General features: G+C 35.4%; 1 protein-coding gene and 1 pseudogene across 3 annotated transcripts; both read right to left on the reverse strand.

The window, feature by feature from the left end:
• Positions 1–20,219: 20,219 nt before the first annotated feature.
• On the reverse strand, positions 20,220–71,090 carry Alkbh8 (alkB homolog 8, tRNA methyltransferase). 3 transcript variants are annotated; one of them, XM_071616667.1, is made up of 12 exons: positions 71,069–71,090; positions 66,456–66,591; positions 63,512–63,749; positions 60,170–60,301; positions 59,406–59,501; positions 56,975–57,079; positions 55,858–55,928; positions 43,869–43,975; positions 33,258–33,409; positions 30,966–31,222; positions 26,978–27,127; positions 20,220–21,084 (listed from the first exon to the last, which is right to left on the reverse strand). In XM_071616667.1, exons 1-12 carry the CDS (start codon positions 71,080–71,082, stop codon positions 20,542–20,544), a joined length of 2,001 nt encoding a protein of 666 aa, XP_071472768.1. In that variant the 5' UTR covers positions 71,083–71,090; the 3' UTR covers positions 20,220–20,541. The 3 variants fall into 3 exon arrangements, with proteins under 3 accessions (XP_071472768.1, XP_071472769.1, XP_027786391.2); XM_071616668.1 differs by lacking the exon at positions 71,069–71,090 and adding an exon at positions 70,427–70,491; XM_027930590.2 differs by lacking the exon at positions 71,069–71,090 and adding an exon at positions 69,120–69,256.
• Positions 71,091–102,863: 31,773 nt separating this feature from the next.
• Positions 102,864–109,600, reverse strand: LOC114089011 (rRNA N(6)-adenosine-methyltransferase METTL5 pseudogene; annotated as a pseudogene).
• Between the last annotated feature and the right edge of the window lie 17,363 nt (positions 109,601–126,963).

Below are 126,963 nucleotides of genomic sequence, written 5' to 3' on the forward strand. Positions count from 1 at the left end.
TAAATAGGGCCACAGCAAATTAAAAATCTGTTGCACAGTAAAGGAAATATGAAGAGAGAACCCATAGAATTGGAGAAGATCTTTGCCACATGATCCTCAGACAGGGGATTAATATCCATAATATATAAAGAACTCAAAAAGCTTAACTCCAAAAAGGCAAATAACCAAATTAATATATGGCAACAGAACTGAAGAGACATTTCACAAAAAAAGTAACACAATTGGCCAAAAAATATGAAAATATTCAACATCTCTAGCAATCAGAGAAATGCAAATCAAAACTACACTTAGATTTTTATCTCACCACAGTCAGAATAGTAATTATCAAGAATACAAAAATAATAAACATTGGCGAGAATGTGGGGAAGAGGTACACTATCAGTTTTTGGTGGGCTGCAAATTAATAAAACTTCTCTGGAAAGCCGTATTCCTGGAAAAAATTAGAAATGGAATCACCATATGACCCAGATATTCCTCTCTTTGGTATTTATCCAAAAGTTCTAAAATCAGCTATAGATATACAGCCACATTAATGTTTATAGCAGCACAATTCACAATAGTCAAGCTATGAAACAAGCCCAGATTCTCATCAATGATGAATGGATTAAGGAAACATGGGATGTATATACAATGGAGTTTTACTTGGCCATAAAGAAGAATGAAATTATGGCACTTTCTGGTAGAAGAATGGAACTGGAGAACATTGTGCTATGTGAAATAAGCCAGAACCAAAAAGGCAAGAGCCAACCTATTCTTTCATATTTAGGAGCTAGATCAAAATAAGGGAGAGAAACAAGGGAGAAATCCCATGAAAATAGAAGAGATCAGTGGAGTAGAGGAAGGGGATTGAAGGAGAAAGAATGGAAAAGGGTAGGAAAGGTGGAATAAATCTGATCAAACATTTCTATGTACACATAGGAATATACCATAGTGAATTTCACCTTTAAGTATATCCCTAATGCATTAATTAAAAAAAACTACAAGGAAATAGAAGAAAGATCAGTGGAGTGCAGGAAAGGGCACAGGGGAAGGAAGGAGGAAAAGGAAAAGGGAAGTACTAGGGACTGAATTATAGCAAATTTTAGTCCATGCTTGTGTAACTATGTGAAAATGAATCCCATTGTTTGTATAACTATAATGCACAAATAAAAATAAATCAACTTGAAAAACTACAAGACAAAGAGAAAATTCTAAAACCAGTACCAGAAATGATCCAGTCCAGATTTTTTAAAAATCCCCATTAAAATGACAGCAGTCTTTTTAGCCAAAACTTTAAAGGTCAGGAGAGAATGGGATAATATAGTCAAAACTAGAAGAAAAACAAAAATACTATACCCAGAAAATCTATCCATCATAAATGAAGAAGAAATGAAGTCTAAGACAAAACAAAAACTGAGGGGATTTAGCACCACCAAAATGACCTACAAGAAACCCTTAAGAGAGACCCAAGAAGTGAAATGTTGATAACTACCACCATGAAAATACAGGAAAGTATAAAACTCATCAGTGGAGCAGATACATAAAAGAGAAAAAGAATAGAATAAAAATGTATCAATACAGAAACCTACCAAACCATAATGACAAGAAATAAGAGAGGATGAAAAGAACAAAGATCGCACAAAACAACCAGAAAAAAATTAACAAATGACCAGAGATATGTCTCTATTTATGAATAATAGCCTTGAATGTAAGCAAGTTCCCCAATTAACTGATTCAGATTGGATGAGTGGATTGAAAGAAAAAGAGGTCTAACCAAATGCTGTCTACCAATAAAGACACATATGCTGAAAGTGACAGAATGGGAAAAGATATACAATGTAAACAGAAACCAAAAGCAAGTAGGAGTAGCTATATTATAGCAAATAAAAGAGACTTTAAAAAACTGTGATGAGATGAAGAAGGATAAGTATATAATGATAAAGGGATCTATTTAACAAGAGGAAATAACAATTATAAATATATATGCACCCAATATTGGAGCATCCAATTAGGTAAATCAAACAATTAGGTAGATCAAAAAGGTTGGGTAAACTCTAATACAATAGTAGTTGAGGATTTCAACAACACATTTTCATCAATGCACAGAACATCCAAACAAAAATATCAACAACAGAAAAATAGAAGTTAAACTATAATATTGACCAAACAGGCCTAAAAAGAATTTCAAATATTTCATTAAAAAGCTGCAGAATACACAAAACTCATATTTGGGGCTCATAGTTCCCGAAGTCTTAGTCCATAGACAGCCATCTCCATTCCTCTGGACTGAAGGTGAGACTGAACATCAAGGAAGAAGGATATGGTGGAAGAAAGTGTCCCAGGACATGATCAAGAAGGACAGAAAGATTCCACTTGCCAGATACAAAATATACAACTCCAAAATGTGCCCCCATTGACCCACCTTCTCCAGTCATGCCCAACCTGCCTTCAGTTTCCACTCCATTAATCCCCATCAGGGGATTAATTCACTGATTGAGTTAAGGCTCTTATAACCCAACCACTTCAATCTTTAAACTCTTATGCATTTTCTCACACATGAGCTTCTGGGGGGACACCTAATATCATAGATTAAAAAGGAGACATTCAAACTGTAACCACAGAAATAAAAAAGGTCATTAGAAATTGTTGTGAACAACTATAAACCCCCCAAAAATGGGAAAATAGGGGAAATGTATAAATTTCTGAATGCATGTAACCTAACAAAATTGAACCATGAAGACACAGAAAACCTGAACAGAATGAACAAGTAATGAAATCAAAACAATAATAAAAATTCTCCAAAGAAAATCCAGGACTGGATGGCCTCACTACTTAATTTTACCAATCATGTAAAACATGACAAACTTCAGTTTTTCTCAAATGATCCCAAAGTACTGAAAGAAAGAAAACCTTCCAAACTCACCTGATGATACCAACATTACCCTAAATCCAGACCAGTGGAGACAGAACACACACATAAAACTACAGATCTCTATTCCTAATGAACATAGATGCAGAAATTCTCAACAAAATACTAGCAAATTCAATCTAATAGCACATAAAAATAATTATATACCGTGATCAAGTGAGATTTATCCCAAGGATGGTTCAACATACAAATCAATAAATGTAAAGTATTACATCAACATAATGAATAATAAAAACTATAAAATCATCTCAATACATGGAGAAAAAGCATTGAATAAAATTCAACATTTCTTCATGATAAAAATCCTCAAAAATTATTTATAGAAAGAATATATCTCAGGACAATAAACACTATGTATGACAAGCCCACAGCTTATATCATACTGAATAGGGAAAAGCTGAAATCATTTCCTCTAAGATCAGGAATAAGAAAAGGATATCTACCTTATAGTCTGCGATACAGTACTGGAATTCTTAGCCAGAGCAATCAAGCAAAAGAAAGAAATTAAGAGCATCCAAACAGGAAAATAATGGTCAAATTATCCTTATTTACGGATGAACAGTGCTATATATGGAAAAACCTAAAGACTCCACTAAACGACTGTTACAGCTGATAAATGCATTCAGTAAGTTTGTAAGATACATCAGCATACAAAAATCAGTAGATTTTTCATGTACCAATAACAAAATTCCTGAGAAAAATCAAGAAATTTGGGGTATTTATAATTACTACAAAATGTATTGGAATAAATTTAACTAAGGAAGTGAATGGTCTCTAAAATAAAAACTATAAAACACTGATGAAAATAATTGTAGAGGACGCAAAAAAAAATGGAAAAAGATAATCCATGTTCATTAATTGGGAGAATTAGTATTGTTAAAATGATTATAATTCTCAAAGAAATCTATGAATTTAATTGCAATTCCCATCAAAATACCTATCAAAGACATTCTTAACAGAAATTTAAAAAATTCTAAATTAATACAAAAAAGACCCAACTAATCAAAGCAATCCCAAGCAAAAACAACAAAACTGGAGACATGATAATACCCAACTTCAAAAACATGCTTGTTTCAGTCAGATTTTTATTGCTGTGACCAAAACACTCAACAAGAACCCAGAGGAGGAAAAGTTATTTGAGGCTCATGGTTTCAGAGGTCTCAGTCCACAGATGGGCCCCAAGGCAAGGCAGCACATCACAGGGTAAGAGCCCAGCAAAGAAAAGCTGCGGAAGAAAGAAACCAGATTCCTATGACTCAACATATACAATATCAACCCAAAATAGATCATGATGGTATCAGGAAGCATGGAGTGGGAAAGAGGCCTCTTCCACAGAGAAAATGCAACCTTCCAGGGCATGCCCCCAGTAACTCACCTCCTCCAGCTATGCCTCACCTGCCTACAATTATCACCCAGTAAGTCCATTTAAACTAGGATGGGCCAGTGAGGTTACAGCTCTCATACTCAATCACTGTATGTAATTTTAAAGTTTCTGCATTAATAGAAGTTTGGGGGCATACCTCATATCTAGATTATAACAGTACTACAAAGTTCTCATATCCTAAACAGCATGGTGCTCATATAAAAACAGACACATAAACCAATGGAACAGAATGGAGAACAAGCAAATAAATCCAAATATTTAAAACTAACTGTTAACAAAGGCAGCAACAATATACACCATTGAAAAGAAAGTCTCTTCACTAAGTGGTGCTGGGAAATTTTATATCCATATGAAGAAGAAAGAAACCAGATTCCTATGATTCAACATATACAATATCAACCCAAAATAGATCAAAGACCTAATGTAAGACATGAAAATATGAAACAACAGGAGAAGACATAAGGGAAACCCTTTAGGGCAATGACCTAGGAAAACTGTTTTAGATATGAACCCAAAAGCACAGGCCACAAAGTGAAAATTTACCGGTTTGTCTATTTTTTCTGCAGTTACAACAGTTTTGCTTCATGTATTTTGTTTTGGTTGTTGTTGCTTTATTTTGTTTCTAATTGACACATAATAATTGTACATATTTTACATATTTGTAGGGTACAACATGATGTTTCTTTACATGAAAATATATATAATGATCACAATCAGTGTATTAAGCATAATATCACCTCCAACATTTATCATTTCATTGTGGTGAGGACATTGCTTCTTCTTCTTCTTTTTTTTTTTTTTTTTTGGTATCATGGGGCACACAACCACTGAGCCACATCCCCAGCCCTATTTTGTACTTTATTTAGAGACAGGGTCTCACCAAGTAGCTTAGTGCCTCACTAAGTTGCTGAGGCTGGCTTTGAACTCATGATCCCCCTGTCTGAGCCTCCCAAGCCACACCAGATTGCTTCAACTATTTTGAAACTCTATTATTAAGTGCAATAAAGAACATAGCTGGAAGCCACATACTACCTGATTATAATTTTTAAGGTACATAACCAAAGCAATGTGATATTGGCAAATACACACACACACACACACACACACACACACACATATATATATATATATGTATATATATATAAATTATAAAAATATACAGTATATATTACATATAAACTGTAAAATTTCTCTCTCTCTCTCTCTCTCTCTCTCTCTCTATATATATATATATATATATATATATACACACACACACACACACAGTCCAGAAATATACTCACATGTATATGGTCAAAGGTTTTTTCCACAAAGGTGTATACATATATATGTATATATTTCTTTCTAAACGATACTGGAACAACTGAATAGCCAAATTTAAATAAAATAAAATAAGCCATCCTCAGCACAGACCATGTACAAAACCTAGTTTCAAATGTAAGGATGAAAACTACAAGACTCCTAGATGAAAATATAGGAGAAATTTTTAGCAATTTGAGTTAGGCAAAGATTTTCTAAATTGGACACAGAAAAATGACCTATAAAATCTGAAAATTGATAAGTTAGACTTCATAAAAATTTAAAACACTAGCCCTTCATAAGACATTGCTATGGTTGAAAGAAAGAGCACTTGCTTAGCCAGCACAAGGCCCTGGGTTTGATCTCCAGCACCACAGAAAGGAAAAAAGAAAAAAGAGACATTGTAAAGGTAATTTAAAAAGCAAGCCACAGACTATGGAATATACTTCTATGTAGAAAATTTATAAGTGGTACAGCTCACTAAAAAGAAGACAACTCATTTTTTAAATGATTAAAGATTTGAGAAAATGCTTCACCATATATATACAATGGTAAATAAACATTTGGAAAAGGTCCCAAAGCACTGGTCTTTAGGGAAATGAAAATTAAAATGTATATACCACCCAGGCAAAAATAGAAAACACTGTGAATACTAATGAAAGCCCACTCACTCTCTCCAAGTACATGTTTACTATTTCTTAGACTTATAAAAAAATAGTTGGATTTTGCCTATGTTTTTGATCTTTTACTAAAAGATATCATTACACACCCACTTGAATGACTGATACAAAAAAAGACTGATGATCTCAAGTGTTAACAATGATGTAGAGTAAATATGGCCAAAGCTCATCTGCCATGCTTTCCAGGTCATCTATACTCAACAGAGCATAAAAGTCCAACTCATTCAGATCCATTTTCTCCAACATCCAATATGTCCCAGAGAAGACAACCTCTACAGAAGAGTTCAGAGTTCAGAGTGACAAGAGCCAGTTAAGTCACATACACATAGCAGAAAGCCCTTAACCTCAGACCCATTATGAATGGCTGCACATGGGCAGTAACTGGAATTCTCAAACTTTGCTTATAGTTATAAAAGCTGGTTCAGCCATATTGGAACATAGTTCAGGTGTGTCTTATAAAGTTAATGTATATATACATTTACCACATTATCTAAAACTTCAACTCTGAGGAATTTACCTAAGAGAAATGAAAACATGTTCATAGAAAAATGTGTTCTTAAATGTTCATAGCAACTTTAAAAAAATATTAGTTCTAAAATAGAAATTATACAAACTGGTAAATGGATAAACATTATGATATGTCTATAAAATATAATAATATTCACCAATTGTGTTTGCTTTCTGTTACTGTAACAAAATACCTGATATAAACTGCTTCTAAGGAAGAAAGGTTTATTTTGGCTCGTAGTTTCACAGGTTTCAGTCCATGGTTGGTTGTATCCATTGCTTTGAGACCTATAGCAAAGCAGAATATCATGACAGGGAGCATGTGGTAGGGCAAATCTGTTCACCTCATGGTTGCCAGGAAGCCAAAAAAAGGGGGGGGATTAGGCTTGGGGTGCCAATATGCTCTTTAAGGGCATGTATCCAATAACCAAACTTACTTCTAGGCCCCTACTCAACCGTTCCACCACCTCCCAATAATCTCATGGGCTTGGGACTTAGACTTCATAACACATGGGTCTTTGGGGGACATTTCTTATTCAAACTATAGCATTCTTTTCCTGGTCCCCAAAGGCTCATGTCCATTGTATAATATAAAATTCATTTAGTCCAATCATCCCCAGAATCTTAACTGTTCCAGTATTGCTAAAAAGTCTAAGTCCAAAGTCTTCTCTGCCCTTCAAGGTAAACTCAGCTGTGAGCCCCTGTAAATAATTAAAATAACAAGTTACATACCTTCAAGACACAATGACACAGGATAAACATTCTTATTCAAAAAAGGACAACAGGAAAAAATGAAAAAAAGGATCAGACCAAAGCAAGACTGAAATTCATTAAGGCCAACATTAAAGCCTAAGTCTCCATATTTGGCATCTGGGTCACATGGTAGCATGATGTGCACTCCATGTGATTTAGGCAGCACTACTCCTGTGTCCTTACTAGTTGTAGTCCACAAGACCACTCTCTTGGGCTGGTTCTGCTCACTGCCTGAAGCTTTCTTCAGCAGGTGTTCACCTTTTGGGCATCTCTAATTTCCTGGGAACTCCACGACAGCTTCATATCACAGCTCCATACATCACCCTTTTAGGGGCTGCTTGCAGGGTCTTCAAATGGACTCCAAGGCATTCCTTTGAAATCCTGGTGGAAGTCTCCATGAATCCATAGCCCTGCATTTCTGCCTGCCTGCAAAACCAGCATCACGGGGCTGCTGCCAAAGCTACACTGATAAGCACAAGCTATACTGGGGTCTTCTTGAACCATGACTGCTGTAGCCTCTGAGTCGCTTGATAGATGAACATGGGAAACAAATCCTGGGGTAGCAATGCACAGGTAGCCCTATGTGAGCAGAGTGCCCTATGGTCTCTTTTCAAACTAAGTCTTTGAAATGAGTTTATACTTCTACACATTTAAGCCTACCAGGGTTGGGATCTTGCTGATTCCTGAGATATTCTCAAGATATCTTCCCTATTGTCCCAGTATAAAGTACTTGGCTTCTTTTTTTTTTTTCTTTTGGCAGGGGAGAGCATACCAAGGATTGAATTCAGGGGCACTCAATCACTGAGCCACATCCCCACCCTATTTTGTATTTTATTTACAGACAGGGTCTCACTGAGTTGCTTAGCACCTTGCTTTTGCTGAGGCTGGCTTTGAACTCACTAACCTCCTGCCTCAGCCTCCAGAGCCACTGGGATTATAGGCATGTGCCATTGTACCCAGCTTGACTTCTTTTTAATGGGACTAATTTCTGTAGCAACTTCACCATACTTGGCAGCACCCCCTCTACTTTTTTTTTTTTTTTTTGGTATGGTACTAGGGATCAAACCCAGGGCCTTGATGCTCTAACATTGAGCTATATTCCCATCCCTGCAGAACCTTTAAATGTCCTTTTCTGGTCTATTATGGTTTAGATGTGAGGTGTCTCCCAAAAGCTCACATGTAAGACAATGCAAGAATGTTCAGAGGAGAAATGATTGCGTTATAAGAGTCTTAATCCAATCAGTGATTTAATTCCCCTGATAGGGATTAACTGAGTGATAACTGAAGTGGTAGGGTGTGGCTGGAAGAGGAAGGAATTAGGGCATGGTTTTGGTGTGTATTTTTGTATCTGGAGACTGGAATCTCTCTCTGCTTCCTGATCACCGTGATGTGAGCTGCTTCCCTCTGCCACACATTCCACCATGATATTCACCTTCATTTTGAGCCCTGAGAAATAGAACCAACCTTCTAAGGACTGGGACCTCTGAAACTGTGAACCCTCAGATAAATTTTCCTCCTCTATAATTGTGCTGGTCGGGTCCTTTAGTTACAGCAGCAAAAACAAAAACTGGCTAAAACATGGCGTAAAGGCAAGTTTTCAAAATTTTTCCATTCTGTTCCTCTTTGCTTCTAATTCTCCAGTTTGGTTAAAAGCAGCTAGTATATCCATCCATGCAGCTGCCTGAGGCTGGGGTGTCTTCAAATCTCCTCCACCAGATAAAAAGACTTTAAACTCAGCCTTATTCAAAATCTCAGGGCTTGGATGACTGGAATCAAAACCCTTCACCACAATGTGACAGGAATGACTTCTATCCCAATTCTCAACAGTCCTTATTTTCATCTGAATTTCATGAGTATAACCTTTCCTATTTTCATTTCTATCAGCATTATGTTCTTCTGAGTCTATCTTCCGTGTCCAGCGCAGACTACTAACTGTTCGGTTACTCAGGGGAAATTCTCAGGGAGTTAGAAATAAAACACAGACACACAATTTACCTTTAAACCAAGCTCCAGGACGGCTCCTCTTCCCTCTACCTCAAGCTCTCTAAGCGGGGGAGCGAGGATCTACACAAGAAGAGAGAGAGAGAGAGAGAGAGAGAGAGAGAGAGAGAGAGAGAGAAACGCTTTGGAGTGAGCTTTTATTGAGGAACTCTAAATTCTTGGGAAAATCCAGTCCAGTGAAGGTCAAGGGGGGCACGGTTGCAAGGACAGGTGAGGTGATTGGGTCCCTGGGGCTGTGGAGAGACACCCCTCTACAGGAAGACACAGTCAACTCGAACCCTAGAAGAGCTGGGCAGTCTAGCAGCATGGTTGCCGCCTGGCGCCACATTGCCCAGCAGGGGAGTTAACTCAGTCACATGCGAGGTTGTTCTCCCACATGAGTCCTCTCCAGAATTGCCTGTTAAGTTCCACCTAACAGCATTCTATGCTTTCTCTAGTCTTTTTCTCCAAACTTCCCCAAATTTTTCTTGCAAACCAGTTCCAAAGTTTCTTTCACATCATTTCCAGTATTGTCACTGCAACAACCTCATTCTCAGTACCGTGACAAAATACATCAAGTAATCCACCTGTAAAGAAGAAAGATTTATTTTGGCTCACAGTTTCAAAGGTTCCTATCATGAATGACTGGCTTCATTGTTATTGGGTCTGTGGCAACATGGTACATTATGGTAGGAGAACATGGTAGAAACATCTGCTCACTTTCTGGAAGCCAGGAAGCAAAATAGGGAGACAGAAAATGACAAAGGTCCCAATGTCTCCTTCAAGGACACACCCCTATTGACCTAACTTCCTTTCACTAAGCCTTATCTACTGAAGCTTCTTCCATTTCCCAATAGTGCCATGGGCTGAGGTCCGAGTCTTCAAAACATCTGTCTTCAGAAGACAATTCAAAATCCAAAATATAACATCAGCAAAAAGGAAAATACTATTGATATATGCAAGAACATGGATAAATCTCAAAAGCATTGTCAAGATTTAGAAAAAATCTTATTTGTAGGGAAAAAAGTCAGACATAAAACCTTATACTTAAGTGCATGATTCTATTTAAATGAAATTCTAGAAGAAGCAAAAGTAAGCAATAGATCAGTGTTGCCAAAAGTAGAGGGGATTAATTGAAAGAGGTAGAAAGGAGCTTTATGGGTGAAGGAAAAGTTCTCTTATCATGATTGCCATGGTGATGATTACATGACTGCATGAAATTTCTAAAAATTCATCAAATTGTTCACTTAAAATTGGTAAATGTTATATGTAAAGTATACATTATAAAATATTACACAAAAAGATATTTGAAATATTGACCTGTTATTTTAGAACTTCCTGTTCTAAACTGCTATAAAATTTGAAGCCTAAAATATATACACAAAACAATATACAAATTGGAAGTGTCCATTTCAATGAATTATCAAGAGAAACACTCATATAAATACCACCCATGGAAAGAAAGAGAACATTGTGAACACCAAAACAGGCCCAATAATTTTCTCCAAGTAGAAATTCACAATTAACTTAGTCTTGTGAGAATGCAGTTTCACGTGTTTTTGATCTTTTACTTAGAGGAAATTGAGACTTAGCCTTATCCAAAAAGAGGGCTGGCCTTTGCTCTAGGCTTCTAGAAGGTAATTCCTACTCATGGAAAGTCCTGCCTGAGAAACATGTTTATCTGGAGATAAACAAACCTTACGACCTTAGACCAAGCAGTATCGGCTCAACCTTCAGAGAGACTGGAGAATAAAAGTCAGCCACACACATGGTCAACCATGTCTACATGACCAAGTCTCAATAAAAAAATCTGAACACCAAGGCTCAAGTGAGTTTCCCTGGTGGCAACACTTCATGTGTATTGTCATACAATGCTGCCAAGAGAAGTCTGTTCTGTCCATAACTCTACTTAGAGTGGACAACTGAAAACTCCATGCTCAGAACACTCTTCAACTCTGGTTCAGTGAACATCTTCTCCTGATTTTAACTTGTATCCTTTTGCTGTAATAAACCATAACTATAACAGTTTCAGTGCCTTCTGTGAAACTTTCTCGTAAATCATCAAACCAGAGGATGGCCTTAGGAACACATGAGTTTGCAGCTGACTTCAGAAGTCTGGGTGTCTTGAGGAATGCCTGAACTTTATAGGGGATGTCAGAAGTGATGGTGGTCTTAGGGATTCCTAAACTCTGCAGAAATCATACGACATTATCTTCTATATGGCTTCTTTTACTTAGTATTATGTTTCTGAGATTCATTCATATAATAGTTTGTAAGTACAGTTTCTCTAATTGTGTAGTAAAATATTATATGAAGGGACTACAATTCTCACTCTACTACTAATGGTCACTTGAATATTTTTGAGATTTGCACTACTGACACATCTACAAGAAAAGCACAGAAAAATCCATAAGCATAGAAGGAGATTTTAACACATCTGTCTCAAATGACAAGAACAAGAAGACAAAAATTTAGAAAACAATATATTTATTATACAATTTAAAAATAAGGCTTGACATTACTCAATACTTAAAACTCTTCTGGGTCTTCTTTGGGAGAAATAATAAAGAAGTATTGCCCAAATGAATACTATATTCTTATATTAATTCAAGATCTATACAATTATTATTTCAGTGAATTTTCATATAGCTAGTCCAATTTTACAAGTAAGAAAACTAAAGCATAGAAACATTAAGAAATTTGCTCAAAATCACAGCTAATAAATGACAGATCTAAATTTCAGCTTTTAGGAAATTTAATTCTAGAGCCAACTTCTGAATTCCTATGCTATTTTTCAACATGTTTCATTTTTCTTTCTTCTTGTATCTTTCTAGAAAATCATCAGTTTTATCTAAATTTTTAAAATTTATTAACAAGACTCAAACTTCAAATTTTGATGTGAAGTCCTAGAATAAATTATAGTCAGAATTAGTAGCTATTTCTGCCATATAAAAAATAATAAACATAAACTATATTTAGCCCCATATTCTTTCTTCTCTTATCATGAACCTCATAAATTTATATGGAAGAAACAATACATCTTGATCTTGTACTGAAATTCCATGACAAAAAAATCCATTGTCTTAACTAAGACCAATTATCAGTCACTACAGATTTCAGAAAGTTCAATGCTTGGAAATTAAACATCACTGAAATTAATAATAAGATATATTATAGACCAGTACCCACAATTTACATAAAGTAATTTTCCTATAGAATAGTCTTAAGCCTGGCTACTACAAAAGCGATATCTGCTGGAGTAAAGTGTTGAAATTTTTGTTTTTAAGCCTTTCTCTTCTGTGTAATAATTCAATTGGTGATAAGCTTCCTAATTTTGTTCCTCCTGGAACCATGACATAAGCAATTAAGTTAACTGAGTTACTATACAACATTATATAGATAAGCAAATAACTCCTGATTGTTCCTGGGCTGGGACAAACTATGAATAAACTACAAAAACCAAATAATGAAACCATAGGTTTGACTATAAGGGCATAGTTAGATCTGATTGGCAGCATAAAAGGACGTTTAGGTTGTCTTTAGCACCTAGACCAATGAATTAGTAATACCACTTAACTCTTGGTAATAAATTACAGTCTATTTCTGCCACTTAAAAAATAATCCTTTGCTCCTGGGTGAATGTCCCCTTGACTTCCATTTTATTTTTCATGGTATTTATCACTATGTGGCATGTAGTATTTATTTATTTATTTGCTTATTGTCTTGAGAAGGTAACCTCCATAAAGGCAAGGGCTTTTTTCTTTCTTATTTGTCCATTATGATGCTGTAATTGATCCCAGGAATTTAATACTGGATACTCAAAACAGATCAGGACTCAGGAGATCTTATATAATAAGGGGAAAAGATCTCAAGCACCACAGTCACAGCAGCAACTGGAATCATAAGCCAGAATGGTCCTTCCATAAATTCAGTAAAGCAATAAAAGAATTAAAGGAATCCCCATTCTTGGGAAGACTGGGGATATCAGGGTGCAGAGAGTTTAGAGATCAGAGTCACTGACTGAAAAAAACAATAAGTACGCTACACAATATCCATGTATGGGAAAGAAGTCACTATCTCTCTCCCAGTGGCCTGGGTGGAGAACAGCAGAAGGAACCTGCAGCTCAGGGGTCGATAGCTAGGGGAGCAATTACTAGCAGACCTAAGTCTGGCTTGAAAAACAAGTCAGGCAAACCCAAGCTGTGTGACAGAGGGTGTGCCTAAGTGACCAGGAAAAAATCAAGCATGGAGGTTTACATAGAATACTAGTCATGGAAATTCACCTGACTTTCCCCTCACCTTTCAATCTAGCAGCTTGCAGAACAGGATGGGAGAGAAGTAATAGACCAGGAATTCAAAAGGGCAGAGTCGGGGAGAGACTGAGTTCGGGGTGACTGAATCAGAGACCAGGAAGCATGGGGTCCACAAGTGAAGTAATAGGCTAAGAACAGGCTCCTATACCACATGAGTGAAACCCAAAGGAGATTCCTGGGGTGCAGTCTTCCAGCATGGACTGGCAATTGCTGGGCCCTGGAGGTGTATTGCTTTAAAATCTCCAGACCAGCTGACACCCAGCAAGAGACTGGAGCATACCTAAACTTACATCCTGACCCCAGGAACCCTGCCTCCAGGACTAACGCTCTCACCCTAGCAAGCCCACCCATCCTTTGGGTGGAGTTAGCATTATATACCAGACAACCCCACCTACCTGCTGAGAAGGAAACCCGAGAAACTTTTGAACTCCAATGGAAAAATTGTTGAATTTTTTATCAAGATTTATTTTTTTAATCTCCTTTTTAAAATTTTTTTAAATCATTTTTTTTAGAGAGAATTCTTTAATATTTATTTTTTTAGTATTCAGCGGACACAACATCTTTGTTTGTATGTGGTGCTGAGGATCGAACCCGGGCCGCACGCATGCCAGGCAAGCGCACTACCGCTTGAGCCACATCCCCAGCCCCTCCTTTTTTTAAAATCTCTCACATTTCTACCATTTCTGAAACCAAGTATTTTTCATGCATCAGTTTATTGATGACTGGGATGTCTGAGTAGTATATTATAATTTTGTTGTGTATTATTTTACTTTTTTCTTTCTATTTTTAATTTTTTACATTATATATATATTTCCTCTCACTTATCTGTTTCCCTGGATTCTCTTTCTCTCTTTTCTCCTACTAACAGCCAATCTCTATAAATCCATCTTTCACACTTCCTATAATTTTTAAATTCTCTCCTCCTTTCTCATAAACATCACACCCTATACCACTTCTATTCTCACTTTGTCCACCATTTGAAATTTTAAATTCTTTTGCAAACTTACTGTTTATATTGTATACAATAATTGAACACATCCTTTCTGTTTATTACGACAAAACTGTAACATCTTAGTAGGAGCTGTATTATTATTTGCATTGGGTGCTGTTATTATTTGTCTCCCTATTAAAGGCGAGGTTCTGGAAACCTTCAGGGACACTATAAATCTACAGGGTAGAAACTGTACTGCCTGAGAATCACACTGCAAGATGAGTTAGACACACAAACAACATTAAAAACAAGGTAGGGGCTGGGATTGTGGCTCAGAGGTGGAGTGCTCACCTAGTATTCATGAGGTAGTGAATTCAATACTTAGCATCACATAAAAATAAAATAGATGTATTGTGTCAACGTACAACTAAAAAATAAATGCAAAAAAAAAACAAGGGAACAAATCACCCAAACAAACCAAGATGCTCCAATAATAGAATCCATTGACAACACAGTAGAAGAAATGACAGAGAAGGAGTTTAGAATGTACACAGTTAAACTGATCCACAACATAAAGGACAATGTAAGAAATAAAATCGGAGATACAATTCAGGAAGTGAAAGATCATTTCAATAAAGATATAGAGATTCTGAAAAGAAATCATGCAGAAATCCTCAAAGTGAAGGAATCAATAATCCAAATTAAAAATTCAATGAAAGGCATCACCAACAGACCACAGGGAAGACAGAATCTCAAGCAATGAAGACAAAATATGTAATCTTGAAAATAAAGTTGACCATGGAGAGAAGTAGTTAAGAAACCATGAACAGAACTCCCAACAATTATGGGATAACATCAAAAGACCAAATTTAAGACTTATTGGGATAGATGAAGGTGTGGAGGTACAAACCAATAAAATAATATCAGAAAATTTCCCAAAGAATAAAATGGAAAATCAAATATTAGAGTCTTATAGGATCCCAAATATACAAAATTACTACAGACTCACACCAAGGCACATTATAATGAAAATGTCTAAAAATAGAGAAGAAGGGTAGAATTTTAAAGGCTGCAAGAGAAAATATCAGAGTACATTTAGGGGGAAACCAATTTGGATCTCATCTGATTTCTCAGCCCAGACCCTCAAAGCTGGGCAGTCTTGTATTCCAAGCTCTGAAAGAAAATGGATGCCAACCAATAATTTTATCCAGCAAAAATAAGCTTCAGATTAGAAGATGAAATAAAAAAACTTCTATGATAAACAAAAATTAAAAGAATTCACAACTAGAAAGCCTGCACTATACAACTTCTCAACAAAAAAGATGAAATGGATTAAAAAAAAAAAGTGAAAACTAGCAAAGGGAGAAACAACACTGAAGAAATAGTTAATCAAAGGAGAAACTAATTCAAATTACAACCCAGAAATAAACCAAAATGACTCATACCTCAATAATAACCTTGAACTTTAATGGCCTAAACCCATCAATCCATAGACATAGACTGGCAGATTGGATTAAAAAACAAGACCCAACTATATGCTGTCTCCAAAAGACTCACCTGATGGGCAAAGACATCCACAGACTGAAGTGAAAGGATGGGAAAAATCATATCATTTACATGAACTCTGTAAATAAGCAGGAGTTTCTATCCCCATATCAGATAAGTGGACTTCAAACCAAAGTTAATCAGAAGGGTCAAAGAAGGACATTTCATAATGTTTAAAAGAATTGTACATCAATAAGACATAACGATTATAAATATCTATGCCCCAAACATGGAGAATCTAAATACAACAAGCTAACCCTTCTCAATTTTAAAAATCAAACAGACCACAACACAATAATACTGAGTGACTTTCACACACCTCTCTCAACACTGGATAGATCCTCCAGACAAAAACTAAATAAACTATAGAACTAAATAATACAATCAATAATTGATGTAACAGACATATAGAATATTTCTCATCCATCAATGAATGAATAAGACTTCTCAGCAGTACATGGATCCTTTTCTAAAACAGATCCTATCTTAGGCCACAAAGCAACTCCTAGAAAATACAAAAGAAAAAAAAAAAAACCCAGAGATAATACCTTACATTCTATCAGATCATAATGGAGTGAAATTAGAAATCAACGATAAAATAAAAAATAGAAGATACTCCTAACACCTGGAGGACTAAATGATATTCTAATGAATGAGGAATGGATAGCAGAACAAATCGGGGATGAAATAAAACTATACTTAGAAGTAAGTGAGAATTGCAACATAACATCAAAATCTCTGGGATACTATGAAGGCAGTGAGGAAAGATTATTGCATTGAGCTTATTCATTAAAAGAAAAAAGTCAATAAAAATATAACTTAACATTACATCTCAAATTCCAAGAAAAAGAACAAATCAACACCCAAAGCAGAAGACAGGAAATAATTAAAATCAGAGCTGAAATCAACAAAATTGAAACAAAAGAAACAATTCAAAAAACTGACAAAACAAAAAGTTGGTTCTTTGAAAAAAATAAATAAAATTGATAAACCCCTAGCTATGCTAACGAAGAGAAAATTCAAATTACTAAAATTTGTGATGAAAAAGGAAATATCACAATGGACGCTACTGAAATACAGAAGATAATCAAAAACTATTTTGAAAATTTATACTCCAATAAAACAGAAAATCTTGAAGACATTGACAAATTTATAGAGACATGTGACCTACCCAAACTGAATTAGGAGGACTTAACACACTTTAAACAGATCAATTTCAAGCAATAAAATAAAAGACACCATCAAAAGCCTACTAAGAAAAGCTCCGGACCAGATGGATTCTCAGTCAAGTTCTAAAAGACCTTCAAAGAAGAATTAACACCAATACTTCTCAAATTATTCCATGAAATACAAAGCTTCAGACCAATATCCCTGATGAACATAGATGCAAAAATTCTCAATAAAATTCTGGCAAACTGCGTACGTAAACGTATTAAAAAGATAGTGCACCATGATCAAGTGGGGTTGATTCCAGGGATGCAAAGCTAGTTCAACATATGGAAATCAATAAACATAATTCAGCACATCAATAGACTTAAAGACAAGAATCATATAATTATCTCAGTAGATGCAGAAAATGCATTTGACAAAATACAACACCCACCCCTACATGTTCAAAACACTAGAAAAACTAGGATAGTAGGAATATACCTCAAACATTGTAAAAGCTATCTATGCTAAACCCAAGGGCAACATCATTCTAAATGGAGAAAAAATTGAAAGCATTCCCTTTAAGAACTGGAACAAGACAAGAATTTTCACCACTTTTATTCAACATCGTCCTTGAAACTCTGGCTAGAGCAATTAGAAGGAAGAAATTAAAGGGATACAAATAGGAAAAGAAGAACTCAAACTAGTATCACTATTTGCCAACAACATGATTCTGTATTTAGAAGATCCAAAAACTTCCACCAGAAAACTTCTAGAATAAATGAATTCAGCAAAGTAGCAGGATACAAAATCAACACCCACAAATAAAATGTACCTCTATACATCAGTGATGAATCCATTGAAAGAGAAATTAGGAAAACTATCCAATTCAAAATAGCCTCAAAAAATTTTCTGGGAATCAATCTAACAAAAAACATGGAAGATTTCTACAGTGAAAACTTAGAATTCTAAAGAAAGAAATTAAAGAAGAACTTAGAAGATGGAAAGATCTCCCATGTTCTTGGATAGGCAGAATTAACATTGTCAAAATGGTCATACTACCAAAAGCATTACAAAGATTTAATGCAATTCCTATTAAAATCCCAATAACATTCTTCATAGAAATACAAAAAGCAATCATGAAATTCATTTGGAAAAATAAGAGATCCAGAATAGCCAAAGCAATACTTAGCAAGAAAAGTAAAATAGGAGGCATCACAATAAAAGACCTTAAATTATGTTACAGAGCTATTGTAACAATAACAAAAAAAGAAAAAGAAAAAAAAAAAACATGGCATTGGCACCAAAACCGACACACAGACCAAAGGTATAGAATAGAAGACACAGAGACAAACCCATATAAATATAGTTATCTCGTACTAGACAAAGGCATACATTGAAGGAAAGACAGCATCTTCAACAAATGGTGCTGGGAAAACTGGAAATCCGTATGCAACAAAATAAAATTAAACCGCTATCTCTCACTCAACTGAAAGTAGATCAAGGACCCAGGAATTAAGACAAGAGACCCTGAACCTAACAGAAGAAAAAGTAGGCCTAAATCTTCACCAAGTTAGATTAGGACCTGACTTCCTTAACAAGATTTCTAAAGTGCAAGAAATAAAATAAAAATAATAATAAATGGGATGTATTCAAACTAAAAAGCTTCTTCTCAGCAAAACAATCACTAAGGTAAAAAGAGAGCCTACAGTGTGGGAGCAAATTTTTACCACATGCATATCAGATACAGCACTAATCTCCAGGATATATAAAAAACTCAAAAAACTTAATACCAAAAAAACCCAAACAACCCAATTAATAAATGGGCTAAGGAACTGAACAGAGACACTTCACAAAAGAAGAAATACAATAAATTGACAAACATATGAAAAAAATGTTCATATCTCTAGCAATTAGAGAAATGCAAATCAAAACTACTAAGATTTCATCTCACTCCATTCAGAATGGCAATTATCAAGAATGCAAGCAAAAATAAATGTTGGCGAGGATGTGGAAAAAAAGGTACACTGATACATTGCTGATAGGACTGCAAATTGGCACAACTATGGAAATTCCTCAGAAAACTTGGAATGGAACCACCATTTGACCCAGTTATCCCACTTCTTGGCTTAAACTCAAAGGACTTCAAATCTATGCATACTACAGAGATGCTGCCACATCAATGTTTATAGCAGCTCAACTCACAATAGCTAGACTATGGAACCAGCCTAGGTGCCCTTCAACAGATAAATGAATAAAGAAAATTTAGTGTATACACACAATGGAATATTACTCAGCTTTAAAGAAAAGTGAAATTTGGCATTTGCTGCTAAATGGATGGAACTGGAGAGTATCATACTAAGTGAAGTAGGCCAATCCCAAAGAACCAAAGGCCAAATGTTTTCTCTGATATGCAGAAGCTAATTCATAATAAGGGGAAATGTTAGGGAAGAATAGAGGTACTTTGGATTAGACAGAGGCAAATGAAGGGAAGGGGAATGGATAAAGAAAAATAATAGAATGAATTGGACATTATCCTATGTGCATTTATGATTACACTACCTGTGTAATTCCACATCATGTACAAGCAGACAAATGAGAAGTTATACTCCATTTTATGTATGATGTGTCCAAATGAGTGCTACCATCATGTATAATTAGAACAAATTTAAAAAAAAAGAACTGTAGATAAAACTTAAGATAATTTTCTATTGACCAAGAATAGTTTCTTTATTAAAATATTATATAATTACTTCAATAAGATTCAACATAATTCAGGTTCTTTAATAACATTTATAATAAAATATCATCTTCAAATTGCTGTACTCTTACATGAGAATCTCAAATACTTCGCAAATTACTTGAATCACTTTTAAACACCATCCTGAGTAGGGATGTAGGAAGAGCCTACATTTATGAAGTCAAAGTAGCAGATCAAATGTTTCCTAAGCAATCTCTATTTCCAAATTTCTCTCAGGATTTCTCCTTTGGTACTTCACCACAAGTTTTCGCTTTAATTAAAAGGACAATTAATTTAGTCTCCTTTTTTTTTTAAAGTTTATTCTCTACATAAAATATGTTCACATAAATATTCAGATCTTCTGAAGAATCACACACCAGTTTCCTTGATCATAGTAGCTTTGCAGAATGCTGACATTACTCAAAGTCTGGCAGGCAGCTTCCAATTCTCCATCACAGAACACATGATAGTAACGATGGAACACAGAACCTGGGTCATGAGATCTTATTGGACCAAATGGCTCAACAGGTTTGTCTTTACCAAGGTTTCCTTTAAGGTGCCAGGGAACCAGTACATCTTGAGAATGAAAAGTAGTCCTGTTGGTGTGTATAGGCAGCTCAGAATTAGTGACTTTCCTTGAATTGCATCCTCCCTCCTGAATGGAGGGGACAGAAGCTGCTGAGTCTTGACTGTTCGCATTAGGCATTTGCTCCACAAGCTGCCTTTGCACAGATGGATCACTGATCTCTTTCTTTCCTTGGCTAATTTTGTTTTCTTTAAGATATTTGGACTTCTGGTTATTATATTCTTGTTCCATTGCCCAGACATAAATGAGTGCCTTCCCTCCAGGTCTCAAGAGTCGAACAAGTTCTTGGAGAGCTGCCACTCTACGCTCCTAAAAAACAAACAAACCACACATGCACACATTGTCATTTAAGAACCTGGAGGAGACATAGAGTGGAAATGTAAAAATAAAACTAACTGTAGGCCTGTTTTCAACTACAATGATCAGTAAGAAAATCTAACAAAATGTTTTATATAAACACAAAAAAGATAAAAAGGAAGGGGCATTTTGTTCTGTGCCTTTTGTTAATTTCCCCCATGACTTTCCTTAATTGGCTGGACACATGGAAACAACAGATTTAGAGTTACAAGTGGTAATATGAGGCACTTTTAGGGGAATCATTACATTTATATTTACAAAATATCACCCAAGATAGATTATAGAGACTTCTACTTACAGTCTTGATGAAATAGTTTGTATTAATTCTCCCACTGAAAATAATCACAAAGGCTGGATGAAATACAGGTTGATTAGCTCCTATCTGAAATGCTTGGGACCAGATTTTTGGATTCTGAAATATTTTCATATATATAATGAAGTGTCTTGAGGATGAAGCCCAAGCCTAAATACGAAATTCATTTAGGTTTCATATAGTCTTTATACACATAGCCTGAAGGCAATTTTATATGATACTTTTAGTGTGCCTTGTATCATGTCAGCAACCCATCATGTGAAGTCTGGTGTGGAGTGGCATCATGTTAGTGTTCAAACATTTCAAGTTTTGGAGCATTTCTGATTTTTAGATTAGGGATGCTCATCTACACATAAAACAGCTACTTAAAGGTACTGAAGATCAACTCTGGAAGGTGGACCTGATGGGCTATAATCCCTCAGAGAATTTGATAATTCACAGGGTGGGAGAATAAAATATAATCAGAAAGCAGAAATCTCACTGGCCTGAGGAAATAAGGCTTGGAATACAGGGAAGTTAAAGCAGATGAGAATTGGGAGACAGAATCATAGGTAAAGGAACTGCTAGGAAGTGATTCTGAAAATCTATATGCAAACTCCTCTAGAAGGACTTACAAATTCCTAAGTTGCATGAGCACTGGGTGAAATTCCAAGAACTCAGCAGAAAGGCAGCTAGGAAATTAAAAAGCTAAACAGAATTTAAGTAGCCAAACAAGGCTAGAGAGAAAGTCAATGGATTTCACAGTCCACCATGGGGTAATGATCTTGGAATATAACCCAGGCTTTTGCTTGAGACCAAGAAGGGCCATATTCTAGAAAGGGAGAAGGGGGGAAAAAAAGGTATAAATCAGCTCCAGTGAAGCATAAAACCAATCCTTTACAGAATTAAAGTGATCTGCTTATATTTATCAGCTTGCCATAATTTAATCCTTTTTGGAGAAAGATAAAATATCCAAATCTTTTAATACAAAATGTCCAGCATCCAATAAAAAATTATAAGGTATGTTAAAATCAATCATGACCAAATGACTGAAAATCAGAGCAAAAGAAGACCATAGAAGTAAACCCCCAAAGACTTCAAAATTACTGTGGTTAATACATTCATAAAAATAGAAAGAAGGAACTTCAGTAAAGACATAAAATACATTAAAATATATTAAGAAGTCAGACAAAAATTCTATAACAGAAAAAAGCAATAGATTATTTAACAGCAAATTAGATACACTGCAACAAAGAATTATTGAATTAGAATTCAGACTAGAACAAATTTCCCAGATTAAAACACAGGGATAGAAAACATAGAAATATTATCATTCTAGAATTCAAGCCTAGTTATAATCTTTTTTAAAATAAAGACAAAATATAAAGATTTCATATTTGCAAAACGTGAGAAAGTTTGTCATCAATATACCTATACTTAAAAAAAATAAGGATTCTTCAAGCAATAGAAATCTAAACCCTCTAAAACTTTGGTTAATCAGAGTCTCACAATGTTAGGAAGGGTAAACATACCAACTGAAGGTAGACAATAAGGTCATGGAAACATACTACAATGCCTATGTCAACCACTGAAAAAATAGCATCTAACCAGCAAACTTACAGAGGAGGAAAAATATAATAATAAACTGCATTAAGGTTATAAGGCTAGCAAACAAAAGAACTGAGACTGGAAATGTTTACAAATATGCGTGTGCTCTTTGATAAAAAGAAATTGATCTTACTGATTCCTTAGCCTCAGATAATGTCAAATTGTCAAAGTAACACACAATTCTAACATGCAATGGGTTATTCATAATGGTCCAAAAGCCCAAGAAATAACCTCAGATTATATGTTAAAAGAGGAGGAAGCACCTTTAGCATGAATAATTTATAGAGTTAATAGAAGAAAACTGTGAGAATTTTTCCAGGGTGGGTCTAGGAGTTGGGAAATATTGTGAAATCAAGCTGAAAATACAAGATGAGATCATTTTATTGAATATAAAATAAAACAATAACATTTACTGAGCTCTTACAACATACAAGACACTAAGATAGGAATTTATGCATTGTTTCATTTATTCTGACAACAACCTTATGAGATAGGCTATTGTCATCTTATTTTACAGATGAGCAACCTAAGTATTCAATCTGCCAAAGACCCATAATGGATTAAAAATGACATATACTGGGATCAGGCAGGAAAGAAAACTAAAGTGGTGAAGGAATGAAGTAGAGGGCAATAGAATTCTTCTACTAAAACTTCAATGCTCTTATTGTCTCCAGATACTTGGACTGTCAAAATAGACTTTCTATATTCAGTCTTGCCTCCTATCTTAAACCACCTTCCACAGTGCTCTAAGAATGATCCCTATATGGCATATATCTGATCAAGGCACTACCATTTGTAAAATCTTTCAATGTCTCTAAAAATCAAAATCACTACTAAGGCACTCAATCAGCAACATAAAATCCAAACCAACCAACACATAAATCAGTGTTACCTCCTCCACTTGACTATGAACTCTATGAATGCAGAGACTTGGACTTCACCATTTGTATTCCCAGGCACTTGTTTAATACCAGCATATAACTAATTTTCAATGAATTAGTTTTTATCGTGGTAAAAAAACACATGATGTATAATTTGCCATTTTAATCATTTTAAGTGTACACAAATTAGTGATGTTAATTACACTTACACTGTTGTATAACCATCATCACTGTCCATCACCAAACTGAAACTCAAACCAAACTGAAACTCTATACAAGGTAAACAATAACTCCCCATTCTAACTTCCCCAGCATCTGAGAATCACTGTAGTACTTTCTGTCTCTATGAATTTAACTTTTCTAGGTACTGCATGTAAGTACTTCAAAATATTTTTCCATTTCTGTCTGGCTTATTTCACTTAGTATAATGTCCTTAAGGTTCAGTTACATTGTAGCATGTATCAGAATTTCCTTCCCTTTTCAATCTGAATAATATTCAATATTCCACTATATGTATATAGATTACATTTTGTTCACACAGTCATCCATCAATGGATATCTGAGCTGTTTCCACATTTTGGATATAGTGAATAATGGCTCTATGGACATGGGTGTACAAATATTGCAAGTCTATATGCTTTCAGTTTTGGGGGGAATGGCTATTTATCTAGAAGTAGAATTGCTGGATCATATGGTATTTCTGTGTTTAACTTTCTGAGGAACTGCCACAATGTTTTCCCCAGTGGCTACACTATTTTGTTTTTACCAGCAATGCAGAAGGGCTCTAATTTCTCTACATCCTTGCTAACACTAGTTATTTTCTATATTTCTGGTAATAGCTATCCTAATGTGTGTGAATTGCTACTGCGCTGTAGTTTTGATTTGCACTTTCCTAATGTTTCATGATGTTGAGCACTTTTCCATGTGCTTATTGGCCATGGAAAATACCTATTTAAATCCTTCATCTTTTTTCCATTGGGTTGTTTGTCGCTTTGTCATCACATTTTAGGAGTTCTGCATATATTTTAGATATTAATTCCCTATCAGACACAATTTGTAAATATTATTTTCCATTCCATGGGATGCATCTTCTCTCTCTTGATAAGTGTTGTTGATGCACATAAGTTTTAATTTTGACAAAGTCCAGTTTCTCTATTTTTTTCATTTGTTGCCCATGTTCTTAGAACCATAACCAAGAAATCATTACTAAACTCAATGTCACAGAACTTTTCTTTTATATTTTCTCCTATGTTTTCTTCTTAGAGTTTTATAGTTTGGGCTCTTATAGGACTTGGATCCAACTTGATTCTTTTGTACGTGGTCAATGAATGAATTTTAAATAGATAACAAGAGATATGGAGAGAAAGGTGAATGTGACAAATTTCTAAGGAGATAGGGGAAGGGTCCAACATATACATGCAATTACAAAAAAATGGATACAGATATTACCTGTGTATTTTACTTTCTTTCATACTTTGAAGATAGTCCTCTTTCACAGAGTAAGCTGTGGCTGAAGGAACTAAAGTGTGCCAAACATTTCTTCCAAATGAAGGGGATTTTTTAAAATTCACAGGTATAACTGTTGCTCACAAGCCTTTATCTGTTTGCAGTAATTCTTCTAATTCTTTTAAGATAGTCCTCTTACCCTGTTTGCTGCAGTCCAGCAGAATCTCCCGGTTACTATTAAAAAATAAAGAGCTAACAATTGAAGAGACAAATGTCATAGAGGTTTTTCTGATTTGTTTTGAAATCAGGTAAGGATGTAAAGTCTACTGAATCTGCCAGAGACCCATAATGTAAGCTATATGGTTCTTGTTTCTATCAGGGGAGGAACTACTGATGCTTACAAAATATACAAAAAATAAGCTTTTTTTTCCCTTTAAGTAAAACATAAAATATTAAATTCATTTATTTAAAACTTAAGAAGATTTTGTTTGTTTTTAATATTTTTACTTTTTAAAACATTTTTAGCCATATTTTTATTGGTACATGATAGTGGGATTCAGTGTTAACATATTTGTATAGGCACACACATGATATAACAATAGGATTTGGCCAATACAATTTCTCAGGATTTTCCCTTTCTTACTCCTCCTCTCTCCTCCTGATCACTTACCTCTATGTTACTATCTCCCTTTGACTTTCCTGATATCCCCCTTCCCAACTTTCTTTTCCTTTTTTCTCTCTAGGTTCCACATATGAGAAAACATAAGACCCTGGACTTTCGGAACCTTTGCTTATTTTGCTTAACATAATGTTCTCAAGTTCCATCCATTTTCCTGCAAATGACATAGTTTCAATCTTCTTTATGGCTGAACAAAACGCTAATATACCACATTTTCTTTATCTATTCATCCACTGATGGAAACCGGGGCTGGCTCCATAATTTGCCTATTGTGAATTGTGCTGCTATAAACATGGGTACCCATATGTCACTATAATATAATGACCTTAATTCTTTAAGATAAATACCAAGTAGTAGTATAATTGGGTCATATGGTGGTTCTATTCCTAATGTGTGTGAACTGCTACTTCTTTTGAGGAACCTCCATACTGATTTCCATAAAGGTTGTACAAATCTCAATCTCACATACAATGTAAAAGTGAAAAATTAAAAACATTTTAAGAGTTAACATACTAGTACAGATTTCTGAAGAACGGTGTAGGCTGAGAAAGACAAATGGAAAAGAGAGAGAAGAGACTCAAGAACCTGAGGAGTGATATAAACTCATGAAGCCTAGTCTCAACGTCTCTTCCAACTAAAATTCTGGGACTCTGTGGGTCTGAAGGAAGGCATTTAGAAATGAATGGCGACCTGGGTAGAAAAAGGCTATAATATACAGCAATAGTAGCATAGAGTCCCATTAAGCCTCTGTTTAAGTAACCAGAACTCCGATGTAGCCTTATCTTTGTCACACATGCTCTCTTCAATGAGGATGGATTATGTAGTGGAAAAAGATGAGAAGCTAAAATAGGGTCCAACATCAATAAGTTAATGAAGTTTTGTTGCCACTTACTGACAAAAATCTTGGAGAAAGAAAAACATATTTTTTAAAATACTTACTGCTGTTGAAAAATGGTGAATAACAGCAACGGAGATGCAGGCATCACAAGACCCACTGCGAACTGGAATAGCCAACGCATCACATACAAAGGCCTGAAGATGCTTCTCTCTACAAATGTCCACAAGGCTTTGGCTACGATCACAACCAATCTTTAAGAGAAAAAAGTTCATAATGTTTTGTTTGAATTTTAAAAGAAATTAAGAGCTATGGGTTTATTCCATACCTTAAAGTCATTAAATAGATTTCATATTTATCGTGAAATGGTCTCAGACCATGATATTTCCAATTCAGATAGTCAGCACAAAGTCAGAATATATAATGCTCATGATAACATTTATTATCTTAACAAATATCAAACAGAACTCAAATTAGTGAATAAAAACAAAATGACTAAAAAAAATGACGGCAATGAAAATGGGAGGTCCAAATTTGCACCTAATTGATCACCATTCAGAATGTTCATCTTTCTGTAACATTACATATAAAAATCAAAACTGTCTCCAAAACATAGACATTTTAGACTTTTAGGGGAGCTACAAAGAACATGATCTAAGGTATCTTTCATTACTATATATATGGTGATAATCTAGATAGCAGGAGGATGGGTGATTGTTTTTCTCTGCTTCTTTATACTTTTCAACATGTATTACTCTTTTTTTAAGAGAGAGAGAGAATTTTTTAATATTTATTTTTTAGTTTTCATCTTTATTTTATTTTTATGTGGTGCTGAGGTTCGAACCCAGCACCCGGTGCATGCCAGGTGAGCACGCTACCGCTTGAGCCACATCCCCAGCCCATGTATTACTTTTATAAGAAAATAAAATCCAAAAAAATCCATAAAGGTAAAATCACTTATTCTATATTTCAATTTTTTAATTTATTTTACTCTTCATTTTTTTCTGTTAAATATTTAGCCTTATCAAGAATAAAGTGCTGAATTCAAAACTTATAAAATGCTACTTAGTTAAATAAATCTTTTAGCATAACCAAGCCTTCTACCGGAATGTTGTTACTGAAGGCAGTTAGCAACATGCTTTCATGTTTCAAGTAAGGGAGGCTAAATGTGCCTTACACATGTCTGGTTCTGCAGAAAGTGTTCAGGGACTGGGACTTCCCATCTTCTCCCTAGTTTTGCTGTTGTTTTTGTATACAGTTTTGCTGTTTAATTCTATGAATATTATATATATGAATACTATATTCATATGAAATTTTAATACCAAAGATATACACACATATATATGGCAGTCTTAGAAAATGTTTACACTCACACACACACACACACACACACACACACATATATGCAGTCGCAATGTGCACATGTAAATTGAGAAAGGAAAATGGGAGGGGCATAAGAAATGTTAAATCACTAATAAATAATCATTCTCAGAAATCTCTTCTTAATCCAATCTCTATGAATGAGGAAAAGAATTGTAAAAGAAGATTTAATAAAAACAGAAGTGGCCAGCTCAAAATATTTACTCATGATCCTTGAGGTTCTCTCAGTCCTGAGAATAAAGAATATGAATTCTCATATCAAAATAATTCTTTAGCAATTAAATCACATTGCCTGCCATGCAGATCATATTTAATGAATTTGCTGAATTTCTAATAGGCATTTTAACAGCTTTTGTATTCTATCTCAGAGCTGCTTTAATTTGTGAAGTGGAATAAAAGGCACCAAGCTAGAGGTAAAGTACTGCAATTTTCTGTGAAATACTTAAAGATGGAAAAGTACTAAGGGGCTATTAATAACAGTGGCATAATTCCCAATTGTTTCCTTATCTGTTTAAGATCCATGCCTGACTTACTGCTTTTATTTATTTTTGCCAATATTCTCTGTCACCCAGCCAACAGTTACAATATCAATGTGTACACACACACACACACAAACACACACAGAAAGAGAGAGAGAGAGAGAATATTTTTGTGCTTGCTACCTTTTGTTACATTTAAATTCAGTTCACAGACTCAGAAGTTTCAATTATGCCCAATTCTGACAGCTAAACCTTACTTAGAGCCAACAGGAAAAAATCCAGCCTGCCTATAAAACAAATCCTCAGAGACAGGGCTCAATAGTCACTCAGAAGAGGAGAATTATTATTTGAGGACCACAGATAAAAACAGAACAAGAACAGCAGCCAAACAAAACAAGAGGAAATTTTCTCCTTCTTGTCAGGCTCTTAGGTCTGTTTGCTCATACCACTCCTTTTCACCAAGAAGAAACTGTGCAGCAAATTTTAGTAATAAAGCACCAGACCTATTATAGATTCCTCACTGACATGGCACTGACTCATACCTGGCTCACGACTTTCACATTTCCATTATTTTGCTGGGTTTCCCATATACGGTAGTCAAAACATCACAATTGTTTAACTTTTCTATTTTAAATTGATATAAGTTTTAATACCAAGGATAATGTCAAGTATTTGAAATTCTCCCTAATAATGTTACTTAATGACAACAACCAAAGAGAAAATGGCTTATTTTGCAAACACTCAACATACATTCAAGGTCTCTTTAACATATTTCTGTTAGACAAAGATCATGACACAAAAGTATGTATTGAAATTAAAGTATGTGATTTTTTACTCCTATATATATTTAATCTTCAACAAAACATTAAGTATACAACTCTGGAAGCATAGGTAAACACACACAAAAATTCAAGCTATTAATCAAGGGTGCAAATTAATATAAAAATTCCATTTTTCTCCTATTAAACTGATTGGGTTAAGATTTTCATAACCCGATAATTTCTTCTCTGAATATTCTAGCATTGTCTCACTTGTAAGCTTTTGAGGGCCACCTTTATATCCAAACCAAAACATTCCATCCCTGGCCCCCAAAAGCTCACAAATATCTCACAATGCGAAATACATGTAGTCTATTCCCAAGAGTGCCCACAGTCTCAACATTTCTGAGATTGCTCAAAGTTCAAGTCCAAAGCGGTCTCTGAGGCTTTAGGCAATCTCACATTGTAAGCTCCTGTAAAATTAAAAGCAATTTACAAATATCCAATATATAAAGTACTGAGTAAATATCTCCATTTACAAAAATAGGGACATAGAAAGCAGGAATGGGACCAAAGCAAGACTGAAATCCAGGTGGGCAAACAAGTTCTGTGTCAGGCATCTGGAGTACATGGCATGATGTCCTCTCCAAAGGGCTTTGGTAGTTCTACCCCGGTGACCTTATTTGTTGCAACACAACTGGCCTTTCTGTTGGATTCTTTCTGCTCCATTCTTGTAGCTTTCCTCAGCAGATGTTCCATGTTACTGGCATTTATTAATCTTGGGGGTTTCCATTGCAGCTTTGGTTTCTTCCTCCTATCTCCATGCTTTGCCCTCTCCGGGGGCTGCCCACTGGAATTTCAACCCTGTAGCACTTTGTTTGTCCTTCTAGACCTTCCTTTGCAATCTTGGTGGAAGCCTCCATGACCCCCTAACTCCAGCATCCTGCATTCTGCAGAACCAGCACCACATGGTTGTCACCAAGGTCTGTCACCATTTCAAGGAGCAGTAAAGCCTCCAGAGACCCTGGCTGCAGCAGCTTTCAAGTGTCTAGGTGGCTTATCATGTTGTAAGAGGCCCCCTGGTACAAGAAGGATTCCCCACTGGCCTCAGGAGAATTTTTACTTTTATTCTCTCAAGCTTTAGATGGGTGTGGTCTTGCCAGCTCCTGAGATGCCCTCAAGTCATCTTTCTTACTGTCCCTGTAGCATTTTTCAGTAGCGGTAATGTCTTTAACAACTACAACTTCCTTAGACCTAGTTTTACTTCTGCCTTTCAAGTCCACATTTTCCAAATCTTTTCCAAATACCATGCCCATAAATTTCTAGGGGAATTAAAAATGAAAGCAATAATTAATTTTCATTGTTTATCATCAGTTTTTTACAATGGCCTAAAAACAATGTATATCATGAGGAAGAAAGATAATGATAACCATTGCAAATACAGCAAAAAGAAAGTCAGAAGCAACATTACTTACCATGTATAACTCCTTATTGATGCCAAGATACTTCCCATTTCCACACCCAACATCGGCCACTATGGAACCACTTGGCAAAGCCTTCAAAAACTCCACTATCCGTGGCCATGGGGTATGTCTTGTACTGCTAAAGTGCCCAGCAATCTCTTCATAAACTCGATGTACATACGCTTGCTCTAGTTGTGAGGCTTCTTTATCACTCTCTGGAAATGAGGGAGGAGTCTCTTTCCTCTGACTGTCACAGACAGAAGAATAACCTAAAAGTAAAAATAAGGCAATACAAACCTTTCATCTTTATAAATGACTCAAAGTTATCAAGTTTTCTTAAAAGAAAATCAAAACAAATTTCAGAACTGGGTATACATAGGCTCTGACTTACCTGTTAAAAAACAAAAAAACAAAATTCTTCCCTGCAAGTCTAATTATATATTTGAGGAGTTCAATATAAAAAGAAGTGGGCAAATCTATTTACAAAAAAATATAAATATAATTCTGCATCTGCTTAAAGGGAACATTCTGTGGTTTTTCCCAGGAACTATTAAGATAACTAATACAAGCTTGGCCAGTGCACATATCCAATCATAAGCAAGAACATCTTACACTATAACTTAATGTACGCTGCTTAATGATATAAAGAAAAATAATGTACCAATGGTGCCAGTGACCTGATGTAACCTAATGATAACCTAAGATGGCAACTTAGACCAGCAGTCATTTTTGCCTCTGCATCTTACTTCTGTCTCCATTTGTTTCATTGCAGTTGAGCAAATGTTGGTCAAAGGATACCAAATTTCAGTTACATAGAGGAATAAGTCAAAGAAATCTATTTTACAACATGGTGACTATAGGTAATAACAATGTGTTGTATTTTTGAAAATTGCTAAAAGATTAGATTTAAAGTGCTCTCATCACACACACACACACACACACACAAAATTGTGTGTGATATAATTCATTTGCTAATTAGCCCAATTCAGCAACTCCATGATGTATACATATTCCAAAACATTATGTGGTACACAATACATACAATTTTTGTTATTGTAAAAACATCTGTAAACTGATTACCCAATTGAAGCTTCTTAGCACTTCCCTTACATTTGCATAAGAAAACTAGCATCTCTACAACTAGACTTTACTTGAGAAAAGAAACCTTGTCTTTCTTTCTTTCTTTCTTTCTCTCTCTCTCTCTCTTTCTTTTCTCTCTTTCTTTCTTTCTTTCTCCCTCTCTCTTTCTTTCTTTCTTTGATGAGTGCTAGATCCTTACCAAATAAAAATAAATATTTTTAATTTAAAAATTCACATTTTAAGACCCTTAGGACACTTTCAGCAAAATAGGCAAAAACTTGTTTTAAAGCTTCACTACCATCAAGATTATCAAACATAGAAGACTTCAAGTTTCTGTTAGGCTAACATCTTGTAGACATAATGAGGAGTCTTAATTCAAAATGTTTAAGATTATGATTAAATTCAAAAGCTACTGGTAGATACTACCCATAATTGAAACCCCCCAGATATAAAATGGATTCTATCACTGTTATTAAAAATTCTTATTTATAAAATGAAAAAAATCTCTGTAAAGTAAGTCCAAGAAAGCATGATGTACTTATGTAGACAATTCAAAACAGTATCCTCTTGACAAATTTTGTGCAGTTCCCTTTAGTCCCTTCTAGGTTTCCAAATAGACTAAGCCATAAACCAATGCTTATTCCCTATAGTAACCTACCATAAAGCAATTTGTCATCTCTAGCTTCCCTGTTGGATTAATAAAAAAAAAAAAGAAGAAGAAGAAATCTGACAAGCTATTTTCAACAAAAACCTATTTTTGTACAAGTGATATTTTACTGTCCCATAATTCTAATACTCTAAACTGTTACTTCAATAAATAAAGTATTTCTTGGCACTCAACTGCTTAAAAAACTAAGTATGGGGAAAATAAAGATCATAAGAAGAGGGGCTAGGACTAGTAGCTCAGTGGTAAAGCACTTGCCTGGCATGTGTGAGGCACTGGGTTCGATCCTCAGCACCACATAAAAATAAAGATATTGTATGTCCATCTACAACTAAAAAAATTTTTTTTAAAAAAAAGATCATAAGAAGAGTTCTTAACTTCAAAGAATACTCTAATGGAGGTGGTACAGAAAAGTATTCCAAAAGTAAAATACAAGGCAGAATACAGGAAATGCCATTATAAAAGCTATGGAAAAGCTATCCTAGGTACTGAGGGGACCTTAAAGGATTTCCATACTAGATTTACTCCATTTTACAGTAGAAATGAAATCATATACTTACTACAGTTACAAGGTGTGTGCCTCACTTTCCTAAATGTAAATGATGTTCGTATTCCCCTCTTGCTTAAAGTTAAGTCTCCAATATCACTGGTGATAATTCCACTTTTGTAATGCTCAGATGCTTGAACAGTATCAAATTTCCTGGGTGTGATTCTAAAAACAATAGGTAAAATAACTTACTTTATACTGCATTAAGAAAACCATTTTGGGTCTTTTAAAACTATTAAGGGAACAGAGCAAATCTATAAGAATATATTACATATATCTATTAGATTCCCAGATTTGTTAGACCCTATAGGAAAAGTAAAGAAACATAAATATTTAAGGAAGTTATTTTCAGAATAATAATACTGGAAGAATGTACAACTAAAACAAACATTCCAGGCAAAAATGAAATAACAAATATTCAATTAATAACAATTTTTTAAAAAACATATTGAAGGTTTGGGGATGGAGCTCAGTGATAGAATGCTGGCCTAGCATGCACTGGGTTCAATCCCCAGTATACCTCTCCCTCTCTTTCTCTCTTTCTCTCTCTCTCTCTCTCTCTCTCACACACACACACACATACACACACACACACACACAAAAGCAAATTAGGCAAAAAGGTAACAAATAGATGGTCAATTTAAATCTAATTTCAGTAATTACGTTAAATGTAAAATGACTAAAAACTCTAATTAAAGAACAAAGATTGCTTGCCTAGACTTGCAAAATTAAATCCAACTACATGCTAATTACAAAAAAATCTTAATTATCAGCATAAAGACTGGCTGAAAATAAAAAATACATATATAACATATAAAAATAAATATTTTGCATATACCAAACAAAACCAAAAGAAGAGTTATTTAGCTATACTAATCAGATAAAGCAGATTTTAAAGCAATATTACTAAAGATAAAAGGGGCATTTCATAATGGTCAATTCAACACAAAAATTCTAAAATCCTATATTTTCATAACAATTTTAAAACATGAAGCAAAAATTAAAAAAACAGGAAAAATATACAAATACATGACTATATCGGAGTTTTTGATACATTCTTCTCAGTAGCTGAAATCTAGTTTAGAGACATATTTTAACATCAAGAAACAACAGATAATAGAATCAAAAAAGTAGTGATTAACTCTTAAATTGCATAATATAAATAAGTAGAATAAAAATTGAAAAATGAAGAAAGAGAGAGGTACTACTTATTTTAGATTATTAGAAGTTTTAAAGAGGATCCTTGAAGTAAAGTCACACTTTTGAATGGGAAAAAAGGGATCAATTAGTAGGAAATAAAACTCTTTACAGCTCAATTATAGTAAAATGCACAGATAAGTGTACTGTTGAATAGGCTTTAACAAATGTATAATGCATGACAAATGTAACCAATATAGAATCAAGTATATTTCCATCACTCAAGGAAATTCCCTTTTGTTCTCTTACCCCACCTTAAAACCATCACTCTTCTGATTTCTATCAATACAGTTTTGCCTGTTCATGAATTTCATAAACAGTTAGTATCCATTCATTTAACATAATGATTTTGAGATTCATCCATGTTATGCTATGTATCAGTACCTTATTGCCTTTCTATTGCTAAACAATATTCTACTATATGAAAATAAAACAATCTATTTGTTCAAAATCCCCTGTTGCACATTTTGGTGTTCCCAGTTTGGGATCATTAAAAATAAAGCTTCTATAAACATTTTTATCCACATCACTTTTAGGTACATATTTTCATTACTCTTGGCTAAATACCTAGGAATGAAATTGGTAGGATCATAGACTAAGAGACTGCCAGTTTTCCTATGTGATCCCAACATTTTACACTTTAACAAGCAACGAATGATTTTCAGTTGCTTGACATTCTCACAAACACTTGATATTTCCTGAGTTTTCAATTTGAGCCATTTTTTTGAATGGCAAGTGGTATGAAATTGTTTTAACTTGCATTTTTCTGATGATTAATATTGTACATTATTTCATGTGTTCATTAGCCGCTCACAGATCTTTTTTCTTATGAAGGATCTGTTTAAGTCTTTTTCTCAATTTTTTTTCTTGTGTGTGTGTGTGTGTGTGTGTGTGTACAGCAGATATTTTCTCCCCATATGTGGCTGCCTTTACATTTTCTTAATGATAACTTTTGATGAGCAGAAGTGTTTAACTTTGATGAGGCCCAGTTTATTATGCTTTATCATGGTGTTCTGAAATCTTTCTTAAAAGGAAAAAAACATTGACTACTCCAAGGTTGCAAAAATATTCTCTCATATTGTCTTTTAGACATTTTATATTTTTTACTTTTATATTGAAATAGATGATCTACCTCAAATTAGTTTTTATTACTGGTATGAAATACTGAGGTTCATTTTATTTCCAATGGATACATAGCACCCATCTGGCAAATAAAAGAGACACTACTGAAATGGAAGCTCAGATAGACCTCAGTAAAATAATACTGGGTGATTTCAACACACCTCTCCCCCCAAAATAAGCCATCTACACAATAAACTCAGTAAAGAACTTATAGACCTGAAAAACATTATAAATCAAATATAAGTCAAATGAACTTAACAGACATCTATAGATGTCTAACCACAGCTGAATATACTTTCTCAGCAGCTCATGGAACCTTCTCCAAAACAGACCATATTTTAGGACACAAAGTAACTTTCAGCAAATACAAAAAAAAAAATTAATATGATTTCTTGCATCTTATGAGATCACGATGGAATGAAATTAGAATTCAATCCAACAAAATCCTATAGAAATTATATAAATACATGGAGATGAAGCAATACATTTTTGAATGATGAATGGGTAGTAGAAGAAAACAAGGGAGACATTAAAAATTCTTAAACTTAAATGAGAATAGTGATACAGCATATCAGAACCTCTGGACACTGTGAAGGCAGTCTAAAACAAAAGTTTATAGCTATGAATGTCTACATAAGAAAATCAGAAAGATCCCAAATAAACAATCTAATGATGCATCTCAAGGCCCTTCAAAAATAAGAACAAATGAGTTGCAAAACCAGTAGAAAGAAGGAAATTATTAAGATTAGAGATGAAGTTGAAAACGTAAAAAACAACACAAAGGCTGGGGTCATAAGGCTGGGGTCATGGCTCAGAGTAGAGCGTTAGCCTACCATGAAGGAGGCCCTGGGTTTGATCCTCAGCACCATATAAAAATAAAATAAAGATATTGTGTCTACCTATAACTAAAAAATAAATATTTTAAAACACAAAGGATCAATAAAAAAGAGTTATTTCTTTGAAAAGAAAAAACAAAGTTAATAAGTCCTTAGCCAAACTAACCAAAAGAAAAAAGACCCAAATTAATAAAAATTAGAGATGAAAAAGGAGAAATCACCACAGACATCACAGAAATCCAGTGGATCATTAGGGACTATTTTGAAAATGTATACTCTGATAAATTGGAAAAACCTAGAAAAAAATGGATATATTTCTAGACAAATATGATTTGACAAAATTGAATCAAAAGGACATAGAAAACCTAAACAGACCAATAACTTGTAATGAGATTGAAGCAATGAAAAAAAACTTTCCAAGACCAGGACCAGGTGGATTTTCAGTTGAATTCTACCAGACCTTTAAAACAGAACTAATGCCAGTATTCCTCAAATTATTCCATAAAATAGAAAGAGATATCACACTTTCAAATTCATTCTATAAAGCCAGTATCATACTCATACCAAAACCAGATAAGGACACATCAAGGAAAGAAAACTACAGATCAATAGCCCTGATGAACTTAGATACATAAATACTTAACAAAATATTAGCAAATCCTGTTAAATAACCTATTAAAAAGATTGTACATAATGACCAAGTTGGTTTTATTCCAGTCATGCAAGGATGGATTAACATATGCAAATCAATAAATGTAATTCATCACATAAATAGAATTAAAGACACTTAGTCTTCTCAATAAATGCAGAGACGGCCTTACACAAAATTCAGCACCCATTCATGATAAAAAAAAAAAAAACACTGAAGAAAAACGGAAGAGATGGAACCTGTCTCAACATCATAAAGGTTCTATATGAAAAACCCAAATTCAACCTCTTAGTAAAAGGGGAAAAACTAAAAGCATTTCCTTTAAAATCTGGAACAAGACAAGAATGTCTATTCTCACCACTCCTAGGTGAATAGTGCTAGAAATTCTAGCAAGAGCAATTAGGCAAGAGAAGGAAATACAAGGGATAAAAATAGGAAAGGAAGTCAAATTTGCAGATGTTATGGTCCTTTACTTAGACAATCCAAAAAACTGTACTAAAAGACTGTAAGAGCTAATAAATTTGGCAAAGTATCAGGTTATAAAATCAACATACAAAAATCAGTAGCTTTATCACAAGAATGGGATCCTAATTAGAATAAGTTATACTTCATGTATGTATAATATGTCAAAATATACTCTACTGTCATGTACAAAGAAAAATAAAAGAATAAATAAAATATACCTGAAAAAAAATCAATAGTTTTCCTATATACCAACAATGAATGCACTGAGAAAGAAATCAGGAAAATTCTATTCACAATAGCCTCAAAAAAATAAACAAATATAACCAAGGAGGTAAAAGACTTCTACAATGAAAATTACAGAACACTGAAGAAAAAAAATTGAAGACCTCAGGAGATGGAAAGACCTCCAATGTTTATGGGTAGGCAGAATTAATATTGTTAAAATGGTCATACTACCAAAATCATTACACAGACTCAATACAGTTCCCAATAAAAGACCAATGACAGTCTTCACAGAACTAGGAAAAACTGTCCTAAAATAATTTGGAAGAATTAAAAACCCAGACTAACCAAAGCAATTCACAGCCATAAAAGCAATGCTAGAGGCATCATAATACCTGACTTCAAATTATATTACAGAAATGTATAGTAACAAATATAGCATGGTATTGGCATAAAAACAAGACACACAGACCAATGGTACAAAATACAGGAGAGACAAACCCACACATCTACAATCATCTGATTCTTGACGAAAGTGCCAAAAACATACATTGGAGAAAAGACAGCTTTTTAAATAAATGCTGCCAGAAAAACTAGTTATCTATATGTAGAAGAATGAAACTAGACCCTTATCTTTCACTCTGCACAAAAATCAACTCGAAATGGATCAAAGACCTAGAAATTCGACCAGAAACTATGCAACTCCTAGAAGAAACCATAGTTAACACTCCAGCAGATAGGTACAGGTAACCACTTTCTCAGTAGGACCCCTAAAGCTCAGGAAATAATGCCAAGAGTTAATAAATGGGATGGCATCAAATTAAAATGCTTCTGTCCAGCAAAGGAACAATTAGGAATGTGAAGAAAGAATCTGCAGAATGGGAGAAAATCTTTGCTAGCTACTCTTTTGACAAAGGATTCATATCTAGAAAATCTAAAGAAATCAAAAAACTTAATATCAAAAATCAAATAAATCAATTAATAAGTGGGCAAATGAATTGAACAGATACTTCTCAAAAGAATAAATACAAATGGCCAACAAATAGATGAAAAAAACGTCCAGCATCATTATCAGTTACGGAAAGGCAAATCAAAACTACACTGAGATTTCATCTCACACTAGTCAGAATGGCAGTCATCAAGAATCCTGATTAGATTAATTAACAGATTAATTAATTAATAGATTCTGTCATGTAAAATTAAAAGAACAAATTAAAATTTAAAAATAAATTTTAAAAAAGAACACAAACAATAATAAATGCTGAAGAGGATATGGAGAAAAGAAATATTTTTACACTGTTGGTGTGACGGTAAATTAGTACAACCACTGTAGAAATCAGTATGGAGGCTCCTCAAAAGACTAGGCATGGAACGACCAAATGACCCAGCTAGACCACTTCTCAGTATACACTCTGAAGAATTAAGGCATCTTTCTACGGTGATACATGCATATCCATGTTTTAGCAGCACAATTCACAACAGTCAACTATGAACCAGCCTAGGTGTCCATCCATCAACAGATGAATGGATAAAGAAAATGTGGTATATACACAGTATGGTGTTTTAATCAGCCATAAAGAAGAATGAAATTATGTCATTTTGCAGGAAAATGGATGGAGCTAGAGACCATCAGTTAAGCAAAACAAGCCAAACTCAGAAGGTCAAAGATTGTATGTTTTCTCTAGTAATGTGAAAGCTAGAGAGGAAATAAGAAAGGTGTGGCGGAGGGCAGGGGTGTCTCGTGAAAATCAAAGGGAGATCAGTAAAGAAAGGGACCAAGAGAGGGAGAGGGGGAAGTGCTGGAAAGTGATATTGGCCAAATTATATTGTTAATATTGTGTATATTAAATATATTTTTAAGGGAAAAGGAGGGAAAGAGGAAGTACTGGGGACTGAAATGGAGACAAATAAATTCCATGCATGTAAAAATGAACCCACTATTATGCATAACCATAAGGCATTAATAAAAATATCTTTTAAAAAAGAGAATTAAAAAATGAAAACTAAAAGAGCTTGTGCTAAGGGCAATTTTTAAGAAGGAAAAGCAAGCAATCATTGCCTAAATATATGTTACTCTAATAGCTAAAAATATTAAAACTATGAGGTTGAACATGAGAATTTTTTATAAGATGAGTGTCTTGAAACTCTTTTTTTTGTTAACAAACTAAATCCCTCTCTTGGGGGTTAAGAAGTTCTCTATTACAGCACTTTTAAGTCAATTACTGAAGGCCAAATAGCTTTTAACTGCTTTTGATACCAATCTCAGATTTTTAGAGATAGGTAACCTCCATGTTAAAATAATGATTTCTTTACACATCACTAAAAATTTTTATTTTTCCCCATGCTCAAATTATAATCTAATTGGGAAAATATTCAATAAAAAGATAAAAACATTTTAAATAATAATCCAATATAATAGAAGAGGTAGTAGGAGACAACACAGTCCTCAGGAAAGTAAGGAATCAATTATTTCAAGCTAATATAGGAAAAGTTTTATAAATTAAAAAGGAAGCAAAAGTTGAGTGTAAACAGAGTAAATGGAAAGGAAAATGAAACATACTGTTCTGAGGGTTGACAGTGTGAGTGTGAAGGCACAGTATAAGTTCAGAGGAAGGGAACAAACTAGAACCGTGATTAAGAGCACCGATTCTAAAGCCAAATTGGCTGCTGATCTTGGCTTGCCACTTCCTGGCTTTGTGACTGTGCAAGTTATTTAACTTCTTTATGTGTCAATTTCCTTTAAAAATGAAGACAAAACTATGGAACAACTTCCCACTACGATTGTAAAAATTAAATGAGTTAATAGATGTAAAGCTTTCAGAACAATAATTGATACAAAGAAAATATTCCAAAAATAATTTAAATACACATTTTTTTTTCCTTCCTGTACTAGGGATTGAACACAGGGTCTCTTATACATGCTAGATAAGCACTCATCCACTGAGCTACAATCCAAGCTCTCAACAAATAATTTAAAAGAAGAGTTCATGAAATCTCATGAATTAATGCCTCCCAAGGACAGTCGTGTAACAAATAAAATGAAGCAGGTAGATTTATTTAGAAACACATTGTCTGCTCTTATACATATAGGAATAATTTTCATTTTAATAAAGCAGAGTATTATCTTCCATTTTCTGGGAATACATATTCTCATTCAGTCTAGTTTTCCATTTCCTACTTTTCTTAAAACAAACATGATGGCTAGGGTTGTGGTTCAGAGGTAGAGCGCTTGTCTAGCATGTGTGAGGGACTAGGTTCAATCCTCAGTACCACATAAAAATAAAATAAAGGTATTGTGCCTACCTACAATTAAAAAATAAATATTAAAAAAACATATATTAGTTCAGGAAATATTTAATTTTTATTTAATTCTATTATAACATAAAAACAATATTAACAAGCACAGTGATAAATAAAAATTGTTACTCAGTTTTTGATCCAGGAGTAATAGAAAAGGGTAGAACTGTAGAAAACTGGAAAAGTAGCCACCACCTAAAAAATGACATTGATATTCAGTCTCCATTATTGCTACCAATCAATATGTGGCCCAGTATTGACAGAACTTTTCAGTTTTCAGAAGAAGCTAAAAACTCAAATTTTATATGAAAGCTCATGATTCTTGTATGTACATAATTAAAACAGAACAAATCATGTGAACCATCCCGTACCAGTCAAACAGAACATTTCAGACTGTTAAGTTTATTCACATGCTACTGGTTTGCCAACTTTGATTTAGGACATGTAAATTAATAAATTTGAGTTTCATCAAATTGAAATAAGATTAAGGTATTTGAAATTAATATTATAGGGCAGCATTAAGCTTTTTCAAATCTATGACTCTCCACAGTGCTTTTTTATTTCAGAATAGAAATAAAGTTTTTAATCAATATGTTTATATAGTTTTAAGGTATATTAAATATGCTTTTTCAGTCTATTTCCCTTTCACCAAAGATTCTGATAAACATCTAAATAGCTGGGATATTGTTTCTTCTCTCTCTTTTCTCTCTCCTGATCTCTTTGCTTCCCTCCTTCTCTTATTTCTCTCTCTCTCTCTCTCTCTCTCTGTCTCTCTCTCTCTCTTTTGAACACCCCCCCTCCACACACACACACACAAACACACAAAATTATACAGTCACATTACAGGCAATGAGGTCAATGACAGCCTTCAAAAATAATACTGGGGATGGTGGTGCACAACTGTAATCCCAGCAACTTGGGAGGCTGAGGCAAGAAGATCGCCAAGTTAGAGGTCAGCCTCAGCAACTTAGCAAGGTCCTAAAGAACTCAATGAGACCCTGTCTCAAAAAATAAAAAGGGCTGGGAATGTAGCTCAGAGATAAAGTACCCCTGAGTTCAATCCACAGTTAATAATAATAATAATAATAATAATGCTGAGGGGTTTTCCCCTAAAAAAATATTAAGAAGGATTTTTGAGTCTACAGCCAAGATTAAAAATAAATATCACTTATAATCCAACCTTCCAGAAATAAATATTAACATTTAAAGGCATGATATACTTTCAACAACAGGATAAATATGATCAAAATGATGTTTTAGAAGAATCTGTATCGTTACCAAAAGTAGATGGAAATATTTTCTTACTATATGGACAGTAATTTCTTATTTTGCATTTTTTATAAAAGCATTACTCTTAAGCTTAAACATTAGTGACAGCAAAAATGCTTGTACCCAAAAAATAAAATGTCATTACATTCAAAATTCCAAGAATACGTAAAACCAATGGATTAGATCACCATTTTCATTTATTTTAAGTTATGAACATTTTAGTAGCCATGAAAAGAATCAAATAAATTTAAGCACCAGTGCACAAAATCAGGCCATCTTTTTTATGGCTCACATTTAAGAGAGGTTACAAATTCATTTACATGATCACTTCCATGAATTTTTATAAAAATGTGTCAGCTAAAACCTCCAAGCAGAACAAAATAAGTACATAACTCAGCAACATTTTAAGTGATAATAGATATAAATCGTAGCAGTACTCTCTTCTCAAAAGGCTAAAAGTGCATTCCTACCAAAAGCATATAATGTATTTCTTTAGATTCAGATTAAATCAAACTCAAGGAGCATTCTACAACACAATTGGCCTCTTCAAAAGAACCAAACATCATGAAGGACAAAGAAAAGTTGAGGAAGTGTTTCAAAATAAAGATTAAATAAAATTAGCAAATAAATGTGATGTAGAATCATGAACTGAATCCCGAACTGAGAGAAAGCTTGGTATAAAGCACTTTGTCTTACAACTAGCAAAACCTGAATATGGATTATATATAAGTATTTTATCAATATTAGATTTTCTGAATTTGAGTGTTACACTATGGTTTTATTAAACATGGATAAGCAAACTCATTCCATAAAGAGCCAGACAATAAACATTTCAGGCATTGAAGGCCACATATAGATTCTGTTGAAAATTCCCCATTGTTTTCCATTTTAAAACCCTTTGGAAATATAAAATTCATTCTTAGCTCAATGCTGCATAGAAACAGAATTAAATTTGGCCCATAAGCCATAGTTGGCTAACCCCTGATATAGATATGGACCTTGTTTTCAGGAAACACATAATGAAGCATGTAAAGATAAAGGGTCATGATATAATTTTCAAATGATTCAGCAAAAAATAATAATAAATGTGAGAAAGAAATAACAGATGTGGCAGAATGTTCCCAACTGATAAATCTAGGTAAAAGGTGAAGGGAGTTCACTTCACTATGCTTCCAACTCTACTTTAAATTTTAATTTTTCCCAAAATAAAAAGATTTTAAAATGTTTAAAATAACATCATAGAGCTGGGGTTGTAGCTCAGTGGTAGATTGTTTGCCTAGCATGTGCGAGGCACTGGGTTCGATCCTTAGCACCACATAAGAATAAATAAAATAAAGGTATTGTGTCCATTTACAACTAAAAAAAAATCATAAATGTTAAAAACAATGAGTAAAAAATTAAAATTCTAAGTGTAAAAAGAAAGGCCATAGATGGCCCTAGGTTCCTAGTAGAATTGAACCCAGAAGCCCCAAAGTGCAGGCATGATCCAGTGGCTCAGACAGAGAAGAACAAGAACTCTCACAAAGCAAAAGACATCCTGACATCAGGGTCATTTCAATATACATACCCATGAGTCCAAAGGTATCTAGATTCTCCTGTCATCACTAGCAAACTCCGACGAGGCAACATAACTTGTACTGTGACACCATCTGGATGCTTAAAATCCATAACAATCTTGAAGCAAAAACAAAAACATAAAGTCAATACAAAATTTCATATACTCCAAGGATAAGGGTGATTTATTCATTCTGGCCTATTTTCTAGGCTAACATATTAAAAAAAAATTATGCTTATAGAAAAGTACAGCACAGTGGTTCTCAAACTTTCATGCAGAATAGTCAAATGAATGAAAAAAAAAAAAAATTCATCCGTAGAAATTCAGAGTTAATCTGTCTAAAGTAAGGTTCAGGAATCTGCATTTCTAACAATCACCCCAAGAAATTATAAAGCAGGTAATCTGAGGATCATACCATGGAAAACCTAGGGTAATGGTCAAACACAAAGGCTTTGGAGCTGAAACGCTCACATCCTGGCTCTTCCATTTACTAGCCACATGAACCGGGACAAGCCATTTAACCTCTTTGTGCCCTGGCTTTCTCAGCTCTTATAGAATTGCTATATGATTAAATATGTAATAGACATAAATAGGATCATGTCTACACATTGGGACTTCTGGGTTCAATTCTCCTAGAAACCTGGGGGCATCTATGGCCTTTCTTTTTACACTTAGAATTTTAATCTTTTATTTACTGTTTTTTAACATTTATAATTTTATTTTTTTATTTGTAAATGGACACAATACTTTTATTTAATCTTATGTGGTGCTAAGAGACATGACACATAGTAAATACACAAATTGTAGCTGTTATTTTTATTATCTCTAGAATGCTAACAATTAATAATCTAAGGAAAAGTAACGATTAAATACAGATTCTAATGTAACCCATTTTGCACCTTGAAAGTCATGCAACATACTGGAATTGGATGCTGATTAATAAGAGATGATTAGAGAAAACAGGAAATTTTTCACCCACTTTTCCTAAGTTATACTCAAATATTATTCAGAACGGCAACTTGTAAAGATACTACACCCATAAAATCTTTTTTGTCCTAGTAGCCTATCAAACACCAGACTTCAACTAAAATAGCAGCAGCTGACAAATGTGAAATAAAAAGGCATGCCATAGGGATGAAAAATATATTAATTGAACAAGCCATTTGAAAAATAAATATAACAAAGTATTAAGTGGGATGAAGAAATACCTTTCTTAGAGATAAACTCAGCAAAGTACCTGGGACAAAGTTAGTATTCAATAAATGTTATTAATGCTATTATTAATAATATTGGACCAAACTACATAAGCCACATGAAAATTCTCTGAAAACTATAAGGAATTATACAGATCTAAGCTGATTCTTTTCCCCATTCTCACCTATTCTTTCAATCTAATTGTGGAAAGTAATGTAAGGTGATATATGTAATTTCATATAGTTATACTCTAAAAGCATTCTATTCATAAACACTACAGATTAATTCTGAAGTTTTTAGGGATGATGTGTACTGATACCTGCAACTTTCTTGAAATGTATAAATAAAGAAGTAATGAAGTGATGGATGGATAGATATTTGATAAAACAAAAGTTTTAAAATGATACTTTTAGAATTTAGGTAGTGTGTACATAGATCTTTACTCTACAATTCTTTCAACTTTTCCACATGAAAATTTTTATAATATATTACTGAGGGAAAGGGGGAAGAAATCCACCTGACTATGGCCCATTTTCAACCAATGTGTATGGGATTCAATTTTCTGAATAAAAGCTAAGTTCCACATATAGAAAAGAATAATCATCATGTTTATCATTTTATTAAAGACAGTCATCTGTATCCCACATTGTGATAGGAAAATATTCCAGAAAATGAGACTCCAATTCATTCATCAAACAAATATTTACTAACCCATTATGTTGCATTATCCTATATATAAGACACCTATAGAATTCTATAAGCTACCTATAAAATTGTTCAACTTAAACCCCAAACAGAAGGCTCTAACAGTTTTATGAACCCAGGGATAGAAAAGATGAAGGAGAAGGACTAGGAGTTCAAAAGTCATGAGTACGAAGACCAGTGAGAAAAGGTGTCTTCTAGGTTTGCCACTCATCCCCCAACAAGAAGGTTTTGGCAGAGGTGCATGAAGAGGACTTGACCAAAGGCCTCACATTCAGAAAGCACCTGAGCTAGGAATGCAAATAAGCATAAGAGCATGACCAGCCAGGGGAGCCTGATTACTTTATTGCAAATGCTCTTAGAAACTATAATGCACTGAATAACATTCCCCTGCAACTGCTGAATCATTCTGCCATGGGACAGCTCAGATGTACAGGAGCCCTTTCCAATTATTATTTTTAGTTTAACCTATTTCTCTACTTTCCAAGATGGCAGAGTCAATAAAGACCAAATCCCCAGAAACTTGTGGGCATGACTGAGGACAATATTCAGTTCAAACAAATAAACAAATATCTTAGACATTCTGATCTTTTACAACTTTACACATCCAAAATGCAACAGAATGAACATTTCAGATACAGTTATCACTCTATCACCCAAGAAAAAATAAAATTCATTAGAAAAAAAATAAGATTCATTAGTACATAAAAGAAGGAACAGATCTCCACGTTGGCCAAACAGGAAAATGAAGGACATATCGTCACTGGGCATACTTCTGAAAAGAAGACAAACTTAATCTTGATCCTTAATGGTTAGAAATAGACTGAAATCATTAACCTATTAAGAGAAACCCTGAAGAATATGTGGAAAAGTGACAATATGATGTAAAGAATGACATGTGATTCACAAAGAATGATAAAAGCTGGGGGCTAGGGTTGTGGCTCAGTGGTAAAGCACGTGCCTTGCACGTGTGAGGTACTGGGTTTGAGCCTCAGCACCACATAAAAATAAATAAATAAAGATATTTTTCCATCTACAACTAAAAAAAAAATTTTAAAGCTAAAGCCAGAAATTACTTCATTATTTAGAGAAGATATTTCATAGATTGAAGTCCACTGTTTCCCACAAACTACCAATTTTAAATCTTCTAGATTGTGCTAATATCTTAATTTGACCAAAATGAAATAACAGCAAAGAAGAGACTCCACATACCTTGATATGGACAGACATGTCCACCATGTCTGGATAAGTGGGAAAGAAAAGAAGAAAAAGAGAAGACAGACTCAAAATTGCAAGGATATAAGATTAGAATTATATATTTTAAAAACTACATAAAAATTATCAGAACTACAAAATATAGCTGTGCCAAAAATATGTTTATGTATTTTCCCTGGACTTACGAATTTATAGTCCCACCATTTAAAGAGCTAATTTGTCTACTGTAGGTAATCAGAGGAATTGGGAGCATTTTTAGTAAAACAAATATAGTTTTTTGTCTCTCAACAAAAGATGGTGCTCCCACAAGAACATACTGCTATGCTGAAGAGTAGTTGGAAGAGAAGTTTGTTGGTTATGCCATATTTTTCTATGACAGAGAAATAGACACCAATGAAAACCAATGGCTGATTTCAGTGGCCTTTAAAACTTCTATGTATAGCACATAGCCTGCTCCTTTAAGACAAATTAAAATCAAGACCTGCAACAAACCTATTTCTCTTTCCTGGTTCTTACTGGCAAAGTATGTTTTAAAAAATAATAATAATAAATTGTTTTTTTCAACAACCCACATTGGAGACTTGAATCCATTTGATTAAATTGTTTGAAAGTTGGAATCCCCAAAATACCAAGTCTAGTGAAACCAAAAGGAAAAGAGAAAAATGTCACCGATGCACCCTGAAATTATCATATAGGACCTCCCATTTGAAAATGACAAAAATAAAAAACAAGCTTTGCTTCCTTGTCCTTTAGACAACATCAATTTCTAAAAAATATAGGCCTCTCTATTCTGGTCATGAGAATGGAAAAAATCACACCCATCTGGACATGAAAATTAGATAGTGCCCTACAATATGGGCGAATAAGCCCTTAACAGCAAGTGCAACAGCTAAATACAGTGCAATCCAAAGGCACTCAATTCTCATTGCTACTAAGAAAGAATATGAAAGGCAGAACTTCATTTGATGCTTATGATGTAAAAACTTTCTCAGTTGATCAGGTACTACACACGCATTTAGGACACATATCAAGGAACATGCCTGCAGTGTGCATATGTGAAACAAGCAATATTATATAGGTCAAAAATTTTAAAAATAAAACACTAACACTATAGCACAAATCAGCCAATTCTACCTTTCAAACATAACTCTGCCTTCCAAAAGTCAGTCTCAGCTGCAGAATGAATAAATTATACCATCTTATCCTCTTCAACCCCAATTACAGATGATTTTGAACTTTCTTGTCTAGCTAAGCTCCAGTGTAATATAAAATAAAAACAGAAGACATCTTTTAGCTCAACAGTCTAAATGCAATTGCCAAATGGTACAATGGAGAGCAAAATGCCCACTGCATAATAGAAAAATTAATGTGAAAAATAAAAGATGCTCAAGGAGATACTTTAGATACCATTGCATATTAAATATTATAAATGCTTGGTTTAAATGCCTAAAAGATAATATGCTCATGCTTATGTGTTTACACTGAGACCATTTGCTATGAGCTCTCATTAATTACACTGTGGCTTCATTTGTTTGTGGAAAACGAACCAGCATCCAAAGATGGGGTCTCAAAAATGTCAGTGACAAACCACTTTATATATAAGGCTAAAGAAGTAATGAAACATTTTAGTTTAAAAAATATAAACTTTTAAAATTTTATCCCTATTTACTCATTATAGCTTATCTAGTGTATTATATTCTAGAAGGATTTTTGAATTAATTAATTATAAATACTTAATTTGAAAGAATACAGTGGTGTATCTTTTGGACAGAAGGCTTCCTAAATTCCATTTGTATATTGTATGGACCTTTTTCCTTAAGCAAAATAAATCAACAGATTCATATATACATATAACCAAAAAAAGACATCTAGAGGAACAAAGAACAACAGTCAGGGGTATATCTGTTCCTGAGGCACTAGATTGTTCCCATAAGAAAAAGGTCACTTATAGCATCTACCACATCCCAAGCATAGAACAGGTAGTTGCTGGCAATGATGATGATAGCAATAGCAGCATTGACAGTGATGAAAAAAGCAATAGTAGCTGCTATTATTTGTACTAAATGCTTACCAACTCCCTGTGACAATTAAATGCAAGTATTGTATGCCAACTGCAATATAAGACAGAAAACACAAAAAGGAAGTTATCTCTCCTTAGTCAATTAAAAGTTATTAATATAAGAGATGAGCTAGAACCCAAGTTTCCTGACTTGTTCCATGCTGAATTCAGTTCCAGTAGGAACACACAAGGATCTGAAAATAAAACATATAGGCTTTAACTTTTTCAGTTTCCAGCATTGCATTAGGATATAAATTGAATGATGATTCAAACTGTCATTCGGAGCCTAAATTAATTCATTTCTAATCTTTCTCTGAAAGAATAAGTCTGAAATTTCTTGTCTTTGGAATTGGAACTATACCATGTGATATTAACATTTCAGCATTTTCTAACTCCACTGTCCAAAATCTCAGCTAAATAACACAATCATCTATGAGCTTTCTATAAATATACAAAACAGCCTTCATCACAGACATTCTTAATTAGAATAAGCCAAGGTACAAAAAGACAGTCTAGCAAAGGGGAAAAAAAAGAATCAGAGAGACCTCAAATATTTAAATATCAAACACAGGCTATAAAACAAACATGTGTACCATGTTCAAAGATATAAACGCTAAGCTTGAATACTTCATCAGGGAATGGAAATTATAAAAGGAGACACAAAACAAGTATGCTAAAACAGAACAATACCATGAATTAAATTAAGACTTCAATGAATGGGTTTAAGAACAAATTAAACATGTCAAAAGAAAGAATTAGTGATACAGGATATTATCTGGGATGAAGCATGAAGAAATAAAATAAAACATATAAGAATAGGAAAAGTAAAATAAAGAATATAAAGAAAAGGTAAATAAAGAGAGAAAATGGGACAGAGACAATGTCTGAGATTTACAAAACTGATGGACAAAACCAACCCACAGATTCAAGAAGCCAAATAAAAATAAAATAAAAGAATAAAAAAAATATCAAAATTAGCAGAATAAGCAGGCCCATCAAAATAAAACTATAAAAAACAAAAGAAAAAAGAAAAAAAAAATTAAAGCCAAAGTCTTGCCTGCAATCCCAGTGACTTGGGAGGTTAAAGCAGGAGGATTGTAAGTACTAGACTAGTCTCAGTGACTTAGTGAAACCCTGTCTCAAAATAAGAAAATAAAAAGGGCTGAAGGTGTGGTTCAGTGGCAAAGCACCCACCCCTAGGCACCGTAAAAAAGAAAGAAAAAAAAAAAAAAGCTAGTCGGGCACGGTGGCACATGCGTGTAATCCCAGCAGCTCAGGAGGCTGAGGCTGAAGGATCAAGTACAAAGCCAGACTCAGCAATGCTGAAGTATTAAGCAACTCGGTGAGACCTTTCTCTAAATAAAATACAAAATAGGGCTGAGGATGTGGCTCAGTGGTCCAGTGCTCCTGAGTTCAATCCCCTGTACCCCTCCCACCTCCCACCCCCCAAAAAGAAAACAAACTAAAATGTTTTCAGAACATTGGATATTCTGGTCTAACATGGGGGGTAGGAGGTATTAGGGGGATAGGATAAAGACTGAAAATATGTTTGTATCCCTCTTTTTGCTGAAGAAATAAATGCATACAGAAACTTTAGAGAATTATATATATATATATATTCATTCTTTTTGATTATTTTGAGTGTAGTAAAGCTGTCTCATATTAAATAAGTGCAGCTTATTGTATGTTAATTTTACCTCTGTAAAGCTGTTCTACAAAGAAGACATTAGATGCAATAATGCAGTACTTAAGAGTAAAATTTATAGGACTGGGAATGTAGCTCAGTGATAGAGCTTAACACGAATGAGGCCCTGGGTGCAATCCCCAGAAACACACACACACAAACAACAAAAAATAAAATATATGTCAAGAACATTTCCCAGGTTCTGAATTGATCATTAACCAGAGCAGGGAACCCAGAGAGAGCAGAAATTTGTTTTGTTTTATATGAGAGAATGGCAATGGAAGGTAAAAGGCTGAAGACAAAAATAATGAGCTTCATTTAGATAAGTTAAAACTTGGAATCCAGAAAAAAAGAGGAGATTGGTGTCTGAGTCTATAAACATTACTTATAAATGCAAATACTTAGGGCTAAATTAAAGGCTGTAGATAAAGTCAGTATGTCTGGAGTTCAGATTGTAATTGTTGTTTTAAGCTGTATATGAAAAGGTCTGTGCTTTTTCCAGTTTGTGCTAAAGATCAGAAAGTAATGAACATTTGTCCATTAAAACAATAAACTCCTAAAAGAGAAGATATTCCTGATAGATAAAACTGATAAGAATTCTCCAGAATGAGAATACTGCTGGGCAAACTATAGCAAGATCAAATTGAAAAGACTAGGAAATCTACCATACCATTTGGCTGGGTATTTCAAGACATTTCACAAAGAATTTATATTCAATTTCCTACTAAGAAGATCATACTGGACTCAACAGCTATTTACTGAAAGAAAGCATAAGCCTAGAGAGAAAGCAGACAATATAATGAAAGATGCTGCCTAGTAGTAAGCATTCAGTAGATAGGATCTTCATTACCCGTGTACAGGATTATCCAAACCCACTGAGTTGCAAAAGTCCAAAAAGAAATATTCACTGATAAACCAATCAACTTGTTATAAAATTAATAATGGCCCAAACCATTGTTCAACATCAGCTACTACTTATGCTCACTGCTGTAACCCTTTTGGTCAGCCTTTTAGTGAATGTTGATGTTACAAATATGAGCCAATGCAATGCAAATATGAACAAATTGGAATCACAATTCTTACAAAAGATAGAAGTCTATCTGAGGTTTTGTTTTATATGGAAGAAAACTATAAATATAGAAAACCAGCCTTCATTCCTAACATTCTTAATCAGAGAATCATTTAAATAACATATAAAGCAAGCCTAAGATTTGAAAATCTGACAAAGCCAGGACTTTTACAATGAAGACATCAGTGATGCACAAAGCTTTTAAATGAAATGTGAATATCAGAGATTTAAGACAAACTCTTGGAAAAACTGATAATGACTTCAATAATTGCATTGGGGAAAAAAGGCTCCCTTTATAATTAAGTTGTAAATGACAAACAAAGAAATTTTCTATCAAATTGTCATATTTTATCAGAAAAGCAATACCAAAATAATGCTCATGTGACTTATTATTTTTTCTAAATATAAACTTATAGTTGTAACATAATCTAAAATATTGTTAAATTTTAAAAGATTTTTAAAGCTATCTTCATAATTTTGTTTCATTTTTACAGATAATCCAGTCAAAAATTTTCTTTCTTATTTTCAATAAAAGTTTGGTACTATTTTAAATAAATGCACATTATATGATCACTTTCACCTTTGGCTAACCCAATCTTACGGCATTTGTTCTAAAGAGTAACTGCCCAACAAGCGTATTAGTTTACAAGGAGGTTTATGGCAAGGGCATTTCTCAAAACATCTGGCCAACAAAGGCAAGATGCAATTTACAGTAGGACAAACCTACTAAGTAAGGAGTACTTAAATGCAAAAGCCTAATTGATTTCACAGGGTGCATATAATTCTCATATAATTCTCTTGTTGGATATTTCCCCAAGCTAGTCCTTGGGTAGGGGAGCCTGAGTATTTGTAATGCAAAGAATCTACATGGTTCCTTGGAGAAATTACTAAGCTAAGCCAACAAATTGAAACTTTTGGAACTTAGCCTGCCTGGTTATATGAGATATTAACTTGCTTTTGTTGTATAATCATTTTATTCAGTTTTTGTTTTATGGGGGTTTTTTGCTGTTTTTGCAGCTAAAAGCATCCTCATTTATATACATATCATGAAGTTTATGTATGAATATTTGTAATACTTTTGGAGGTACAAAAGCATTAAAGAAAATCACAACTTAGTTGCAGAGGCAAAACATATTTGAAAAAATAAAAACTACTTTGGCTGTTTATAAAATGTTCACACATCTTGTTAGAGATATTGAAGTTCAAGTAGTTAGTTGGTCATGAAAATAAGGCATTTGAGTAAGATTGATATTAAAGTTAAGAATACCTTCTGGGAACATCTTGTGTTGGAGCATTTAAGAATTAAGAGAAATCTTTGTGGAGCACAGTTGTGCACACCTGTAATCCCAGTGACTTGGAAGGCTGAGGTAGGAGAAATGCAAGTTCAAAGTCAGTCTTGGAAGCTTAGTGAGACCCTGTCTCAAAATAAAAAAATAAAAAGGGCTGGGGATATAGCTCAGTGATAGTGCCCCTGGATTCAATCCATAGTACTACTGAGGGGGGAAATTCAAAAAAGATTTTAGAAATTTCCTGAAAAAGGAAAGAAAATAGTTAAATATAAACAAAAGGATTCTAACCAAAGGAAAATCAATAAACAAAACAGAATTTTTTTAAAAAAAATGTGTAAAAGAGGCCAAAACAATGATGCCACTAACAAAATGGTTACAAAGAAATAGAAACTGGTATAGGCACTATAGTAAATTTCTTAAAACAACTAAGTATGTCAAGGATGACAAAAAAAAGAAATAGAGACAAAGGTGTGGCACCCAGATTCTATGTCTGGAAAAGGATCTAGGGAAGAATTCAAGTAATTACAAAGCATCAAAAAACAAACAAATAACAACAACAACAAAGTAGAACAGCACAGGGCACCAGAGTGAGAAAATGAAAAGAGAAAAAATGAAAGACATCTTTCTTTCTATGACCACTTGAAATCCTACTTCTGGTCATGGGAACATCTTGTTCTAGAAGTGAAGGTTTCAAGTAAAGAACCCTAGAGGACACATACCTTAACAATCCTTTACATGTACAAATTGCTCTGAGTTTGAAGAACATTTGCTCTTACATTAAACTCATTTTATTCCCATCATAATCCTTCAACCAGGAAAGAAATGTAATGAATCCCATCTTACAGTGAAACAAGTTCAAATTTAGGACTCAGTATTATATAGCATGATAAAATGAAATGTTTATAATAAACATTTTTTCCTCAATATCATTTACTTACCCTTAAAAGTTCTTTTGAAAGAAAATCTAATAATCCTGTCATAAATTAATATATGCACATCTTCCAACTACTACAAAGATGGCTCTAACAAAAACTCTATCATTCCTGTTAGTGGCTAAAAATTATAGGCTTCTAGAGACAACAAATGAAAATAATGATTGCAGCAGATTTTTAGCTCAACTAAAGGGTAAGATTTCCCTTCTTTATAACTTTTAATGAAAAACTGCTAAATGGGGAGTTTCTCTAGAAGTGAAAAGTAGAAAGCACATTCCTAGCTTTCTCTGCCCCTTCACTCACAACTCTCCAGAAAAGAAGTAACCTCTTGGCTGACCAGTTAGTCTGCAGACAGACTCAACCGGCTCATTCCTTTCCTCTTTTCAGAACCAGCTGGTTTGTAGGATCTAACATAGCTCTTTGACATCCCTGTTATAGGTGTAGCCTCTGTCTCTATGGGGAAGATAGGTGCCAGTGACAAGGTCAGTATGTTTCTCTAATTCAGAGGTGAAGTATTACAAGTCCAATTGGCCATAAATCTACAGTTATGTCCTATTATCACTTTCTTAGTAGCAAAATTAATGCTCTAATTTCCATTCATCTTTGGTCTCATTTTCAACTGATTACACAGCTGGGAAGAAAAAACAAAGATTTTTTTTTTAATCAATCTCCTAAAGCTACAAGCAAAGACAAGAGGCAAAAATAAAAATAAATCACAGAGAAGACCTCTTTCTTTTTTCTCCCCATCTTCATTATTTTTGAAAGTCTAAATTAAGAAACCACAAGTGTAGTTGATAAGATGGTTTTGTCATATCAAACAAACAGCCTTAATTCTTTAACCACAGTATCAGCATGATCACAGGAGCTCGGCAAAGATTGTGAAAGCACTGAAGACCTAGTGATGGGCACTAAACTATGGTTTAAAAAAAAAAAGAAAGAAAACTAAAACAAAAACTCAACCAGGTACAAGATCAGATTTTGAAGCAATGTCTAGTTAGGTTAGATACTCCCATATTTTAAAGATTATTCTAGATTTAAAATTCTAATTTTTTTTCTCTCTAAAATTCTTGCAATTGCGTATATCATTTTAAGTCATGGTTTTGATATCTTCTTTAGCAGTTCAACAAAGTTCAGCTACAGAAACTGTGAATAAACATAAGCCTCTTATTCATCAGGAAAAAATGTGTATAAGACCCTGTTACTGCTCAGAGTTTGGGAAAGGATTTAATCACGTAACATATGTAAAAAAGTTTATCAAAATTCCAGACACATTTTAGTTTTGTCTTTTTTCTAAGGCCTGCAGGTATGGTCTTTTGCCACTAGATGGCAATGCAGCATCAGTAGGTCCAAAGTTGGCCAACCTACCAAGGGAAATCTGGATTTCATTTAACTGCTAAAGTGAAATATGTAAAAATTAAATTTTTCTTAGTATTTGATAAGAAGGATGGTAAAACATTGGATATTTGAAGGGAGAGAATATGATAATTTCATTTTCTCTAAGATTTTTTGTTTGTTTGTTTTACTTTTGTGCAGTACTAGGGATTAAAACCACAGACACTTTACTACTGAGTTACATCTCCAGTCATTTTAAATTCTTATTTTGAGACAGGATCTCACTAAATTGCTGAGTCTGGCCTCAAACTTTCAATCCTCCCACCTCAGCTTCCTGAGTCAGTGGGATTACAGATGCATACCATTATACCTAGTCCTATGAGAAATAAAGTGCTAATGATGCCCTTACTTATCATTTAAAAATCTTAATTCATTTTAATTAAGAATGTGAATAATCTTATAAAAAAGACATTGTTCCAAAGTAAGACACATGCTGAAAGCTAATAAAAATGTTTGAACATTTACCTCTGACCCCAAACTGAGAGAAACAATCTCATCCTCAAAAGCAGAGTGTGTGTCAATATGAGGAGGAATTCCTGAGATAAAAAAATATAACATGTCATTTCATTTTTCCTTGTAGGAAATTTAAGATGATTCTAAATGCAGCCTCATGCAATTATGGTGAAAACATTGGTTATCAAAAAGGTACTATAATTTTAGTTAAAGGGAAACAAGGTAATGTAACTAAACAAAATTAAACTTAAAGCTAAACTAAAAATAACTTCATGATAAAGTACCATTAGAATTCTACAATCAAGGCTTGGGAGTCAGTGCTTAACTAGGACACTTATCCAAGCCCAGCCCAAGAGGAAGATGTGAAAGATGAATAAGTGTCATTGCTTCCCTTGAATTCTGAATTCCCATGTACTTGGAGAATAAAGGCAATAGCCATGTGTGAAGACTGAGCATATCTAATAATTAAGATAAGGCTTCCTCTACTGATCTATCGATCTGTTAATTGAGTACCTCTTAGTAAAGAAACTAAGAGAATAGTGAAAAGATATAAAACAAGACTTAGTCCCTGTCTGCAAGAAGTTTACAAACCAGTAGAAAGACAGGTTAATAAGCAATAAAAAATACATCAACTATTGCCATTTATAAAACCCTCAAAATTATTTGATTATTTCAAATATCAGATAAAGATGTTGCTAACAAAGGCAAAAAATCTACGACCTAAAGATTTTCCACTAACATGACATCCTAGAACTGTCTTCTATATTCTCAAATAGAGAAAGTGGCATTCAACCAATTAACTTTCTTCCCTTCTTTAAATTATTCAGTTCTTTCATTATAGAATATTTCTGTTTTAAGCAGTCACCTCCTTCTCTAAATAAAATGTTGAGAGGCAAAACAAAAAAAAAATCATTAACATCAATTTATATCAGTCTTTTAAGACTTTTTGACTAATGATCCTCAAGGGGTTGAGGCGTAGATTTGCAAGAAATTAAGATAAAAATAAATATTTAATATAAGCAAAGTTAAGAGTTTGAGCTAACTATCAAATACCTTTGATCTTAAAATGTTATATAATCTTCTTAATTCTGAAATATATAACTGGTATTTTAAAAGAATAAATACTTACCATGCCCAGGTTCATACTGATTTACAGTCAACTGATCAGGTTTATGCTTAATGTAACCTTTCTTCAACCATTTCTCCAAAATGCTATCACAAATGTCAGGAAGACCTGAAATCAGCAATCATAAAGGCAAAACGTATTAAAATAATTACTTTGCATGTTTCACCCAAGAATAAAAAAGTCGCTCTGATATAAATCAAACAGATTTAATGTAGCAGTCAGATCTATTAATAAAACAATGAGCTTACAAACAAAACCTCTTAAGAATCTATGTATGTCATTAATTTTATCAAATAAAAAGTCTAAAAGAATAATTTCACTAACAACAATTTGGGTATTTTATAAAATAATAACAAAATAATAAAACTTAGTATGTATTGATTATTCCTTATCTAAAATGTTTGGTACTAGAAATGTTTCAGATTCTGGAATTTTTTCAGATTTTGGAATATTTGCATATAATACACAACAGATATTTCAGAGATGGACCTAAATTTAAACAAAATTCACTCAAGTTTCATATATGCATCTTATTTACATAGTCTGAAGGTAATTTCATATAATATTTTTAGTTTGCCTAAGTAGTTTTTCTGTTTGTTTGGAGTTTTGGGTTTTTGTTTTGTTTTGTTTTTTTGGTACTGGGAATTGAAGCCAGAGATGCTTAACCACTGAGCCATAACCCCAGCCTTTACACACACATACACATACACACACACACACACATATTTTTTCTTTTTTAGAGACAGGGTCTTGCTGAGTTCCTTAGGGCTTCGCTAAGTTGCTGAGGCTGGTTTTGAACCCGTGATCCTCCTGCCTCAGCCTCCTGAACCTCTGGGATTACAGGCATGCACCACGTGCCCAGCGCCTACGTTTTGACTAACCTGTCACGTGAACTCATATGGGTAATGCATATGGCATCACATCAGTATTCAAAACTTTTCAGATTTTGGAGAATTTTGGATTTTCTAATTAGGAATAATCAACCTGTACATTATATATTAGAAATTAACCTGTTCGTTTTCTTTTTTGTTATGTTAAGTATTATATTTATTTTATATATTTTTAAATTATTGTCTTTAAAATACCACATTTTTCAAAGTGATAGGAATCATAGGAGTCATAAGTGTTAGTTCATGGGAGTCATAAATGTTATTTCACAATGAATGAAAAGCCTTAAATAATATCAAGGACATAAAAGCAACCCATATTAAAAAACTGGTAAGGAATATGAAAAATATTCATAAAAAAGGATATACTAATGCTTAACCTCATTACTAATTAGGAAATTAAAAATTTTAAAGTTTTATAACATCACATGTAAGAAAGTGTGAAAGGAAAATGGTGCACACTTGGGGAGAATATGTTGGCACAGCTGTTTTGAGGAACAATTTGTATCTTGTAACAATGTCAAATGAGCATTAATGTTTACTCAATAATTCTATTTCTTGGCAGTCTCTCTTGAGAACACATTTACATTGTACTTAAGGAAGCACACACAAAGATATTCACTATAGCACTATATGCTAAATGCTTATCAATAGAAAACTAACTGAATAAGCTATTATGGAACTTTCAGTAAAATGAAAAACTACATAAGATATTTAAGATATATCACGAAGGAAAATGAACATGTTGGAGGGATGCATGTAAAATATGAATATACAATTTATACAATATAATACTACATATATTAAACTACATATTTTAGTAGGTATATATTTGGATGTACACTTATCTTTTAAAGGATTAGAAGAATACATGCTAAACTTGTAATATCACAAACTTCGTAAAAGAAAGAAGTATGGGAAAAGTAGTTTTAGTTTTATTTGTATGTTCAAATTTTTTTACAACAAAATATTACCATTGTGTCCATGTACAAATATACCACAATAAATCCTGCCTATATACATAATTATAATACACTTATTTTTAAAATATAATAATAAGGCTGGGGTTGTGGCTCAGAGGAAGAGTGCTCGCCTAGCATGCATGAGGCACTGGGTTCAATCCTCAGCACCACATAAAATAAAATAAAGGTATTATGTCCTCCTGTAACTAAAAAATAAATGTTTAAAATATATATATGTGTATATATAATAATAATTATAGAAGGGAAATCAGTAGAGTAGAGCAAATGGATGAGGGAGAAGGGAAGGGAATAGGAAAGTTCTGGGGAATAAGATTGATCAAACTGTTGTATACACATATGAATATGGCATAATGAATCCCACTATAATGTATAATTATAATATACCAATAAGAAATACAGTAAGAAGCTAAAAATATAAAAATAATACCATTTATCTAATTAAAAGGCTTTAATAAATACATCAAAAGTTTACCTACAAATAAAACATACACTTTAAGCTATGACAAACTTCAAATATACAAGTCTTTTTTTCTAAACTCATATTTATTATTAACAATTACTTACCCCCCGGTAATGGCTTATCTTTATCTACATTATTGTTCTCATAGTGGAATTCATAACCAAAATGCTTTACTCTTCTGTGTTTTAAGGATTTCTGAACTGTGTGAAGAAAAGAAAGAAAACTATTTAGGAGAAAAAAAAAATGCAATCCTTCATATATTTCAGTCAACATTATGAGTATGGATTTGTTTAGAATGATAACTTCGGTTGACTGCTAAATTACTGTATTTGATAACATTAACTATTCTTTTCATATCCACTGTTCTTTCAAGTCTAAAACTGTAACAAACACATAAAGAGATTCACCTAATCACTGTGAAAGACATAAACATGCACACTGCCACTCACAAGACTGCTAATGATCTGGAAAGTCAGAGTAACTCTAATTTGCAAATAACACCAGGAGGCTTTGGCTACACTACAGTGGTATGGTACTGCATTGCTGATTCCTCAGAGGAAATCTGCCTTAGGGTAGAAAGGAGCAAATAAGATAATATGTGAAAAGACTTAAAATGTTAGCTGTATAAATGCTAACTAATAAATATTCATCAGTTTGGAGTTTAAAATTGATAGCTATATAAATGTTATCTACTATTAATGTTCCTAAGAATTATTGGTATGACTTGCCTAACACTGGATACAAGCTACTCTCAATGAACTTGAGGAAATATTAAAGTTTTAATAAACCAAAGCAGGGAGGGAAGGAAGAGTAGTGACAGAACATTTTGCAGAACTTTTAAACATGATATTCGGAAAGTTTTATTTACAATTTTGATTGTCTGTATCTTCTGTCCAAATAATACTTTCCAAAAGCATTTTCTCATCCTCAGACGAAATAATTTCTTCTACTACCATGAGGCCTGGAGGTAAAGGTTGAAGCCCCATCTCCTTCCATTGTGCTAGGGGAAATCAAATTAAAATAGTTACATATAAAACAGAAAAATTTTATATACAGATAATTCTGCCCAATAGTCATTTATCAACTCAGAAAATTCGCATTTTTATAAATAAGAATGCTAAAAGGCACACAACATATTGAAATTATAGGTAGGCTTGGTAGCGCATGCCTGTAATCCCAATGGATCAGGCTGAGACAGGAGGATCACAAGTTCAAAGCCAGCCTCAGCAAAAGTGAGGCACTAAGCAACTCAGTGAAACCCTCTAAATAAAATACGAAATAGGGCTGGAGATGTGGCTCGGTGGTCGAGTTCCTATGAGTTTAATCCCTAGTTCCACAAGCCCCCCATCCCCCCCCAAAAAAAGAAATTACAAAAACAAGGACCAAGATCAAAATTATGGCATATTTTATTCACCCAATTCCCTTCAGCAAATAGAACAGTACTAAGTATACTGCTTGATCATAATTCACTTTTTAATCATCACTAAAAGACAAAGTTTCTCACAATATTCACAGTATATACCTCTACAACAAGGTCAAGATTAGCTTTGAATATTAATTCAAGAATTTAATTGCCCATTTTTACTCTTCAATCTCTTCATACTAGATGTGGTCAAGTAATAGAAAAATGTAAACTAGCAAAGAGCTTTCTAAAGAAATTTAAAAATCACGTAAGAAGAATTATTTAATACATATTAAAATAAATTTAAGTTTCTATGTCCTTCAAAGTTTTAGATAGGTACAGAAGGAAAGTGAAAAAATTTTCTACCAGATTAAGGGAATACATATATTAATATCTACTATTAGGGATCCAATTGTTCGCATTACAGAAATGATTTCTAAAGATTTTCAGCTAGGCAAATCTATCTTAGAATTATTTAATATAAAAATTTACAAAAATAATAAGTACCCACTAGATTTTGTTAATAGCACTTTGTAAATATAAATAGTAAATCACTTGATAAGTATAGACCAAGTGCCTACTATATGCCAGAAATTATATTATTTATTCAAATTTTGTTAAGAAAAGCTTTGGGAAGAATTCCTTAAAGACAGATAATTCATAGTACAATTAAGTTATATTTAGTTTCCTAAACATCCTCCTGTTTACAAAAAAAATTAAAAATATCTCTTGTATTCTATTGTGTGACAATAATTTTGCAAAAAAAAAAATTAAAATTAAGCTCTTATATTTGCTCTTCAGGAGATATAAAAAAAGTATCAAAACATTTGTAACCAGGCACATTGTCACATGCCTATAATCTCAATGGCTCAAGAGGCTAAGGCAGGAGGATCAAAAGTTCAAAGCCAGCCTCAGCAACTTAGTGAGGTCCTAAGCAACTTAGCAAGATCCTATCTCTAAATAAAATATAAAAAGGGTTAGGGATATGGCTCAGTGGTTAAGTGCCCCCGGGTTCAATCCCTGATACCAAATAAATACAAAATAAATAAATAATAAAAAATTCTTATTTCAATTAAAAATTATTTCCAAGGTTATAAATGTGATTGCTACAGTCTTAGAAGTATACCTGGATATAATGCTAATGAAGGATTTCATATAAAGAATACTCCAAGCTCACTTTGTACAATTCCTTTCTGAACGTCCTATATACTAAATGGAGTGAGGTAGAGGAGGCAATCTAAGGACAATACTTCCTGATTACTAGCTACTCCTTCACCATTCAGTTTTCAAAAACTGATCAGAAACAAAGTACAAGAATAATCTAGTTTTTAAAATCTGTGAAGCCTAAGTCAGATTTAAAATTAAACACAGGGACACTGAGAAGTATAATTTCTACATATATATTTAAAAAGAGTCTTTAAAAGTATTCCTTTAAGTCTCATTTTACAAAAACATAAATTTGATCATATTTACCCAGTTACCTACCCTCAGGATATCTAAACATCTCTTTTATTACTAAATAAATAAAAAATGGATATAAAATTAGATATCTGAATTACAGTTCATCTCAATACATCTCATATCTATGGGTAGAGGTAAAAAGGTGTAACACTCCCTATAGCAATTGTACAAATAAGTCTATAAAGCTATTACTTAAATTATTCAGTTCCTCTATTGCACTATCCACAACTATTGTATGGACAGCACAGAAATGAAAGTATTCACAAACACAGAAAGTCCATTGAATAACACCCTATAAAGTTTTAGGGATTTCTGCTCGCTCTTCAAAAAAGATGAAGATTGACATATATCACTTGGATCACAGTTGATTCTTAAGTTATTAATTCAAAGCTTCCGGGTACATACCGTGAAATAAACTGATCTGAATCCTCAATATTAAACTCTGAAAAGTAAAATTAGGTAGCAAAGTTCTAAATTAAGTAACAGGCATAATAAATGTATTGTTTGCTGGCTGTAGTGGCACACATCTGTAATCCCAGCTACTTAGGAGGCTGAGGCAGGAGGATTGCAAGTTCAAGGCCAGCCTGGGTAACTAAATAAGGCTGTGTCTCAAAATAAAACAAAAAGGGCCGGGGATGTAGATCAAGGATAGAGTGTTTGGCTAGCACTTGCTAGGCACTGGGTTTATTTCCCAGTACTATAATGAATAAACAAATTAATTAATTAATCATTAGTTAGTGAGACCTCCTGAAGGGCAGACCATGTATTATTCACCACTATATCCTTTAACTACTAGCCCCAAGTCTGGCACAAATAGGTGCTTAAAGAATATATGTCAGGACTACTTTACCAATGGCCTTTTGTTTCACAGTAACTGAACTCCCATCCAACTTATGCCCATGAAAAGAAAACTCACAAAAGCTTCCCAGATGGTGCATCATAATGCATTCTACTGTCATGTATAACTAATTAAAACAAATAAAAAAGAAAAAATTTGAAATAAAAAATAACTTATAAGATGATAATTATGTCATATGATTATATGTAAATATAATATGTAAGTATATACACAAGTATACATTACTTGGAATGATTATGATTATCATGATTAAAGTAATAATTACAAACAGGATGAAAAGCATTGTCTTTTAGCATGCAATATGTTTTCTCACTGCAGCAACACTAAAATCACAAAATCAATTCCTATTGTACTCTTGCATAGTTAAACATGAATACAGGATAACCTTAAATTTTATTGATGTTAAATATTTTTTTTAAAAAAAGAAAACTTACAAAGGCAAGAACCATTATTTAAAAAATAACTATATAATACCTTTATGATAATACCTTTTTCCACAAAATTCAAGTACAGAATAATCTTTTGTCCTAAATCATCCACTATTTCTTTTCCATTGAGGGTAACATAGGCTTTTCTGGATTCTTCTGTAGTTGTGTATCTTACAAATGAATAGGGCTTGTTAGGTGGCATTAAGAGAGCTTCCACAAGTCCACATTTCTCTAAAACTGGGAGCAGTTGCTTCCTACTCACACTATTACCCAAACCACCATTGGCAACAACCAGGCTCTTTAAAAAAAAAAAAAGAAAGAAACATGATCAATTGATATCAACTTGTTTGTTTTAAAATAAAGTTATTTTAAAATAATTTTCAACAAAGATGTAATTAAAAAGAAATTTTTTTGTGGTAATTACTTGTTAATTTCATTCAAAGTATGTAAACCAATTTACTAAATATCTGAAGAATAAAAAGAATTCCTATGTTGTAAATAACATTTGTTTTTATTTTATTTATTTTTTATTTTTTTAAACATTTGTTTTTAAATAGCCAATTTCTGTAAAATATTCAAATCTTAATAACTATAAATGCAAATTAAAAATGACTTTTTATCATGTAAAAACAAATTTAGCATAATTAAAGGGAAGAAAAGAGGAAGAATGGGAAGAAACAAGCAGTTTTATGATACTTGCTTTGTTCCAGAGAATGAACGTTCTATATTCTTGTTATCTACCTAATCCTGATTAACATAATCTTTACAAGAAGTATATTTATTTGAGTAATATGAGCCTTTTAGAGGAAGAAACTGAAAATCAGAACAATTAGATTAAGGTGGTGATTAGGAGGAGCTGGTTCCAAACCTATTTCTACTAGTTTTACAGAATCCACACTTTTAATACAATTATTATAAAATGGTTACTAAAAACTAAAAGTAATGGTATTAGCTCAAAGAAAAATCAATTATAGGTTCTATTGAGCATAAAATATGAACATTTCCCTAAGGAAATTAATTAGTCTAAGTAATTTAGTCAATTTGCAGTTAAAATTGTTTCCTTTGTAAGTTTTGTGCTTCTTGTCATCTACAGTCCTACACTAAGCTTTATTCAAGAGGTTTTGGGTTGGAGAGTCCTCCTATCTTCATTCTGATGTTTATAGCCTTGTGTCCTTATATCTCTATACTTAAAAACCATTCTACACAATATTAAGAGCTCGATTTATGACCTATGATTTCTAAAAATGTTACAGTATAACAAAAGTAAACCATGAATGGTCTCCTCTCATTCACTTTATCATTTTATACCAGGTGTTGGTAAAATTCTAAAGAGACTCAGATAATAAATATTTTAAGAGTTTGAAAGCCACATAAGTTTCTGTAATATAGTCCTGGCTTTATTTATTTATTTTTTGGTTGTAGATGGACACAATACCTTTATTTTGTTTATTTTTTTATGTGGTGCTGAGGACTGAACCCAGTGCCTCACACATGCTAGTTGAGTACTCTACTACTGAGCCACAACTCCAGCCCCCTGGTTTTATTTTTTAACAAGCCCATAAAATGTAAAATCCATTCTTAACTCATAAGCCTGATTTGCTCTTAGGACAATTGTTTGATGACCCCCTAATTTATTCCAAGTTTAAGATTAGGTATTAGTTTTGTTATACAAAATGAAAGTTATCTATAACCTTGCTTAAAAAGGATGTGAAAGAATTACCATACATAGTAAACAAATCCAGTACTACAATACTATATTAAAGGACAGAAAATTTATTTTCAGATGGCAATTTATTTGCCCTGGACCTCAGTCAATGAGCATTGTCTTTTGATTAAAATGCCAAAATAATTTGCTTATATGTAGTCACATATAATCACAAAAACATTTCCATATCCCTAACTCTGAGAGACAGAGTGGGTTAAATTTTGGTTTTTTCCTATTCCCACACATGCAATACAACCCAATAGAAAATATTTCTATGATTTCTAGCCATCAAAAACTGTGAGGATTTCTCCCCAGCAGCAACCAGTATATTTTGCAGCAGATTCTCCAGGAGAAACTAGTTAAAGTATCCTCTAATTCTGTTTAATTCTGACACTATCAGATCCCACAGGTTGAGAAGTCAGTCCCACAAGATGGCCTTCAAGTTCAGATGCCACAGCAAACAGTATGTTGTCTCCTATATTTCTGACAGTATGGTTGTAAACGGTTCCCAGGACTCCCTCCTCAGGTTCAATTAATTTATTAGAGAAGCCCACAGAGCTCAGGCAAACACTCTACTTACATGCACCCACTTATTATAAAGAGTACTACAAAGGACAGAGATGAACAGACAGATGGAAAATATACACAGGGTAAAGTTGTGGAAAGGGAAGAGAGAATCATTCCCTCTCTGCTACATCACCCTCCAGGAACCACTACCTGTTCCACTATCCAGAAATTCCTCTGAACTCTGTCCTTTTGGGTTTTTATGGAAGCTTCATTATGTAGGCAAATAATGAAAAAGTTTTATAAATAAGGTCTAGTAAATGAAAAAAGATTTACTGTATATTATCAAAATACTTTATAACACAGGTAAGGTTGAGAACAGAAGAAAGATTGTATTAGGATACAGAAGATCTGGCTTACAAGATCAACCACTTACTAGTTTACATCAATGGATATATCATAATCTCTCAAAACTTTATAGTTTTCTCAGCTATTTCATAAGGACTTTTAGGAAATTAAATATGATAATGAATATGTTTGTTTTATCAACTGAAAAGACTTGTATATTGTTATCATTAATATAAACCCACAACTTATTCTAGTGCAAAGAATAGTTACTGATTAGCAAACCTTTTGGGTTATGCTATGGCCCAAAATATAAAGTTAGGCCCTATCATATGTATATTTAATGTGGAGATAACACACAACTACAGTCTTGAGCAATTAACAATATAAATAAAACATATTTACATACCAATATATGTACATTCAAATAATAATAATATTTTAGATCACCTGAGTGGCATAGGATACTGCCTCGATGCCTTCATGTCTCAGCAAAGTATTCCTGGCTTTAATCTGTTTCCTTAAGAATTTCTTCTCAGTTTTACTGAGTTTGATATTACTTTGATGGTTGGTGTCCATAGCAACACTATTAAAAAAAAAGTAGTAAAAAATGTCAACCTTAAGATTCCCTAAAGGAACAATTATAATAATGTTATTCATGTCCTATAATTTATAAAAATATTTACATGACAATTTTTAAAAAATTCTTTATTTACCTTTCACCAATCCAAAGAAATGAGAACAAACAGACATGGGAAATAAAGGAATATCTAAGAAGGTAGCAAGATAGGAACATCTAATAACATTTCTGAGGGTTCTAAGAAATGTTTCAATGCTTTAGTCCATTAAGCACACAGTTCTACCCATAGGTGATGAATGCCATTACTATAAAGTCCTATATAACACTGGCATAGATAAATTCCACTATCACAATGTAAGACATGGAGGAGGAGGAGGAAGAAGAGGGGCAATAGAGGGAAGAACCATACAAAAAATTCACAGAAGAACATAAAATAAATACAATTCTACTTATAATAAAGTTCAAAATCCAAAAGCAAGCCATTACTGTTTAGATATTAAATATATATAACAAAGTTAAAATAAAAGCAATAAACTGATAAACACAAAATTAGGAGAGAAGTTATATCTGTGGGAAAGGGAAAGAAAACTGATGAGAGTGTCACATGGAAGCATCATAGGTATTTCTCAAGCCAGAAAACAGGTACAGGTGTTTGTACTACTATTTTAAAAGCTGTACATCTTCTATATTTTATAGCTATAATTTTAAATAATAGAAATAAGAACCCCATAAAACTATTCATTTTGTTGAAATACATCAATCATCAAACGCATCAATCATCAAATTTGGGAGTTATTAAGTACACCCAAAGAGGCTTTTATAATCATTCAAAATCAGCACCCTACACCATGCTTTATCACAATAGCCAATTTTATTTTGTTCACAGAATTTAACATAATTGATGATTCACCCGTTAGCTTAACTCCCCCATCATGATGTAAACCCCAAGAGAGCAGGAATGCCAACACACAGTAGGTGCCCAGTGAATACTGTTGAAGGTCTAAATATTAAATGTACGAATACACATATTCCTATTATAGTCTCACCCTGCAGCATACAACTATAATACATACCATGTGCTTTCAAAAAGTTTAAGTTCGACAAGGCAAATACTAAACAATGAAATCATATGACACATCTGTAAGTGCTAATGGTACAGTCCTTAAGTGTGACATGAATTAGATCCAAAAACATAAGATCAGTGTTAACTGAAGTTGGGAAAACTTCAAACCAGAAAGGGTTCCATTCTCAGTACTGGAGGATAAGAACATTATAGAGTCATATGAAGAAGAAAATATTTAGTGAGGTGGTAAAGAACAGAAACTAAAACAGAAAAGAGTATGTCTGGCAAAGACAGTGTGATATAGGCATAATGTTTTTTGAGCAGAGATGTTTGCTGACCCTCTAGTTCCGCTCTACACACTTCAAAATTTAGGGGGTTAAGTAAAATTATATTTAAAAATGGCTAACAGTAGAAACTCTCATTACTAGTCTTTAAGTATACAATAAAAAAAAACACCAAGTTTGTTGAAATGTCAGCTCTCCAGCTTCCTAGTACACAGGGCACGTGTGATAGGAAGGAAAACCAGTAAGACAGGCTGGTTAGACAGCATACTAGGGAGACGAGAGATGAGAAAATATGTAATAACCCAGCTTGGCAAGTAGAAATGTTGGCCTGGTCTACAATGGAGGTACAGAAAGAAAGGAAATGAGGAGAGGGGAAAGAGGAAGGGTAAAAATCTTTTCAGGTAGAATCAGTACACCTTGATTGCCACTCAGATGTGAGGAAGAAAGGAATAAAAGATCGCATACTAATAGGACACAGACTGAGTGATTGAGAGACTAGTGATATCATTTCAAAACTGCAAAGTCAAGAGGAAGGTTGGGAAGGGCCACTTGAGGAGGAAAGTAATGAGTCAGATTTAGGATATGATATGTTTAAGGCATTGGTGAGAAACAGTCTCAATGTCTGCATAGCAGTTGACAATACTAAGCAGCTCCTAAGAAGACCACTAAGGTTAGACAACCTGAGGAGTAATCATTAGAGAGGAAGAGAATAAATGACTGGATATTTGTAACATTGCTGAAATTATTTGTTCTAATATCTGTCCCCTTCCACTAGACTATGAGCTCTTTGAGGAATTAAGTCATATTTTCCCTAGTTACCCTAGACCCTTCTTCAGTGCAGTGTTTAGGAGTCCAACTAGCTGAATGATCCTGACTGAATTAGTTACATATACCTGTGCTTCAATTTCCGTAAATATGAATAAGGATAATAATAGTAGTGCCTCTCACAACTTTTTTAGGATTAAATTTATCTGTTACTACATTACTGTTAATTTTCTTTCGAGCCATATCAGAATGGTTTAACAAAACAAAGAACAGTTGAGGGCTTTCAAAAGACTATTTTTTTCTTGATGTTTCACATAAGCTAAGAATGGAAGAAATGAAAAAGAAAAGATGCTGAATACATTTTTTTTTTTTTTTTTAAGTTTGCCACTAAGAGTCCAACACCAGCAGATGGAGCCTCATACCACATTTTGGTCATCCCTTCTATTTTCTCCCTCCCTCAATCATGCTGTATTTTTGCATGTAAAGAAAGACAAATCCAGATAGCCTTTGAAGCTGGTCCCCCACTTCCATTCCTGTGGCTTGGCAATGCAATGGCCCAGCAGACCTGTCAATTCAACAATAACAGGATGTCAGCTGTTGAAGCATAAAAGTACCTCCTTTTCATCAAGGCCACTTCCCTAGCCAGGGAGTTTTCCATTATTGCACAGATTCTCGGTTGCACCTTGGCATATTATAGGAGTAAAGTCACTATTTAGTAGGATTCTAGCCATGCTGGGCCCAGTTGAGCCTCCCCAGCCTGAGGATATTCTCTGTAAGATAAAAGAGCCTAAAGAATATGCATGCTTTGCAACTTGCTTGCTAGGTAGTTTAACCCTCAATATACCCTACTGAATACCACCCCAAGTGGCAATTGTAGTATCTATGTCCATGCCCTTCTTAAACAATACAGAGCTTATTTTGAACAAAGTAGTAGAGGCAAAACAAATGTTCCTGTGCTTGTGTAGTCCTGCATTAATAACAATGAGTAGGGCCTGGGGTTGTAGCTCATTGGTAGAGCTCTTTCCCTACATATGTGAGGCACTGGGTTCTATCCTCAGGACCACAAAAAATAAACAAAATAAAGGTATTGTGTCCATTTACAACAACAACAAAATTTTTTAAATAACAATAAGTAGAAAGACCCTAAATTCCTATCAAATGAGGCCTGATTTTAAAGATAGCACAGGTACACAGAGTATACATGTAAATCTTTAGAACACACAAGAAACTGGTGACATGGGTTGTCTCCAGGAATGGAAAATGGTAAGATGAATCCAGAAATGAGAATTTTCCTCTTTCATGACTTGAATTTAGTAGCTATTCAAATGCATTTCCTATTTGAAAATAAAGATTTTAAACAACTAGGAAAAATTCCCCTATCACTTATCATATCGTCCCTTTTTAACCCTTTGAATACTCAAAAGTACCTTAGAAGTACTCAAGTACTTTCTAAATGTCTGTGTGTTCATTATTGTGTTTATTCTTTCTCCTACAACTTAATGGAATGTCTACTCTGTAAGGTAAGGATTTTGTCTGTCACCATGTAGCACTCAACACCTAAACAAGATCTAATACCCAGTAGCTACTCATTAAACTTTTCAAAAAATAACTAAATAGAAATTGCCATCTCTAAACCTCTCCTCCCCCAGAATTCTGATTTTGGTGGCCTTCTTCAACGTTTTCATTAGCACAGTGTATACCTGGAGTCCTCACATTGTATTATAATTACCTGTTTGTGTGTTGGGCTCTCAGAAGGCTGTCATCTACTTAAGGGAACAGACTGGATGCCTGGCATTCGGCTAGCAATAAGTGTCCAATGAAATAGATCAAAACCACAGGGTGACACCACCACACGCAAGGGGCACAGGGGTTGCTAAACAAAAGCATAGGAAGACAGCTCCGTGGGAAATCAGGCCATCAACAAGCTCTCTGCTTCACTGAGTGGACACTGGTCAGAAAAGCCCTAGAAGAGCCATACTAACATGCCCTAGGTGACAAGTGCCTGCCCGGCCCCCAAAACAGAGTGACACAGGCACCACGTAAGCAATCGTACCAAACACAAACACGTGCACCTTCAACCTTAAGTGGATACCCAACGCACAGACACAGTACAGCCCACAAACTACAAGCAGAGAGCCGCCTAGATCTTCCTTCTTTCGAGCTTTCAGCCCCAGGCCAGCGACCTAACAAAGAACGAAAAAGTCCGACAAGAGAAAATGAAGACATGCAGCCCTTCGTGCCCGCCAGCAAGAAGTGCCCCACACCACAGCCTCTGCTCAGGCCGGGCTCTCGCTACTCTGCTGCTCTCTCCCTCGCCAGCTTTTCCACCTAGCCCCAGAGAGCCGTAAGAGGCCTTCGCACACTACTGTACCTGGGCGCGGCCATGTTGGAGAACACGGCACTACATTTCCCATGAGCCAGCGGTGCGCGAACAGCGCTCCCACAATCCCCCTCGCTCCCAAAGCCCCAGGGAGCGTTGACCCAGACGTCTTTGTTTGTCAGCCGCTGACCCTAACAGTGAAGATTTGGTTCTTTTTCCGATGAATAGTTGTGGTTGGACGTGCCGCTTATTTTTATGGGTCCCTTCCCAAAAGGACAAGGTCACACGGTCGTGTCCTTCTACTCCATCAATAATAGCCTCCCTCAGCTTGGGCTCTTTGTGCTACTTTAGTCCTGAATCTTATTAGAGGTTTGAGAGGATCTTGGGGTATGAAAGATGGCATCACGTGGGCGGGGGTGACATTGCATGAAAGCTCCAGGGGAATGGTGAGTACCCACAGAGTAGTAGAAACATGTGTTAAAGAAGTCAAGGTAGGAAAGGTGGGGTGTCCCTAAATTATTAGAAAACTTAACAATATTATATCCTGTTTGCCTAAGGGAGGAAAGCTTAGAGAAGTGGAATGGTATGACCAGATCTCCTTGTGGAAAGTGAAAGAAGAGACTAGAATTAAGACAGTTGTTGCAGTGGTAAACAGAAATGTACCGGAATTTTAACTGAGACACAACAGCGGCAAAGGGAAAGAAAAAAATGTTTGGGCCTAAGCGGGGCCCACACCTGTAATCCCAGCGGCTCCAGAGGCTGAGGCAGGAGGATCCCCAGCCAACCTGGGGGGGTGGGGGTGGAGGTGGGGGAGTGGGCTGGGGTTGTGGCTCAGTGGTGGAGTACTTGCCTAGCACTTATGAGGCACTGGGTTTCATCTCAGCAACACATAAAAATAAATAAATAAGGGTATAGTATCCTTCTACAACTACAAAAATATTAAAAAAAAAAAAAAAAAAAGCCAACCTCAGTAACTTAGTGAGGTCCTAAGCAACTTAGCAAGACCCTGTGTCAAAATAAAATACAAAAGGGGCTGGAGATGTAGCTCAATGGTTATGTATCCCTGGAATCAATCCCTGGTACCCCCCCCCCCCAAAAAAAAAGGGTTGACAACAGGTGAGAAAAGACAGGAAAGTGCAATGATCAGCAATCGTTTCTATTCTAATGTTAAATGTGATACAATGCACCATAATCATTCTCTCAGCATTGTATATGAGCTGTGAGTTCAAGTTTTGAGACACTCAGCCGCCTTCCTGTAGTGTGATCCGGTAGGCTAGCAGCGCTCCACTACAGCAGACTGTGAATAGAAGTTAAGGCTAGGTAGTCAGGGAAAGTGGCACTGAAAAGAAAGTATTGGTGAGTGGAGAAATGATTTATTTTGAGAAAAGGAAGTTAGAAGGAGAAAAGAACAGAGGTTGGGAGGCAGACAAGCAGCCTTGCAATAGTCCAGGAAAGGAAGATTGAGACCAGAACATAAGAGGAAAAGGCAAGTGCAAGCTGGAGAGGTCAAATCAAGTTTTAGTGTGAAGGTAAACATGTTCAATCTCCCCCATTTCAATCTTGCTTCTGATATTTTGCAAACATATCCCAATCAAAATTTCTGTAGTGATGGAAATTTTTTATAACCTGAGTTGTCCAATGTGGTAGACACTAGCCACATCTGGATTTTGAGCATTTCAAATGTGGCCAGATAGGTAAGGTACTGAATTTTGAATCTCTAAATTTTTATTTAGCTTCAATTAATTTACATGTGATGAGTTGCTACCAAATTGAAGGACACTGTAAGATATCCCCTTTTCTCCTATTGGCCAAATTAAATGACTTCTTCTCTGTATGTGTTGTACTTGAAGGTACTGAGCTTTTAAAACTTTTGAATTTCCAAGTCTCCATGAAGTCTCATTTAGTTATCTTTATACATTTGGATCACTTTTTTCAGAGATTTCTACTACCTTTCTTCCTTTTACCCATAATTAAACACAGGCTTTGTGTTTGACCTTTACCTCTTATTCCATAGTATCTCCCTGACAGCCCTCCCCAGACTTTTTGTGAATCATTCCCTATTTTCCTTTAGTTCTGACTTCCCTTTAAGAAGCAATTTAATTTAATGAAAATAATATGGGCATTGGAGTATTACCTGAAGTAGAAACTGCAAAACATTTTAACTTTGAGGATTGATGTAATAAAATGAAACATATAGAGTAGCTGTTGGATGGTTGTTCATTTCTCCTCTTCTGCTCCTGAGGTTTAGGCCCACATTTCTAACTATCTACTGTTCAATCCTGCCTGAAGATCTATAGAAAAAGGTGAATACATATAAAATTTTAAGGACTGGGGAAGAAGTTCTGTGGCAGAGTCCTTACCTAGCATGTGCAAGACACTGAGATTGATCCCCAGTACTGAAAAAAAAAAATTGTATGCATACCCTTATCTTTTCTTTGGAGTATTGCTCAAACCATTTCTCCCTAAGCAATTTGCAACTAAAATGAGACCCTTTTTTATTCACTACATAACCCCAGTGTCTTTCATAGTCTTGTAATAATAGGAATTTAATAAACTGAAAAGGAATCTAATTTAAAGATAGAATACATCTTAACCTGTACCAAAATTAACGTGGTGATCTATAATAATTTTTCAAAGGTATTAAATACTGACATAATGATTTTTTCCTTAGTAAAATCCTAATCTCAACTTCATGAGATAGGTCCTCTGTGCAACTGCAGGGTTTGGCAAGATTTTTCTACAAAGGACAAGATAATAAATCTTTTCAGCTTTCTGGCCACATATTCCTTTTTTTAAACAAACCCTTAAAAAATGTAAAAATTTTCTTAGTTACTCTAACTATGCCACAGCACCTGGCCAGTGGGCCATAATTTGCCAACCCTGGACCCTCTTCTAATTGAGAGCACATTCTCAAGGTAAAGTTGTGATTGAACCCACCACTGAGGATATTTACTATGCATGATAACATAAATGAATTTAATCAGATTAGCCCACACTATTAAAGCAGTAAAAAGTAAGAGTTCTAGAAATTAAGGAGAAGAACAACATATCATTTAGAATTGCTTTTTTTAATATTTTTTTTTAGTTGTGGTTGGACATAATACCTTTATTCCATTCATTTACTTTTATGTGGTGCTGAGGATTGAACACAGGGTCCCGCACATGCCAGGCGAGTGTTTAGTTGCCAGTAACAGAAAACTGGTCTTATTGAACAGTTGTTTTTCTCCAAATTAGAAGCTACCCAAAGGTAGTCACTGTCATTGGTTTTGCTGCTCAAAAATGTCATAAAAAATCCAAGTACTTTCTAATCCCCTGCTTCACCCTTGGTGTATTGACATTTTATTCTAATTCTTAATGTCTCCCAGTATACTAGCACCTGTAACTGAAAAAAAAGTAGCAGTGTCTCCTCCTTTTCATTTTTGATCCAGGAAATGAAGGTTCCAATGGACTTCCCCTTGTTATTGTTGTTTTGTTTATTTTTTTAACTGTGTACAAGTTGTATAATATGGAAGGCAGAATTATGGGCCCCATCAGCATCTACACTCTAATTCTTGCAACCTGTAAATATGCAGATATAATTAAGTTTGCAAACTTTACTAATATAGACTATCTTAGATTATGCAAGGGTCCAAAGAAACCACACAATTTCTTAAACAGAATGATGCTAAGTGTGAAGATGTCAACACTGTTGCTGAGATACAAGGGTCTTTGTGCAAGGACTGAAGAGAGGCCTCAGATGAGCTAGGAGCTGTACCCAGCTAATAGCCAAAAAAAAGGAAAGATGATCTCATCATATAATTACAAGGAAATGGATTGTGCCAACAACCTAAATAAGTTGGGGAGCAGATCCCTCCCATGGCATCTTGATAAGAACCTAGCCAGCTGGCATCTTTATTTTATCTTCATGAAACTCAGAGCAGGGAAATCAACTAAACTAATACTCCTTACATCTGACCTACAGAACTGAAAAATAATAAATTTGTGTTTAACTGTTAAATTTGTGGCAATTTGTTATAGCAGCAATAGAAAATTAATACATAGGCTTATCCCAGACCAATCCCTAGGTAAGGGGAGTAGAATTACCATGATTGCTTTAAGGCCAACCATGGGATTTCTTCTATAGGGCTATGATGAAGCTTCCCTAAGATCAAAAGACCTTGATACACTATGCTTTGTGGGGAAAAAAGTAGGACAGTGGTTTCCAGGTTTTTTTGGGGTTTTTTTTTTTTTTGAAAGAAAGAGATTAACTTGAGAGATGTTTTAAAGGAAGAATATATAAAAACCAATGAGAAGAGGAATCAAAAAGTGAGTCCAACATTAGCATTTCTCATGTTGCCCCAGCTACCTGTTGGTGGAGCTAAGTTCTGGTGGCTGCAGTGAGGTTTGTGTATTGGGGGGGGGGGGTCTCTTCTAACCACTTTCTACCACAGGATGGAGGCTCTACCTAGGGTGTGGCACTGTGGCAATATTGGGGCCCAGCTTTAAAAAATATAGAGTTCTGGGCTGGGGTAGTGACATGGTGGTAGAGCACTTGCCTAGCATATGTGAGACACTGGGTTTGATCCTCAGCACCACATAAAAATAAGTGAATAAAATAAAGATAAGATGTAGTGTACATCTACAAAAAAAATTTAAAATATATAGAGAGTTCTATTAGAATTCTGTTAGGGAGACATGGGGGTTTAGCACTTACTTCTGGTCAGGTTTTCATAATATAGTCTGTCTCAAAACCTAAAAGATGTATGAGCATTTTCATCAATTAATACAGCATCTTGTTGCATTCTTCTTTCAGATCCATCAATCAGAAAAAAATTGAAAATGGCTCTCATAGTCTCTACACATACTGTGGTTCCAAACTATGATTCGGTTTTTCTACATTTTCAAATTCAATTTCAGTCTTTTTCAAGGTATTAAATGCGGACTTAATTCTTGTATTTATGGAGTTTCTAACCTCCCTTCCCCTTCCTCTCCCTACTCACCCTGCTCCCATATTTGCTTCTTTCTCCCTGAGGTTTTTCTTCCACTTGTCCCCGGAAGCAAGTGTACATGTTTTGCTTTTATTCCCTTATTTTTGGTTAAAAAAAAAAAAAAAAACTTGTATTCCACAGTCTTTCCTCTCCACTTACTCTTCTGCTACTTATTTTTCCCTCCTGGGTAAATGACAAATTTGTATCAAGTTTTCTTTCCAAGATTGTGTCTTCACTACTCTTTCCCAGGATTGCTAGCTTCTTGAAACTCCTGCAAAAATGCATTATGTAAAACCATTTGATGTTCACTGTGACATTTCAGAACTAAATGCATTATTCATGCTATGGTAATAAAAATTCAATGAAAAGTTAGCAGTTTTATAAGTCAGATGGTGAAAGTATTACTGGTGCAGTAATTAGAGGCAAAAAGTAACCTTCCTGGCACCCACCCCCCACACTCCAAAAAAAAGAGGAAGAAGAAATGAAACCAAACTTTAATCTGTAATACAAAACATAAAACTCATCTTGGAGGATTATATCTTGGTCACTTGCAAAACATAAAATTTAAGCTGTGAAGCATTAACCTCTCAAAAATAGTTTGTTTATTCTTAAGTCTGAAGACCTATTTACACTGCAGATTTTTTTTCCTGCAACATATTTTTCAAGTAGAAGAGAGTAAGGAAAAATCAGGCAATTTAAAGTGAGGGAAAATCTTTGGGGATGGCTAGAGGAATAGATTTTGTGGATTTTTAAAGGTTTCAATAAAATAATGTTTAAAATATTTCCCCTTCACTCTATAAGAAAAAAAAAATCTCTTAAGAATTTATAAATACTTCATTTTAAAGTGTCTTGCTACTTTGATGGCTTCATGCTATGCTTAATCCTAAGACCCAAAGATACTTGCCCCAAAAATACAAGCTGCATCATTATCTATACTGGGTATAAATTTGTATTTCACATAGCTTTTGCAATCATTTCTAATTTGGAGAATCGACTCTGTGAGATCTGATTAGATGGTCTTGGCTTTTGCTTGTATTATGACTAACTAAGCTCCCATACTAGAGCATCATTTTACCACTTTGTATTGGTTACTTGGGCTTGAATTATTGTCTTTATTCACTTCACTGTAAGGAGTTTGGAGCTTTTTAACCCACTTGTCCATTTTGCAAAAGTAGTTTTGCATTATTTCATCCATTTACCAGACCAAAAAAAATAAAAAATCATGTCTTGCTTAAATCAAAAGAGGGAGGTGTCAGAGGCAGTTCCCCTGCCTGTGAGCACCCCTCTGCTTTTCTTTGACAGCATCTCTCAGAGTTCATGACAATCAGACTTTCAGACCTAATGAAGGCTCTAGTCTATAAAGTGTGAATGGAAATTTCGTTTAGATAAGAAATATAAATAGAATTTCCAATATAATCTTCCAGATCCCCTAAGTTATACATACTTACCCTCAGAGGCCACTGCACTAGGGCATGTTTCTCAGAGGGTGGTTGTTAGACTACTTGCCTCACTAAATCACTGGAGTACTTATTGAAAATGTAGGGTTTTTTTTAAGAGAAAGAGAATTTTTTTTAATATTTATTTTTTAGTTTTCGGCAGACACAACATCTTTGTTTGTATGTGGTGCTGAGGATCGAACCCAGGCCGCACACATGCCAGGCGAGTGCGCTACCGCTTGAACCACATCCCCAGCTCTGAAAATGTAATTTTGTTTGTTTTCTTGGTGCTGTGGATCAAACCCAGGGCCTAGTATTTACTAGGCAAGTGCTTACACTGAGCTACATCTCTGGCCCCTGAAAATGTAATTTATGACCAGACAAGCTATAATGAGGAAATTGAGAACAAATATAGATGTTAATAGTTTCTTTGAACATCAATGAATTATAGTATGTACTCCAGAATTTCTGGGACTGGAGTCTAGTAATTTGTATGTTTATCAAAAAGGCCTACTTCTATTGTAAATGTACAACCATTGAAGAAAAACACTGTACATTATTCATTAATACAGATAAATGTCTAACAACCTTCCCAAAGGTGACCAGCTGCCAGATTTCTATTATATTTGGAATTTTCATTTCAGTTGGAATATTTTAATTCCTTAAGGTACAAAGAACAAAGAATTTTGATGATCCAAAAACTGAGAAACTTTTTTAAGAATCCATGAAATTATGTCTCAAAATAATTCTAATTATTGGCATTACCATATCCCATTTTGCACATGTAGCAACTAAGACAGAGTATATAAATAGGAGATATTTTTAAGAGTGCCTTACATTTATGTGTGTGTATTTTTATTTATGAATAAAGGGGTGCAGTTTATAGAACACATACCTCTTTTTCTACAGCTAACTTTTATTGAAGTAGTAAGTACGAAATACTGAATATACACTATTACTGAATTCTTTTTTTAAAAAAAGAACTCAAAAGTCTAATTCTCCCAATTTTACAAATGAAATCTGAGGTTCAGAGAGGTTAAGCAACTCTCCCAAGATCAGATAGTGATGAAGCCACGATCCAATCCAAAGTTACTTCTCTTGACTGACCTCGTGCACTATTGCTGAGGGACAGACATTATGAGAAGATATACCTTTTTTATATTTTGAGGTTTATACAAGTGTAATGAGACAAATATAGACATGACCAATATGATAAGTGTCTTGTTGAAGTGAGTTCATCTGTTATGCAAGCACACACAAGAAAAATTTACATAGTGTAATTTTGAAACTTTCAAAGAAGCTAGCGCATACAGAATCTTAATTGAAAGTTTATGTGCTATATTATTTTTAAAAAAAAGAGCATTATTTTAGTCTCTTGTCTTAGATGTCCAAATCAAACATAAGATCGGATAGCCTCATTTTGTCACCTATTTAAAATAAGTCTTATGGAATCATGTAGTCAAGTCAGTTTACCAGATCTGGAATTTACTTTTCAATATTTCCAGGAAAGTCTGTTGACTTCCTCAGGATGAAGAATAATTAATTGCCATTTCTTCATGAAATTTAACATATGGCTATAGTCTAAAGGGTGACATTCCTCCCCCATCCTTATTAATTAATTCATGTTGAAATTTAATTCCTGATATTATTAAGAGATGGTGAATTTTAGGAAGAGATTAAAAGGGATTAGTGCCCTTAATAATAGAGGATGGAAGAAGTGTGTTTGCCCTTCCATCCTTCACCACATGGGACACACAAAGAAAGTGCCATTCATGAAGAACAGGGCCTCAATGGAGATTGAATCTGCTAGTGCCTTGATCTTGGAATTCCCAGCTTCCAGAAATATACAAAATAGCTTCTATTGCTTAGACTAGGTAATGTATAAGGTGTTTTGTTATAGTAGCAAAAATAGGCCAAGACATGTACCAAATTAAAAATAGATTACTTTCAAGAATTATTTGAAATGAAGTTTTGTGAAGTTGAACTATTGACCTGGTAGTATCAGAAGACCATGACCTTATGTTAACATGTGTTTTTAATGTATGTCATCATTTGGGATTTCTGAGTATCTAATTTCTTTTTCTGATACCAGGGATTGAACCCAGGGACACTTAACCACTGAGCCACATCCCCAGCCCTTTTTAATTTTTTTAAATTTTGAGACAGGGGCTCACTAAGTTGCTGAGGCTGGCTTTGAGCTTTCAATCCTCCTGGCTCAGAGCACCCCCATCCCATCCGGAGCAGGGTACAGGCTTGTGCCATCAAACCGAGCTATCTGATTTATATTCCTTATGTCTTTCTCCATATTACAAATTCCTCCAGTTTTTAATGTTCTTTCAGTAAAATTAACAGAAATGTATGACAGCAGTAACTTCACATTAATTGGTTCTATTCTAAACCCAAGAAGATTGGGATAAGATGGAGTGGTTACACAAGACTTGACTGAGAATTCTTAATGTCTTAGTGGCAAATTGTTAAAAACATGGGATCTAAGGCCTAAAGAAAACAGGAAGTTGCTAGCCCAGTTTTGTTTTTTTGTTTTTGTTTTAATGTAGCCATCATCTTCCACCAGGAGATGGCAGCAATAGAAGCAGGAATGTCTGTAGGGAGAATGGAATCCTGAGGCAAATATCAGTACTGGAAAATAAAGATTTCTTCTCAAGAGCTCTGCTTCTGGCTGGTAGGAGGTCTTTAGAAGATGCCATTTCCACGAAGTGATCCAGGCTTCTGTTCAGAGTGCAGAGAGGAGTCCCCTTAACCCACAATCAAGGGTTAAGTCTTTTAGCTGAGCCAGAGTAATAAAGGATCTCTCCAATTTTATCCCAATTAATAACAAGAGAAGTCAAATACAAGTATCAGAGGCAGGGAACCACTGAAATAAAAAGCAGGAAAATGGACTAGGATTTAAGCCACAAGTCCCCAAACAAAGCAAGACATAAATCTGACTGGACTGAAAATGTTTCCAGGGCTGACAATCTGGGCAGGACCTCTGGTTCACGCCAATTATTAAAGTAGTGGTGGGAGCACAGGGCAGGCCTCTTGGGAGAACAGAAGTCCCACCTAGGAACTGTATTGGTAATCCCAAATAATGATGACGTATTTGGGGGAATTCAATTTCTTGGCCCATATTAGGTATCCCTGGGAGCAGATAAAAATCTGATGGTGTAGATCTTGCCTCCTTCCTTGCCAAATAACTGTTAAAGTAAGTAGTGATGAGGAATGAAGGAGGGACTAACCAATCAGATTAAAGAAGATCAATAACCAAAACATGTGTACAGGTACAAATACTTCACAATGAAGCCAACTATTATCTATAATTATAATTCACCAATTTAAAAAAGGTCAATGAAGATTTCCCCAATATCTTGAAGAGGTGATTGAGAATGAGGGGAAATCAGACCTAATACCACAAGAAGAAGAGATCCTACAGTAAGAATTTCGCTTCTAGTACAATGCCTTACTTTCCTGGTTGTGCTGCTTTGTAAAACGTGGCTTGGTCTCCAGACTGTCTAGAACTACCCTTATTTTTTCTGGAAAAATTCAAAACAGGGATGGTGATAGGAGGCTTAAATACCTAGGGACTTTGAAAGTAGTGAAATGGGGCCAAACTGTACTGATGAAGAGAACCTTTGGTGTTCCAAACAAAAACACTTAGATCTGAGAGATCCATTTACATTTCCTGAGGGCAAATGTACTTTAGGAGAATGACTTCTGTTGGCCATGTTTTTCAGGTTTTATGAACAGGGTTGAGACTAACAGGTATTTATTGGATTGTTAATCTGATTCAGAGCCCAGTATTAAATAAGAACCAGTCACATGTCTTTTTTTTTTTTTAATTATAGGAGATAGTGATTAGCATGAGATACACAGAAGAGCTATAGAGAAGTACTGATAGGTCCAAATAGTCCTCTTTAATATCAGGTTCCAAGATAATAGTCTCCTTATTGGTCAGGCTTGGCCTCCTTCCTTGCCAAATAACTTGTCCAGAGGTTGATGATGACAGGCATGTCACATCAGAGTGCCCCACAGCCACAGTGAAAATGGGACAAGAGATCCTCAAGGAAATCCGAAAGATTTGGGCTTCCGACTTTCATCACTGTGGTCATGAAACACCTGGACAGAATACCAATAGCTCCTGAAACATCAAGGGGAGGCTGAGAGTGTTGCTCATTAGTGATGGAACACTGGTCTCCACATTGAAAGACCAGAGACTATGGAGTGACAGTCTGCAAAGATCCAGCTGTCAAGTGTACAAAGTTAGAGTTGAAATATTCCAAGCCAAGTAAATAGTACTAAGAATAGAACACATCTGAGAAGCAAGTGCCAACATGGACCTGGAGATTTAGTCTCCAACTAATAGCACTAAAGACATAGCCAAGGCTGAAAAAGACCCAGTCCTATTGGAAGAGAGCATGTACAACTATAATGTACCAATAAAAAATGTGGAAAGAGGAAAAAAGAAAAATGCAAGTCCTATCCCTCCAAACAAGATAATTTCCATACTTATCATTGGCCAGGAAGTCAGAGCTCCAAATCTGTTTAAGAGCTAGAAGTGGATGACACAGAGAAAATCAGAAGAAGATCTTTAATATGGAGCAGAGCTATCTCCACCCTTGGTACACTGGGCATGTGGCTAGACGTCTCAGACTGCCACAGTTACAAGGGTCTGCAGCAAACACTTGTGGCTTGAGCTTTTTTCCATGATACAGTCTCCATTGGAGAAAGATCTCTGGCTTCGAATTTAAAAGTTAGTTTATTGCTTCTCTCTCATACCATCACTGGCCTCTCCCCAAAACTTTGTCAGCATTTGTCCATAAATCCTATCACAGAGGTACTGAATGAAGGTTGTTGCACAGCAAGTTTCTTAACTCCCCACTCTCTACCCCCAGCCAAAAGACTTTGAGCCTAACTATCCTCTAGTCAGTTGAAGAGTCTGCTACTAGATTCTAGGCCCTAAAAAAAAGGCATGTCCACACAAATAACTAGACAGAACTTCTGTGGCTCCTCCACCTGTCCAACTCTCAGTGAAGTAGGTCACACCATGACAGCATGTCTGGAATGCTGGGTCTTCAGGAGTCAGTCCTCCTTGGTGAGGAGGGAGCTATAAAGCTGTTGAACAGCGTTCTTTTGTGGCAACTTCTTCTCTAGACACCAGAGCCACAGCTTTTATTCATTGCAAATTAGGTTGTCAAAAAAATCTTGAATTCCTTACTAGAAATTGTTAAGGTGCTATTTCAAAATCCCAAATAAAACTTCAGGTCTTTTTGAAATAAAGACAAAGGATTTATTCTGGCCAGGGACAAGGGAACAGAAGGCAGACAGTTCTGCAGTTCAAGGCACTGAATGCAAATGGAAGGGCCATTTAAAAACAGAAAAACCACAAAGGAGGGGGGTGGGAAAGGCAAGTATAGTCACAAGTATGTGCTCAGAAATTTGCACCTCTTGTACCTACTCAGGAAGTAAGCTAGCACAAGCTCCATAGTTTAAAGACATTGTGGTCAGGGTACAAGTGGGTGGGGGTGTCAGCTTTTATGAGACTTGGCTCTTATAGGAAGGGGGCCAGCTTCTGCAAGGGGTGAGATGTCTGAGCAGAATGGGGTCAGTCTGACTTAACTTTCAAGTCAGGCCATAACAAAATAAAGCCTGAAAGGTATATATGCACCCAAATAGGGACACAGCATGTTCAGTCAGTTCAATAGCTGCTAAGACCAGGAGAGACCATCAGCTAGAACAGCCAAGCTCTTCAGCCACTGTCTGCACCATCCACTGAAACCCAAAGGGAAGATTCTGAAGTACTTGTAGAACTAGACATCTGTCCATTGGGATTGGGGTATTGCCAGGAAACAGTATGTCCAAAGGGCATGAAGACTTGTGGCATGCAAGCAGCATACAGTAGCAGAGTCATCTCAACACAAGTGACCACACAAAACAAAATATTCAACAACAGGTAATTCTTGGAATTTCCAGCAAGCATCTTCAGATAAAAAGTCTCAGGACTCAGTTAAGAATAAAGTCCACTCCTTAAGAGAATTCTTAAGCTATAAACACTTTGAAGGCCACAGCTTACACTTTGTACCCTACCCTTCAAAAAGCAAGGCAGAATTTCACTTCTCAGAGAAATTAAGTTCGCATAGTGTGGGCTCCTAAATAATAATAATATGCAGCAGGAAGCTCTTGTAAAAACCTAGCTAAGCAACCTGAGACTTGGCAACTTGGCATAAGGAAGTTTCCTGTAAGGATTTTTGTATGTGTGTGGTGCTAAGGATTGAACCCAGGGCCTTATACATGGAAGACAAGTACCCTTCCAACTGAGCTACATTCCCAGCCCTCTTGTGGGGATTTTAAATCCTACTGCTTGGGTCAGGTCTGAGGGTAACAACTGGGCATGTTTGCACTTATAGGTGAAAGGTCAAGCAACTCCCGGTGTGCTCAAGAAACTCCCATTGTGGAAACAAAGCAAGCAAACCAATCCTCATAGAAGAGAAACCACCACCTCCCAGTCTCTTTCTGCTGTTTTACTTTCATATTGTTATTCAGTTTTCCCTAATTAAGCTATAAACACTTTGAAGGCCACAGCTTATACTTTGTACCCTACCCTACAGCATCCAGGATCAAGTCCTGAACATTGATAGTGCTCAGTATACATGGGTTGACTTATTCTATTTGCTTTTGGGGGTTTTTTGTTTGTTTTCTGTTGTTATTATTGTTTGGCACCGGAGATTGAACCTAGAGGTGCTTTACCACTGAGATACATCCCCAGTCAACTTTTATTTTTTAATTTTGAGACAGGGTCTGACTAAGTTACTGAGGTTGGCCTTGAACTTGGGATCCTTCTGCTTCAGCCTCTCAAATCACTAAGATTACAGATGTGCACCCCTGCACCTAACCTTCTGTTGGCCAACTTAAAGGCAGAATGACTCAGCAGAGAACATACTGCAAGGGGGTATAAGTGAGGAGAATTTTATTTTGGCAAGTCTTTTCTCCTTTCTGCACCTTAGTTGCTTCTCTGTAATGGAGTGAAGTTGGACCAAACCACTGCTTTTTAAATGGTCAGCCTTATTTGGGTTTCCCAAGAAGTAGTTACAATACACGGTGGAGTGAGGAGAGGAGAGGAACACTGACCTTCCCCAACTTTACTGAGAGCAGACCTGCTTTTGAGGTCTGGGGTTCACAGTAGAAGGCCACTTATAATGGTTCTTTGTCTTAAATTTCAAATATCATGACTCAATTATTTCAAAGGTCTCTTTCACTCTAACAGTGTATGATGTTGTAATTTCATTGAGACTGAAGTAAGACAAGTGTCTTATTTGGTAGTGGTCCATCCCAGCCTAAGACCTGTGCATCCTTTTACCTTCACTGGCCTCTAGAGACATCTCTAACTTTTGCATGGATGTGGTTTGCATGTAACTGCATACCTCTTTTGCAAGCCTAGGCTCAGTCATCTCAAACATGTAGGCTCCTCCCTTCCCTCTAGCCTTCCTATAAACCTAATTGGTGTCCTAATTGTTAGGAGAGCCACTTGGGATGCCTCCCTCTCTCCACTCAGCTTACATACCTTCCTGGTTCTTTCTGCTTTTCTTCTCCAGAGCATTCTTACCTTGTGCTTTTATTATTCCTTTTTGCCTGGAGTAGTGTTTGTCCTTCCACCCACTACCCCTGGCTATTTATACCTGAGGATCACCAATAACACTAAGAAGTTTCTGTGGGTGGCATTTATGGACTAATGGTCTAACCAATAGAGAAGGAAAAAGAATGGGGGAAGAAAAAAAAGAGAAAAGAGAAAAGGAGGGCTGGGAACACAGTGGTAGTACATGAGGCCCTGGGTTGGATGCCCAGGAACCCTACCCACATACCCACACACACGCACACAGAAGGTAACAGGATTAAAGGAAGAGGAGTGTGTGGTCTCTTGGCATGGGTGAGATCCACTCTTCCTTACCATTCTCAAAATACATCCAAATTTCCACTATGTATGAGACTGATTTTGACTAACAATCTAGTAAAAGACAAAGCCAGAATAAAACTTATACCCTCCATTCCTTCTTACCAAATATCCATCAGTTAATGTGGCCTTGAGACAATATCACATGTAGTTAAAATGTGGGCTCCCCAGTTAGACTTCCTGATCTTGCTCCCTTCATCAACACTAGATTTGCAAACTTATGTTTCAGGTTCCTCATCTGTTTATAATGTGGGTCTTGTATAATAATAAAATCCACCTTTAAGGCTACTTTGAGTACAAAATGAAATAATTTGAGTGAAGTTTTCTGAATAAGGCCTGGCAGAAAGGCTCTACTAGTGCTGGCTGTTATTCTAAACAAAAAAATGTTTTGCTATAAAACTCTTTCCCCATCTCTGTCTGCTACATCATGTTTCCTTGTAAATAAATTGGCCCAGTCCCTTGTGGCCGTACCATGCCTACAATAGCCTAATAAATGTTAATGATAAAGGATGGCAAGTATTTTGGGGAAACTAGCATTCTTGCTTCTCTCTGTGGAGTGCCCATTAAATGTTCTCCGTGTTATGCTAGTAATACTTGTTTCACTTAGGCAAAGAAAGGAAATAACCACAATGTAGTCTATCCACAATAGGCCTGTTTAGAAGGTTCAGCCTGAGGCAACATATAAATTTTATTATTTAATTGTAAGAATATAATAAAATATAAAACAAATGAGCTTCAGTGGCTGCTTTTAGAGGACTTGGCTCATCTCCTTGCAGTTCTTAATCAGCTTTGTGCATTAGAATCACCTGAGGGAATTTTTAAAAGATATTCAGGCCTGGGCCCCATCCCCCCAAGGATTCTGATTCATGAGGCCTAGGTGATGTTCTGGCATGTTTATTTGGAAAATATTTACCCAAGTGATTCTGAATCAGAGCTACTCTTCCAAGCATTCCTGGACCCTTTTCCCCTCTTCAACAAAAACCAGCTTAAACTGGAATATAGACTATCCACAATTTTGATGGCACTGCCCAAATAATGAAGTGTACTAGAAATTTCTTATCAGGTTCTCCACTCACAAATGAAAATGTCTTTAGTTCATCTTTCAATATATCATGAATTTATGAGTTATATTTCATTAAGATTGAGCTTCTAGTCATTCTTCTAGTGGGTTCTTCTGCTATTTTATTGAGAATTACAAAACAACAAAAGCCTTTGTGGATACTGCAACTCACTTCTTTTGCCTGAAAACTGGGATGCTGAAAGGATAATGGCATTGCTGTTGCAATTTCTGTTTTGCTCTTGGATGCTTGCTTATCCCCCACGTTTTTATTTTAGGATACTTGTCTACCTTCATATGTGAACAACTCAAGTCACTAAGGACTTTGATCAAGAGATAAGAGCAGAATAGAAACCAGGAAAAATATAATCGGATTCTATTCTATTTAACTAAAGTATGTTTTTTAGTTTCAAAAAAGCATAGTTGTTATAAATAAAAAGACATATTAATTCACCCACTGATGGCTCCGGAGCCTCCAAGTTCTCCCTGTTTTCATTGGCTGCTTCTCTGCTTTTAAAAATTGTTAATACAGATTAGACAAGGGGAGATGGAGGGAAGGGAGGAAGGGTGGGAATGGGAAAGACAGTAGACCAAATTGGACATAATTTTCTTATATTTATATATGAATATATGACCAGTGTAACTCTACATCATGTACAACCACAAGAATGGGAAGTTATACTCCATGTATGTATAATGTGTCAAAATACATTCTACTCTCATGTGTAACTAAAAAGAACAAGTAAAAAATTACAAAAAAAAAACCCCACAAAAAATATTAATAACCCAGCTATCTAAAGTAGTCCCTTCCTTAAAGGCTGTAAGAAAACCTGGCTGAAGAGAGCAGAAAAAAGAGGGATTTTAAAAGGGAACTATTTCTCAGTACATTGACATAATTTATTGTAAGGGTAAAAGAAATTGAAGTTAAAGCGTAAAAGTTAAAGGGTAAAAGACCGGGTGTTGTAAAGTTTCTAAGCTGCAAGGTCTGAGTTAAAATGTAAAGGATTAGGCATTGTTAGGTTTCTATGCTACCTGCAAAACCTGAAATTTCTGTAGCTGTTAAGACAATGCTTGGAACTGCCCAGTAAATATTTCCCCTGACTATTTGGTTGTTTAATAAGGGCTCTGTGTGGTCGCACGTAGGCATTGCAGGGCCTGGACCAATCAGTTTAAATGTAACCCCCTCCTTAGGAATGACCTATCACTCCAGCCTGACCTGTTCCTGCCAATGAATGAACTAATCATGTTTAGGAGTTGTTGTTCAATTTTCCCGCGCCTCATGATGATTTGTTCTGATGTATACAAAGCCCTCTGCCCTCCCCCAAAAGTGTACTTAAGCAGTGCTCAGCCCCTGCTCGGGGCTCTGGGCTGCTTTCCCTTCTTGAGTGGGCACGGAGCCCCAGCATGCTGGTTCAATAAATCCCCCTTCTGCCAGTTGCATGAGTGATCACTTGGTGGTCTCTTTCTCCGACGTTTCGCGGGACCCTTACATTATGATCTCCTTTATTCTCAAATTTATGGAAAACAATTAAGTCAGAGATTAGTGGAATCCCTCATGTCATTTTAGTTAATATGTAAAGTCCTTCAGATAGTGCCTGGCTTATAGTAAGAACATGTATAAGTACTAGTTATTTACCATTTTTAAGTTATCTTCAGTTAATATTATCCTTGGACTATGGCTAATTTTTAGAACCTAAATATGTGGAATCCTTCCTAGAAGTGAGTCTTATTTGTAGTAGGCACTCAAGAAATGCTTGCTGAAATGAAGGAATTTAATGCTTGTGCAGTCATAATGTTGAGTTTCCTAGATGCTTCACATAGAAGAAACCCCTTTCTACAACAACAAAAGAAAGAACAGGTACTTTAAACACATCTATTTTATGCAATTTCGAAAGCTGAAAAGTCAGACTTTCAAAGGCACTTCACTCCAGGTGGCTCAATGTTATAATTAATACACTTAAATACATGATGCCATGAAATGTAAAGCCACAGTACCCATCCCCCTCAATAAAAAATAATTTTAAAATGACCTGATTCTAATTTTTCACTATATTCTCATTGTTTGACTATATAAATTGTGCCAAAAGTCAGCAAAGTATGATCTACTGACAGGTTTACTTTGATAAAGACCATAACATGAAAAAAGAGGTTGTTATGGTCATGAAGACTACATGTGAAATCAGAATTATTAGGTTATCTAGATATATATTCCTGAGAAAAGAATAGATATGAGATCCTTAATTCCTCGTTACAAACTCTCCTCCACCCTTCCCTTCTTTTTTCTTTTACCTAGTGGATAACTATTGTCTTCCCAGTGATAAGGGGCCTGTCCCTTTCTGTAGGATGAAGATTTCCTTCTCCAGTGGATTAGAAGGAAGGGGCCATTTATTTGCCATGTTGGCCATAACCATTTCAACTCTATCCTCCAAGTCAACAACAGAAGTAAAGGGAATTTGGATGTTGTTTGGTTCATTCTGAGACTCCAAGACATTGATTCCTTCAAACCTGACCACCAGAGAGGCCGTGAGTTCTAGTTCTCAGTAGTCACTAATGATGGCATTGACAATGATAGTAGATTTCACTACTCCACCTAAAACAATGCTGGGATAATTTCAGACTTAGGATCAGCAATGAACAATTTAAATGTTAGTATTTGAGTTTCCTTTATACCACTGCTAAGGTCAAAGAAACTGGCTGCGTTTTGGACCATTAAGGGAAATGAAATCACAGCCAGCCAGTCTAGCCCAGCACCATTTACAAAGTAAATGATAGTCCCACCTAGGTTTGTATATTTTCTTTTTTGGGGGGAGGGGGTGGTGCTAAGGATTGAACTCATGGGCACTCAACCACTAAGCCACATCCCCAGCCCTATTTTATATTTTGTTTAGAGACAGGGTCTCACTGAGTTGCTAAGTGCCTCACTTTTGCTGAGGCTGGCTTTGAACTTGTGATCTTCCTGCCTCAGCTCCTGAGCTGCTGGGATTACAGGAGTGCAACACCATGCCCAGCTGATTAGTTTTGTATATTTTCGACCACATCTGGTTTCTTTATTTTCAAGAGATACATTTTTTATTTGTTGGTCATGCCAAATATTTTGTGGGAATTTTGCACTGCCCCCAAAGTTTATCTTGGCATCAAAACATTCCAGAGTTTCACCAAAGGATTTCATGTCAACACTGCATTATTTTCAGGAAGAAATAATACAGCTCCTTAATCTGATTTGTAGCCTGATTTTCATAGATTTACAGAAGCCTAAATTTTCTCCCATATGCTAGACTTGACTAAACTTTATGCCTTAAAAATGTAAATTTCCTCCTTAAAAATAAATTCTGATATAGGAGCTGCCACCTATAAATATCAATGCCTTTCTCAGTAGCTTCCCATTAGTAAAGGCCAATAAAGGATTGGTCCATTATGATTTCTAAACAGGAACATTATACACAGTGTCAGTACTTTACAAAGTATTTAAAGTTTTATCCCATTCTTTGACATCAGTTTCTTTCTTTTATATTCTTGCAAGATCAGTTATTTCTTCAAGGTGAATTATACTCCCTTAAACTTACCTGGCAGGAGTAGAGACTTGTACACCAACATTCAACTGAGTTTAAAAACTAAGGTCTTTGTTATGGGGGAATGATATCTTAAACAAAGATCACACACAAAAGAGTCTAGATGATTGAGATGAGAAGATAAGGGAGTTTAATATGGATTTAATTCTACGTTAGAAACAAACCTTAAGAAAAATCTCACACTTGGTGAGAGAGAGAGAGAGAGAGAGAGATATGCAACTTTCCAAATATGAATACCTCAGACAGTGTCTTACCCATTTTGTATTTCCAACGTCTAGCCATCTAGCATGGCATATATACTTGGGGATATATGATTAAATGAATTGCATTTTGGACCAGTCCTTGGGCCACTGGAAAAGCCTATCTCTAGATCACATTTTAAGAACTACTGCCACAGCAGCATGTCTAAGAGTCAGCTTATTTGGTTTAAATTGCTCTCTAATGTGATGATTAACTCGCATGTAAACCCAGTCACAATTTTATCACTATAGCTTAATTAATAGGCATGTTGAGTCCAACTGCCACTTCAGTTTTGTACCCAGAACTCCATACGTCTATAAAATTCATTCTATTGGAAGACAGGTTTATATCAATTTCTAAACTTTACACAATTAAATAAAATTAGACAAGGCTCAATACTTTTTAAATCCAGAGGCTTTCTTTCCAGATTTGTTATCAAACAAATGCATCAAAGAATAGTCTCCTACTACAAATTCCCCAAGTCACAATGCTTAGGATCAGAGCTAGACTGAAAATAAAAATGGGCCACGACTTCTACCCCACCCACAAAATGATTCAAACAGGAAATTCCTACTTGCCGGTTGCTCAATCTAACTTGCTAAATAAATAAATCTCTGGGTGGACAAATTTTTATTCAAATACATTCCTCAGGATGATGTTCAATAAGAGATCTCCTGAACAAAGAATTATATCCACCTGCCTGGAAAAGACTCAACCTCTGTGTCACTTGTAATGAGCCAATGTTAAGTCAAAGTGGATGACACAGCCCAGCACCTCCTAAGTCTTCCCCTTCCTCTTCCGCTTTCCTGATTTAACTTTGGGCACAACATCTTCCTCTATGGATTCTTTACTTTTTACTTGCAAATGCTAGATCACATAATCTCAATTTCTACAATTACCATCTCTGTTGTTGTGAGTTAATCTGCTAAATAAGATTTTTTTATACAAAAATAATTCAGCATCCAGAAGTAAAGAAACATACGAATTTGTGACTAGAAGGAAATTAACAGACCAAGAAAAGGAAAAAAAAATAGAGCCCAATGCTAGTGAATTAATTCTAGAGTTAACATAAAGACAAATCAGAAAAGAACTATGGTCTGAGGAAGCAAATAGAGTTGAGGACATGCATACATGCTGATCATCTTCTAAGTTCTGTAATACAAAGATGAATGAGACCTTGGCCTGGAGTTGCTCACTTGTAACAAATGGCAAGGTAATCACTAGTTGCTATGGAGTACATGTAGACAGATATGCTTTGGATAAGTTGGTTCTAAGTGGTGCCAAGTCTGCCTCACTGTCAGACAATAAGAGGATCAGAGAGAAAAACTTAAGTTATTCAAACAGTAGGTAGATATATGATAGAGGGAATAACTATTGACAAAAATAGAGGCTAAAGGTGGGTAAAGGTAAGGAACTACAAGTGGTATAAGATCCTGGAAGAGATGATTAGGATATGAGTCCAGCAATCCAGGTTGACACTGGCAATTACAGAAATGCTGTCCTTGGGTATAGAGAAAGGAAATATTTTAGTATGGAGATTAAACTTTTTGTCCCTCCCCCATCACTTTCCATTCACTGTGTGGGATGGTAGGTAAACATTCACCATTTAAGGACCTCACTAAACCAAACTTTCATAAAAACAGAATAGTGGAAGTAGAACCCACAAACTTTTATTCAGTGAACATCTACTATGTGACAGGGGCTTTTTCTACCAGAACTGATTACTGTGGCTTTCTGGCAGCCTGCTGCCTGGGGTAATTCTCCACACAGCTCAGAGAGGTAGCTATTACCACCTTCCATTTCACGATGAGGAGGCAGAAGTGCAGAATGGCTAAATAACCAAATAATTTGCTTGAGGGTGAAAAATAAGACTGAAATCAACTTTAACTTTAAAGCTCATCCTCTTTGCCCAACCCAATGCTGTCTCATGAAACACGAAATACAATCCCCAAGAAAGGTAGGTCAAGTTTCCTAGTGTGTGTGTGTGTATATGTGTGTGTGTGTGTGTGTGCGCGCGCGCGCGCGCGTGCAAGTGTGCACACACGAGCATGCGGGTGGGGTTGGAGGAAGTGGGTTCTAGGGCCAACCTACTGCCCTGCGAAACGATGTTCCCCAAATAGCCCCAGACCACTGTGCCTATAATTCATTCCATTATAATTAACAGCGGGGTTAAGGTATTGTTTCACAAGCCCTGGTTGAAACGCAGATATGGACCTGGGAAGACAGACACGATCTCTCTTTAATTACTCCTAATTAAAGAGCTGGCTCTTTGACAACTTGACCTGACAGGTCCAGGAGTCAGGAAAAGGCGGGGGAAGTTGTCTGAGGTCTCCTGTCACAGGAAAACAGATGAGGATTGGGTATCTGGATGGGGAAGTGCCTCGCGCTCCATGGGATGTCGGAGGTTGAAGCTAAACTAAAAACAAACTTTGACTTCTGGACAATTCTCTAGAAAGCGGGTAGGGAAAACACCTTGCGCTGAACTGCTCGAAATTCCCATTGACAAGTCTCCCTGGGTTCACCCATCTTCCAGTCGTGGACGCCTCCACTCAACTACCCAGGCGCAATTAAACTGGGTCACTGCAACCAATACCATGCCAATGGGTCCACAGAAGTCAGGTCCGCAGATTTAACCCTTTCCCTCAAGACTCTGATTCTGGGGGCCACGCTCTTTCCCCCTGCACCGCGCCCGCGCCCGGGGCTCCCGGACTGAGCATGCTCAGTCGCCGCCCGCTTGGTGCTCCCAGGGAAACCTCTGCACGCCCTCCCCATCTGCTCCTGGTCGCCTCCTCGGAGCCGGCCGCCCAAGGTGCATCCCGACTTGCTCAGCTCCACGCGACCCAGATTCCTGCCCCGCCCCCGCCCCTCCCGCGCCCGCAGCCAGTGCGGCAGCCGCGGCAGCCTCTGTCCAGCTTCGGCGCCAGAGACCAACCGCGTCGATTAGGGCCGCGAAGCGCGCCGCCCGAACGCTGGAAGAAGCAGAGATGGAGACCGCCCTGCTGAGCGCTGGGAGCTGCTGAGCCTTTTACTGTCAAAAGCTCAGGTGAGTAGTGGCCCCAGAAGATCCACGGGGCAAGGTTAATGCCCTTGAAGAGGAGAGAGGTGGCTGCGAGGACGTCAGGCATAGTGCGAGCTGCGCTGAGGCGCAGCAGAAATTCTAAGGGTTGGAGGCAGAGAGGGGACCTAGATGAAAGTGCACACTGCTTCGGTGCAGGAGCTCTGGGGTCACCCGGGATCATAATCCTCTTCCCCATCCTGCCCCCTGAGATTTACACCAGCCGCGCCGCAGGTCAGCGCAGAGGCTGTTTGCATCTCGGCCTGGGCGCAGGTCGCCTAGCGACTGAACGCCACCGGAATCGGGTGGGAGGGATCCAAAGCAGAGGCCAAAATGGGAAGCCGGGACAAAGGGCTGCCTGGGTGGGACGAGTGGCCGGTCCGGATCCCGAGGAACCCTCTTCCCTGTGGGCTTGGTCACTAAAGGCTGGGCAAGGCAGATGAGTGGAGTCGCCGGGCTAGGGTCGTTGGCGCTTCCACCTGGAGGAGCTGATGAGGGGCTGGCGCCTCCTCCAACTGCTGGGAAACTCTGCACTTAAAACAGCTCTCTTTCCAGAGCAGGTAGGATTAAACAGGCGAGTGGGGGACAGAGCTGTTAAAACCCGAAGAGTGGAGTGTAGCCGTGGGTCTTGCTGTGTTTCCAAGTGCGTTTTCCAAGTGTGGGCACTGGCTGCTCCGGCTCACGGTGTTTCGGCTCACCCTCTAAGTGGCGAGTCCGGTAACACGCCTTATGAATATTTCAGAAACGACCTTACGATCTCACTTGCTTCAGATCAAGTTTAATGAGTATGTTTGTCAGCCTTTTTGCTCTGCACAGGCAGGTGGAAGCCCCAAACCAGTGCCGTGAGGCTTCTAAATTTTATCGCTTTCCCTCATCAAGGAGGAAAAAGATGTCACTAACACCCAGTGAGCTCTAGATTGGTACCATAAATTGAACCTGTCATTTGGAAAGACCAATTTTGGGCAGACTTCCAGGCATTGTTCTGCATCTCTGCAGTGTGTGCAGTATTGTGTCCGTCACTTGACAACCGTCCTTTACTGGTGCTGCCATTATGGTGGAAAGAAGGTAGTGTGCTGGTATTGGGATAAACATCTTAATTCATTATCATCCTACAACACCATGTAGTTACAGCAGACTTAGTCATTCTCTCTCTAGAAGTTTTCTCTGAGGACAGTCTAGTTGAAATTTTGGCAAAGGCACACTCTTGTACATCCCTCTACATTGGGAGATCTCTCTCTCTCTCCTTAATCTCTTTGATGGGAATAAAAAATGGATGCCTTCTCTGTAGGACAACACTGTCAAGAACACTGAGAAAAGAACCCATTACTGTAGGGAACTTCAGGATAGAAACAGGTTCAGTCATTTTCCCCTACACTTTAGAATATAACTTCCATTGCACCATTACCCTTAATCAGAAAACAGGCACACAGACACACAGTCAGTACTCTAAAATGGTACTCCTTGCTACCCCTGTCCACTTAATATTCTTAAAGATCCATGAGGATTTCATCTGTTAACTAAAATATCACACCTCCCAGGACAGGATGATCAAAGAAGAACTCTTTTTCTCTTGCCAGCCCAACATAGTGAGGCTGAAGCTCTCCCATTTACAGATGTTTCTTTCACATTTAGGGAGAGCTCTCCCAACAAAGACCTACTGCAGTTACATCACTGGCTCCACCTCCGCCTGCCAGACTGTTTCTCCCAGTCTGTTAGTGAGAACAGTATGTATTGCTGTGCTTGATTAATAAAGAAAAGAAATCCCAGAATGAGAGCTTTAGATACATTTCTTATTGTATATTGCTGATTTACTTGAAAATAGGACATTTTCAAAAATTGTTATTAATACATATAGCCAGGACTTAACTTAGGTTAGTAATAACTTTTAGTAATATTAGCTTTTCAAGGATTTTGAGCCAACATCATAGTATTCTTTGTATAAAATAATTGATAGATGGTATTAAAAAGGAATCAATGACATTAACACAGTAAGTGAAAATCTTACATAATAAGCAGCATTTCCTAAAGTGTATTACTGAGCTACTCAGATATAAACACAGCTGCATTAACATACATAAAATCTAGCTATCTGAGAAGTTTGAAGAGCTCAGATACAAATTTCTAGGTGTCTTAAGGAAGCAATCCCTGAGTCCTTTGAGAATTTTTAAACAGTTACTAGTAGGGGTTCCAGATTTAACAAATAAAAAAATCTACCCTGCCCAGTTAAATTTGAACTTCAAATCAGTGAATACTGTTTTAGTTTAAATATATTTCATACAATATTTGGGATATATTTATGCAAAAAAAATAGTTGTTTATGTGAAATTCAGTTTGCACAGGACAGCCTATATTTTTTTCCTAGCAACTCTAGTTAATGGAAATGTTTTATTCCTCCTTTTTGGGTCACTTATGGGTTGAAAAAAATAAAGTAGAGCAGAAATCATATGCTGTTCTGTAGACAATCTGGGACAAGCTCAGTGCTGGTTTAAGCTATTGAAAATAACCCATGCTTAAAAATGAGTAGTTTCATTCCATATATATTTGCTGAATACCTCTGTTTGCTAGGCTTTGTGGGAGGTGCCAAGGATGCAAAGTTGAGAAGTGGGGTGGGAAAGGGATTTGCAACATAAGATGGGGGATTTGCTATGCTAAAAGCAGGAGGTAAGAGGAAGGGAGTCTGCTGTAGGAGCCTGAGAGAGACACTGAATTCTGCTGGACAGCTCCAATCACAATTGAGATGCCCAGAAGTTTTGACTGGGCTGGCCTAGAACAAAGTGTGAGATCTTATCCTGGAAGGAAAAAAAAAAAAAAAAAAAAAAGTCATAGGTTTGTGGATAGTGGAGTAGAGCTGGAAATTGAAGAATTTTACCTGATGGTCTCAAAAGACACAGAGGTCTGCTGAGAATGAGGGAAGGGAGAAGGAGAATCTAAAAGAAAAAGTTTAAGTAGTTGCTGATGGGAGGGAGAAGGAAAGGAAAAGTGCAGGGACTGGTACTGGAGCTTAGCTGAATGCATTTCATTGTATTTTAAAAGGCAGATACTGGCTGGGTGCATGCCTGTAATGCCCAGTGGAAGCTGAGTCAGGAGGATCACAAGTTCAAGATCAGCCTCAGCAACAGCGAGGTGCTAAGCAACTCAGCGAGACCCTGTCTCTAAATAAAATACAAAATAGAGCTGGGGACGTGGCTCAGTGGTTGAGTGTCCCTGAGTTCAATTCCCGGTACCCTCCCCCGCCCAACCCAAAAAAGGCAGTTGATCTACCCTTTGATGAACACACTGAGTGCTCTTTCACTATTCCACTACTATCCTGGTTTCCTCAGGGAAAGTCATGATGTGATGACATGATATGGGAATGTATTCTTTGAAAGTTTTATTACTTTTGTATAAAAGTAGATATTTAAATGTAATGTTTGAGATGCTGATCAATATTCAGTTTACTTCTGGTACAAATTCCTGAAATAAGATAAGCAGATGTTTTCATGTTAGCAAATCTGTTGCTTCAAGTAGATTAAAAAAACATTAAATTGCTATCATTTTCTGATTTGGTTGATCCATCTTTAAGGAAGCAGATTTTGATGATGGGAAGAATGTATATTTTACAGAAATAGCACTATGTGAAAATGACCATATGCTTGTAGTATCCAAGAGTACCTACTTAGAGTGTTCCAAATGCAATTAATTCCAAAGCAGTAGCACACCACTTACATTTGTGTCTTTGAAGACCCAGAAGTACTTTCACAATTACTCAGGATAGGAAGATTCGAGGGAAGTCGAAGATCAGACCAACACAGTCTAGGCACAGAACAGTAACTCATTTTTTTGAAGATTCCAAATGGGAAAACTACAACAACTGATAATAGAGTACCATTCTAGATTATACTGCTGTCAACAAATTTGGAATAAGGACCATCCTTCAGAAGGCCCTCATCATATACTTGAGTATCCATATATATGGTTAAATTTTTACTTCATATTTTACAATAAATTTTTGAAATCATAAAAATTACTTTATGAAAAATATCTGATGAGTAGGTCATTTAAATTCAGAGTATATACTAAAGACATAGAACATGAATTGAGCACATAATTTCAGTTGAGGCTCTCGCTGGGTGATAGTCCACATAAGCTGTCATCAGCATTTTGTTATTGTTTTTGTCTTGTACCAGGGATTGAACTTAGGGGCACTTAATCACTGAGCCACATCCTAGCCCTTTTTAAAAATATTTTATTTAAATACAGTCTCGCTAAGTTACTTAGGGCCTCACTAAGTTGCTGAGGCTGGCTTTGAACTTGCAATCCTCCTGCCTCAGCCTCTCAAGCTGCTGGGATTACCAGTATGCACCATCACTCCCATCAGGGACTTTCTTATCAAGTAATCATCTTTCAAAATACAGAAGGTATTATTTATACTGTTCCTCTTTGCAGTATCAGCCAAACATGTCCTACATAATATTTTTGAGAGTATATGTAAAAAGTAGTGATCAGGACATATTTAAGTTGCTAAAATTTCAAGGCAAAAAGACCATTGGTTTCATTTTCAACAAGGTTTCATATGGATACAGCTTACTAAAGAAAGGCTTACTTTATTGATCTCAAATGACAATTTATATGGACCATTACCCAGGGAAAGCCTCAACTGAAATTGTATCCTCAGTTCACATTCTAAGTCCTTAGTAAAAACTTTGAATTTAAAGATCCTAAAGACACAATGTTCTTGAAAGGAGATTTAACCTTTCAGCTCACTTATGCTAACAATGAGCAAATCAAATCATATTTAATGTCAGTTTTGTGTTACAGATTGGAAGATATGAGCATTTAAAATAATAATATTGTGTCAACTTCAATATCTATATCTATAAAATGAGCTTTAAATGTTGCTAGGGCTCTAAGGATGTATAATGTCTGTGTGCTCTATATGATGTTTCAGATGCCATTGAAATAATTTACAAATTATTTTTTTCCTTCTTTTGGTGCAAAGTGAGATGATTGTGATAAATCTCTAAGGAAAGCTCATTAAATTCCCTTTTTAAAAATCAGTCTCGGGGCTGGGAATGTGGATCAAGTGGTAGCGCACTCGCCTGGCATGTGTGCGGCCCGGGTTCGATCCTCAGCACCACATACAAAAAAAACAAAGATGTTGTGTCCGCCGAAAACTAAAAAAATAAATAAATAAATATTAAAAATTCTCTCTCTCTCTCTCTGTCTCAAAAAAAAAAAAAATCAGTCTCAAACAAGTTTGTGACTGCAGATTCAAAGTTCTTTACATAACTTTTTAATGTAGCTTTTATCTTTTTATTATTATTTTTTTAATATTTATTTTTTAGGTGTAGTTGGACACAATGACTTTATTTTCTTTACTTATTTTTATGTGGTGCTGAGGATCGAACCCAGGGCTTCGCACATGTTAGATGAGCGCTCTACCACTGAGCCACAACCCCAGCTTTTATTTTAATTTTGGGATTAGGACTTGACTAATTAAAATGCTTGGTATAAGAGTTTATTTCAGCTACTGTAATTCTCCTTCCTACTTTTCTTTGTGCAAGTAGTTGGTGAAAATCTGCCATATGTTTTAAAGGTTTCATTCATGATGAAGTTAATAATTTATTTATTCTACAGCTGTGTTTTAGTTTCACAGATATCAACATCGACATAAACTCTGTTCCCTAAATCTTTTTCACTTGCCAGTTTGCCTTATAAATATTTAAAATGTAAATCAATCTCTGGAGTTAATTTACTATACATTTCTTCTTCTTTTTTTTCTTTAAAAGGAGCAGAGGAATATTTTACAGCTCCATCATTTGGAAGCCAGATTTTCTAAAGATTCTGTATTTCAGCAGAACACTTACATTTTAATTTCAGATTGTCTTTGGCCTTAGAATCCATTAAATTAGCAAAAATATAAATAAATGCTTTTAATTGAGAAGTTTAACTTTACAATCTCTTAAAATGGTAAACATTTATCAGAACTGTTTCAACTGGAATGTATATACATGTATTTACATTTTTAAAACCTTCACTCAAATACCTAACATGGAATTTTGACTTTATAGTCTGTCTCATGTATGATTTGTGTGTACATAGCCCAATGTGTGAGCCCAATAAATGAAAATCAAGACTTATAAAATAGATGGATTGGGTTATAGTTTTTGCTTCACTGAAGAGTTCTGTAAAGGACCAAGTATTTCCCCTACTATTCCTCTAACTTTAAGATAACCTAGAGTATTTAAAATACAGTCAGACTCATACAATTTTTACATTTACACGACATAGCTATCAACTAGGCTCTTAAATAATTTTTGTAAGTGTAATGCAGAAATGAGGTTTGAGATTTCATCTCATAGCTGGTCATCTGTATCCAAAGAATGTTCATAGAGGTGGAAGCCAACATAGAAGATTTCTATTGACCTGCCTTAGAATTCTTTACTTGATAATAACATTTCTAAAATTTTCTAAATGATTCAAATATGCAGAAATCATCTCAAAAAGCTCAAAAATAAAACAGTGAATTTGAATAACAACCAGATTCAAACTTGATGTCTCTTAGCTTAGAGCAAGAACTGAAGCTAAGATTATATTTTCAAAAGGATAGATGTGAGGTCCATTTAGTTTCTAAAAGCAGTCACCAAATAACTGGGTTTTGAAGTCCTAGATTACCAACAATTGGGTTGTTAAAAATAATTTTAGTTCACTTGAATATTAGCTAATAGTAGAGAAGAAATTAGTGTTATACTTTATTTGGACTCGTAGATGAATAAAGTCCAGATTAAAGAAGGTCAGCAACAAAAATTACAGCATGTTGTCCATAAAGTGATGTATTTTGGACCACCTGTCAGGGATATAGTAAGAAAGAATGCCTTTACTAGGTGGGATGTTAGCTTTGATGACCTTAAAAGCATCTTCTAAATCTGGTTGTGCAGTTTAAATTGAGTTTCCAGGCACCTACAAACAAACCCACCAATGTCTAATTAAGCCTTATTGACATATATGTAACTATTTTACTTCATTTCTTTGATTTATAATGAATATAAAACATTATTTTCCACTGAATTATTTCCTAGGTAATTGACTGATTATAACTTAAAATAAATGCATCTACTCTGTAACTACTACTGCTAAGTTAAAGTGTCAATTTCTAGACATTTAAAAAATTATCTAAGATCATATTTGAAATTCTTAGTTCCAAATGATTATATTTATTTTGATTAGCTATAAAATAGCTAAGTGTCTTAGTTCTAAAATAAATTGCCCAGTGTACCTAATCACTAAATTATACATATTAATTTATAATTCATACAAATTATTTGTACCCATTTTATTTTGAAGCAAATCCCAGGTATCATCTTTTCATTTGTATGTATACCAGGTGAATATGTGTTTGCTCTTGAGTGTACTCTATCATCGTTCTGTATTTTGTTTTGGCTTCAAAGGTATTTGTTTACAATGTAGAGTGGACACTTGTTATTTCTTTCCAACACTGCCATCTGAACCCCTGTCCCATGTTAGGGACTGTTATTAGTCAAGGTTCTCAGAGAAAGGGAACCAATAGGAGATATGTATAGAAGAACTGTACTATGAAGAATTGGCAGCTGAGAAGCTCATTTTTGGCAGCTGAGAAACCCCATGATACACCGTGTACAGGTTGGAGATCCAGGAAAGCTGTTAGAGTAATTCTAGTCCAAGGGCAAGAAAAGACCAGTAGGCAAGGAGCTCATTTCTCCTTATTGCCTTCTTTCAGTTTTTAGTTCTCTTTGGGGCCCTCAACAGATGAGATGATGCCCACCCACATTGTAGAAGGCAATATATTTTACCAAATCCACCAATCCAAATGCTAATCTCATCCAGAAATTCCTTTACAGACTACCCAGAAGTAATGTTGAATCTGGGTACTCCATGGAAAACCTACCTGACACCTAAATTTAACCAGCTCTCCTGCATTATAAGGCAGAACCTATTCCTATGTTTCCTTCCTAGACATCCTTGCACCATAGACCTGGGCCCTCAGTCCAAACTCTTCCATGGCCCATGTTCAAGTCAGTAAAGTCCTTTATTCAATGCCGGAGGGTCAATGGGGACAGTACCAGTCTGTGCCTGGTGGTGGCAGTAGAGGTGTCTTTACTGGTCTCTTCTGTGTCATCATTTCAAGCCTCATTTTTGGCTACATAACCTGCAAACCTAGTTCCCTAGTCCACCTAAAGATTCTGTGGGTTACCCATCTCCAGAAGAAATTCCTTTTCTGCTTGAATAGGTAGAGCTAATTTCTGTTTTTGAATAATATACCCTGACTGGTACAAGGTTTAAGTCCATGTTTACAGAGGGATATTTGTCAGTCACTAGGACCTACTGAGCACACAGCACTTTGAAATGTACTCTGTGTTTATTCATTCTCTTAATTATTTATGAGATAAGGCACCTTGCTTGGTGTTGGACAAAAGGAGAGAGATATACAAAGCTAGTATCTTCAAACTAGTGATATGGGGGTAGGAGGAGGAGGTAGGGATACCACTGGCAAACTTAAGGTGGAGATAAATATTAATGTATAATTCAATTGATTTTAAAGATTGATTTAGTATGGAGGTAAAGGTTTGGAATAATAAAAGATACTTTTCAGGAAAATAAATATTATGCTTCATCAATTCCAAGAGGCACATTTTTTCTTTCATTTTTAACTTTATAAAATTATGAAGTATTGTTAGAATGTGTCACGTCTTAATTGCCACTTTTATCTATTCAACTCATCTACTATATTTCACTGAACCTAAGATGTCATCAATATACATTATTATATTTTGTACCACTAAGTAAGAACTCATTAAGTAGTTGTTTAAATAATGACTGTGCCAAACAGCATATTGAGAGCTATAGACCAGAGGATTCAAAGAGATCTAAAGAGAACTAAGTCAATCATGGAAATGATGTGAGTTAAACACCAAATTAAATATTTTTATTGTGTTTCATAGTTTCACAAAGTGGTTAAAGAGTGATCAATTTACCTTTAACTTTTGTTATGAACAAATTCAGGTGTTAATCATAATCTTTCTTGGTTGTAGAAAATGTTAGCTTACTTGCAATGATTCTCAATTTTGTGGATAACACCTTTTTTGATTACTTTATATTTGGAAAATTATATATATACATACATACATATACATACACAAGTAGGTAGATTAGTGTGATAGATCCCAATATCCAAAAATCATTAGCCCATAACCAATGCTGTTTGATCTCTTACAAACTTACCCTCTTTGCACCTATTTTATTTTGAAGCAAATCCCAGGTATCATCTTTTCATTTGTATGCATTTTAATGTGTATCTCTAAAAGATAAAGTCTTTAAAGGACTTTAAAATATATATATATATAATTAGTCATGGGGCTGGGATGTAGGTCAGTGGTAGAGGGCTTGCATAGCACACATAAGGTCCTTCATTCAATCCCCAGCACAAAATTTAAAAAAATACATAATAACAATATATTTATTAAACCTCTGGAAAAATACTTATAATTTGTGGTACTTTTTTAATAGACAAAATTTTCATTTATTTTAACTAGGTTTTAAGCTTCGTTTTTATGTTTGGAGGTTTTTAAAAGGAAAACCGAATTAGGTTTACTTCTATATCCACTGGTTTCTATTTATGAAATTTGTAGGATACTGAAAAGTTATATCACAGATCTGCAATAATCTGATATTTTCTATTTTATCTTGATATTTTCATTCTGTTACTTTATTTTGATTATATTCTCTCATTGAGGATTTATGTAAAGAGTACTCTTGCTCTTTCCAATGTATTCTCTAGAAAAGACATATTTTTTTCACTTGATTATTTTTTTTGGTCCCCAAAGGAGGATTCATAATCACTATATCTGATTACATGGACATTCTGGTAGCTACTGAGCATTTATCACATTGAACCATGTCAATGTTTCTTAACTCAAACTTTTCCACATTCCTATTAAATATTTCCCATGCCTCTTCTATATCAAATCCAACACAATTCTGCAATGTGTGGCCTGGCTGGATACTGTTCTAGAAGTAGCTTGCATTTGTTAAATTCATCCATTTGTTGCGTGCAACACTATAGTTCCTTGAGACTTAGTTTCTTTGTTTTTCAAAAGAGTAGGTAATAGTTTATTGGTACTGTATCTCAAGGGGTTTATTGGTACTGTATCTCTAGTACCTCTGCTTAGGTGGGAAGTGTGTGTGTGTGTGTGTGTGTGTGTGTGTATGTATGTTTGTATGTTACTGAGGATTGAACACACAGCTTCACACATACTAGGCAAGCACTCTACCACTGAGCTACATTCCCAGTCCTTTTTAAAATTTTGAATCAGGGTCTCAGTAAGTTGCCCAAGCTGGCCTAGAACTTGTGATCCTCCTGCCTCATTCTTCCAAGTAGCTAGGATTATAGGTGTGGACCTCCACACCCAGCAGCATTCTTTTTAAGTTTAATTTTTATTTATGTTAAAATCACACTTTCACATCATTTAAAACATCACAGTCTATGTATGGTGCCACACACTTGTAATCCCCGTGACTTGGGAAGCTGAGAGCTAAGGATCATGCATTTGAGGCCAACCTCAGTAACTTAGAAAAGGGCTGGGGGAAACTGGGAGTGTAGTTCAATGGGTTCAGTCCCCAGTATAAAAAAGAAAATCATAGTATTGCAGGACTTACAATGGAAAGACAGCAATCTTCACGGCCTAATCCATCTCCAGATTTCTGTTTCTCAAGAGAACCCATTTTAATTATTTTAACTGTTTCTTCGGGTGTGTTCTAGCATTTATATTGACTGACAGCTTTTTTGTTGTTGTTTTGGTTTGGTTTGGTTTGGTTTTTGTTTTGTTTTGTACTAAGAATTTAACCCAGGGATGTTTTACCACTGAGCTATATCCCCAGTCCTTTTTATTTTTTATTTTGAGACAGGGTCTCACTAAGTTATTGAGGCTAGCCTCAGACAGACATGTGATCCTGTCTCAGACTCCTGAGTTCTGACTGCTACTTCTCAATATTTTAAAGTATCAGGTCTACTGATCTACTACAGATATGATCACACCTTGTATGCATCCACTTTTCCTTCTTCAATATCACTGTTTTACTCAATAAATATTCAATGTTTGTTAACACTGTAAATCACTCAGAAAACATCTATCAAGTCACGCATAATCATAGCTCTAAGGTGAGTTAAAAACTATTTTTTTTGTTGTTGTTGGTTTTATAGTAGGAGTTCATTGCAAATCCCCATCTAATAGTCTAGTTCATAAATGAATTCTATGACTTCCTCTGTGTGGTCAGGGTTAGCAGTTGCCTTAAGAGCAGCCCTTGCTTACCTCCAAGGACTTGAAGATGACCCAGTCTACTTAGTCTTTCTGTCAGATGTTTCTAGATAAATGCCTCCAATGTGTTCTGATCATACAAAAGCAAAAATCTTTCCAAAACATCATTTTACAGCAACAAAACTGAATCCACTTAATTTTTATGCAAATGTCAAGTTTACCATTTTATATTGTGACTTTATTTAGAAATTTGTTTTTTAAAACTAGAATATATAATTGAGAACATATAAAATCTAGATTATTTTTTGTGCCAAATGGATTGATGTTTTCATATTTTGAAATTTCCTATTCTTTTGTAGATCAAAACAAATTTCATCAACCCTACTCCTCCTGCCACCCCACACTCTGCTGCCTCCATGAAACCAGTGTCTGGATGTGGATGACCACAATGAAAGTCAGAAAAACCACTGTACTTTTGAAGCAGATCATAAGTAAATTTACAGGCAGCCCTGATTTCTAGGGTTGGCTTGAACTTCCATTGCTATAAACCACAAAAATAAACTCTGGATGAGTTTTCATTCCCCAAGAAAGGAGGAAAAAACCCTCTTAGATGTCATTTTAGTGCATTTCAAGCTAATTGTCAGAGAAGGAGGAATGGAAGGTTCTGGAATGTGGCCTGAGAGAGATCATTATGTAGGAGCATTATACCTCTAATGTGATGTGCTGGGTAGCGTGTTTGAACTGTAAATGCACAATTTGAAAGATTTTCATTTCTCTGGGGTGGTAATTTTTCATAATGCTTACTTTCTTTTCCTCATGTGCATATCTGTATAAAGTCAAAAATTATGTTTCTTTCATACGTTCTTCAAATACTCAGAGCCTTAGAAAATGTTTTTCTTCCTTTCTTTTCCATTCCCTTTCCCTCCTTTCTGTGTCTTTTTGTTTCATATGGTAAAGTTTTATTGCATTATATCCTTGAAGACCATAGGTTCCTCAGCTCTCTGTTTTCCCTTGCATAGACAGAGTGCTCCTTAGAACTTAATGAAATATGAAGCAAGATGAAAACAGTCACTGTCTGAATGTATTAATTCAGACCCATCTATTCACTCAATCTGAGTCTGATGCTAGACAGAGCTGATTTAAGACTGACCCTTTTGTGTTTGTGGTTTGCCTCAGCCAGAGCCCAGCCTCTTCCCAACTACTGCTTATCCACAAACCATCTGTGTCCCTGCCTTGTGTGCCCACACAGATGTGTTTCCTGCTGGCAGGCTTGTTTGGAAGAACTTTTTCAAATTTACTGAAAATCTTTCACAGGCATGCACACATGCAGGGCATGATAAAGAGCTAATGGGAGCTGGAAGCTGATTTAAATACATATTTAAACTACACTGGCTTAAGGTATCTGTTAGTCTTGGCCTTTACCAGTATACTTGTCTTTCGTTTTCATCTTACCTTCTCCACCCAGACATAGTCATTGTTGAAGAACTGGGGAACAGGATAGAAGCCTAAATATGTTTCTGCTAGATTCCCAAACCTCTACCTGATGGCCTGATTGAGGGATTTCACTATCATGATCTTGTTGCATTATAAAAGTACCACAAGTACACATGGTTAGACCAGGTAATAAGTGTCTATAGGAGTTCCCCAGGTAGCTCCCAGAGAACACTAGGTTTTGAGGTGCAGGTGTACACTCAGACCTTGATTATCCTTAGCTCTGCAGTTTAGTTTAAAGTGAATATGCTATGCATTCTCCACTCTTTGATATCAACCCAGAATTATGCCTCAGTGGTCTCCCAAGGCAGCATATGACAGTGAAGAGTAGCACCTATGAAACTGGCAGCCTGGGTTTGATCTCAGCTCTGCCAAATACTAGCTATGCCATATGACCTTGGAACATTCCTTACCTCTCTGTGTCTTAATTTCCTCAGCTGAAAAATAAAGATAATAATCACTATTCATCTCATAAAATGGCAAAAATTAACTGTGCCAATATAAGTCAAGTCCATAAAATATTGCTTGGCACATTGGCAAGTACTGTGTAAACATTAACTGTTATTATTAATTTCACAAAACCTTAAGTTGAGAATGTTTCAAATTAGATTTTTAAAAATATTCTTTATACAACATTTTTTCAACTCTGGGATAATCCCAAATCAGGCAGATTATAGAATGAAACAGTATTTACTTTTTAGATTGTCTTTTTTGGTTTGTATAAACATATTGAGTCCACAAATATTTTGCTTGTTACCAACGATACAGAATTTGAAAAGCTCCATAGAAAGGAGGTTTTTCTCTCATGTAGGAATTAAGATTTTAAAGAAAGAAGCTCTATTCCCTCTAGTTGAGTCTCTAATTCATTCCCTGGGGTGTTCAATGGATAGATAGACTTCTAAGAGGTAGGGTTACCCTGAGGTACGTGGTACTTTGCAAAGAACTTCAGGGGGCTTCTTGCTCAAAGGAGACAGGGCAAGTCCCCTGATGTCAGGTGGGAGGATGAGTTTTCAGAAGTAGCAGACCACTCATTGCTGTCTCTTTCCTCTCAGCTGGAAAAAAAAAATAATGAAGAGGTAGGTAACGGCAGCCCAGTGTCAACTGATCTCTAGGGGTGTTTGATCTGGCTAGCCAGATCGTTTGATCCTTCCCTTTGAATGAGTTCAGGGCAATGTCTTTGCACACATGGAAAGAAATCACTACACTACACTGATGGGGTTAGGAAACCCAGGATTATGATTGTATTCTTTATTTTAATTAAAGGAAGATACACATATTTTTCTTCCATTTGGGAAGGTACATGTTTCTAAAAAGATACAACATTCATTTTGACAAATACATATTGAGTTCTCATTGTGCCAGGCATTACACCAGTCCACAGGAGTCCAGAGGAGAAAGAAACAAAACAGATCATTTTGGAACACTATTAGAGGTTTAAAATAGAGCCCATAATTCTGATGTCCATCCCAGGATAAAATCCCTTTGGAGAGGACATCATGCAGAAGAGACAGCACACAGCAGTGTTCCTTGATTACTATGAAACAGGTAGCATAACTTTTGTTAACGAAACAAACAAAGTTAATATCTGTATCTTTCAATTAGTAAAACAGATTTAAACCAGGTAAGTAACTTACATTTAACCAAGTTAGAGTTAACAGGCTGGTGTGTAAAGTACTTAAGAAGTTTATGTGGCCACACTGTTGTTAGAATATGGTACAGATGAAGCGCAAACTTAAATTCTCCCCATCTGTAGGCCCTGCACAGCCACTTGGGAAATGCCTATTTGGTCACAAATGAGTAAATAAACTGTGACACCACTCATGGAAAAGCGTATCAAAGGGTATTTCTTAACAATAATGGCTCAGAGTACCATACACTGCACCCAGACTATGATTTATTACACCAGTTATCCAGCTAACCATATAGGGCATTAACAAGTGACCCTCCTTTAAAACAAAACAAACAAAAAACCCCCAATAATTTAAATTAAATTATTTTTTGTTTTTCTACATAAAACATTTAGCAAAGTTGTGTAGTGAGTTTCCAATAAGAAATGAATTAAATAGCATTTGCACAGAATGTCTTCAATCTCCCAAAGCCATTTTTTGTTTTTATTTTCTTTGGGGGACATTACATCTAATTGTTATCTTTGTTTCCCGTTTGGAAGACAGATAATTAAAGCTAATGGTTATTTTCCTTTCCTTCACTTTCCCCATCCAGTCAGTAATTTCAATTGATTCTACCTCCTAAATTTTCTTCACCTCTGTTCACTTGTATTCCTCACTTCTTTCATTGTCCCAGTTCAAGTCACTTCAACTTGTCAGAATTTGACAATTTCCTAAGTGATTTTTGAACAAATCATCTTTAAATTTAGATGAGGATATAGTAAGAATCACAAACTAATAATATCAATGAGTACCCACTCACAGAGTGCCAATTACATGCCTGTAACTATGCTAAGTACCCTATATGCTTTATTTAATTCATTTAACCTTAAGAAAAACCCTGCAAAGTAGTTATAATTACTCTCCCCATTTAGCCTAAGTGAGATTAGGCAACTTGCCTAAAGCTACTGGTTAGCTAGTAGTAGATCCGACACATAAACTGTGTCTCCAAAATTAGTGCTCTCAACCACCATACACAGTCCCTGCTCATTTGCCAATTTTTTTTACCTTGAGTAGTACAGCTTCCTTGCAGTATTTAAATCATATTACATTACTACCACAGTGCCCAGCACATTCAAGAAAGTTTTTTTTAATGGATAAATTTAGAATCCATCATACAGAAAAAAGCAAGCTTTGTGTTTTATTTTAACTTCAAGATTATATTTTTCCCTTATTCATATCATTATGAAATGAGAGTTTTTAGGTGATCTCTAATATACCCAGACCCCCATAAGTATTTCTTCAAAGTTCTATTCCTTAGTGAATCATTCTACCATCTATCCAGTTGCCATTCATTAACATGGGCATAATGTTGATTCTTCCTTTTCCTTCACCACCCACCAATTAATCAGTCAATTAAAAGTCCCATCAATCCTACCTTCTAAATATTTGTCAAATCCTTCACACTCTTTGTCCATTGATTTATCCTTCCATTATCTTTGCCTATAGTATTGTAGCAAGCTTTTCAAAGGTGTCGCTACCAAAAATGATAGTACAGTTCATTCTTCATATACTACAATTGGAGTATATTTTTTAAGGTAGAAATCTAATCATTTCACATTTCAGTTTGAAAGCTTTCAGTAGTTCCTCCTTCACAGTGAATAAGGTTCAAACTTCTTGACATTGTGAAATAAGTGACCTGACCCTTCCTTACCTTTCTATATTTTTTAAAGTTTTTGTATATATCATTTTTATTTGCAAAATAAAAAGTGTTAACAAACAATAAAATAAATTTGTTGTTGTGTACCAAATGACAAATAAGAGAATGACAATTGCAACAAAAGCATTCCAACAATCTTCTCTCTGAACCTGACAGGAGGACTATTCAACCCATTTTCCAAAATATTACATCACCAAACCTATCATTTACCCAATTTCTCACTGACCTTCATGTCAGATGTTCTTTATTTCCAACAATATCAATAATAAATATAAATGAATTAGGGCTGGGATTGTGGTTCAGTGGTAGAGTGCTTGCCTAGCATGAATGAGGCACTAGGTTCAATTCTCAGCACTATATATAAACAAAATAAAGTCCATTGACAACTAAAAAAATATTTTAAAGAATATATAAATGAACTAGATATTATAATTAAAAGGTATAAATATTCAACATGTGTAAAAAGCAAACAATAACTATATGTCAAACTTTAAATATCAATATACCAATAGGTTAAAAGCAAAAGAAGGGGGAAATTAGCATGAGAAATCTGAAGGAGAGCTATTAATATAAATAAATTTCAAGAAACAGTATTTTCAGAGATAAAGGGGAACATTTCATAACCAGAATAGGGAAACTTCTTCAAGAAAGTATAACAATCCTAAATGTATATGTACCTAATAACAAGATTTCAAAGTACATAAAGTAAAAATTAATAAAACTAGAATGTCAAATCCACAATCATATTTAGAGATTGTAAGTCCCTTCACTTTGCAAGAAGGAGTAATGATATAGAAGGCTAAACATTATCAGCCATCTTCACCTACTTGTTATTACAGAGAACTATACACAAAAATGACAAGTAGAAAATTAATAAGGTAGACTATATTCTGTCATAAAATAAGCATTGAGAAATTTAAAAAGTTTGAAAGCATGTAGACTGTTTCCTGCATGATTTATTCCATGGAAAATCAATCACCTTAAGATATATAGAACCCCACCTTCACATCTCAACTACTTCAAAATTAAATGGCACACTTATAAATATCTCACAGATAAAAGAAGAAAGCACAAGAAAAGTAAATTAAAAGTGCTTTGAACTAAGATAATAAAAGCTTAAAATATCAGAATCTTTGGGAACAAAATAGTACTCAGATGAACACTTATAACTTAAAGTATTTGTATCAGAAAGAAGCTATATTAACAATCAAATTATTTTCAAATTAGTAAGGAAGGAAAAAAAGTAGGAGCAGAAATATGTGAAATAGAAAAGAATTAATACAGCTAAAAGTTGATAAAAATCTAACAAGTTTAATCAAGAAAAAATTAATATCAGTGGAAAGGAAGCTATCAAAACAACCCCTAAAAATGTATTAAGGTAATAATACAATTGTATAATTACAATTATATGGCTTACATAACTTGGTCTATTTTAGAGGTTTGAAACCCCTGCCTGTTTACATAATCCATGTGAGTGATACCTTTTTTCCCATCCTTTCATCCTCAGTCTGTGGATGTCTTTGCCTTGTGAGGTGAATCTCTTGGAGACAGCATATTGTTGGGTCTTGTTTTTTAATCCAATCCAATTGATGACTTTAGGCCATTAATCTTCAAGGTTATCATTGAGATATGATTTATGTCCCCAGTCATGTTGGTTTATTTCTACTTTATAATTTAAATTAGTTTCTCTCTTTGATTTAATATTTCCTTAGTGTAGTTTCTCCCTTTGTTGATTTTCATGTTTTTTTAAATTTCATCTTTATGGAGTATTTTGATGAGAATATTCTGAAGTTCAGGACTTCTGGCTGTGAGTTTTTTAAATTTTTGTTTTATCATGGAAGGTTTTTATTTCATCTTCAAATCTGAAGCTTAAATTTGCCAAATATAGAATAGATTCTTGGTTGGCATCCATTTTCTTTCAGAGCTTGATATATGTTATTCCAGGACCTCCTTCCTAGCTTTGAGAGTCTTGGTTTAGAAATCAGCTGAGATTCGAATTGGTTTCCTCCTATTTGTAATCTGATGTTTTTCTCTCACAGCCTTTAAAATTTTATCCTTATTTTTTCTGTTTGCTAGAATTTTCATTATAATGTGTCTTGGTGTGGGTCTGTTATAATTTTGTACATTTGGGGTCCTGTAAGCCTCTTGTATTTGATTTTTTATTTTATTCTTTAGATTTGGGAAATTTGATATTATTGCATTGAAAAGATTGTGCATTCCTTTGGTTTGTATCTCCACACCTTCATCTATCCCAATAAATCTTAAATTTGGTCTCTTTATGTTACCCAAAATTCTTGAAAGTTCTATTCATGGTTTCTTAACATCTTCTCTCTGTGGTCAACTCCATTTTCAAGATTATATATTTTGTCTTAATTGCCTGAGGTTCTGACTTCCAAGTGGTCTAGTATTTTGGTGATGCTTTCTATTGAATTTTTAACTTGGTTTATTTTTTTCTTCATTTCAAAGATTTCTGTTTTTCTTTTTTTTTTCAGAATATCTATGTTTTTATTGAAGTGATCTTTTGCTACCAGTGTTTGCTCTCTTACATCATCCTTTACTTCGCAGATTAGTTTAACTAAGTACATTCTAAACTCCATCTCTGACATTTCTTCCACTATGGTAGCAACAGATTCTATTTATTAGAGTATCTTGGTTTGCTAGGGGTGATTTGTTCCCTTGCTTTTTCATGTTGTTTGTGTGTCTGCCCATCTAACAGTATGAATCTGAGGCAGTAGAATTTCTACCCTGTGGTCTTATAGTGTTTCTAAAGGTTTTCCATGCCTCTGTTTAGGGGGAGACAAATAATAACAACCAATGCAAACAATTTACAGCATTGACCAAATAGTTCCCACTGTGACATCTACAATGTTAATTATCACAGTAAACAGAAATGATATGATCAGTTATGCCTATAATAAAAACAGCAAGTGTGCAAAAAGGTTTACATTTTCAAATGGTATACAGGGAGAGAACAGAAGTGATATAGGATGTGATGATTATGAGGGAGAAGGAAAGGTTGAAGTGAAAGGTTAAAGGAAGAGTTAAAGAAAGAAATAATAGAGATTGGCTGTTAGGAGAGGAAAAGAGAGAATCAAGGGAAACAGGCAGGAAAAAATATTTATATAAAGTAAAAATTTAAATTAAAATAAAAGAATAATTCCCCAGCTCTGCCAAAAATAAATAAAAATAAAAGAATATAAAACAAAACTAAACTATACTAATCAGACATCCTAAGTTTACAAAAACTAATCCATGTAAAATAACTGGCTTCAAAAATGCTAGAGATGAGAAGAAAAAAAATAGGAAACTGTATAAATGTCCATGTAGCATTAAGGTCACAATTAAACAGTGAATAATAATAATAATAATAATAATAATAATAAAAACTTTGATGAAAGTTAAAGAATTCTTTCCATTGCAGTTCAAATTATTCTCAGCTTCTCTTCTCAACAGTTGTAGGTGGGGTCTTCTGGAGTGTCTACCTTTCCATATTTTGCCATCCCTGTTTTTCCCTGTCTCTCTCAATGAGTTAAGTCACATTGAACATTTCTCCCTGTACACATTGTGTTTTGTTTTGCTTCTAGTGTTTTGCATGTGTTGTCTGGGGAAACCCTAAGCCCTTCAGCTAGGATTGGCATCTCTCCTACTCACTGTCACCCTTTTCCTGGGTTAATGCTGTTTTTAACATATGGTTTGCTTTTCTATATCATCTTCTCTCCCATCCTCCCTCAAGACAGTTGAATCTGAAGGATAGAGTCATGCCCTTTTAGTTCACCCTGACCCCTGGTGCCTAACTTTGTGTCTAGAGTATAATAGTTATTAACACATTTTAATGAACTTTTTATTTTAGAATAGTTTTAGATTTACAGAGAATTCCCTTATATTAGCACCCAGCTTCCCATATTGTTAACTTTAAGACATTCACCACAACTAATAGACCAATAGTGACACCTTATTATTAACTAACATCCATACATTATTCAGATTTCCGTGGTTTTTATCTCATGTCTTTTTTCTGTTTGAGGATACAATTCAGGATACATAACATTTAAAAGTTATATCTCCTTAGACATACATCTCCTTTGATTGTTTCTCAGATTTTCCTTGTTTTTTTTTTTTTTTTATGATCATGAGAGTTTTGAGAAGTACTAAATAGGTACTTTGTGGAATGTTCTCCAATTAGAATTCATCTGAAGTTTTCATCATGATTAGACTAGATTTTGGGGGGCTTTGTGAAGGGAAACCTTAGGAGTAAAGTACCATTTTCATCATATTAAGTCAAGTTACCTGCTGTTAACCTGATGTCTCACTGGTGATATTAGCCTTCAACACTTAACCAAGGCAGTACCTGTCAGATTTCTCTACTTTGCTTTTTTTGGGGGTCAATTTGCATACTGTACTGGGAAAATCTGTAAGTCCTGCCTTCACTTAAAGGGTAAGGAGTTACATTTCACCTCCTTGAGTGTAGACTATCCACATAAACTATTTGAAATTCTTTTGTATAAGAGATTTATATATTCTCCACATTTATTTATTTGGTCATATATTTACATCAGTATGAAACCATGAATCTTTATGTTATGCTTTGGGCCATAATCAGTTTTACTTTATTTTCATTGCTTAGATTATTCTAATTTTGGGGCATTGAGAGCTCTTTCAGTTTGCAGCTGTGTTTATTTGACATACCCTACATTGTCTGTCTTGAGCACTTCAGGTTCATCTTGCCCTCCCCCGGCCCTAAATAAACTATTGTCCAAGGATCCCTGGGTCCCTTTATTGTTGAATGTATTATAAGCCATGATCAGAATGTTGGGTGCACACTAACCAACTTAAATTAAAATTCAGATTCATATTTAAAAGCCACAAAATTGCAAAAAAAATAATGTATGTTCCCACCACCAAAAATGAATAATCCTTCTTTATTTTCCATTTTTATTTTAAGAAAAAAAACTTATAAAATTAAAGGTTATTTTCCCTCTCCCTATGCTTAAGCCCTGAGTCTTTTCCCAAAGGTAATGAACCAACCACAATCTTAAGTTGCTGTATAGACATTTCTCTCAACTATGCATGGAATGTTTGCAGAAAAAAATATATTATTAAAAAACTGGCTTTGATTGGGGCTGAGTTCCCCCATTTCTGGGCTATTCTAGTTGGTAGTTGTGTGTCTGTCTTCTGCCATTTGTTCATATATGCGTTTCCTCACGATCCTCTTAGAGCTGCTATTCCACTTGTCTCTCCTCTCCAGAGGTGACTCCTCTCTGCTGCCACTTCCCAGACACTGTGTTCTCCAGTCTGTCTTATCCCATCTCAGAATGAAGAAGACTGATGTTGTAAGCTTTGTGAAAGCAAATTGTAAACTTAGAAGTGCTGTGCAAATAAAAATCTTACAGCTCTGCCCACCCCACGCCCCAGAAAATAGCACCTGGAGAATAATTTATTTGTTTGGAGTACCTGACTCCTTATCGCTATTTTTTATTTTATTAATATTGTATTAATTGTACTTTTTAGTGGGGCTCAGTGTGATATTTTCAAATATGCATATAGTATGAGCTTAATAACATTATCAGTTGTTTCTAGTTCTTCTTCAATTGTACTTCTGAAGGGTTGAGGCTGCCAAGGTGGGTATCTGGAAATCAAGATAGTTAGTTACATCTATTGTTCTTTATTTTTATTTTCCTTATAAATACCCTTCCTCAAGATACAAGAATAATGCCCAAAATAGAGGGAAAAAAAACCTTAGTATTGAAGCTCATGAAACTAATAATTTCTCCAGCAAGTGACTTAAAATGAAAGGTTTATTATATATTATATATTTATAAAGTGAGAGGCTATAGTTGTAATCTTCATCCCCTGAACTGTCTACTCTGTGAACTGTGTGGATGGTGTTCTGGTCCACTTACCTCAGGAGCAGAAATTTTTGGTTTGGGTCTTTTGTCCCCTAATTAGTAAATATATCTAATTTCTTCCCACAGTTCACACTTACTTAGACAAAAGCAGATTTGGAAGTACGGTTTGCCTAGCATCTGGATAGTCAACAGAGGCACAATGAAGCACTTCTTGAGGTAAGTGACTGTGGCTTCCTGGATGAGCCCACTAGAGCCAAGAAACTTTTTTGCCAGTTAGGGTAGTATTTCTGTTCACCATTTGTAATCCTATGACCAGGTCTGCTGTTTTGTCATTTTGGACAAGAATAATTTGGTCATAAAGTTCCTCCGCCAACCCTCAATGCACATTGATCCTGTGACAGAGCACTTGTAGGAGACAAAAGAACATGGGCACAAAATCATGAGTAGTTTGGACAACCTTGATGGCGTGTGTCTCTAAAGAATGGTATGGTATGCTGCTGGGCTGAAAGCTGAGGCTTAAGGAGCCAGCAGTCAAGGAACCAACTAATACATTTGTATAAAATTATTTCCTGAAATAAGTAATTTTAAATATCCCTTAATTTAGATTTTGGTTGGCTGGCCAATCTGAACAAGATTAGCCTAGTTTCTTCTAGGCTCTGCTCTTGCTACCTCAATGATATTTCTGAAATCTGTATTTATGATTGGTTTTCTGAAGACTGAATAGCTTGAGTATGTTGTATGATGGTGTGTTTAGGGTGTTTTTGTTTTGAGACTTATATTTAGGATGATTTTCAAGAGGACTAATGGAATTCCCTGTGAAATTTTATACCATATTAAAATATAACAAAATAAAGTCACTCTCATCCTGAATGTTAGAAAATTCAACACACTTTCCAGAAGACTGGCATTCTCTGCCTCAAGATAGTGACTTACCTTAATGCACATTCTTATTTTGCTCTGATTTTTCTCTAAGGAAATCATTAGTGGGCTTGTTTCTTTTAGGAAATTGATTCTTTCAGTGGCTGCAATCTAAGATTTTATTTTTCCCACTGATCTTGGTTCCCTTGTCTCTGGAGGCACAGACAGGTTGTGTAGATTTACTGTGCTTTGATATGGCTGCTGGTGTTTACTGGATCTTAGAATTGTGGAAACCTATCCGCAGGTCACTGTGAAACCACTTCCAGACATCGGTTTGTTTTATTGCACAGAATACTCTCCAGCCTGTTTATCTCAGCTATGTTAAAAGGATAGTACTTGAAATATCACTAAGACATTTGCCAGCCAAGTATTTGACCTGTTATGTTTTTGGTTGCCATGGTAATTAACCCATCTGTTTACACATCCGTGAAAAATTTGTATTTATGAATGCCTCTCCAATGTCAATGTGGGTCTTTTCACTGCAGAAGCATGTTAACAGAAAGCTTTAGTGTTAGCTGAAGCTTAGAAGTCAGGAGCGCCCTGTGTAAGAGGTAATGGTGGTGGTAAAGTTTGTGCCAAGCCTTGCACTTGAATTTCTTCTTCAGTGTCTTATTTGTTTTAGAAAAACTTGAGTGGACTCAGAACCAGCCATTTTAGGAGAGATTGTAGCTTTTGATTCTGTTAGTTTTTGTTGTTGTTGTTGAATAGTGGCAACAGTACATTTAGTAGAGATTATATTTTAGAATCAATTTGTATATAATGATTTAGAACTGGTATAGTGAAAATCTACCACTACAATTTTGCATAGCCCAGCACCAATGATAATAGAACCAGTACATCCCTATCAGTTATGTATTCTGGTACAAAATTTCTCTTAACTTGGCACTCACATTTTCTAAATATTATTTGGCATTGACTATGTGAAACAAAAGCTAGGATAACATTGCATCAAGAAAAAAATTTGAGGATTTTAATTGACCATTGATTTTTAAAGTAATAAAAGTAGATTCAGTCATTACCCATCGTTTAGCTTTTGTTTCTAGTATTTTTATTAAGTTATAACATGTGTGGTTTCACTATATGTTAATGTTTATGGAATTTGGAAGGATAAGAGGGCAAGAAGTAATAATCCTGCTTCACTGACTCCATCAGATTTAGACTGACATTTATTCCCTGTAGTCCATTCCCACAGATGTTGGACAATCTTGGCAATTTTTTTTATCTGAACCAAGGAGAAGGTTATGTAAACATGGCCTGAATAAATCAGGTGATAATCCTGAACTCAGCAAATATATTATGAAGAATGAGAAGCTGACTTTTACTGAGAATTCAGCATTATTTAAAAACCCACAGAGAAATTAATCTGTCAACTTCTGAGATGTTCTAGAATGAAATGCTGTATGCCCAGCCTCAGAAGAAACTAGGCTAATCTGAAAGAAAGCAGGTTGAAGGAAAGAATGAGATTTAATTCACTTTAAAATTTGTGGTGCCTGTTTTAGTTTGTTTACTGTTGCTATAACTAAATGCTTCAGATCAAGTAATTCATAAATAAAGGTTTGTTGGGCTCACAGCTCTGGAGGCTGGGAGGTCCAAGGTTGAAGGGCTGCATCTGGTGAAGCCCTACTGGCTGGTGGGAATTCTGTAGTCCCAAGACTATGCAGGGTATGATATGATAACAGGGGCACACAGAGATTACTCACTCTCAAGATAACCCATTAATCCATTAATCGGTGAGTGAATTAATCCATTCACGAAGGCAAAGCACTCAGGACCTAATCGTCTCTTAAAGGTCCCATCTCTAAATACCTCACAATCATCTCTTAAAGGTCCCATCTCTAAATACCTCACAATGTAGATGAAATTTCAATATAAGTTTTGGTGGGGCCATTCAAGCCTCACCAACGGTGGCTCACTGCCACCATTAGATACATTAGTGAGTATGAAATAATGGAGAAAACATTTAGGGTGTTTGAAAAGAATTACTTGAGATAAAAGAAGTAAATACTACAATCTTAGTACACTCAACTAAAGTGTATGGCTCTTTGTTTTTTGAGATGGAGTACATTATGCTGCTCATGTTGACCTTCAATTTGTGATACTCCTGCTCTCCTGCTTCAACCTCCTGAGTAGCTGGGATGACAGGTGTGAGCCAACACACTGGCTTAAAGAATGTGGGTTGTTTTTGTTTTTTGTTTTTATTTTTTACAGGTACCAGGGGTTGAACTCAGGGGCACTCAGCCACTGAGCCATATCCCCAGCCCTATTTTGTATTTTATTAAGAAACAGTTTCTCACTGAGTTGCTTAGTGCCTTGCTTTTGCTGAGACTGGCTTTGAACTCGGTGATCCTCTTACCTCAGCCTCCTGAGTGAGCCTCTGGGATTACAGGTGTGGGCCACTGTGCCCGGCCAGAGTGTGTTTTAAATTGAATGTACATATGGAATGTTGGATAAGTACCTCATAGTACCCAAATATGACTTTAGCCAGATCTGCATGAAAAGAAAACAAAAGATAAAATAGATAAGAAAATGTTCTTGTGGCTGGACACAGTGACACATGCTTATAATCCCAGCTATTCAAGAGGATAAGGCAGGAGGATCATAAATTCGAGGCCAGCCTGGACAACACAGCAAGACCCTTAAAAATAAAAAAGACTAGGGATGTAGATCACAGGAAATGTGACCCTGGGCTCAGTCCCCAGTACTGAAAAAATAAAAAAGAAGAAGGAGAAGAGGAGGAGGAGGAAGAGGAGAGGAAGAGGAAGAGAAAGAAGAAGAAAAAAAAGGTAGAGAAGGAGGAAGAGGAGGAGGGGGAAAAGAGCCTACAGGTGATCAGTAAAAGAAAGGGAATTTTTTTTATCTTTATTTTATGTGGTGAGAGGGCACTTTTTAAGCCCCAAATATAGCTAAGGGTAGAGTTTAATTTTATAGTATATTTTATGAATTTTAATTCAATTGATACACTTTTATAGATAGGACACAGATTCGTACTGAAGATCTTCTTTCTTTTTTTTCCCCCTAGTACTGAGGATTGAACCTAGGGGCTCTCTACCACTGAACTACATCTCTAGCTCTTTTTATTTTTTTATTTTGAGACAGAGTCCTGCTGAGTTGTCTAAGCAACTTGGAATCCTCCTGCCTCAGCCTTCTTAGTTGCTGAAATTCCAGACTTGTGCCACCGTTCTCAACCACAAGCACATTTTCTTATCCATTTTATACTTTGTTTTCCTTTCATGCAGAACATGCCTAAAGTCAAATGGTTGACTATGAGGTACTTATCCATTATCTCCTACCTACATTCAATGTACCATTGAGCTGCATCCTCAGACCAAGATACATTTTTTTAAATAATCAGAGCATTATTAATTTTGGAAAATTCTAATAAATGGAATTTGAAAGTAATGCCATATAAATAATTGCTACCAACCATTCCAGCTTTGTAACCTCAACTTCTTGACTAAGGACCTCTTTGCCTATTTTCCTTCCTCAGGCAGATGCAAATAAAGGAAAACATCTGTCAAGCTCAAACCTCTGTGGGAGAAAATGTTTGAGCCGTACAGCAGACTTATCCCTTCACCCTGGCAATTGAGGGAGGAAAGTATTTTACTATTATGATTAGGTAAATAAAGGCATATCATTAGCAAAAATAACTGTAAATGGGATTTTATAAGTCATTCATACTCGACTAATATCTTGGTCCTCTCATTCACTCAGTAAGCATTTGCTGCTAATAATGCCAGTATTATGCTACTTTTATTTTCTCTTCATAGAAATCGTAATTAAATAGGACTTACTAGCCCATTTTACAGAGCAAGACAAGGAAGCAGAGCAAAATTAAGTAACTTGCTCAAAGGCACAAGATATTTGAACACAGGCCTGTTTCTCATTGTGCTTCATGTTACTCTCTTGCTGTGTGCCCACTGGGAGTCTTTGTGGGTGATACAAAAATGAATATGAGATGGTCTCTGCTCCAAAGTAACACACTGTCTGGTAAGGAGATGAGGTGTACACATTCAAAACTAAGACGTAAAACAAAGTGTGATCCATGGCAGGGTACAGGCATTTTGTGAAGGAATGTCCATGTAGAGGTTTCGTTGAGAGATAAAGAGGATTAAGACTTTTGTTTTTTGTTTTTTTGGTGCTGGGATGAAACCCAGGGCCACCAGGGAGCTACGTGCACAGCCCCTTAGAACTTTAATATTTTAAAATAAGGATAGAGGACATGGGAGGTAAAGATACTGTGAACAAAGCAAAGAAAGTATGACTAAGTGCCACAGCATAAGTGATCCAGGTTTGTGGGATGTAGACTCTGTTTAGACTTGAGTAGAAAATACATTGCAGAGTTCAAGTTCTTAGATACCTTTGCAACCAGAATAAAATAGCCCTGAAGTATGGTAGCATTTTTACCCCGATTTCAAAGTGGACCACCAAGAGAAGGGAGAGTCAGACAAAAATCTTTTTCTGTTTCAACACATTAGGGCCAGAAATCTATTCCAATCCCTGCAACTCACCAGAGAAACAAAGTAGCTTGTCCAAAGTCACACAGCTCAATAGTGGCAAGTGGGGACTATATCTGAAGTTTGATTTCTAGACTGTCTAGGCATACTTTCTGTTCAGCACCACTGCTTTTGAAGTGCCAAAGGCATATGCCTGTTCAGCTGCCCCAGATTTTGATTAGCATTGCTTGAGACATTGATTGAGTTTATGAGATGTAAAAGCTGAATCCTGAAAAGGGCAAAGTTTTTGGCCTGTGCACCCAAGTTCGTCTGTCACTATAGACTCTGTTTCCACCAGTTAGTTTTCTCATTTAGGACAAATATATACATGTATGTACTATATTTATATGTGTGTATATAGAACACACATTTATACACCCACACAAACTATGTGTATATACATTTATATAGATATGCACACAAATATACACATATGTATACGCATATATACTTTAAATTATTTTCCCTGCAGCAAAACAAAAACTGTTTCCACACTCATTAAAATCCATTCACCTAAATCTCTTTCTAGGCAATTTCCTGCAGGTGGCCTCCCCTGAGCCTGCTTATTGCCATCGAGCTGATGCCAGGGATGCTGTTAGAGCTCTGTCGTCTACATCCCAGTTCTCCTGCCCTTTGCTTTCCCTCAGTTTTTCAGGGGCAACTCTTTGGACATGTAACTGTTTATTAAGCCCCTCCTGCAGAGCATTAACAAGATCAGTGAAAGCCATGGCACTCAATAAATGTTGCTTTGAATTTCATTCATGTATCTACTGCAGTTTTCACTCTTGTTCTGAAGTGAGAAGGCATGCTGATTTTCCGGGAGGGTCCTCCTTGCAGGACAATCAAGAGTTGACCTTCTGTCCAGTCTCAGTGGAGGGTACTTCACCTCCTCTCTCTCAAATTATCAGTTTTTCTTGTCATTTTCCTTTACCGCAGCATCACATGACTTGAAGTAAAATTAAGTCCTTGGCTCTTGTTCCCTTTTGCCACTGCCATAGTGCCTGCTTTTTTTTCTTCTATATGTCATTGCCAGTTCATTTTGGATTTTTTTCCGTTCCACGAAGGAATAAGTAAACTACCTTCCAGTTATCTTCTTTCAGCTTCTCCTCATTTTATTCATAATCACTTTCCTTCAACTCCTCTAGGTCTTTAAGACAGAAATTAACTTAATTTCCTCTAAGCTGGTGGTTTAAATTTTTTAAATTAAGTAGAAAATCTATAATAATAACAGGGCTATTTCCCTTATCCCTTATTTCGAGGCCTATAATGGATGATGAAGGATTAATGTTACCCTTTGGTGACAACCCTTTATTTACATATGTATTTAATTTTGGTTGTTTTTAAAATATTTTTTTATTTACCAATAAAAGTGTACATTTGAGATTGTACTTAAATACTTTATAAATGTGAAAGTATAATGTGTTTGCTGCTTTCCCTTACATATATTATCCAAAAAGGAAAAAAAATCTGATTTTTAAAAACAAATCTTGTAAAATACATGTATCCAAGCATTAGATTTTTAATTTGAATAATAATGTCATTAATAGATTAAATTTATTATTCTGTGTCTCCTTTTCCTTGAACGGAAAAGATAAATCATTAACTTATTATTTTAATTATCCCACAATCAACTGTTGCTCTCCATGCCCACAGATAAAATTTCCCAGGAATGTAAAGATAGTGCCCTTTGCTATAGCAATAGAATTGGAATAATATTGGTCTATGATAGATATTTACCCTTCAACCCCCTTAATTTTTGCTTATCAGAAGGCAGTGTGATCTATATAGATAAAGAAGGATGGGAAAGACCTTGGGACCCCAATATACCTGGGCACAGGGTCTTTGTGCCTCAGCCCTGCTCTATGGGAGGGAAAAGCTTGTTGACTTAGCGGTTCTTAGATAGTTTCTCTATGGAATTTTACATTTCCAGTTCATGTGTCCAGTTCTCTGAAGCCTCTCTTCCTGGTCGAAAGCACTTTCTAGAGATGGCTCCATTTAGTAGGCCAAACACTTGTTGATACATTAATTCCCCAACAATTGCCAGTGTCCCTAATAAAGAACTTCAATGGAATAACTAAAATTTTTTAAAAAGTCATTTTTGAAAGTGTATTTAATTCTGGAAACATTGAGAAGCTTGGTCTTCTTTTTGGCAATTTAGATGAAAAGTGTTTTATTTGGGAAACTGATTTGAGCTAAGAAATGTGATCTTTTCTTTTTCTTTTTTCTTTTTGTATGTCTCCTTTCTCACCAATAGTATACTTCTTATTTATTACAGGATTTCTTCAAGCAAGAATTGACTTTCATTAGCACATTCATTGAAATTGTTCAAAATAAGCCACTTTTCTCTTATTTTTCCAAAAGAAGACATCTGAGTCACAAATTTAAGATGATGGAGTAGTTTGCACTACAGGTACCCACTCCCCTCACCTTCAGGCAAGGAGCCACACGGTTGTAGGTGAATGTTCTGTTTTCCAGACCCATCCCTGATGAATGGATTCTGTTAACAAAGCAGCACAAGACAGGAGGTCGCTTTTATTTGGTGGCAGAGATATGATCCATTTTAAATAATTTACTTTGGGTGGCTATTCTGCTTCAAGCTAGAGAATGGATGTTAAATAATAAACGTGATCATAATTGCTTTCTGGAAAAAGGCTGGTGTGAATTCAGCCATAAAATTCACTCTGTAGCATATTAAATAAACAGCAGTAACAGAAAATATTGAAAATGGGACATGTAGTAGCTCTTATTATTGAATCAGATTCTCCCAGTGCTTAAGTGTGGTATTCATCTCGGGAAGCTGCAGCAACTCTTTTTGGAACACTGTCAAAAAGCTGTGATTAAAAAAACAAGAAACAGATGCAAAAGAGACACTGCCTATGCATGTAGTGATTAGAAATATGAAGTGGTGGTCAGTATTTTCTCCTTCTAGACTTGAGGGTGTAATTGTTGTTCATATAAAACCTAACGATCAACCTTATCAGCAGTGAGTGGAAAACCTCCAACAGAACTAAAAACACTTAGACTAGAATTGTGAAGAAAAAAAGAGCAAAAGTTGTCCCAGTTAAAACTCAGCTTTGTTGATCTGCTGATTCAGGCTGGGAGGAGAAAGGAGCAGAGCCTAGGCGGACAGGGTGAGAGTCTTTGCAAGTGAAAGCAAAGGAGGTCTGTCTCAAGGTCTATTTGAAAAGCCTCCTCTGGGAGAACACAGTCAGAAAGATCAGGATGTAAAACAAAGGAAATTAGGAGGAGGAAAGGGTACAGTGAATCCCAAACTTCCAAAGAGATGTGTCTTTTCTTCCTCCCATCCTCTTCTTCTTCCTCCTTCCTTTCCTCCCTTTCTTCCTTCTTCCCTTCCCTCCTTATTTCCTTCCAACACCAACCAGTCAAGAGCATTTGCAACTCTATTTCTTAGATTCTTCCTTTTCAGGGTAAACTTACCAAACCAAATTATCAGTCTTTCAATACTTAATTGTTCTTATTGTTCTGCTTTCAACCTGTAACAATTTTCCTGTGAACTTTATGACTTAGGGAGCCAAATAGGTTCAAATAATTTAAGAAGCGAGCTCCTGGCAGTGTGGGTGAGCACCCATCCTGAGTTGTGCATATGGCAAATTTGCTCATCTCATCCTTTCATGAGGAAGTCAATTGAGTATTGTGTCTGTCATCAAAAATACGTAAGAGATGACTCTGGTGTTTCCATCTCTGACCATGTCTTTCCTCGACCAGGCTTAGGACCTAAATGCAAAAGAAATTATGTCTGTCAAAACATTAATCTAATTATCTGAATTGAAAAAGTATAGTACTTAGCAAGCAAAAAAGTACAGTGCCCAGCAAGGCAAGCCATTCTTTTAATGAAATATTTGTGGGTTATGCTGACCCATTAGAATAAGTGAAAAATTTTAAATATATCTTAAATAATAAATAGCATTATCAGGACTGCTGGCCTAGAAGTTACAAAAGGATAACAGTGTATAAATGTCATTTCATCAATAAAATGGGCATTTTTCTTCCATGATTTGTAATGTTTATGTGGTTATGGGAGAGGATGTCATACTTTTCACAGAGTGTTTGAACCCTCAGAAATGATGCTGCATTCTTAACCCTGACTGGATTACTACTGGGTTGCACCACCTTTCCCATCTTATGGTATGAACATCCTCAGAGGAGTTAAAAAAGAAAAAGATAAAATCCAACAGAATTTGTTTCCTTCTTTATGTCAAACTGTATTGATGCAAAACAGCAATACAGGCATTTTCTTCCCATACACAAGGAGATCAGTGGGAGAAATTATAGGTCATTCTACATATAGGCACTTCCTGCCACCAAGAATGACACTTCTAAGCCTATAGCCACATCTTTGCATAGATCTGATATAATGATCATGGGGAAAATTTTTCTATAGCTTAATTTAAACTATAAAATAGTTTGTGCCTTGTACCCTAAGTAGGATGAATACAAACATGCTCTGTGTGTTTGTCAACTTTCCCTTTCGACAGCAAGTACCTGAGGCAGTTTTGGAGGTTCTAGTTCATGACGGGTTGGCCCTATGGCTTTTGGCCTGTACCAAGGCAGCATATCATGGTGGAAACACCTGACAGAAAAACCACTCACCTTCTTGACCAGGAAGCAAAAAAGAATGAAGAGAGGGCCAGAGTTCCACAGCCCCTTCATGTGTAGGCCCCACATCTGAAAGGTTCTACCACCTTCCAATAGTGACACCCTGAGAAACAAACCTTTAACATATGGGCCTTTGAGGGACATTTAGGATCCATGTAGCACTCCATAAACAATTGTCAGGACCCTTTCCTCTAGGAGGAATTAGTACTACAATAACCGGATGATCCTGTGATCCCAGCTGTGCCAGAGTTCTGATCCACAGACTTGAAACATGGCTTCATTTGATTTCTGGCTCATGTGTGAGGCTGACTTTATTGAAAATTGCATATGAAAGAGATAATCATGGAAAGCTTTTATCCCTTACTTAATAATAGGAATAATGTCTCCTAGTAATTAATATCATTGTCATTTGGCAGGGGACCAGTTAACAAAGACACTGCTCAATCTTTTTTTCTGGCACAGCTATCCAATAGTTGAAAAATGAAGAACATTTTCCAAGAGAACAAGTTGAGATTTTATAAATCTTCTCACTTGTCTAATTAAAATGTTCCACGAAATTTATTTTTAGTGTTACTTTTTTTTTAAGCTGTTAACCTAAATCCTAACAGATCTTAAAACATATTTGACTTGAGAAGTTGAATGTTAGGCTTTATAACATAGTAAATTCATTTTTTGTCTGAGCAGAATCCAACTGATTTTATAGTAACTGACTACATATAGAAATTTCATATGCACTATTGTAATGGTGTTGGGTGATCATTTTATGCATTATAAATTTTGTTATAACTTTCATTTTTTTCTTCAATAAAATAATACATATATGTTATATAAAAAAGAAAATATACTTAATCAAAAAAATGAAATAAAAATTACTGAGAATACCATTACCCAGTGATTCCACTGTTAATATTTTTGATGGGTATCCTGCCCTTCTCTCCCCCTGTATTTATATATCACTATTAAAACTTTTTTATTTTGATTTTTAAAGAAAAAGATCATTCTATACATATCTCTTTGTAACTTTTTTTCTACTTGAAAAACATATTATGCACATTTTCATGTTATTAGATATTCTAGGACACTGTTATTGCCTGCATTGTTATCTTAATGTATCAGCTTGGTCATATATTTCTTTGCATTCACTTTAAGATATAGACCCTGTGCTTTTGTACAAATAAGACTGTTGGAATTTTTATTTTTAACACAAGGCTATTAAAGATATTGGAACCAGAACAATTTGAGCAACCGAGGAATTGGTTCATTTGGGGGGATGGATCACATTGTCAAGGCTATTAATTAACTACTCTAACTAATCTAAATGGCCTTGGATCACCTTATTTCAGAACCCAGGCAGGGCAGTGATTGAAGGTAGAATTCAGTGAGCATTTGAGGGGAAAAAAATCTTTTAGAAATGACACTGACAGGAAGTAATAGAAATATTTCTGCCTCCCAGGAATGAATAATATAAAGAGAAGATGGGTTGAATGTAAGGTCCTGAGTGACAAGTACTCTTTATTTCTAAAACTTTGAGTCACTTGAGGCTCTGACCAGTAGTCTCCATAAAGTAGTAGGCGCTTACATTTTTAAAACGAAAAGTCAGCATGAAAGACAAATTCACATAATAAGAGCCAAGAACAGACTTTTTTTTTATAGTTTCTGAAAAGTTTAATCAAGGAATGTTGTCACTTCTGAAGAGAATTGAAGGTCAGCAGTGCTCATTC

This window comes from Marmota flaviventris, chromosome 9 (assembly GCF_047511675.1).
Source record: "Marmota flaviventris isolate mMarFla1 chromosome 9, mMarFla1.hap1, whole genome shotgun sequence".
Classification (NCBI taxonomy): Eukaryota; Metazoa; Chordata; class Mammalia; order Rodentia; family Sciuridae; genus Marmota; species Marmota flaviventris.

Bases quoted from the DNA above. Each gene is read 5' to 3' on its own strand.
- Alkbh8 (XM_071616667.1), bottom strand. The intron at 59,502-60,169 runs GTAAATAAAACT...TTCTTCACACAG, and splicing joins AGATACAGACAATCAAAATT to TTCAGAAATCCTTAAAACAC. The intron at 57,080-59,405 runs GTAAGTAATTGT...TGCTGATTTCAG, and splicing joins AGATAAGCCATTACCGGGGG to GTCTTCCTGACATTTGTGAT.